Source organism: Manis pentadactyla, chromosome 1 (assembly GCF_030020395.1).
Source record: "Manis pentadactyla isolate mManPen7 chromosome 1, mManPen7.hap1, whole genome shotgun sequence".
NCBI classification, from domain to species: domain Eukaryota; kingdom Metazoa; phylum Chordata; class Mammalia; order Pholidota; family Manidae; genus Manis; species Manis pentadactyla.
In genome coordinates this window covers 185794790-185896262 of record NC_080019.1, presented here as the reverse complement: position 1 = coordinate 185896262, position 101473 = coordinate 185794790, and the positions used below count along the sequence as shown (strand labels likewise).

General features: G+C 46.0%; 3 long non-coding RNA genes across 6 annotated transcripts; 1 reads left to right on the top strand and 2 right to left on the bottom strand.

Annotated features, from left to right (window-relative positions):
* Positions 1–9458: 9458 nt before the first annotated feature.
* On the top strand, positions 9459–93407 carry LOC118909637 (uncharacterized). Of its 4 annotated transcripts, XR_008998329.1 has the most exons (7): positions 9459–9647; positions 11930–12132; positions 23669–23755; positions 24494–24591; positions 29315–30691; positions 60542–60614; positions 90800–93407. It is a non-coding gene; the product is annotated as an uncharacterized LOC118909637 (long non-coding RNA). The 4 variants fall into 4 exon arrangements; XR_008998328.1 differs by lacking the exon at positions 90800–93407 and having other exon boundaries at positions 60542–61384; XR_008998327.1 differs by lacking the exons at positions 60542–60614; positions 90800–93407 and having other exon boundaries at positions 9460–9647; positions 29315–33246.
* On the bottom strand, positions 23247–32379 carry LOC130684146 (uncharacterized). The gene is made up of 3 exons (XR_008998334.1): positions 32257–32379; positions 30940–30994; positions 23247–23814 (listed from the first exon to the last, which is right to left on the bottom strand). It is a non-coding gene; the product is annotated as an uncharacterized LOC130684146 (long non-coding RNA).
* LOC130684144 (uncharacterized) lies at positions 34890–40615 on the bottom strand. Its single transcript, XR_008998332.1, has 2 exons — positions 40035–40615; positions 34890–38151 (listed from the first exon to the last, which is right to left on the bottom strand). It is a non-coding gene; the product is annotated as an uncharacterized LOC130684144 (long non-coding RNA).
* Positions 93408–101473: the final 8066 nt, after the last annotated feature.

Sequence of the window (101473 nt, the reverse complement as noted above, 5' to 3'; positions counted from 1 at the left end):
ACATCCAAGAGAGAAGTGAGGCAAGGAAACTGCCATGCATGGTCAATGTAGATGGGAGAAAACCAAGAGATTGGACATCATGGAAGCTGAGAGAAGAGAATTTCTTGATCAACTTTGTTGAATGTGGCCAAGGGGTTAAGCAAAAAATGAGGGAGTGACAACGGGCTTGGCAATTCAGAGGCTGCCAGTAACCTCTTGATAGAACCGTCTCAGTGGAGCCCAGTTAGAGTGGGGCAGGCTGAATAATGGCCCCCAAGGACATCTATGTCCTGATCCCCAGAATCTGCAATTATTTTGCCTTAGATGGCTAAAAGAGACTCTGTAGATATGATTAAGGATCTTGAGATGAGCAGATTAGCCTGGATTATATGGGGCTCAAGGTAATCACGAGGTTCATTTAAGAGGCAGGAAGGTCAGAATCAGAGAAAGAAAATATAAGGACAGAAGGAAAGGCCAGACATCGGACAATGCTACCCTGCTGTCCTTGAAGACGGAGGACACATCATGAGCCAGTGAGTATGGGTGGCCTTCAGAAGTTAGAAGGGGTGAGGAAATGGACTTTCCCTCAGTCTCCAGAAGGAACGCAGCCCTGATGTCACGTTGATTTTAGGACTTCTGACATCCAAAACCAAGATAATACATCTGAGTTTTAAGCCATTAAGATTGTGTTAATTTCTTAGAGCAGCCAGAGGAAACTCATACGGAAACAGAGGGATGGGAACAAAATTGAGAGGTGAGAAAGGAGAGGAAGAAGCAACTTGGAAGAAGTTTTGTTGTGAAAGTGAGCAGAGAAATGGGGTGGGAGCCACAAGAATGAATAATTTTATTTTTATTTTTTTAATTAAAAGACAACATTTAAAAAATTAAAGTATTGTGGATATACAATCTTTCACATGAACAACATTGTGATTTTAACATTCACCCATGTTATCAAGCCCTCATCCCCGCCCCCCCATTGCAGTCACTATCAGTGTAAGATGCTATAGAGTCGTTACTTAATTAATAGACAACTTCTTAAGAACAGTTTTAGATTTATAGAAAAATTGAGTGGAAAGTATAGAGTTCCCATATTACTTCTCCCCCAGTTTTATTAACATCTTGCATTAGTGAGGTGCATCAGTTACAATTGATGAGCTAATATTAATACATTATTATCACCCACAGTCCATAGTTTACAGGAGGCTTTACATGTCGTGTACATTGGTATGAGTTTTGACAGATGTATAATGACATATATCCACATTTGCATTGTCAAACAGAGTAGTTTCACTGCCCTAAAAATTATTCATTTTCCACCTATTCATCTCTCCCTCCCCTAACCTCTGGCAACCACTGATCTTCTTGCTGTCTTCATAGGTTTGCTTTTTCCAGCATGACATATAGTTGCAATCGTACAGTATATAGCCTTCTCAGATTAGCTTCTTTCACTTAGCAATATTCATTTTAAGGGTTCCGTATTTCTTTTTGTGGCTTACTAGTTCCTTTTCAATGCAGAATAATACTCCATTGTGTGGATGTACCAGGGTTTGTTCGTCCATTCACCTATTGAAGGACATCTTGGTTCTTTCCAAGTTTTGGGCAATTATGAATAAAGATGTTATAAACATCTGTGTGCAGGAGTCTGTGTGAACAAGTTTTCAACTTATTTGGGTAAATACCAAGGGATGCAATTGCTGTATCCTATTTTTATTTAGTTTTGTAAGAAACTGCCAAACTGTTTTCCAAAGTGACTGCACCATTTTGCATTGCCAGCCGTGATGAATGAGAATTCAAACTGCTCCACATCCTCACCAGTATTTGGTGATGCCAGTGTTTTGAATTTTAGCCATTCTAATAGGTGTGTAGGGTACCTCATTGTTGTTTTAAGGGGTGGATATTTTTAAGATGGGAGATTCTCATGCATATTCATAGACTATGAGAACTATCCAGTAAAGGCTGATAAAGTGATAATGGGGAAGAGAGGAGATAAAGACAAGAATGAAGTCACTGAGATGGGAGGGGGATCCACGAACACTAGAGGGGTTGGTCTCAGGTAGGAACAGGGGCCTTGTCCTTTGTAATAGGAGAAAGGAGGGCAGAAAGAGTAGACTTTCCAGCTTTGCATGGTGGATTTGAGGTAGAAGGTAAGAGTGTCTGACAGCTTTTGCATTTTTTGCAGAAAGTATGTGGCCAAGTCATCTGCTAAGAATGAGATGAGTAGGAAGGATCATGAAGGAGGTTTGTGGAGAAAGAACATTCTGGATGTGGAATACTCTTGTCCATCAAAGATTTCATGATGGGAGGTGAGCCAGGGAAGGCGTTTGTCTGGGCTGGAGTGAGTGCTGGTACAGTTTGAACTTTCCCTTCATAAAACCCATACCCCTACACCTTTCTGATTTTCCTGGGGCCAGTGGAAAGGACACCAAATTAGGAGTCTGGAGAACAGGATCTGGTCTCAACTGTGGCATGGACATGCCATTGGTCAGGTGTACTTCTGAGGCCAAATGCTCAGCTCCTGTGGGTCCTGGCTGAGGCTGGAGATGGCTGTGTTATGGGAAAGCCATGAGCTCTTCCTCATACTTACATGTGTAAAGACAGTGGAGGCCAGTTCCCCACGAGTCTCTGACAGAGAAACCCCAAACAGTGGTTTGGCCATATTTAGCCTCTCTTTCTGAAGCTGCCTTCCTTCAGGTGGGAGGAAATGGGGCTGCTTCTTCCAGCTCATCTGCAAGATGTCTCTACTAATAGTTCAGAGTGTTGCAGCTGTGGCATCTTCTGGCCCTGTGTGACAGACAGAGGCAGATGCCTCTGTCACACCCAACCTCAACTTGGGACATGCACATGACCCTCTTTCCCCACCTCGGGTTCTCAGAATTATTCATTTCCTTCCTCTTTAACCATATGCTTAGGCCAGCACCACCTGCTAGGGCTTGGCTGTGCCCCTACTCTCACCCTACTAGACTCCTTATTGGAAGGTACTAGGGCCCTGGGGCCACTGAAGTCCTTGGGAGCCCAGACCATCCCCAAGCTTGCTGGAGAAGTGGGTGCTGACAGGGCTTGAAAGGAAAGAAAAAAGAAGTGAAGGGATTTGAGACAGCTTTCTCATCTAAAACATGCTGCTGGACCAAGTGATTCCTAATTTCTCTTGAGACTTTATACCGTGGCAATGCGTTGATTTTGCATATACATTATTGCCTCTCATCTTGTGAGTTACTATGGAAATGTAGAGTTATTAAAAATACAATCCCTAAGTCTCTGTTTTCTCATGTACTTGAATCTCCCAATCTTGCATGGCCATCTGCTGGGAGGACTGTGTGCGTGGGCAGCTGATGGATTCCTAGGGGACCTTGCTTTTCTAGGGCAGTAGCTCAAAAGGGCAGGTAGCTCATAAAGGCTAGTAAAGACCGACCAGGGTGCCTGGACTCAATCCCAGGGCCTGGTGGGTTGTTGGGGAGCAGTAGTGGCTTTGCGTATGGCAGTCCTCAAAGGTCCCCCAGTCTTATCCAGGGACCCCTAGAGGGGAAGCTGTAAGAAATTCCAACATGAATGTGTGAAGCCCTCAGAGTGGGATCAGCACACTTACAAGAAGAGAACTCTCACCTGGAATCAAATTGGCTGGCACCTTGTCTTGGATTTCCAGCCTCCAGAACTGGGAGAAATAATCTGTTGTTTAAGCCACCTGGTCTGTGGTATTGTGGTAGAGCAGCCCATGTTGACTTAAACAAAATTCAATTTATATAATTGAATTTTCCAGAAACAAAATCTGCTGTGTAAATTGAGAGAGGACTGTCCTTGTTTTGCTCAGAATTTTACCACCAGTTCTTCTCTGTTCTGAAAAATCACACACCAATAAAAACACTCCCAGCATCTGAGTTAACAGCAGATCACGCCTGTCTCAGACTGTGTGGCAGATGTGGTGTTTGTGGTGCGTCCCGAGTAGGAAGTTAGCATGATCCACTGTACAGATCAGCACATTCTCTGTTGGCTGTCGAGGGAAGATTTGACAAAGGTGAGACCAGGAATGCAGAATGCAGTGCGGAGGATCTTGTGGTAGCCCAGAGGTGATAGAGCCCTGGATCACGACATCGGTGGTGAGGATGGGTTAGAAATACTTAAGAATATGAATCAATAGGATGTGGTGCTAGATTGACTATGTGGAGTTAGGGTTACATAAGGAGTCCAGACAAGCTCCCAAGATCCTAGATTAAGCAGCTGTTAGATGGAGGCACTGTTTTCTTTCTTTAAAAAATTTTTTTAAAAATTAAGATATCATTAATATACACTCTTATGAAGGTTTCATATGAAAAACATTGTGGTTACTACATTCACCCATATTATCAAGTCCCCCCCGTACCCCATTGCAGTCACTGTCCATCAGTGTAGTAAGATGCCACAGAGTCACTACTTGTGTTCTCTGTGCTGCATAGTCTTCCCCGTGACCCCCCCACACACCATGAGAGGCACTGTTTTCTAGGATGGTATTTGTGATAGTTAATTTCATGTGTCTACTTGGCTGGGCCATGGTATCCAGTTTAAATCAGTAGACTTTGAGATCCATCATGAAATTGGGCCTCATCTAGTCATTCAAAGGCCTTAAGACTGAAGTCCCCTGAGGAGGAAGGAATTCAGCCTCCAGCCTCCTTCAGACTCAAGCTGCAACATCAGCTATTTCCCAGATCTCCAGCTTGGTGGCCTCTGCAATCATGAGAACTAGTTCCTTAAAATAAATCTCTCTCTATATATATCCATGTATATCCCATTGGTTTTGTTTCTCTGGAGCACTCTGACTAACACAGTATACATTAAGAATGGAGCAGATGTTGGGGGGAATGGTGGTGGAAGAAATGAGCTCAATTCAGGGTGCCAAGAGTTGGAGGCACAGGGCACTGAAGAAGTTCCCAGGCAGTGGCTGGTTCTAAGCTCTCACTGAAGAAGATTTAGGCTTGCAAGAAAGGCTTTGGGGACTAGCAGTGTGCAAATGGCAACTGACCCTGTGCATGTCAGAGTGCAGGCAAGCTACTGCTGAGAGGCTGGGGAGCAGGGCCTGGGGGAGTGAGGACAGAGTTACAAGCAGCCTCAACTGCTGTGCAACAGGGGAGGAAGACAAGCCTGCCAATGAGGCAGAGAGAAAACAGAAAAACGAGAGGCCGTCACAGCTGCCAAAGGAAATAAGCTCGCAGAGGAAGTGGCTGACCGAATCAGAGGTGTCAAAATGTCAGGAGAATCAAGCAGTCGTGGGTGACTTGATGGAATGCTGGTTTTGTGCAGCGGGGAGGGCGAAAGCCAGGTGGCCGAGAGTGGAGACCTGACATGGAGATGGAGCGTGGCGGACTCGTTTTCAGCAAGTTTCCCTGGGAAAGTGTGGGAGGAGATAATGTTGCTGCTGGAGGGGACGTGGGGAGAAGACAGGGCCTGCTTCACTCTTGGGTTTTTGCTCCCCCAATTAGGAGCGCCTTGAGTGTGTTTAAATGCTGGTGCAAAGGAGCTAGCAGCTCTGGGGAGGTGCAGGAGACAGAAAACAGGGGTAAGAGAGGTCTGAGTGGGTGAAAATTGTATGTGATCTTCCCAAACACTTTCAGACTAGGCTTTTCTAAGAACAAATGATAGTCTTTACTTACATTTTGGACGTTTCTGGGTTGATGAGTTTGCCCTGAGGAAATAAGACTCCACTTCTTTGGTGCTGTGTGGAATTCAACTGCTTTCCCTGTCCTAGAGGGGACCCATTTTTCAATTCCATATGTTCCTTCATTTAACAGGTATTCTTTTCTTCTTCATTTTTCATTAGATCTCAAGTGCACAGAAGAGGAATAATCATAATGCTTAGTTCATGACATGATTTCATCATTAGTCTTTATTTGTCCTGCTTCAAATCAGTTATTTTAAATAATATGATAACATCCATGAACCCATTTACCCCATCCCCTAACCCAGGCCCCTAACAATAACCTACATCAAACTTTCACCATCTTATTCCCCTGCCTCCCCAGTCCTGGGCATCCAGGATCCAAGCTTTCTTGTTTACATCGTTTTGTTGCAGCTGTATGTATCCCTTAAAAGTACTTTAAAAGTTTAAGTTGATCTTAGAGTCTTTCGGGACTTTACTTTTTCATATAATTTTAACTTGCTAGGGTTCATCCCAATTGCTGCTGCTGGCTATGATTCATTCCATTTGACTGCTGTTCAATATTCATCGTGAGAAGGGGCAACTGCGGAAGAATTCTAAGATGGTGCCCAGGCCCTGGTGTACATACGCCTTATTTAATCAAACAGTAATCTAGGTGCTGCTGTGATTGGATTTTGCAAAGGTAATTCAGGTCCCAAATCAGTGGACCTTAAGAAAGGGAGTTTGACCTAATCACATGAGTTCCTTAAATTTGGGTTTAGTCAGAGATTCAAAACTGCAGTGACATTCCCCTGTCAGCCTTGCAGAAGAAAACTGTCATATTGTGGAGTGGGCGCATGGCAGGTGGCCTCTAAAACCTAAGGATGGCAGGGCCGACAGCCAGCAAGAAAGTGGGGACTGAATTCTGCTTTGGAATGAGAGGGCCGCCCTGTCCAACACCTTGGTCCAGCCTGGGGAGGCCCTGGGCAAAGAACTCAGTCATGGAGTATCCAGATTTCTGACCTACAGAATTTTGAGACAATAAATGGGTGTTGTATTAAGGCACTAAATTTGTGGTAATTGTTATGTAGCAGGAGAAAATGAACACAGCTATAATCTGTTCTCCTATTTTCTGTGATGAGCATTTGGGTTCTCAGGTTTTTGTTACTAAGAGCAGTCTTGCTATAAACATTCTTATATATTTTGCCTGTTTTATAGGTACAGGAGCTTCAGGTATGTTTTCAAGAGTGAAATTGTTGAATCATAAGATGGGTGAATTTTAAACTTTGCAAAGACTTGCCAAACTTTTCCCCAATGTTCTATCAATTTATACCCACACCAGCAAATATACAAATATTTTTGTTTATATTAGTTTCTGTCTCAATTACATGTGGTCAGAAGCTCTGATTTGTGTGATAGCCATTCTCTGAAATTTGTTCAGGGTTTCTTTATGCCTAGCATATGATCAATTTTTGTAAATTTTCATGGGTGCTTGGAAAAAATGTATTCTTTAAGTTTGGATGCATAGCTCTGTATATTTTTTAGGTGATGTCCAAATCTTTTAGATTCCTGCTTAATTTTTTGTTTGTTTGCTTGACCCATCATTAATTGAGAATGCTGTATGGAAGTCACCCATTGTGAAGGTGGATTTGATAAATTTCTCCCTATATTTCTATCAATTTTTGCTTCATATATTCTTGGGAATTAAACTTTTGATCATTTTTATAGGCCCTCCTCATCCTTAATAATACTTTCTGATTTATTTTATATGGCATGACTGACCTGATACATCCTGATTTGCTAAAAAAGTCCTGGTTTATTTTTTTCCTGGTGTAATTCTTAACAATACTTTATATTCTCAAAGGTGTGCTGGCTGAGACAAAATTGTCTGTTTCCTCTCTCTTAATCAAGGCTGGAACTAGTGTGAAACAATAAATTATATATGGTTACCCTGATTTTATATGCTATTAATATTGCCACTTGAGCTATCTTGTGGCCAGTATTTGCCTAATATGTCCTTTCCATGCTTTTGCTTTCAACCTTTTGTGCTTATATTGTATGTGTATGTCATATGTTATGACAGCATATATCTGGATTTTTTTTCCCAATCAGTCAATCTGTATATTGGTGCATTTAGTTCATTTACATTTATTGTAATTATTAATATTTTTGGACCTGTTTCCTCTGTCTTAGTTAAGGCTGGAACTAGTGTGAGGCAAGTGTAATTCCAGGCCCAAAATTCAAGGAGGCATCCACTCTTGGGGTCATGCAAGTTCAAAGTCAACAGCTGAGAGTGAGTGGGTTCTTAAACTTTGTGCTCTGGGAACCACCCTATTTTGGCTCTTAGCTTATTATTCAGTTTGTCCTACTTCTGCAATGTCTTTTAAAAATAAAATTTGTTTCCCCCATCAAATAAGACAAATGCTTAGTACACTGTCATTGTTTTTGACACCTTTCATTGCCAACACCACCACAGTCATGTTATCTAGAACAGGACTTTCCAATACAACAGCCACTTGCCTCATCAGCGCTTGAAATGTGGCTAGTCCAAATTGAGATGTGGTCTAAGTGTGAAGTACACACTGGATTTGTAAGAGTTAGTATGTGAAAGAGAATGTAAAAGATCTAATTAAGAAGATCTTGTTAACAGTTTTTTTATTATATGTTGAAATGAAATTATTTTGGATATATTAGGTTAAATAAAAATATTTTAAAAATGAATTGGACCTGTTTTTAATTTTTTAGTATGACTTTAGTTTAAAATAGCATACGGGGCTCACATGATCTTTCTGTTGGCCCATGCTGATCTAGACTTCAATTCTGGGGAATTATAAATGTGATTTTTTTTTCTTATTCCTTTGATCTGAGTATTTTTGGAAAGACAATAACCAAATTTGATCACATATTTGATCACTTAATTCTATGTTTCTTGCAGGTACTCCTTGATTTGTCTCTCTCCTTTTTCAAGTTCTGAGGCTTTGTACAACTGAGAATGTTTATTTCATGCCCTGAAACTTGGATGCAGTTTGGCTGGATATATATTACTAGGTTCTAAGATCATTTCTTTCAATATACCTTTTCAAGTATTAAGAAGTATGCTCCATCATCATCATGAGCAACAGCCTCCATTGTTGCTGTTGGGGAATCTGGCATCAATCAGATTTTTGTTCCTTTGTATGACATGCTCTTTTCCTCTAGAAGGTTTCGGAGTTTTGTCTTTGATCAACCCATATTTTACTGTAAGGTGACTATGTGTGATTTGTCCCCCTTATTTTCCCTCTTTCTCATTCTAAAAGTTCTTTTATTCTGATGTATTTCATCTTTTTAAAAAGACTCTAGGAAATCTAGCTCCATTATTTTGTCAACTATTTCCTTATTTTCATTTTTATTCCTCCTTTTCTGAGTCTCACTATTGGGATATTAGCATTTATACATAAATCACTCCATTTCTTTGTTTTTCTTTAACATTTTCTGTTTTTCTTTGTCTTTCTCTTAAAGAATTTGCTCAATCTGGATTTCAAATTCACCATTTTTTCCCCCTCAGGTTATATCCATCTGCTATTTATAAAGAAATGTGTTCTTTATGTCAACCATTCACAGTTTTTATTTCTTATGCTTGGTTCCCTTTATGTTTCTTTATTATTCCTCATTTCACCTTATTTCTTGATAATTTATAAAGCTAATTTTAACTTCTTGGACTTTAAGAAAATTTTTGTTTATGATGGAATCTGCAATCCAGCATTTGTTTGCCTCTTTGGAAATGGTTATGTTTCTCAAATGTCTGTCGCTCTTTTGAGCTATGAGTTCATTTTCCACAGTGAGGTTGGGAGAGGATCAGCGTCTCTGTCAGGTAATAACCTGTGGGAGAAGGCTGGACTCCAGTCCACACCCTCCGCAGGGAGATGGGTGGGGTTGGATCAGCCGCAGACCCTATGCTACCTGTAGTCACTCCACAGTCAGCCAAACCAGCTCTGCAGGTCAGCTCTCTACCCTTTGCGCCAGAGAGAAGCAATTTTAGGAAGAAGTGCTCTTCAGATTCCTTTGGCATGGAGGTTTGAAAAGGGAGGTAGGTATCAGAGAAGGAAATCAACTGTGGGAGGTTTGTATTTCTCAGCTCCTCAGGTGCACAGGACCTCTGAGACGCCTGGAGCTTTCTCCTGAGGACACAGGGCTGGGTCGGTATCAGTGTAGGGCCTGTCCTGCTTGCCCCTGGCATTGGGGGGGGGAGGGGCAAGGACAGAGCCCTCAGCAATGTTTCTACTTCACTATTTTTCTGCCAGCCCACCAAGTTCTGCTTCCGGCAGAGCCCCTCATCCCTTCATAGTCCTGCCCTCCCTGCCCCTCCGGTTCCCTGGGGGGTTCTCATAATTTGATCAGTTTCCCCCTGTAGTACCTCCTGGGTTTATCTTGGGCAAATTAGTGTTCTTGATTCAACATCTTAATTGAAAATAGAGCTGGGATCCACTTATTAGCTATCTCCTGAGTGCCCACTTTGCTAGGCATCATGCTTCGTGCCCCAGGACCCTCAGTGAGCGAAGCAGGCTCATTCCTCATCCCACAGAGCTGTTTCCAAAGCAGTAAGGAACAGCCGCAGGGCCGGGTAATTCATGGCAACTGTGATCAGTTCTAGAAATGAGACAGGCTAAGAGCCATGAGAATGTATGGGGGACTTATCCTAGGGGTTAGGGAAGGCTCCCTGGAAGATGGGACACTTGAATTGATACTGGGATACTGGTGAAATGTAGCAGTAGCCATTGGGAGGGGAAGGGCGGGTGGATGAGCCAGGAGGGCATTTGCTGAGGTGGAGAGGGTTTTTTACTTAATTGCTGTATAATTAGAGTTAATTACAGAATAGAGGTAATTAGAGTTACAGAATAGAGGTTTTGTTAACATAATAAACTGTTCTTTTTCAAAAAACAGTGATTAAGTAGTTTATTTATTTAAATGACTATATACACATATATATTTGCTGCTAAGTCTCTTAAGTGACCCAAATCGTCATTTGGGGTAATAAGAAATTTATAATTACAGCTAGCATGCATGGGGCTACCGAGGAGTGGGCAGGAGGCCACGTGGCTCATGTAACTGAACAAGGGTGAGCGATGCTGGGGAGGCAGGCAGGCGCTTCCTCACAGGCGTAAGGGTTTCAGGCTGGATTCTGAGGGCAGCGGGAGCCCCTGGCGAATTTAAGCCTGAGAGTGATTGGATCCCAGTGGCTGTTTCTGAAGATTACCCCAGCGGTGATGGGGGCGGGGAGCTGGACGCAGGGAGGCCTGCGAGGAGGCTGGTCCCTGAAGGGGTGCTGGTGGCTGAGGCAGGATGTGGGCGGTGTATGTGGAGAATAGAAGGTGGGCTTCACAGATACTTAGGAGCTGGCCTTGGTAGGATCTGGGGACGTTTGTTGGGGGACTGGCCAAATGACAATGGGCACCGAGGAAGGACATCCTGGAGGAGAAACACATCTGTGGGGACGATGGAGATGACTCGGCTGTGCCACTGGATGTGTGACTGAGGTCACAGAGCTGGCGCAGAGGTCTGGCTGGGGAGTCACTGGCCTGCAGACGCACCCGAATCTGCGGGGGTGGATGTGTCTGCAGTGTTTCTCAATGGGCACGAGTATTGGACACGGGAGTGGACACTTCCTTGGTGACATTGCCCTCTGTTTGGCCTCTCAGCTCCCACCCATAAATGCTGGTAAGGCAGCCTCCTTCACAACACTTTGACAAACCCAAATGTGTCACATATTTCCAATGCCACCTCACCTTGATAGTCTGGAGCCCAGAAAGAGAATATAGAATGAAAAAAGAGAAAAAGGCAATCTGAACCTTGAGGTTTGGTAGAGAAAGAGGAAGCTGGGAAGGAGTGGCCAGAGAGGCAGAGGAATGTGTGGTGTCCAGGCAGAGAGAAGAGTGTTTTCAGAAGAGGGGGTGATCAACTGTACTGAATGCTGCTGAGAAGTCAAGCTGAGAACCCAAACACTGCATTCTAGGGTATGGAGGTGGATGAGGATCTCAGCAGTGCTGGGTCAAGGGCAGCGTGTGGATGAGGGGTGTAGGCTGGGGCAAGGCAGGTTGAGAAATGGGGGGTGAAGACAGCACGGGGTGTCCGTGTGCACACCTGTGTGTGCATGTGCATACATTCCTATATGGCGGCTGCACACCCTGATTTTCTAAGCCAGTACTATTTTAAACTTTTTGACTACTTCTCACAAAGGCAATTACTGAAAAATGCATTTAAGTAGAATTAACTTTATAATTTTCATATAAATCATACAAAGCAGAAAAATGATCAAATTAAGGCTCCTTGTCAGTTTTTTGAGAAAATATCTGTTGTTTTCTTGTTTTAAAGAAACAAACCCAACTAATGCCGAATATTCAGTAGCAGCATTACTCAGAAGACTTCTGATACACACTGTCCAAGGACTGAGTCGCCACTTTCAGGGGAATTCCAGACGCGGAGGCCCCACGTGTTCTGAGTCACAGCGCACAGGCCTCTGAGGCAGAGCAAAGCCCGGTCTTGGCCTGAGGGCTCCTGCAGTGACTCTGAGGAGGGTGAGTCATTCCATTACTGGAAGTCATTCCTCTTCAGGACTTCTTGAAACAGGAGATTTAATTCCCCGGGTTGAACAGTAACTAAGAAAAAAATTAGTGGAGAGGACAAACTACTCCACTCTTATTGAGTCATCATCTGGCAGATTGGGTTACCGGCTGTGGGTGTTGGGTATTTTCTTGATTTTTCAATCTGTAGCTTCTTGAGTTGTTCCATTCTGTACTTTTTTGTCTGCATCATTGAACATGATTGATTCTCTCTGCCCTGTATTTATAGTTTTGCGTATTTAATGACTGGTTGGAAGAAAAGTTATAGTACAGTACACTCCCCTCGCCCACCCCCCAAAACAATCAGAACTTATTCTCACTATGTACCACTTGCTCCGCTCTGTCCCATTCCCTTCCAGCCGTTCTTTCTCTTTAATGCTGCCTGAGACTCACTAAAGTGATTTCAGGATCCACAAATAGGCCCCCAGCTGCAGTGTGGAGGAAGCAAGGGAAACCCGTAGGCACAGTGGGAGAAGAGGTGATTAATTCCCCTAGCTGGTGAGTTATGCCTTAGGCTCAGAATCACGGTGCCCATCTAGTGAGGGGCCCTCCCCAGCGGCTGTCCCAGCCGCTGGGAGGCTCTGCCTCTCCCCATGCATGAGGCCAGGTGGCCTTGTGCCCTGGCTGAGAGCCCCTGCCGCAGCCCCGCCTGCCGAGGGATCAGTGCAGACAACAGATTGGTGCTCTGTCCACAGAGGCCTGTGGGTTTCCTTTGTCTCTCTTCCAAGTCCGGGTTTTCCAGACTGTAGTTTGGGGCCTATTAATAGGGTCATGAAGTCAATTTAGTGTGTCTCAGACATTGGTAGAAAAAAAAAAAGTAATCAAATGGAATAGAATAGAAAAGTATTTAAATAGAATAGGAAAGAGCAGAGCACACAGGACATAGTAAGGATAAGTATCCCGTTTTAAGTGTGTGTGCTGTGTATGGTGTATGTGGTGAGTGGTGTGGGTGGTGTGTGTATGTGTGGTGGGTAAGTGGTGTGTGGTGTATGTGTGAATGTGTGGTGTGGAGTATGTAGGGTGTGTGTGTGAGTGTGTGGTATATGTGATACAGGTGTATTAAGTTGTAATCAGAGTGGCTTTGCCCTGAAAGTAACAAAGATTCAGGGTCCCTAGCACCTTGCAAAGCCCTGTACTATTTTGGTATTTGTAACACTAGGTCATGCTATTTTCTTAAAGATGGATAAGCTTCATTGTCCTCAAGCCCTGGGTCTATTTCTGGTTGTGAGGTAGCGTGCTTTACTTCCCGTGGGTCACGAGAAATACCAAACCCCACACTCTCATGCACTTTCCACATAGTGGCCAGAGCGTCTTTGGCTTCCATGCACAAGGCTTCCTAGGCCCCTGCAGTCCTCAGAATAAACCCAGGCTCCTTAGCTGGGCCCAAAGGCCACTCTTCTTATCCCTTCCTGCTCCAGTCTTCCTTGGGGCCACTCCTCACCCATTCTCTGCCCCCACCAGGCTAAATTAGTGTCCTGCCTTCAGACTCTTTGTTTGCCCTCTTGCTTGTGGAGGTTGCTGCCAGGATAACCTTCAAGCCCCTCTTTCCCAGATTCCTCCTTTCTTTCCTGCACTCTGCTTAGCTGTCCCTTGAGGATGCCTCCCCTTCCCCAAGTGTGGGCCAGGTGACCGTCCTGTAAAGCCCTGCACTTCCACCAGCTCAGAGCAGTGACCTGCTGCAGGTTGCTCGCCCCTGTGCTGTTTCCCCCAGCTCTTCCTGCACCCTTCTCCTGCACTTCCACCAGCTCAGAGCAGTGACCTGCTGCAGGTTGCTCGCCCCTGTGCTGTTTCCCCAGCTCTTCCTGCACCCTTCTCCTGGCTGGCGCTGCTGCAGGTGCCTGCTGCATACTACATCATCCCTCATGCCAGCCCGAGGGTCAGCAGCTGTTAGCACCTTCCCCATTATACAGATGAGAAAACAGAGGCCCAGAGAATTTAAGTGACTTACTTACAGTTACATAGTCAGTGGTGAAACCAGGATCCTGACCTTTGGACCTGGCTCCATAGCCCCCTTTGTGACTAAATGGATTTTAAGAGGATTTAAAAGCTCTTTGTAACCTTAGCTGATCTTTAAAAAGTGTGAATCATGTTAAAAAGAAGGTTCAGGTGAGCCCCTAGATGGACATGACAGGGGGCTGGGGAGGGCTGGATTTCCCTGCAAATGCTTACCATAGTGCTGTGTGGACTAGAGGTAGCCTTGGGGGTGGGCACGGTGTGGGAGAAGGGGAGGGGGGAGAGAGAGAGAGAGAGAGAGAGAGAGATAGAGAGAGATAGAGATATTACTCAGGCACAGGAGAGCAAATCCTTCGACCCTGGAGCCCTGCAGGGCACAGAAAACCAGAACAGTCTGAGCATGTATCATCATGGAGCGCTACCCTCACCCCCTGTGTTGCCAATGGGTTTCAGCCCCGGGCAAGTTCGCTATGGATTCAGTGTGACCAAAGAAATTGACAGCAAAACGTTCTTTGGGGTGAAAGGGTTATACCCAACTTTATTTCCAGGTGGCAGGGCAGTCACTAGAATCTCATTCACTCAGAGCGAGTCTGCATGCAGCAAGCCAGTCTCTGCCTCTGGGCCCCTCTGTCCTTGGCGCTGCCACCACTCCAGCCTCTGCTCTGCTCTCCTGCAACCTTGCAGCTCAGCCATCATGTCACGCCCAGAGCACTGGGCAGAGCTCTTTTTATACAGTCAACAGCCATGTATTGCCCACAGGTGTGCAGTGAGCTAGTCAACCAGGGCCAGGTGAGAATCCTGGCCCCAGGAACTCTCATTTTATCCACACCCCCATACAACATTTTCCAGAGTGCTCACAATGCCCTTCTGTCTAAGTGGATTCCTTTGGCAGAGCATAAAGAAGTCCTGAGACCATACTGTCATAAAGAGAGAGAAATTGTAAGAAAGCAGGTCCAGAGAGCTGACATCTGGGCCATGATATTGACAGATCTGAGCCAATCACACTGTGTTCCTCAAAGGGAAAGGAGTCCCAGCTGACTTGGATTGAGTGTGAATGGCTGGGTGAATCAGCGCTGATTCACAACCAGCTCCTTATTTCATTAGAAGTGCCCTGTCCCCCAGCCTGAGAGGCATGGAAAGCCTTGCCTTCCTGTGGGCCCAGACTCTGGTTTTCAATCTTTCAATAATTAACCTCTGCCTCCAATGTCCTGACATGTCCTGTAAGTGGTCTTACGGTAAAGCAAATGCACTTTAAGCAAAGAATTGTTCTTTCCTGTTACACCTATAGTAGTGGCAGTAATGGTATGTTTGGCATAAAATCTGATACGTGAATACAATAATTTTCTAATGTTTATTTGCAATGAACTGGTGGTAGATTCAGACAACTGGTTACTATTTAAATGCATTAATTCTTCCTTAGAACAACTCTTTAGGCTGGGGTAGACCCCATTTTGAGACTGCAGGGTGAAATCTGTAGTGGGCCCAGGAGCCCGTTAGTCTGACCCCTCAGGACACCTGTAACTGCCCTTGTTCATGCTCCGAGGCTCCAAGTCAGGAGCACATAGGACAAGGCTCTGTCTGCCTGGGAGCCGAATGTCCTCCAGTGTAATCAGATTGCTGCTGCCTAACCACTGGACTGATGAGGCCCACCAGGCCCAGTGAGGTCTTGCTGTGTAGCTCCAGGCTAGCTAATCAGCAGAACTGCTCCAGCCTTGGGTGCGTAAAGCTGCAGTGGGAGAGGGGAAGTCAGGAGGGAGGAGAAAGTGTATGCAGCTGGGCTTGACGATATCTGGGGTGGCTCTTCCTATCATGGCATTATTGTCTACAGCTCCCCAGTCAGTGCCTCGGGAGCCGGACTCAGTGCCTGCAGAGGGCTGCCAGCTGCCCTATTCTGACCTCATGTACTTCCTTCTGAACTTTTAGGTACATGAGCTTGCATGACTTTCCCAAGAGGTGCCTAGGTCTGGGCTTCCTATCAGTCTGGCATTGATGCATGCCTACATGGTGGTAAGACAAAGACCTCTGAACCACTGATTTATCATCATGGGAGTAAAAACAATATAGGTGAGTTAATTTTTAGTAAACAGTGGAAAAACATTAACAAATATACAATATTTTAGAAGTTAACAAAATTGAAAACACAGTGGCTATGATGGTCTGAATTTTGCCCCCTCCCCTAAATTCATATGTTGAAGTTCTAACACACAGTACCTCAGGATGTGATTGTGTTTGTAAATAGGGCCTTACAGAGGTAATTCAGGTAGAACGAGGTCATTAGGATGGACTCTAGTCTAATATGACTGGTGTCCTTATAAGAAGAGATTAGGACACACTCACAGAGAGAAGAGCTATATGCCAGCCGAGGAGAAAGGCCTCCCGAGAACCCGCCCTGGTGACGTTGAGCTCAGACTTCTGGTCTCCAGAACTGGGAGACAATGCCGATGAAAAGAAAATTCTAGAGTAAAACCCCAGAGAAGAGTTATTAGGGTCCTATCTGAGGCCAACTTTAGGTCAGTTGCCTGGGAAACACAGCCCTTCTGAAGAGGAAAGGTGCCCCGGAGAGGAGGGCTTTCTCACCCAGCACGCACGCTTGCCCACAAAGGACGTCGGCCATGGTGTCAATACCTGCCTTCTCTGCTTAGTGCCCGCAGACACCGGCGGTACAGGGCATCTCTGACCAACCACTACCTACGCACAAGGAAACTTTGTAAAACTATTCAGACGTAAAGCAGATGTACAGTGCTTGCCCTACAGACCAGAAATCAGGTCTTTGTTTAAAATAACCTCAGCATTAAGGCCAAGCACTACTCAGAAGCCTGTATTCTTGGAATTTCTTCTTGGCAACTGTCATTTTATATTGTTTAAGCCCCGGGGTCTGTAGTGCTTTGTTCTGGCAGCCCTGGTGGACCAACACAGAAGCCTTCTTGTTCGTGTCCGTTGCAATGCTGGGGAATGGCTCCCTCTGCTGGGCTTTTTGCTAAAAGACCAAATGCCCTGAAAACAATGAATTTCATGTTTGGATGGTACAAAATGGAGAACAAAGTACTCAGATGCTTCTTTATAGAATAAGGACTATAAAATCTTTATCAACTGTAATCAGGGTTGATTTGAAAAATGTTCAGCAAGTGGGCTGGCTGGCTCCCTACTATGCCAGTGTGGAGGTGTGGGGGGAGCCGAGGGGCCAGGGCGGAGCGGGCAGGACTGGGGTGGGGGAGCGCAAGAGCCCTTATGACAGATGCGGCTGTGGTGGGCATCCGGCTGAAGATCAGTTTGTAATCCTATAAAAATAGTTTCCTAATCCTCCTTGTCAAACTGCAAATCTTTAACTTAGTCTGGAACTCCTAGAGATAGTTCACAAACAAGTACTCTTTTCTAAGCAGGAAATCGCTGTTTTTCTGTGGCTTGTGGTTGCGGAACACATGTTCCTTGTAAGTCAAATTAATGCTCTTCACCTCACTGTCCGCCTGGGGGTCAAGTTGCACTGCTAAGGCTGTGAACAGGACGGCAGGTCTGGAGAGCGAGTCTAGGGCGGTGCAGTTAGAATGCTAAGCTTTCCACTGTTTTCAACCTGGGTCATCGCTACAAACAGAGGGTAATCCAAGCCACTTGTGCTCCCAAAAGCTGTCCTGAGAATGGAAAAATCAGCCCCTGGAATATGTAGTGCTTCATATTTTTTGACTGAGTGAATGGTGGTTCCAACACCATGACATGGAAACACTGGCAGCCTGTGTTCCAAACTTGGGTGGTCCCTCAACTCTTCTGAATTGCCTCTGTGCAGTGAGGATTTTCCTTCTCTTGTACAGTCTGGGGAAGCCAATAGCATGTTTTGTAACACGTTCAGCGTGCACCTCTTCTGGGCACAAATGAGAGGACAGGGTGGAAGTGAAGAGGCTAGCCCGTCCAGCCCCGCCCACCGCGACCCAATCCAAAAAGAGGGCCTGGCGTTTGAAGCAAGGACTGTCCTGGCGTGTCCAGGCTGTGCAGAGGGGAGAGTGAGGTCACACCATTCCCTTAGGAGGATAAGGTAGCTTCCATGACTCCTGCCTTGAACCTTCCATTCATTCCGTCATTCAGGTACCCAGGGAGCATTGACTGAGTGCATCCCATATGTGCCTGGCGTGTGCGGGGGGTATGGCAGTGAGCACGAGGGACACAGACTCTCCTTTCTGGGAGCTGACACATGGGAGACAGACATGCTTACAAGAGAGGCTGATTAGGGAGAAGTACAGGGTGACATGGCGACATAATGGAAAAATGAGCATTGTCCAGCTGTAAGGACTGGGAAGGCTCACCTGGGACAGTCACCTCTGTGATGGGACTTGAAGGGAAGAAGGAGGGGTGGGATGGGGAAGCATTTCAGGACAACAGAACAACCTGAGAAAATGCCCAAACAGTAGCACCATCAGAGCAGAGCTGGGGCATGGTGGTGGGGGTCAAGTCCAGCTGCGGGCTGTGGGGTTTACCCCATTCCCACTAGGGCATCCTTTGCTTGCCCAGTCCACACCTGGACTACACTGGCCCAGAGGATAGGTCTTTCCCAAACTCACACAGAGGGGCTGTGGGGGTGCTGCTGGGCCCAGAAGCCTGGCTGCTCTGAGGAGCTGAGAAAGTATGCTGCATCCCCAGGAATCAAGAGGAGCTACAGTCCCCTTTGCCAGTCACAGTTGCTTCTCATGGATAACTGTCCTTATCCTTATCTGTTTACCCATATGTATTGGGCTCTTCTTTCAGGCAAAACCACTCTCCGTCCGTTGACTTGGCCCCTCAGGAAGATATCGCTTATCCCCCTGCATGAAGTCTGACCTCCTCTGGATCCAACCAAGTGCTTCATCTGCTTACCTTCCATTAGAATCACCCTAGACCTTGGTTTGTTGCAGTTGTCACTCTGTGCCTGGTGCATGGCCCATAGTGGGTGTGCAATACAATGTGCAGTTGAATGAATCTGTTCTCAAAAACAAGGGACTATGGGAAGACCTCTTGGATGGGAAGACCTATGGGAAGACTGCTTGCATCTAGTCCTTACTGTAACACACAATTAGCACTCCTGCACATACCGCCTGCAACCCATCAAAGGTGCTGCATACTCTTCATCTCCAACATCCCTGCTCTCAGGAGCTACATCAGCCTGCCAGATGCCACCAAGAATAAAAGAAAGCAGCCTCAGAAAACAATGCTGTGAGGGCCACATTCTGTGGGAGCAGCCCTTAGTACTCTGTCCTAGCTTATTAACTCTTATTTTACACAAAGATGATAACTAGTTCTGATTCACCGTTTGTCCTAGACTCCTGCAGATTAGAAGTTGTAAAAAGGAGGCATGGGTTACTGAAGATAGAGTGGAAAGAAGGAAAAGAGGAGGCTAACAGGGTTAGGAACATGGATGATGTTGACAATTGACAATGGATTGCTCATTATTGGGTCTTGAGAAGGGTCTTCCCAGGTTCCGATCAGGAATAGCTAAGCCATTGCTGCTGCTGTTGTGGCTTAACAGTGCCCTTTCAGGGACACATGCTGTGTTGGCCGTTCTGCTTTTCTGCACCAGTTCAACCTCAGTGGTTGCCTCTGTGGTGTGACCATCAGCCCTGAGCTGGGTTGATTCCCTTCTATTTCATCCTTCTCAGCCTTAGCTTCTGAGTCACCACGGAACCAGCACTGCCAGTTCTGATGACATGCAGACAACGGATAATAACCTTCAAGCATTTCTGTCTCGATCTCTAGTCATTTGCAACTTGATGCTCACTCAACCCTGAATCACATATTTTTTTCTGAGCATAAGATTGAGAAATTCTGTGCTTACACAATATGTTATTCTTTTGTCTCTTTCTGGCATCTGTCTTGTGGTTTAGATGTCACATCTGAACTTCCCATTCCTTCTTCAAAGGGTCCACTCAGCTGTGGTGCCATGTTCTATCTGTTATCCCAGATACCAAAGTTCACAGGCTCTGATTCTCCAATTCCCCCTTTAGCCAGACTCCTCCCTTGGGCTTTGTCTTAAAATATCTCAGCTGTCATCTCAAATATGTCCCATCACCCCCAGGAGTTACACCATGGGAATAAAGTTGGTATAAACCCTTTCACCCCAAGAATATTCCACTGTCATATTTTCTGTCTCACTGAATCCATAGTGAACTTGTCCAGGGCTGAAACCCAGTGGCAAGACAGGACTCTTAAGTAAATACCATTCCCAGAAAATATTTATTCCCATGGTGTAACTCCTGTGTTCTGTATGTAGACCATACTTTCCCCCACAAATACTTCAGGAAATATTTAGTGACTTCATATTTATATGCCCAGTATTCTGTAAAGTATAGTAGGAGATTCTAAGAGTGGAAAATCCAGTCTTGCTGACTGGAGTCATCGAAGCACATGTGGATATAGGAAGGCATGAGATATGCAGCCCAGCCATGGTTCCCTGCCTCTCTCCTCAGTGATGCACAGGAAACATGGTATTTCCAGATGCATTCTTATGGGCTAGCAGTTGCTCCACCCCTTTCCCAACCAAGAAAACCTGTGGCATTTAGGGAGTGATGGGGTGTTATCAAAGGGACAATCTTAAATGTCTGTTTCTCAGGAGAGTCATCATTTAGAAACGGTGATACTTAGTAACAATCAATGTATTACAATTTATACTGAGCCCCACCTGCAGCTTCCCATGAGCTGGCAAAGAGAGGGCTGTTTTCTGTGTACAGATCTCGCTTCAAATAAATAAGCTGAGTTCTTGAACTGCCTTTGCTTCCGAACTGCTGATTGTAATTAGCAGAACCACACTGTGCTGGGAGATAAACTCTTGCAAAGGAGCGGTTGCTGCCCTGTCCGTGGTTGATTGTGGGTCATCATCACTCCAGAGGACTGGTGAATGTGTGTGCCTGTATATTCCAGCTTGAGGGCCAGAACTGTTGTTTCTGGGCCTGATTCTCAATTTGCTCATATGGAAACATGGGGATCTTAATTCCTACCTCACAGGGGTTGTTGTGGAAAATCAACACTGCACTGTGCTGGCATTAAGTGGTTGCTTGATAAATATTTTCTGGGAATGGTATTTACTTAAGAGGCCTGTCTTGTCACTGGGTTTCTGCCCTGGACAAGTTCACTATGGATTCAGTGAGACAGAAAATATGACAGTGGAATGTTCTTGGGGTGAAAGGGTTTATACCAACTTTATTCCCATGGTGGCAGGTCAATCACTAGAATCCCGTCCACTCAGAGTGAGCCTGCAGGCAGCAAGCTGGTCTCTGCCTCTGGGCCTCTCTGCCCACACAGCCGTCTCAGTCTCTGTCCTCAGCGCTGCCACCATTCCAGCCTCTGCTCTCCTGTAGCCTTGCAGCCATGCCACCAATGTCTCCCAGAGTGCTAGGTGGAGCTCTGTATATAAGGTCAATAATGACATTGCCCACACGTGTGTAGTGAACCAGCCAACCAGGGCCAGGTGAGAATCCTGGCCATAGGAACCATCACTTTCTTCACAGTCTGTTATGTAATTTTTCTCAATAGTATACGAGAGAGACCTTCAATGATACCTGCTACAATAAGAACAGATGGAAACTGTTTTAGGTGGAATTGCCTAAAGAAGAGATGTGTGGATAAAGTGAAGGTTCCTATGGCCAGGATCCTCACCTAAACCTAAACTACTTGATGATGTAACTGGCCTGCTGCTAGGCAGAGGTTTCCACACCCGTAGGCAATAAGCTATCAGTGACTGAGTCACTACATAAAGAGCTCTTCCCAGTACTCTGGGCAGAGGCAGAGACTAAGGAGGGTCACAGACCTGCAGACTGTTGGATGCAGACATAATTCTAGTGCTGGACCTATCACCAGGAGAACAAGCTGAGTAATAAACCCTTTCACCCCAAAAATGTTCCATTGTAATTCCTCCGTCTCACTGAATCCATAGTGAACTTGCCCAGGGCTGAAACCCATTGGCAAGACAAGGTGTGTCCGTTTTCATTGTTTTATAGGCTTTGGTTAATCCAGGGTGTTCTCTGCTTCCACCAGGAATTGTGCCCGTGGGTGAGCTCTGTTAGCTGGGGGCTGTGATAATTAGACTAAGGTCATGCATCTGTCCCCTGTGGGCCAGTTAGCTCAGCCTGGCTCCATGTCCATGCACACTGATCTTAACCCAGATAGCAGGCTCGCAAATCTGTGACCATGTCCCAAAGAACAGACACTAAAGGGACTGGTTTCTGTGGATCTGGCAGGATCCCCGCCACCCCCCCTCCCCCCAGTCTGCTGGAGAAGCAACTCCTCAGCAGCTCTGCTATGGTCATCGCGACCGGAAGGTGGTGCTGTTTCTCAAGGAAGAACAGCTGTGGGGGATGTTGGTGGCACCTTATTTTAAAGGGTGTGTGAAGTGGTAGAATATCAGAGTTGGTGAGAATCTGCAAGGTAATTTGGTTCAGGTCCCTCACTTTCCAGGCAAGGAAACTGAGACCCAGAGATATGAAACTTTTGCCCAAAGGCAAACCACAGAGACCAGGCTAGACGCCGGTCTCCCAGCTGATGAACTTCTGCCATTTTCACTGCAGGAAAGGGTTCCTGGTCCTAAGTGGTATTAAGCAATTAATAATGCTCAAAACAAAATTGAATGAATCACTGATACCTAAATTGGTGATATTTCTGAGGAATTAAATTGTCCATGAATTTCAAATGTCAATCCTAATCAAGGGTCAGATTCAAACCATCTGTTTTGATTTTACTATAAAAAGCATTTATATAAATATCTCTTACTTAACAGATGATTTATTTTCCTTTTCCATACATGGGAAAGAAGAAAAATAATTGGTATGGGTGGAATTTTATTTGAAGTGTAGGTAAGCATAGTTTCTGTTTAAATGATCACGATTGGAACAACCTGTGGGGTTTTCACATGCTCAGGGCAAGCAGCCTGATAATGAAAATGGTTCCAAGGGAGTTATTTTTAGCACCTTCATAACACATGGAGAGTGGAGCAGCCCCACAAGCACGTGCAGAATCTGAATTCAATCTTCTAGAAGTTTCTTTTGTGAAAATAACTTTGTTTTAAAGGAAGCTTGTGCTCACTTTCTGGGGACAGTAAGACTGAGGAAAGTGATAGCATGTCCCATGTTCTCACTGTGGGGTTGTCAAGGCATGGTCACTAAAGGTCCTCCAGGCTTTGGGAGCCTGGCCTACAGAATACAAGGTCTCTAGATGGCAGGGCCTATACCTCTGCACTTGGCACCAGTTACAACTTTCCCTGAGATACTGATTAAATAGAAGACATCATCACAGTGATAGCATCATTTGTTCATTCATTTTGGAGAGGTGGTTTTTATTATTCTCATGTTTGCTTGTTTCTTCAGAGCTGTGGGAGACTAATAAGAACAGATAGTTTCTGAAATATGGGTCTCCTGGATTCAGGATGATTAGATTTCTATTTTCTGAAAAATATTGTTTATCGAGTAACTTCGATTTTTTTCCTCCTTGCACCGATGAGAGAACAGAACTGCAGATTCTCCAGGTTGTGATCTGTTCTTGATTGTCCCTTTATCCGTGCTTTCTTAAGTGACTCTCTTTGTTACACCAGCATCGCTGGGGACACATGTGAAATGCAGAATCTGGGACCCCACCTCGGACCTCCAGAATCGGCATCTGGCGCGGCAGGGTTCCCCAGGTGAGCTGTGCCATGACGTGAGAGAAGCCCTGCCGGGAACCCCTGGGTCTGTTGGGGATCTGGAACAGCCACGAACATTTACCTTAGTTCAGTCTCTCTTCCTTTCAGGGTTTTATCTTTCCTCACACGGTTGCTCTTATTCGTGCAATTTCACACATTTACTGAGGCCCACGATGGGGCGGGCACCATCCTAAGGGCTGGGGTTAAAGATGAAAATCCTCGGCCTCATGGAGCCTACGGGGGGACATAGAAAATAACTTTACTTATTTAAAATACATAGTGCATCATATGGTGGTGAACTATGGAAGAAAAGGCAGGATGAGGGGTGAACGAGTGTGTGGGAATGGGGACAGTGGTGTAAGGAGGGTGAGGGAAGGCCTCCCAGTGGGGCCCTCTGAGCAGAGAGGGGAGGGATGTGGACGGCCTTGAGGAGGGCTTTGGGCAATCCTCCCCTGCTCCCTGAAGCCCCCGAATGGGTCACTGTATGCCAGGTTTGCCCAGATTTGTCAAATAAAAATATAGGACACCATGCATATTTGAATTTGAAGTTGAATTCAGATTAACAATAAATAAATAAACTTCAGATTAACAAGTTTCTGGTATGATATAGTAGCTTATAATACTGTAAGTATGTATAATTTAGTGTATGTACTAAATTGTGTATTTTTAAAGGATGTCCCATGCACTATTTGGGACACAATTGTACTAAAAAGGTTCCCTCATTTACCTCAAATTCAGGTGTAATGGGGTGTCCTGTATTTAATTCAGCAATGCTCTGTGTGACTGAAGGCACTGGAGCAGGAGGCTGTGGTGGGAGAAGACCACTTTCTCAGCAGGTAACTATTTTGACCTGTACCTTGCTCCCCAGGTCCTGGGCAGGGCCACCTGGAGGCTGTGGCTGTCTGTGGCCTTTTTGTGTTATCCCCACAGATGACACCTGGATGTAGTTTCCCTCGACTTGTTTTCTGTATTCAGATAGGAATTTCCTGAACTAAGGACTCCTAAAGAGTCTTTTCAAGTAACAAACCTCACATCTTAGAATACCCCTAGTTATACAGTACATTGTGAAATCTCACATCACCCTTTCGAAAAAGCCACGAGTCATTCCTTTATTTGTCTTGTAAGTTTGGGAGAAACTCGTGATTATTTCCAGGCAACCTCCACACAATGCGGCCTTTGCAGTTTTCCAAGTGCTGTTGTTGAGGTGGGAGGTGCAGCCCCTCCTGCCTCCCAGAACAGTCTCTGGCATAACGTGTGTGTCTCTGCTCAGAGTCAAGGCATTAACCTTCCAAGTTTGAATCCAGGGAAACCCTCCTCCTCTTCATCCTACTGCCCTTTATTTATTTCTTTTAAACCATATCAATTGTCAAGGAGGAGGCTGCTGAAATAACAAGAGCATTATTTTGGTAATTACCTCTTGCAGAGCTCAAGCTTGAAGGGAAGGTTCTCGAACTTGAAGCTTTGTGTTTTCTAATTAGGAGAATGATGACTGTAAACAGACCACCTGACTCAGCTTAAGACAACCTGAGGGGCCACTTTGCTGTATTCTCTCTTGTTCTTTTGAACATTTGCCATCATAAGTTAAAATAATCGATAACACCCAAGAAAACATATGGTAGCTGATTTTATAACAAGCCCCTCCAATGAGAGCTTACAGTTGAGTTTAGGAACAAAACTTCCTCTTTGCCTCCTGATTTGGGACCTCTGGGTGTGACAGTGGATGGCGACCAGTCCCAGCCAGCCTGTGGCAGTGCGTCTGTAGGTCCCAGCTGCAAATGTGACAGTTTCCTGGGGTGGCGCTGGAGTGAGCCACATGATAGATATCTTCTGCAGAAATATTCTGTACAGTAACATTAGCTTCAAAGCAGTTTTAAATCCACTGACTCCGAAGTACCCCTGGAGCTAACATTTTCCCAAGTAATTAAGAATATAAGTTATCTTTGTTTGTTATGTTGTGTTTTCAGGGACCATATGAAAAGAAATTAAGTTGCTGTTTAAACTGATGTGTGGTTCTATTGGAAGTGTGAATGAATTTAGACTTGTTTTCTGCTGTTCTCTAGTGCACTAGGAGCATTTGTGTTGAACTACCTGGTTTGCAATTTTAAAAACTCTTTTCAAAATTTGGGATAGTGAAATAAATAGTAGTGTGTGTGTGTGTGTGTGTGTGTGTTTCTCTCATTTGTATTTTTCACATTCTACAGACTTTCTTATTCATTATGACTTGGTTTGTGAAACTAGGACCCTTTTTTAGAAACTTCAGAACGACAATACGGTAAAATGATCACTAAAAGTGAAAAACAGGAAAACCATCACATGAAACCAACCAACCAACCAGTAGGTACATAAAAAGCAGAACAGCTACATTTTAATTACTACCCAGGATATATAAGATGGATTTGAAAAAATTTAACATAAAAGTGCTTCAAACATACATTTTAAGGGTGAAAAATGGTGGCAATATTAAATATTTTGTTTAAAAATAGTTTTCACATTAAAAGTGTAATTATATATAATTTGCACATGAACTAGGGAAGTCATGCTATTGTAGCAGCTGTATTTTTTTTTAAGCATAAATGTTTTCTTATTACCACAGTAATACTGATACACTGTAGGAAATTCAGGACATAGAGATAAGCAAAAAGAAGAAAATAGAAATCACCATAGTGGTACCAGGCAGAGAGGACCTCTGTAAATTTTAGTGTACATCTTCCCATTTTTTTCTATATGCATTTATTTTTAAAAAGTGGTATCTATCAGTTTCTTTTAAAATAGTCTTTTAATTGGTATGTAATATGAGGACAGGAGGAGACTGGAATGGAGAGGGAGGAAGATGAAATTTTACAATGACTCTGACACTAGCACACGAAACAAAGACCCGGTGGACAAATAGAAAGCAGAGTGCCATAGTTGTTTGCTGCTTTTATTTATATCGTAGTGACAGTCCATGACATGCTGAGACTTTCATCGTCAGTCGTTTATATTTTTTTGCAAGGTTAAAAGGACATTTCAACATGATTTAAGAATGAATGAGTTGGTTTAACTTTTTCGGCCATGATTAATTTCAGAAACATTTGAAATTTCCATCCTTGACATTTGAACCTTGCAACTTAATTATGCTTATTTAGTGGTTAAGACTCTAACACATTTTCCACTCTACTTTTAACCAAGTGAAGCACTAGTTGGGAAATACCTAGCTGCCAGCCTCCTGGGTTAGAGGCAGGCAAGATGAAGAAACTGACACAACAGCGGTAATTTACACCTGGACACCACTGCAAGAGCCCCCTCGGTTAAAAACCCGCTAAAACCTAACCCCCAACGAAAGAAAGTGAAAAGCCTCACACATTCGCCCAATCCCTGAAAATAAATATTTAGAAATCGATGACTCCAGGAAACAAATGTACTCAACGCTTCATCATCAGAAAGATTCGCAGTGACGCAGGCTGATAGAAGCTGGCATTCAAACAATAAGAACAAAAATAGCTGTGTGTTTCAGCCGCGTCTGTCACCATATTGTCCTCAACATGAGGATATTAATTTCACAGTTTTCGTAGATAAGTTTAAACATAGGAACATGTCACAAATAAGCAGCAATCTCTGCTAGGCTACATCAGCTGGGATTTCAGTCTGCAATTTTTAAATTCAGCCGGGTCCCCACGGGCCAATCAATATTGGTGGCAATTATTCTTAGTACACAGTCCAAATGAAATGGGTGTGTTTTTTTCTTTTTTATCAAGGTGGGAGATTGTGATATAGAAATAAGCAAATTCCCTTGTGGTTGGCAATTGGGCCGCCTAACAGCTGCAGCAAGTCTGCTGTGGGTCTCTTTTGCCTGTTTCTCGGGAATAGCCCTATAATGACCACATTATTTTAACCCTTTTAGTGTGAGCTGTGTTTGATAGCTGCTTCGGAAAGACCTAGCTTGTGTCAAACAAAGAGAGAATGAAAAAAATAAACAAGCCGAGAGCACCTCCCAAAGCAGCTGCTGGGGAGCATTACCTTATACACAGGTTTTATTTACACCCTGGTTTCTAAGCCACAACCTCTAGAGGGCCAGTGCTTGGGACACAGGGATGTTTTCATGAAACAGAGTCAGTTTACATTCTAGAGGGAAAGATGGAAAAACCTTTTTAAAAAAAAAATTTTCCAAGAGGGAGACACTGAATTATGTAAATCCCTAGATTTCAGTCTTTGAAAAATTCTCTTTTCTTTAAAAAATTTTTTTGTCCATTTTGGGGGGCTGTGGGAAGCCATGGTGGCGGTGGGTGTGGGTGGGAAATAAACAGAAAACTGGAGAAGTGGGTGTCAGAGTGCTAGGAATTTAAAATTAGTCTAATGTCACTTTGTGTTAGCTGACTTTAAAAAAAGCAAAACCAATAAAAACTGCATGCTCTGTTTCTACCTGTGCTTTCGAACTACCAGGTCTCCCCCCAAAATGGCTCAAGAAATGGAAAAGTCTGGAAAAGAGCCAAAGATGTAAGCAGAAAAGCTCCATAATAAAAAACAGCCTGGTGGTTCTTTCTGTAAATCCAGTAGACCATTAGCCACTTTGGGAGGGGGGGATTTTTCTTGTGGAGTTTGGTTATTTTTCTCTCCTTTTGAAATAAGAACTGAAATGCATGAAAGGGAAATCTTAGGAGAGTTTTAAGGTCATATAACCTATCATAAAATCTGTCTGCACTGTGCAAGATCCAGGTACACATGGATTATTGTCTATAATAGGAGGGGACCCCTGAGGATCTATGTCTGGACAGAACTGAGTGCTATTGAATTTAAGATAGCATTTAATTCATTCTTGCCTAAAACAAGGTGTGGATGGAGTGTTTATTCACCTGTAATTCTGCACTACCTTTTTGTTAATCACATTTGTTTTGTTGCTTGGAGTGGATCAAAGTAGCTGGGAATTGGTGGTTAAAAGTCTGTATTCTAAAGCTCAAAAATACTTTTTCTCTCCCCCTTCCCCACTTTGAAAATGTTTAGAATAAAGGTTCCTGATTGCAATGGTGATTTGTGGTTAATATCATTAGACTTCTGGCTTGGATTAATGCTGCTAATTAGTTTCTGTCCTTGACTTTTTCCAATTAAAGCATAGAAGCCTTGGTGTTAAACACCTGGGCAGATTACCTAATTAGATGACAGAAACATACACAATTGTTCTCAGGTAATTATTTTAACTTTCACTGCTTGTTTGGTATTAAGCACACTGATGAAAAGGGCATCCTTTCTACCATACTACCTGCAAAACTTCAGCCCCCAGGCTAGGAAGCTGGTAACAGTCCTGCCTTCTAAATAGACAATGTTGAGTCCTTTTTGGTTAATATGTGCAGAAATGACACAAATTTGGTTTTTCCCCCCACACAGAGGAGAAAACACCCATGCTTGAGGCTTCCGCTCTGTCCCCCACATATTCCATGCCAAGTAGGTGATGAGCCAAGTAGGACTGGGACTCTCTGGGTGCACAGTGCTCATGGGCATTCTTGAAAGTGGGTTTATCTGTCCCAGGGCTGAATAATGCTCGGGGAGCCTCATTGCTCTAAAGGTAGGATGTATTCTCTTTTTTAGGATTCAGAAATGAAAACCCAACTTCCGCACTTGATGTTCTTAATAAAGGAAGAGATTGAAAGCTGCTGGGATCCTTCCAACTCCGAGAGCAGTGCCACAGCCGCACGGCTCACCCCTGGGAAGGGTCAGGCCCAGATGGAGCTGAGCAGGAGGCGCCCGCACGGAATCCACCTGGGACGCAGAGAACTTTACCCATGGAGGTGCTTCTCTCTGGAAGTGTGTAACAAATCTCCGCACTGTCATACTAGCCTTTGTAATCTCAGCCCCATCCAGTCCCTCCGGACCAGCCCACGGGTGGCACTGACCGTTTGCTGAGCATGCTTTGCCCTTCCACTGCTTGGCTTCTGCTCTCTCTATTCCCCCTACAGCCACACCTTCCACCACATCTTCATCCCTTGAGACTCTCTTTCCCCTTTGAGACCCGTCCTCCATGGTATTCCTTCTCCAAAACCTTTCCTAGAATCCTCAATTGATTTATTTCTCTTTCCTTTGAATGCCTTTCCTATGAACCTACTGCATTGTGTTTTGTATCGTTATTTGAGGCACTGTCTTTACTCTCGGATGCTATCAGCCTCCTCATTCATTTGCTCAGCAAGCCTTTCCAGAGGGTTTGCTGTACACGCGGCCGCCCTCTTCTAGGTACTGAAGATGCTGTGATAAACGCCTTCCCTGCCCACACTGAGCTCACAGGCCACGGAGGAAGGAGGGCAGACCGCAGATAGATTAAAAGAGGTCATACAGTGCTAGCAGCTATGAAGGCAAGGCTCTCTCTCCCTAGGCAGGGAGACCAAGGAGCCAATGTAGAAAATAATGATGAGCTCTCAGTGAGCCATCATTTCTATGCACTGATTTGTCTAATCAGCACAACAGCGCTATGAACTCAGCCCCACTGAGTCCCAGTCCAGAGAAGAGAGTGGGATGGCTCACTCCATAGACAGGTAAACTCCAGGGTGGTTAGCAAGCTTGCCTGAGGTGACACAGCTGGTCAACAGCACATGCTATTCCTAAGCTCATTCCCCTTCCTTCCCTCTTGTTGTGGCCACATAGCGCCTGAGCAGGACCTGGGGCATGGCAGGCCCTTGATGAACTATGCAGGTCACACACCTGTGGATTCTTCCTCTAGAATGACTCATGTACCTGTCCCCTGGTCCTTGTCCCATCCTCCCCACCCTAGGTCAAGCCTGTGCCACCTTGATCAGGATGTCTGTTCTATTTTTCTCAGTTCTAGTCTTCCTGTTTTCCTGCAGCTGGGAAGCTGCCCGGGCCTTGGAGGGATTTGCCTCTGATGATGGGATGAAACTCCTGGGGTGCCTCTCACCCTGCCCTACCTTCAAGCCGACTCCACAGGACCCTAGCTGTGAGAGAGCCTGGTCAGCGGTGAGTGAGTGGGGCTGCGTAGAGCAGCCTGGGGGTGGCAATGAAGGCCCAGCCAGCTCTCAGATGCAGGCAAAAGGCTGGAGGGCCTGTCCCAGCCTGAGGGGTCCCTGGGCTCCTGGAAAGCCTGCTGCCCAGCTGGGTGAAATCAGGCGCTGCTCTGTCCTTCGGATTCTCTGACTGCCACCTTGGACCCAGTGCCATCTGACCCCACCTGTCCTACTTCTCATTTTCATCCTGTCCCAGCTCACCTGGATGTCTTAAGTCTTCTTGGTTTCTGCCATGTGGTAACATGGATAGATAATCCTGTGGAGCAGACAAGGACTGAGGTCCCTCATGGGCCAGTGATCCCCTAACCAAGCCGCAGTTTTCTTATCTGTGAAATAGGCTAATAATAGAGTTGCTCTAAGGATTCAACTGAATAGCGCTTCCTCTGAGGAACTAGCTGAGTGCTCAGCCTTTAGTGGGTGCTGGGTGAGTGCTAATCCCTTTGCTGTAGGAGTCCGCTTGGCTGGTCGCTGCATGAGCCCCTAGACCAGTCCTCCTGCATATGCTCCAACCACAGCCAGCCTCCCTCCAAGCCCTTCTCTGGCCCCTGAGCACCTGTAGATGATAAAATCCAAATATTGCCGCTGAAGTTCCCGTGCTCTGCCTGGGGTCTGACGGGCTTTCACTTCTACTACATCAGTTCTCTTTCCCACCACACTGGCCTTACTGCTCCTCTTAGAAATGGTTTGTGCCTCGGTGCCTTTGCTCACTTCTGCTGTCCCTCCTGCAGCGGCCTTGTACCATTTCTTCCTGATGGGCTCTCACCCATCCTCAGCAGACATACTTGAGGGGTCTGCCTTGCTCCCAACAATCCACCTTTATCCCAGCAATGCAGTCGGTGCCCAGCCCTGGGGCTCCCTCTGCAGCGGGAGCAGGACTGACCCACGTGGGCCAACGGATTTGCTCTCCCAGGGGTTTGGCATGGGGCTGAGTCAGCCCTCTGTGTGGTGTACCTGGGCCTGGACACGACTGCTGTGTCCAGGACAGTCCCTTCCTGCCGTGGGCAGCGGGAGGCAGTGCAAACAGTGAAGCAGAGGCAAACCCACCCAGCATGGCCTCTCCTTGGTCCCAAAGCACCTCTTCCCTCCAGTGCTCTCATGGCCCACACCACTCACGTGAATGCACCTCCCAACCCTGCTCCCTGTGAACCCATATAGTTTGGTGTTAGTTTTCCTTTTAGCACAAGCTCAGCTCAGTTGGAAGTCAGTTGTTGAAGTCAGGGTGAAAGGATGAATGGATGCGGGGAAGAAAAGTTCTAAGGGTAGATCAGGGATCATGTGGAGAATGTGTTAGAATGCAGATTCCCCAGCCCCACCCTGATGTAGTAGGTCCAGGTGGGGCCTGAGAATCTGCTTTGTAACAAGCCCTACAAATGCTCTAATACAAGGGGTCTGAGGACGGCAGAGATGGGCTAGCTATGGACTCCCGAGTCTGGGCATGACACCCGTTCTTGTACAGCTTTGCTGCAGCTTACACACGAGGCACCAGGCCTGTGCCCAGACCCACCCATGTTACCTCACCCAAGGCACATTCCTGTGCGGAGGCTGTCCTCTGCTCAGGCAGTGCGGAGTCACAGGCAGGCTCGGTCCCTGGCTGAGCTTCCTGTGAGGTGTCTATAGTAATGCTCGGGCCGAGGGCTCCTCTTCCCTCGTTTGGAGAAATCTCCATCTCCTGAGTCTCCTTCCCTCCCTCCATGGGGCATGTTCGAGGGCCCCCCAGTCAAATGCCCCTACTTGGAGGTTGGCTTAGGGGTGGCAGGCCCGAGAAGCAGGATCTGCATGTGCCCTCCTGGTCAGGATGGCGGCAGAGACGTGGGCTCCCGAGGGCAGCCATGCAGACACTCTGATGAGTGCGGCACCCCACGTCCCTGGTATGAACTACGGGGGTCTGCGCCCAGTAGGAGTGGCACCAGCCTTTGCTCTGCACATTCTGGGTGGTGCTCTCCGAGGCAGAGCTGGTCATCCATTACTGTGCAAGCAGCCACCCCCAAACCTAGAGGCCAAATGGCAAGATTTGTTTTGCTTATGACTGCAGTTTGGGCAGGGTTTGACAGGCACAGTCATTTCTGTTCCACGTGGCATACGATGCTAAAGTGAGTTGAAGGTGGGGGGCCTGGGACCGTCGTCGCAAGCTTGCTCATTCACGCGGCTGGCGGTTGATGCTGGCTCTTGGCTGGGGCCGTGGCCAGGACACCTACACGTGGTCTTCCCATGCGGCTGCTTGGCTCTCTCACAACATGGTGGCAGGGTTCCAAGGGTGAGCGGAGAGAGAGTGTGAGCATGCACGCGCCAGGCAGTTCTGTCACCTAGCTTCAGAAGCCATGCAGCTACTGAGGCCCACGTTCAGGGACAGAATTAGACTCACCTTTGATGGGACAAGTGTCCAAGAATTTTCAGAGAGAATTTAAAGCTGGCAGAGCTGGCCTGTCTTTTCCCCCATCTTTCCCAGAGGTCCTGTAAGCTAGTATTTTAAAATAAATTCCTTTAAGATTTAAACTATCTGAATTGGTTTCTATTCATAAAGGGTCAGGCTGCACACCCATGTCTGTCTGGTTCTCAAGAGTGTTTCCCGAATCCTGCATTGATTACCTCCTGGAGGGCACAAGAATAGAACTCCTATGGCGATTGATTAATTCGAGACTCATGTGTGTGATGAGTCCCTCCCACGTGTCAGGCCCTGGAGATGCGACCCTTCCCTGCATTCCTTGTACAGCCGGATGAGAGCTACAACAGGTAGTGAGTCTGTTACAACACAGTGTGCTGAGTGCTCCAAAGGGGAACTTCAGGAACACAGGTGGAGAGCCTAGCCCAGAGGAATTAGGGGGTTGAGGAAGGGTCCTAGGGGATTGACATCAAATCTGGAACTCGATGAGTGAGTGTGAATGAATTAGGCTAGTGGTAGCGGCAGTGGTGGTGAAAGTTTACTAAACATTTGGGAGCATGTGTAAGTTACTACAGAGAGAGCAGGATGTGCAAAGGCCCTGGGCAAGAAGAGGCCAGCCCCCTAACAGGAATGGAGGGGGTTGTGTGTGGGTGGTGGGAGAGGAAACTGAGACATGAGGCTGAAGAGGTGAGTTGGGGCAGCTCACATAGGGTCTTCAGTTGCCTGGTGACTTAATTTAAGGACAACCCCAATGTCAGACATCAGAAGTACTAGAGGGAAAAAAGGAATTATTTGATAAAGTCAGGGGCCCACATTTAAATTCTGAGTGGCCAAATAATTATATGGGAATGTCATTCAGAAATGGCCCAGTTGATGCCCATCCATTCATTCCACAAATATTTATTTGCACGCCTACTCCATTCCAGGCCAGTCGTAGCCCAGTCTGACACAGGCTGGCCCGCGTGGCAGTGTCTTTCTCTGTGGCCTATAAGGGGACATAGCTTTCTTCTCAGTGGATGCTCCGGTAACTCTGTGGTCAGGACAAGGTGCCAAATGAATGCTGGCAGTGTGCTGATGGATGCTAACTGGCCAGAGTCACAGACGTGGCGCCATCAAGCTACTCGGCATCACAACCTTGGCTCTGAACGGGCACAGCCAGCTGGCTGCCCTGTTGCTGTGGAAGCACAGACATGACAGCATTTCTTCAGGCTGAATGGGAACAATAGGCAAGCTCCTGTTGCCTTTCAGGTTGATGACAAGCAGATGCAGATGAAGTCTCTCATGTAGAGGCACTGAGAAGGCCTGAGGATGGGCATAGACCTTTAGCCAGACCACCCCTCAGCAAGGTCTTCCAATTTCCAGCAACTGGGAGCATCTGTAAGTCACCACAGGCAGGGAACTGTAGGTGAGGATGACTGGGTTCTGATTTGCAGAGACGTGTGCTTTGATCCCAGACCAAGTTTCAGCAACAAGTTAAAATTTGAAGCTAGAGCTCTAGAGGTTCACTGACTGAGATCAACACGGCCAGCAACTTTCTATTCTAACAACTAAGAACAAGGCAAGAGGGAGGGTGGGACAGTCAGAAGCTGAGAAATGGGCAGGCGCCGATGTCCGGCTGTGCTTTGGGACCCACCTGAGATTCTGATGTGGTAATTTCTAGCGTGTGCAAAGTAGATAACTGGCCCGTGACTGAATGAGGCAGTGTAGTGATGCAGAATAATAACGGACAATTCTTAGCTCCAGCTGCTATAACAAAATACCATAGACTGAGTGATGTCACCAATAGAAATTTATTTCTCCCAGTTCTGGAGGCTGGGAAGTCCAAGATCAAGGTGCTGGTAAGGTGTGGCTTCATTCTGAGGTCTCTTGCCTTGTCTCGTAGGTGGCTACCATCTTGCTGTGTGCTCACAAGGCCTCTGCTTTGTGTGTGTGCTCAGGGGGGAGAGAGCACCCTTTCTGGTATCTCTTCCTCTTCTTTTAAGGGCACTAATCCTATTGTGAGGGCCCACCCTCATGGCTCATCTAACCCTAATTACGTCCTGCTGGCTTTGTCTCCAAATACCTGTCACATCAGGGCTTAGGACTTCTACATATGAATTCTGGGGGGATGAGAGTGATCAGCATAACAACAATGACATACAGTAAGATTCTTAGCCTGAATAAAAGTCAGCCTGTTACCGTCTCTTCTCATATTTGATCAATCATCTATCTGAGAATGTGAGAGCATCATGTGACATGCAGGAGTACATAGATTTTACTTTACCAAGGTCAGTAGGTCGTATACATTTTATGATTGAACTTCATGATCTTTGGTGAAGAGGGTTAAATTCAGAGGATGCAAATAGGACAGCAAGACAGCAAATCAACATTGAAATGTTACAAGATTTTACATAAAATTTGAGATTTGAGACTTCTCTTCAAACATTGTAAGGTATAGATCAGTCATGACACATGACAGTGGCTGGAGCTGTGACTGCCCACTGCTGGTCAGCCTTGTCCCCACCTGTCACCTGTGGTGGTGTTCCCTGGGAAGCCAGCTCTGAGATGGGGATTTATAGTCAGGAGATGTTGGGGAAGTGGTCTCAGGATCATCCCTGGTAGTGGGGCTGAAGGAGGAAAGACTGGACAGAGAAGCTGAATGGAAATGTGGTGGATCCAGTCACAACCAAGGGCTCAGCCCATCCTCAGGGGGTGGGATGGTTTTCGGGGTTGTCCTGATTCAAGGGAAGGAGCCAGACTTTTATAATCCTCATGACCATCACTGAATGTGGGATGTCCCCAGGAAGGGGCATGACTTTGGGCAAGATGGCTATTTCCAGCTGAGGGCAAACCCCAGAGAGGGGCTCTGTGGAGAGCCCCCGGCATGCACGCTCCTGGCAGCATGTCTCCCTGCAGGGGATCTGGCCAGCACACTGCAGCGTGTAGTACACCTCTCTCCGTGTCCTCCCTGAGCCGGAAGCCAAGTGTCCCGTGTCATTTGGAGTTCTTTCCACTGTTGTTGTCTCATGGTGGAGATCGTTTCTCTTACACCTATGTCTCTAGCACAAGCAGCAATGAAACCCCCAGGGAAGGCTGTCTGGTTCAAGAAAAAAGGGAGAACACATTGGTCTTTTTGGAAGGGAAGAGTATTCATTCCTATGTGATTGCTTTCCAAGTACTCCGCCTACTTCACTTGCTCCTGTGATTTGCCTAGCCCCTGTGAGTGCTGGGGTGTGTGACCCCGGGGATGGCTTGGGCAGGGCCTGGAGTCATGGGAGCTGATTAGCTCATGGTCCTCTTTGGCAAGGAGCCTTTTCAACAGAAACCAGAATTCCATTGACCACATTGTTCTTCTTTGCATTTACCCTCAAGTGGACCAGGCCGGGCTGGAAGGGCTTTTGAATGGAGTTCCTTTAGAGGAATTGATTATGCAGACCCCTTCGGTGGATACTTCTGGTTTTTGACTGGCTCTCACAGAACAATAATGTGTGATATATTTCTGCATAACGTATCACTCCAAAATCCAGTGACTGAAAACAACAACAATGTTTTGGTTCCCAGTATTCCATGGTGCAGGAGGTCAGACTGGGCTCAGCTAGGCGGTTCTGCTGCTCCAAGTTATGTCCACTGATATCACATATGCGGGCTAAATTCAGCTGGGAGCTTGACTGGGACTGAAATGTCCAGAAGGGCCTCATCCCCCAGGCGCTCTCTCTGCATGGCCTCTCATTCTCTGGGAGTCTGGTTTATGGCAGCATGGCTGCTGAGCAACAAGAGCAAAAGCAGAAACTGCAAGACCTTTTAGACCCTAGGCCTGGAACTGGCACAAGCGAATGTTTGCAGCATGCTACTGGTCAGAGGAACCCATAAGACTAATTCAGAGTCAAGGAAATAGACCCCACCATTCAACAGAGGAGCAAAGAATGAATGGCCATTTTAAATGTACTCCAGCCACATGCTCCCACTTCCATAGGCTTCTGATGAATTACTACTAGAAGCCAAAAGAAGAGGCGGGGTGCACATAGCTATCCTTTTCATGCACCCCTTGTCTGAAAGCACACTTTGGAAACCCTTTTCTATGTTTATCAATATTGGCTGTAAATGCACTGTTAAGAGATATAGAAAGATGGGCTGTGTCCAGGGAGTTTTTCCAACATACCCTCGGGAGGAGTGTGGAACAATTCTGTATATCTCAGTATCAGGAGGTTTTGACATTTAGCTTAACATCGCCCAATTGCTCTTGGTTGTGACCCTCATAGCTGTCTCATCATTATTACCATCAGCAGCACCAAGCCTTTATTAGGCACCTAACTCCATGCGGAATGATGCTAGGAGATGCAGGGCACACAGGAAGGCACAGCACAGGCCCGCGTGGGCTGGTGCCTGAGGCCCGATTGCAGGTGCCAGCACTGCGGTGGCCGCACATCAACAGGGAGAATAAGCACCTAAATGCACAATGGAGGCTCACACCATGGAAGGCTCATGGAAGGCAGCAGCTTAGTGTTGGAGAAGCACAGCTCGGCATTTTGAGTCCAAGTTCTCCAGCTTCTGCTGGTCACATAGGCTCCCAGTCAGTTTGCAGAAAATTAATTTGCAGAACAACCCCTCTGCTGAAACCGTGAGATAGAGTCCTCAGTCGGGGTCTGAGCAGAATCTGGTTTCACCACCAAAGGCAGAAGCAGGACCAGGAGCAGTGGCAGGACACAGGGAAGATGCTGCATGGCATAGCACAGGCTTTCCTACAGAAGATGTAATGTGATGCACAAGTGCGGGAGCCCAGAGGCGTGAAAGAACAGGAGGGCCCACAGTTAGGGACACTCGGCCAAGGAATTTAGAGCAAATGGACTGCAGTCAAAACACTGGAGAGAAGCTATAGTAACTCTAAGGAACACAGGACTCCTGTGAATCATCTGTAAGCTCAGTGAGCTGATCCCTCAGCCAGTGGACCCCGCAGCGAGTTGATTTTTGGTGACTCCGCTGGGATCCATGTGCTGCTCTATGACCTGGAGCACATTTTCTCACTGGTGAAGTGAAGATGAACTGGTGGTTGCCACCTTCCAAAATAATAAAATGTGTGAGAAAGTGCTTTGGAAAATGTAAAGTAACTGAAACTATGAGTCTTTAAAGAGAGGATGTGGATAAAATGAGAGTTCCTGTGGCCAGGATTCTTACCTGGCCCTGGTTGACTAGCTCACTGCACACCTGTGGGCAATACATGGCTGTTGACTCTATATAAACAGCTCCATCCAGTGCTCTGGGCGCGACACGGTGGCACGGCTGCAAGGTTGCAGGAGAGCAGAGCAGAGGCTGGAGTGGCAGCAGCACCAAGGACAGAGGCCCAGAGGATGGCTGTGAGGGATGGCTGTGCAGGCAGAGATAGAGGATGGCTGTGTAGACAGAGCGGCCCAGAGGCAGAGACCGGCTTGCTGTATGCAGACTTGCTCTGAGTGAACAGGATTTTAGTGACTGACCTGCCACCTGGAAATAAAGTTGGCTATAACCCTTTCACTCCAAGAACGTTTTGCTGTCAATTTCTTTGTTCACATTGAATCCGTAGTGAACTTGCCTGGGGTGGAAACCCACTGGCAAGACAGAGGAGTAAGTACATTTTAGTGGCAGTGGCTGTAAAGGAGCTCACAGAGAACTTGGGTTGAGTTACATTTGTCTGAGAGAGTGTGGAAACCGTACAGAAGGCCTCTCTGCCTCGGGGCCTCTCTCCCCTGAGAAGCAGGTTCTGCTTGTTCTGGGGAGATCTCATAGAAAAAGACCTTCAGGAGCTTCCTATTATGCTCAAAATGTTCTTCCAGAAGTTCACTTCATCTGCATTTACCTTTGATCTGTTTGGAGTACTCTGTCTACCCTTGTATGGGCTGGAAATTGAAGGAGATGATCTTCCCATAAGAAGATGGATATTTTACCCTGAGTTGCACATTTCATCTAGAGGATATGGGATACCAGGGATGCCAAGCATATTGTTGCCTGGATAGGCTGAAGAGCCCACCCGGATGTCCCTGAGTTGACAAGAATGGCTACACTCGACACAGGCCAACCCCCGGAGCACCTGAACTCTATCTACTTCCTTTTCCTCCCCCATCTCTGATATAAGCAGAAATCGTACACCATGACTCATTCACTCAGCCTTCCAGCTAACTTTCTTGGAAACCCATAAAGCACTGGGCATTGTGCCAGGCCTGAGGATGCTAGCACCCCATCCTTAGGACAACTAAGAACAATTCCAGAAAAAAAGGAATGCAGCTGGCAAGCAGGGAATGCAACCCTGAGCCAGTTCCCCTATCAGGTTAAGTTTTTCACCCTCCCAGTGCACTGGCCAGCCAGGCTGCCCTCAGACAAGCCCAGCCATGTCATCTGCCTGTGCCCGTGAGACAAGATGAATGAGGTCTTGCAGGGGTGAGGCAGCTGGTGGGAAGGACTGGGCCCCAGATTACACTCAGAACCCCTGGGCAGGGATGTGTCAGCCCATTCGCTTTCAAGCCACTCAGCAGCCAGCCCATGTGCTTGGAGCCCAGCTTTCCCACCCCAGAGGGCCTGAGCCTCAGGGCCCAGCACAGTCCCTCTGTGGAGAAAGTGAAGGTTCCTGTGGCCAGGATTCTCACCTGGCCGTGGTTGGCTCGCTCACTACTCATGTGTGGTCAATACGTTGTTATTGACTCTATATAAAGAGCTCTGCCCTGTGCTCTGGGCAACACGGTGGCATGGGAAAGCAGGAGAGCAGACCAGACCGGAGGGGTGGCAGCAACGAGGACAAGAGACTGAGATGGCTGTGGGGGCAGAGAGGCCCCGAGGCAGAGACCCGCTTGCTGCCTGCAGACTCTCTCTGAGTGGATGGGATTCTAGTGACTGACCTGCCACTGTGGAAATAAAGTTTGGTATAAACCCTTTCACCCCAAGAACGTCCTACTGTCATTTCTTTGTTCACCTCGAATCCATAGTGAACTGCCTGGGGCTGAAACCCACTGGCAAGACGTCCTCCCACACGGGCAGCATCGTCCCCTGGCTCCTGAGGACGTGTCCTGTGCTCTCTCCTCTCATCCAGTCTTCACTTCCATAAGAACACCTGCCACATGGTCTGGCCCACCGCAGGACTATGAACTGCTCAAAGCCAGACAGGTGCGGGATCGGTTGCCGTTGCTTCCTCGGGCCTGGCACAGTGCCTGCTGCTTTAGTGGCCTCTGTGGAAGTCAGCTGGAGGGCTGAGTGAATGGATCATGGTGAAGGTGGGGGAGGAAAAGGATGTGAAGTGCCGGCCCTCTGGGGCTGGCCAGGGGGGGCACCACCACGACCTGCTAATGGTAGAGCTCCTCAAAGCAGCTTCTCTTGTCTACACCACTTGTCTAGGTGAGTTCATCTGGTCCCAGGGCTTAAAATTCCAGCTATACCCAGCTGATCCCCAAGTGTGTATCTGTAGCCATGGCCTCACGTGGAGGATGCTGCAGCTGCTCTGCACAGTACCCTGCCGTCCCTGCCACTGGCTGTCTCTCCCCTGGCTCCTAAGAGTGGTACTGCATGCCTGTGACTGTTGTCAGAGGCCTGTCTGCTACAGGTGTTGAGTGTGGGAGGGCCTGGAGTTCCCAGCTTCTGGGAGGAGGCCCTAGCTTTCCGCTGATGGCGCAGCAGCAGGGTGCCTCCAGGTAGGACAACTGGAGGTGCCCCTCTCATGCCCCAGAGTGCCCCTGAGCTGCAGGCTGTAAGCTTGGGAATCCCACCTGAACTCGGCTGCTCCTCTCCCCTCCCTGTTCTTCCTCGGAGCACTGCCCCTCCCCCCACCACCCACCACCCACCACCCACCACCCCGCAATGGCAGAGAGGCCTCTCCGTGCTCAGGGAGGGAGGTATCAGCGGAAAGTAGAGAAATTAGGCTTTTCTCAATGATAAAAGATTTAAACCATACACAAGAATAAGAAAATGATATGGTGGACCCCACATACCCCCACCCCGACCCGACAGTTATAGAGATGTCACCGCACCCTAGGGAGCTTTGCAGGAAGAGGGAGCTGATCTATAGCTTGACTGTGGCAGTGCTTACATACCTGTATACATACATCCAAATGATATGACTTTAAAAGGGAGAGCTTTATAAATATGTAAATTATACACCAATAAGCCTGCTTTTGAAAATATCTTGCCATATTTGTTTCATTTGCCTCCTTATCATATGCTGGGGTATTTTCAAGTAAATCCTAGATATCACATTAATTAATCTCTACATCCTTTTGTACTTAATTCTAAAAGCCATGAAACATTTTCTTGCATAACCCCAATGCAATTAGTTTACATCATAAATGGATATTACTTCCTTGGTAAGATGCTGGATGTATTATCCAGCCCACAATCAAATTTCCCTTCTTGTCTCCCACATGTCTTTTTATTGATAGTTTGTACGAGTCAAGGTCCCTGTGTGGTGGTTGGTCGTTATGACTCCCAAGTGGATTTTAATCTAGAGCAGTCCCTAGCTTTTTTCTTCTTTTGAGCCTCCTCCCCTTGGTTTGTTGCAGAACCCAGGCAAGTTGTCCTAGAGAATGTCCCACACTCTGTATTATTTGTTTGCTTTCTTCTAGTGACATTTACTTGTTTGGCAACCCCATTTTCAGGAAGTTAGTTGCAGACATTTGATTAGATTGTGTTTCACCAAGAATATTTCCTACGTGGTGCTGGGTGCATTTGAGATTTATCAGGGATATACATTGCCTGGTTAAAAATAGACATCTGGATTTCAAAAGCTAATCCCTGGTGAGGAATGGACAGGATGCAGGTGTAGCACTAGATGTAGGAACAAGCATAATGATGTCATAACAAGGCTCTTTGCTTCTGAATTAGAAAGGGATGCTCCAGGCTGTGGGGAGAGGGTAACTGGAGAAGTGGGTGCAAAAGTATTTGTGGTTCCTGGTTAAAAAGGGGTCAGCACCCCTCTCCCTGGCCAGTAGAATCTGGGCAGGGCTAAGCAAGAGGTTTATGAGATGAAGACACAGGCAGCTTGGGCCTCATGCTCCAGACAGATTCTAGAGAGGTGTCAAGAGCCCCGAGAGACAATGAGACTGTTGGTGTTTAGGTGGGCTTGGCCTTAGATGCCTCCCAGAGTCCCCTGCTGGCCAAGGGCTACAGATATGGCAGCTGTGGCCGAGGGGACCAATGCCCAGATGTGTATCCCACCTCCCCTGTCACCTTGGAGCATGGGAGCCCCATGCCCTTCTAGAAATAGGAATTAATCCTAGAGGAAATTTAGCCAATAAATGAGCTGAGGTGCCTTTCTGCCAATCCACTGGGGCCTTCAAAGAGAATTTAGGCAATATTAGTGTTGTAGAATAAAGAACTTGACTGGTTATTGTTTCTGGTTCTTAAATTCTCAGAGTTTCTCAAGCTAACAGCAGTGTCTTTGTTGTTCATGGCCTGTTCGATCACACCTGAGTTTATACTAAAAGATGAGGTAACTCAGGACAGGGGCTGATCACCAGAAAGGCCAGCCATGTGATTAGAGGGTTGGGTTGGGGCCAGCCTGACCTCTGGGGGTGGGAGGGAGGCTGGAGATTGAGTTTCCCACATGGCCATGAGTCAATCATGCCCATGCAATGAACTCAATTAAAAGCTCTGGACATTGAGGCTGTGTGGAGCTTGCTGGCTGGGGAACACACTGATGTGCCAGGAGGGTGGCGTGCCTGCTTCTAAGGGGAGAGTGCACAGAAGCTCTGCCCCTGGGACCTCTCAGACCTTGGCCTATGTGCATATTCATTTGGCTGGACCTAACTTGTATCATTTATGATAAAACTGTAACTGCAATTATAGTGCCCTCCTGAGATCTGTGAGTCATTCTAGTATGTTGTCAAGCCTGAGGGGGTCATGGGAACCCCTGAATTCATAGCCAGCTGGTCAGAGGTGGAAGTGGTCTGGGAACCCCGGCAGTGTGGCTGGTGTTTGAGGTAAGGCAGTCCTGCAGTGAACCAGGCCTTTGACTCAGGTCTGCGGTCACTCTGGGGGTTGTACCAGAGCCATGTTGTAGGATGCCAGCTGGTGTCCGAAGAGTTACCAAAATGTAAAGGGCACCCTCACAAGTGAGACCCAGTACCTCAGAGGGTTGGGTGCTAAGGAGCCGAGGCAGGTGAGGAAGTTCTCACTGTGGTTGGGACATAGAAGATCCTTGGTAAATATCTCCTTTTATTGTTTTAATATTACTATAGCTTTGGGAAAAAGCCCTGATCTAGGACCCATTCCTCAGGTGAGGCAGGTTCTGTCATTCAACACATCAGATTCATTTTTCTGGTGAGTGAGCGGGTGGGAGGGGAGACAGGAAGGCTTCCTGAAGGATTCATCTCCAGCTCTTATCTTTCTTTCACGACCATTCATTCGTTCAGTTAATGGTGCCTTCACAAGCTGTGCCTGCTGTGTGCTGGTGTGTCCTGAGCCCGGGCTGGAAAGCCGCTGTCCGCCTGGTGCTTGCCCACTTATGGCGTGGGGTGGGTGGGTGGGAAGGTGGACTACATGCTGTCAGCATGATAATCAGCTCATTGATACCACAGGTAACAAGGTGGTAAGCACCGCGGGGTAAATGTCTCAGGGCCTGGGGGCTGGTGGTGCTGGGTGGAGGAGGTTACAATTTTAAATCAGGAGGTGGCGCTGGCTCATTGAGGAGGCAACATCTGAGCAAAGACAGGGAGGTGAGGGGGGTACTGGTGAGGATGTCCCGGGATACATGTTCCAGGCAGAAAACAGCCCTGGTGTGTTTGAGGAACATGGAGGCCTGTGCTCATGAGCAGAGTCAGCCCGGGGGAGAGTCACGAATTTCAAATGAGGTCCAAGAGGGACTGGGGCTGGGGAGGGGACAGGGTCAGATCTCGAAGGACCTCATGGCACTGTAAGGGACTTGGCTTTGACTCTGAGTGCCACAGAGGAGTCCCTAGAGGGGTCGGAGGACATGAATGACTTGATCTGTCTCAGGTTTTAAGGAACCATTCTGGCTGCTGAGAGAAGCCCACACTCTGTGGGGCAGGGAGACCAGGTGAGGTGGCTGTACGATTCCAGACACCACAAGGTGGTGGCCCAGACAGAGTGGCGGCAGTGGAGGTGACAGAAGTGGTCATGTTCTGGATATCCTTCGGAGTTTAGCATTTGCCGGGACATTGGATGTGAGGGAGGAGAGAGGGTCTAGGATGCCTCCAGGGTGGTGGCTGAGTCACAGCTGCCACCTGCTGAGCTGGGAGAGACTGTAACGACCCCTGCGTGGCCTGGAGTGTTGCCGTCTGCTTGGTCACCCAGGGTGGGTTTTATCGTTTACTTCCACAAAAATAACCCTGTTTGTTCCTGCCTTTGGTGGAACTGCCCATGAAGAGCTCTGCCTTTAATCCTACAGATGAACCAGCTGCTTTGGTAAGACTGATACTTGCTTTGTCCACGGAGAGCTCCCTCAACAGTCACTTGTTCTGAGGGCTTGTTTAGGAAATGGGGAAACCAGTTTTAGAAAAGCGGAAGAGGTGGTAAACACAGCTAGAAGTAGACTCTACTGAAAAGAATGATGGGAAAACCATTATTTAGATTTCTAACTTTTCACTACAACAGTGCACTTTAAATCGGGCAACGAGGGGATCCTCAGCGGTTATGACCTTCATTATATCATGTGACCTTCCTAGGCTTCACTTTCTACAACTATAAAATGGGGATATTACCAGTAACTATCTGAGAGAGTGGATATAAGGATTTCATTTATATTTGTTGTCAAGCAATGGTCCTTACAATAAGCAAAATAATATTTATCATTTTATGTGTCTCTTTCTACTTTTCCCTGGAAAATGGCTGCTCCTTTTCATATATATGCATGTCATACACATATGTATACACACATATATTTAATGTCTATATTTAATGTATCAAATGTATATATATTTATATAAGCTATATACTGCATATATAGTATATTAAATACATATAATGTGTATTAAGTAAACACACTAAAATATACATATATTTTAAAAGATTTTGGATCCATCATTTGGAGTCGAATGCTCTCTTTTTACATTGCTTCTGTCTCAGTGATAAAAAATATTCATGTGCTGTTTTCCTTTTTTTTAACTGGAATATATTTGATATATAACATTGTATAAGTTTAAGGTTTACAACATATTGGTTTGATCATTTTATATATTGCAATATGATTGCCATTGTAGGGTTAGCTAACATCTCTATCATGTCCCATAATCATAATTTCTTTTTTAGATGGAAATAATTAAGATCTGGTTTCTTAGTAAGTTTGATGTTTATAATTCAGTATTGTCGTCTATAATCATTTTCTGTGCACTAGATCTCCGGGACTTATCTGTGTACTAGTTGCAAGTTTGTACCCTTAAATAACATCTCTCCTATTCCCCTACCTCCTAGCTCCTGGTAACTATTTTTCTCTTAATGCTACATACCAACCCCGTAACTCCAAAAATATTATATTCATTGGACTGAATTTCCAGGGTCATTTGGAATGAATTTGAAGTATAGTATCAGCATTTGTGAAATGGTTTTGCTTTTCAAACCCCAGGCTAAAGACAGGTTATGTGACATTGCAGAATGCTCTCATTTAGAAATCTGCTGATGATCTCTCTAACAGGACAACTTGAATCTTTTGGAGAGCATTTGGGAGCCCACTAAAATGTCCAAGCATGCTGACTTATTTTAGTATTCAGATCACTGGCACTTATTTGAATACTGTTTGGATAGTAAACATTTAGGTACTGAATTGTCTTTTGAAATTACAATCAAGGTTTACATTTCTAGGTAGTTTAAAATGACTTTTGACAACTGAATTTCCAAATTGCACAGAAAAGATACAGACTCAAACCCTTAACAAATGGTCAAAACTGAAAGCATCCTATAAACCCAAACAGGGAAGAGACTCCTTAAGAGTAAAACAGCATCAAGAAAAGTAGGCGCATTTGTGTTTAATCTGTCTTATGTTTTGTGCAAGACTGAGGTATTGGAACTTTGCTAGGAACTGGTTTGTTAATGTTCCTTTACACTTGTTTCTGAAAACATGTTTTCAAGAGGGTTTAATTATTTCTCACAGTGCTGAGCTACAAGCTGAAACATTGTCTTTAAGATTGTTTAGGAGTTTTTCTTTTTAATCGGTTACCATTGGGGAAGTCATTGAAATAGTGATGTAATTGATCATTACTCATTTCTGGTGATTTAGAGTTTATATTTGAGGAGCATCAAGGCAGCGGCAAGGAACATCCTTGAACCCAGATGCTGTGAATGTCAGGCTCCTCTCCTGGACCAGTGGGAGGTGTGTGTGAGCATCTGTGTCCTAAAAGGGCATGATACCAACCTTGTGAGCAGCATGCTAATTTTTTCCTAAAATTTCTACTTAGTTTCAATTATATTTTTTACTAGGATAGGATAATCAAAACATTTCATAGTGGAAAACCTCAAACTTCTATTTTGAAATTTAATTTCTAAAGTAGGGGGAATAGTTTTATGAATTCCTGTGTACCCATCAGCCAGTCCCAGCAAATACACAGGACCAGTCTGTTTCATCTTTTTCCCAGTCTGCTGAGGTGTTTTGAAGCAAATCCAGACATTAGATTATTTTATCCATAATTAGAAAAGGGAAGGACTTTTTTTTAAAGCATAGTAATGTAGGACAAAAGGAATTTATTCTGGGCCCTGGATTGTGGACTGGTGCTAATTCCAGCATTCTTTGCTGCGATGTGGAATATGCTTGTCCCATTCCATCAAAGTAGATACATTAGCGATTCTGTTTGTATGTTCTGGGGCTGTATTTTGAAAAGAGGCTCTATTTATTCAACAGATATTTACTAATTCCTGCTTTGAGCCAGGGATATGCCATGCATTGGGGACTCATAAGCAGAACACCCTGAAGCTGGTAGAGAATCAGGCAAATCAGCTTTGGTGCCAATACAGCTTGATTCGCTCTCTGTAGAGGTGTGCCCAGGGTGCTTTGTGTCTCAGAGGTATTTCTTTCTCTTGCTCACACTTTAAAAAGTCACCTAAGTCCTGGTCAAATTTTGAGTGTCAATTATTAGTTAATTTGTGATACATAATATGCAAGCCATTTTAGATGTCTATAGGTTACCACCAGCAAGTCTAGACTCTCTCTCCTCCTTAAAATGACAAACTCATCCAAATTTAGCAAATATTGGTTGGACCCTCTTACCATATTTAATGGAATTGTAGATACCCCTGGCTGTAAGGAATGCTATTGTTTTAGGAAGCACTAAGGAAAAAGCTGCCAATTAAACTATGATACCTATCAAATGTAAGACACTGTCCTGCCTCACAGATGAGGAAGTGTGAAAGAAATGTGAGTCTTGGGATAGGAACCTTGCACAGTACACCCTAGTGGGCAGAGTCAGGAATCATGATGCAGAAACTGTCTTTGCTCCCAGGGGAGGAAAAACACAACACGCCATGCAGGGAGATGGCAGAAACAGCAAGGCGGGACAGACAAGGGGAAGAAATAGGAGGAGAGATTGATTCTGGTGGGGAGAAATCGGGAGGACTTCCTGGAGGAAGGGTGGTGGTGGTATCTGAGCTGGGCTCAGAGGGACTGCTTGGATGAAGGGGGAAAGTGCTCCATGTAATAGAAACAACACAGGCAAAGGCTCTGAGCTGTCCTAGAAATGTGGTGATTGTCCATGTCTGGAATGTAGGGTTTGTTGGTGAGCAGAAGAAAAACAGTAGAGAATTCAAAAAGCAATGACTGTACACTTTGACCCAGGAACTCCGCCCTCAAGTTATGCTACGATTTACTGAGCACCTCCTGTGTGTCAGGGACTCTGTTGGTGTGTGGCCCATTAACAGTCCCCACACCCTGCCAGGTAGGTAGTATTAGCACCCTGATTTTTTTTTTTTTTTTTTAGATAATTATTTTTTATTGAAGGGTAGTTGACACACAGTATTACATTACATTAGTTTCAGGTGTACAACACAGTGATTCAACATTTATATACATGATAATTCTAAGTACCAGCTATCACCATACCAAGTTGTTACAATATTTTGACTATATTCCTTATGCTATACATTACATCCCGGTTGCTTATTTATTTTACAATTGGAAGTGTGTACTTTTTCTTGGTTGTTGTTGTTAGGGCATCTCTCATTTTTATTGATCAAATGGTTGTTAACAACAATAAAATTCTGTATAGGGGAGTCAATGCTCAATGCACAATCATTAATCCACCCCAAGCCTATTTTTCGTCAGTCTCCAATCTTCTGAAGCATAACGAACAAGTTCTTACATGGAGAACAAATTCTTACATAGTGAATAAGTTACATGGTGAACAGTACAAGGGCAGTCATCACAGAAACTTTTGGTTTTGCTCATGCATTATGAACTATAAACAGTCAGTTCAAATATGAATACACATTTGATTTTTATACTTGATTTATATGTGGATACCACATTTCTCTCTTTATTATTTTTAATAAGATGCTGAAGTGGTAGGTAGATACAACATAAAGGTAGAAAACAGTTTAGTGTTGTAAGAGAGCAAATGTAGATGATCAGGTGTGTGCCTGTAGACTATGTGTTAATCCAAGCTAGACAAGGGCAATAAAACATCCACATATGCAGAAGATTTCTCTCAGTACAGGGGGGGTGAGGTTCTAAGCCTCACCTCTGTTGATCCCCAATTTCTCACCTGATGACCCCCCAGCGACTGTGCCTGTCTTAGGTTGTTCCTCCCTTGAGGAATCTTACCCGTCTCTGGCTAACCAGTCATCTTCCGGGGCCACACAGGGAAATGTTAAGTTGGTAAGTGAGAGAGAAGCCTTATTGTTTGAAATGGTTAGCTTTTTATTTCTTTGCATATTTATGCCCTGTGGCTTCTATGCCCAGCATTTGTCTTGAGGTATCTTTACCACTTGGAGGAGTTATGATACTCGGTAAATTTGATATGAGGCACGAATTCTATTTAAGAATTCGTTGTAATTAGGAAGGAAGAAGAAAAGCTATAGAAGTAGCAGGCGGGAGAAAACATGGGAAGATTGATTATTTCTTTGACATATCTTCTTGTAGAGTAACTTCAGCATGTATATATTTTAAGCTACTACTTAAATTGCGCACACACATTAACATAATAGGAGTATAGTTACATAACCAAAGCATACCTGTAATTACCAGCCATCTCCAGTGAAACCAAGAAAACCAGTTAGGCACCCTAGGCATTTGTGAAAACTTATCAATGATATGATGGTTATTATCTAACTGAATTTGAATAGTTTGAGAAAAATCAGACAAATTAAAACAACCCATTCCTGGGCACTGTTCACATCCCATATGTTCTTTTAACAGTAAATAGTCTGTAGTTGTAAGATTTTGGAGCGCTACAATTTGCACTTCTCCTAATTCTTGGTTGAGTTCCAACAGTATAGATCCAGTCAAATTTGTTGTTTTACTGTATGCACAGGCCAGCTTAGATATCTCCTTCATTCCCATGGCAAGTCCAGGAGTTGGTGGGATGAGTGCATCTACAGCTGTAGCAGTGCGTGGATCTTTGTTGGGGTTTTTTGATGATCATCTTCTGGCATGAGTCTTCCCGAGAGTGCTGATGTTGGAAGTTCTCTTTCATATCGTTTCTTAGTTCATTTTCGGGGTAGCCAAATTAGGCTTTGATCCTCTGTATAAACACAAACAGACCCTTTGCCTACACTTTTATATGTCCTTTATATTATTGTGTAGAACTCATTAGAGGTCACCACATAGGAACTGCATTTTTTTTTTTTTTTAATCATTAATCTACACTTACATGACGAATACTTACGAATACTTTGTTTACTAGGCTCTCCCCTATACCAGGTCCCCCCTATATACTCCTTTACAGTCACTGTCCATCAGCGTAGCAACCTGTTGTAGAATCACTACTTGTCTTCTCTGTGTTGTACAGCCCTCCCCTTTCTCCCACCCCGCTATGGATGCTAATCTTAATACCCCCCTACTTCTCCCCCCCTTATCCCTCCCTACCCACCCATCCTCCCCAGTCCCTTTCCCTTTGGTACCTGTTAGTCCATTCTTGAGTTCTGTGATTCTGCTGCTGTTTTGTTCCTTCAGTTTTTCCTTTGTTCTTATATTCCACAGATGAGTGAAATCATTTGGTATTTCTCTTTCTCTGCTTGGCTTGTTTCACTGAGCAAAATACCCTCCAGCTCCATCCATGTTGCTGCAAATGGTTGGATTTGCCCTTTTCTTATGGCTGAGTAGTATTCCATTGTGTATATGTACCACATCTTCTTTATCCATTCATCTATCGATGGACATTTAGGTTGCTTCCAATTCTTGGCTATTGTAAATAGTGCTGCGATAAACATAGGGGTGCACTGATCTTTCTCATACTTGATTGCTGCATTCTTAGGGTAAATTCCTAGGAGTGCAATTCCTGGGTCAAATGGTAAGTCTGTTTTGAGCATTTTGATGTACCTCCATACTGCTTTCCACAATGGTTGAACAAGTTTACATTCCCACCAGCAGTGTAGGAGGGTTCCCCTTTCTCCACAGCCTCGCCAACATTTGTTGTTGTCTTTTGGATGGCAGCCATCCTTACTGGTGTGAGGTGATACCTCATTGTAGTTTTAATTTGCATTTCTCTGATAATTAGCGATGTGGAGCATCTTTTCATGTGTCTGTTGGCCATCTGTATTTCTTTTTTGGAGAACCGTCTGTTCAGTTCCTTTGCCCATTTTTTAATTGGGTTATTTGTTTTTTGTTTGTTGAGGCGTGTGAGCTCTTTATATATTCTGGACGTCAAGCCTTTATCGGATGTGTCATTTTCAAAGATATTCTCCCATACTGTAGGGTTTCTTTTTGTTCTATTGATGGTGTCTTTTGCTGTACAGAAGCTTTTCAGCTTAATATAGTCCCACTTGTTCATTTTTGCTGTTGTTTTCCTTGCCCGGGGAGATATGTTCAAGAAGAGGTCACTCATGTTTATGTCTAAGAGGTTTGTGCCTATGTTTTCTTCCAAGAGTTTAATGGTTTCATGACTTACATTCAGGTCTTTGATCCATTTTGAGTTTACTTTTGTATATGGGGTTAGACGATGGTCCAGTTTCATTCTCCTACATGTAGCTGTCCAGTTTTGCCAGCACCATCTGTTGAAGAGACTGTCATTTCGCCATTGTATGTCCATGGCTCCTTTATCAAATATTAATTGACCATATATGTCTGAGTTAATGTCTGGATTCTCTAGTCTGTTCCATTGGTCTGTGGCTCTGTTCTTGTGCCAGTACCAAATTGTCTTGATTACTATGGCTTTTTAGCACCCTGATTTTACATTTGAGGACACTGAAGCTCAGAGAAGCCACAAGCTGGTTAAGGAACAAGACCACCCTGTGGTGGGCATCATACCTCATCAGCTCTGTAGGCACTGTGAACAATATAGTTTGGAGGGGGACAGAAAAAAAGGAGTCCAGCCTTATCTTCAACAAGCTTAAATCTGATGGTGGGATCAGGGTCAAAATATCTGAAGAAAAGGGAAAACTCTTTATAAGGAAAATAGATATGTCATTATGAATTGGGCATCTCAGAATCAGAAGTTGAGCAAGGCCTGGATTACTTCTAATTTCTGAAGCTCCCAACAGATTAGGAGACCAGAAGAAGGAATGCCCAAACAGGGCTGTATAAAGTCAGAGAGATTTTAAATGTTTACATCAAACAACTGAACACTAAAACACGTGACAAATACAATGTCAGAGCATTTAGCTTCCACTGGACACAACATCAAGAGCCTGAAAAACGAATCCTTCTGGGAATGTGAGCTTCCGGTGCGGGGCTGAATGTGGGACCACAGGGAAGAGCAGACGTGAGCAGCAGTTGGAGGGACAATGAGAAAGGGGTGAGTGCTGCTAAGCACCGTACTGCTGGGAGGGTGGAAAATCTCCCACTGCTTAGTGACCAGCCAGGGTGGGCGGTACTACGAGGGTCAGCTGGGGGAGGTGTCCACACAGACAGGCCCACAGAGCAGTTGGTGACCCTGTTTCCCTAGCTCTCAACCAAAGATGTCCCAGATGTCCTGGGACAGCCGTTGGATCTCTTAGCTCTGGGTTTTCATGCCTCTGCTGGCTTAGACAATAGTCTGTATATAAGACAAGAGGTTTTTTTTTTAGAGAAAAACCTTTTCCTGGGGCACCTAAAGCTGTGGCTTCAGAATTAATCCAGAAAAAGATCCTTGTTGTGAGGGGGTGGTAACTGCAGCCTCAGCACAGCTCCCTGGAGCAGGCATTTGAGGATTGGATTCAAGCAAACGAGGTACCTCCCATGCTGCTCTCTGACCTCGTTGGAATGAATTTCTCTGCCTGCAATCAGAAGTACATGATGCCCATCCAAACCTGCTCAATCAGAGTCTGGGTAGAGGCAGGGAGGGGCTAGAGGTATTATAGGTGATCATTACATACCCTGAACCTCATGGTCCATCTCACCAAGCTTTGGACTAGAGGTGGGCTGGGGCTGGTGGTGTAAGTTGCTGATTCTCCAGAGCAGAGCAGTCAGTTCAAGGGACTGGGAAGGCGAGGCCCGCATGCTAGGTTAGGTGGAGGTGGCTGTTTAGGGAAGACTGAGCCAGGTGGCATTCCCTGGGCTTCAGTTCCATAACATCCCTGGCTCTTGTGTCAACCTGTTTTTTTTTTTTTTTTTATTTTGGTCACCGTTGCCATGCAGCAAATCACCCCAGAACCTAGAGGTTTAAATGACAGCAATCATTTTATTTCTCTGGCCATGAATTCAGGAGGGGTTCAGCTGAGTGGTTGTCTTGGGGTTGTCAGGGGGTGGCTGGAGCTGGGGCATCAGGGAAGCGGAGCAGCTGTGGATGGGTGCACATCTCTCTCTCCCTCCTCCACTATCTCCCGTGCCTCTCCAGGAGGTCTTGCTGTGTGGGCCTGTTTGGGCTTCCTTCCAAAATGGTCTCCTCATGGGCCTTGTTACAGCGCAGTGGCTTCGGACCCACGAGAGTCAGTGAACAGAGTAGAAGGTGTGCCTTTTATGACGCAGCCTTGGAAGTCACTCAGCATCGCTGCCATCACATTCTGCTGGTGACAAGCACATTACTAGCCCGTCTCGATTCAAGGGGAGTGAGCAGAGACCCCGCCTCTCAGTGGGAGGACTTTCAAAGTCATAGACTAGAGAAGAACAATAGGAGGTCATGTGGGATGGGAGGTATTCTTACAGCCATCTTGGAATTGGAAATTTTATATACATAAAATTAATATATATAAATTTTGATGTCATTTATATATATTTATATATATGTCATTCGCCATCATTTTAAATATAGGAGGCTCCACTGTTGATCATTTTGTCAGTGATGGAGAAGCTGCCTGTCCTTGGACTGTCTTCAAGGAGTTGGAGCCTTTCATTTTGAAAATGAGGAGCTGGAAAAATCTATCTTCCAGAAATTTGTCAAGTGCTTTTTGAGGCCCAAGCCATACATGGTGTTTTTTCAGATATCACTTAAAAAATAATTTGCTTGTTATACATAGATGTGGGCTAAAGAACCACTTCTTTCCATTTTATTGATAGGAAAACTGAGGTTTAGAGAAACGACCCAATGTCCCGCAGAATGGCGGAAAAGAGACTAACTGGGATTAAGAATTTCTGGTTTCCACGTGAATATGTTTAACAATCCTGAACTGTAGGCTGACAGATGGTTAAGGTGGTCAACTTAATGTTATTTGTTTTTTACCACAGTAAGAACAAAATTTCTGGTTTTGAATCAAAACCTCCATCAGGCAGTCCCTGTGGGTGGGGAGGAGCTGCATGCGGCTCTCAGGAGCCAGTTTGCCATGTTTGCGAGCGGATGATACTCCAGACTCACAAAACCAAGAGCAGGTCTCTCCCTCGCCTGGAGACCTCCAGTGGCTTCCAGCACTGACGGGATCAGGTTGGAATCCCTTTGCAGGATATTCCAGGCCCTCCATCCCTTGACGTGCCCCAGAGTATGCCTGTGAAGGGAGAGTCCGAGCAGGAGGACAGGCTACCCAGTGACCTCCCACATCTTCCATAAAACCAGGGGGTGAAATGGTCAGGTTTCTTGCACAAATTACCCCTCAGAATTAATTCATGCTTGTTGGAGGCTGACAGACATTTGACAAAGTTTACAGCCTCTGCAGAAGCACTGCCTCGTTGCACCCCTTGCCCCCAACACCCACCTACTCTTCCTTGAAGAGCTCTTGCAGGTGTTAACAAAGGACAGAGCCCCACTTTGAAATGTCCTTTGTTCCATCTGAGGCGTGAAGCTGAAAGAGAACAGGCTTCCCCATCTGGGCTGACAGAGGAGTGACGGTGGCGGGGGCGATGGGCTGTGGAGGAGGCCAGAGAAGTCTTGGGGAAGTTTCCATATGCTGAGGAGTTTGTGAAGGAACTTGAAGCCGACTGTGCTCTTTTGAACGGTGCTTGTTCGGCACTGATCCAATGTCCCAAGTGGCCCATAAAAATTTTACTACATTTTGTCCACCCGTGGATACTGTGACCTAAAGTGACCCAATCAGAAGTCTGTTTTGGCAATGTGCTCAGAGGGGACTGGAGCGGCCTGGGCCGCTGCCGAGTTGACAGTGTTTGCTTTAATCAGGAATGATGGCTTCTGGTGGGAACGGAAGGCAGGTGGTACAGGGAGCCGTGAACTTTGTCACAGAGCAATGACTTCTGTGAAATTCACAGCAGTTCCTTCCAATCCTGTCTGGATGAGCTGGAGTCACTGCAAATGTGTCCGATGGGCTACCAGTGATGGTTTGAGTGGAGTCTTAGTTCAATCTCGAACTTATAGGAGGAAAGCTTAAATGGATGGGACTGAGTTGTTTTAATTGCTTGAAAGTATTTTACCCTATTCTTTTATTTTAAAAAACTCAGATTAAAAACATGAAAATAAATGAAAACCGTGGGCCCTATTTTCCCAGTCTCCTACAGTCAATTAATCTATTTGGCTGCTGTGTCTTCTAGATTGTCAGTAAACCCCTCATGGTTGGTCAAGATGCTCCCCAAGGAACAGAGGGCTCATGTGACTATGCCTGCCTTCCCAAATGACGACTGGTTTTACCTGCAAGTCCCTAAGAACCTTGAGACTTTTCTCAGGGTTTCTAAGTGTGGGATAGTACCAACACAGTCCTCTGGGTTATTATATATTTAATTCAATACTGGGATGCCTTTGAGCCCATATTCGACGGTCTATTTTTATGACTGCTCTGGTGTTATCTTGTCACCCACTTTAAACTTCATGCTCCTTATACTTTTCAGTGTCTTGTTCATCTGTCAGATGAAGCCCAGGAATCACAGCCACATTATCAATACACTTCTGGCAATAGTAACACCATCTTGGTGAACTCCACCTAATTGTAGGTGAGACTGTGGCCTTCATAGAAATGGAAGCAAATAAAAAATTTTGTGATTCTGATAAAAATACATTAGATACGAAACCTCAGTGTGGTAGAAGTGCTTTTTAGACATAGGGTCATTTGAGATAATAAGGAAATCACCACTAGGACTGTCACCATCACTAGGACCACCCCAACTGTTGGAACCCCGTGAGTCGTGGTGCTCTGGAAATACTGATCCTGCAACTCGTGAGGCACTAACGCAGCTCTGGCCAGCTCAGTGGTGGCTTTTGGGTGCTCCCGATCTTGCCATTTTTGCAGAGCTATGGCTGTAGCAAATATGGCTCTGATGAGACTGCTTTCTGGCTTCATTAAATTTGCTTCAGTGCTGCAGGCAAAATAAGGCTAGTGGCTGAACCCAAATCATAAACATCAAAAGCAAATGGGAACCAGAAATTTTGAATGCAAAGGCTTAGTTTGGTCAGGCTTATGGCATTTAGGTGAGAGACCAAAACAAACTTGGCTTTCCCCTAGAGCTGTGTTCCCACCGTTGCAGAGCTGTGACCCTCACTTATGGGTTATTTGGTTTAGAGGCATTTACCCCACTTCTAAAAGAGCTAATATATCTATATCTTTATCTCTATCTATCTATCTCTATCTATCTATCTATCTATCTATCTATCATCTATCATTATCCATCCACCCATCCATCTATCATCTATTTATCTAAATATGGCATGTATGTATATATGTGTATGTTTCAATTTAAGCAACATTGGTACAATTTTCTCTTGAAAAGATCTTATTCCTTCTGCTATGCTGTGTAAGGAATTTGCAGATGTTTTGGGTTTTATGAAGCCAAGGCTCTGACTAGTCATTCCTTATGGATTGGCTGCACTTCTTGGGCACTTTTCCAAGTAGACAGATTCCCCCAGTTCCAGAGTGTGGGAAGCAGCAGGAGAGACTCTTGAGTTTTGCTTGGCTGTGGTGAGTGAGAATCTGCAATTCGGAGGACACAGGCTGAGTTGTAACAATGCCCAGACATTTTAAACAGCCCTTGCTTTGAACTGTAACAAACACCTTCATGACCACCTTGACAGTGGTTGTTTAGTTGTTGAGTCTAAAATCCTTGTCCCCTCTTCAAACTCCTGACTCCCAGAGGACACATGTCTACTGGAATTCAAACTATATTTTCCAGCCTCTCTTGCTGATGATAGGTGTGGTCATACAACTAATTTCTAGCCCTTTGATCACAACGTAAATGGAAGACTAATGAGACAGCTTCTAAGGACATTCCTTAAGGGGTAACTGGCTCCTCCTCCCAACTTCCCCTTTCCCCAGCCAGGAAGATGAGGTCCATACCCAAGAAATGGCAAGTGTGGAGAATTGGGAGACACATAACAGTACTGGGATGCCTGAATACAGAGTCTCACATGACAGAAAGGAACATTTTCTATAAGCCATTTTTTTTTTCCAGGCCTTTTGCTGGGAAGCAAACCTAATTTTGATTTGTAAATTCCTTTTATCCCTTCAAAATTTACCTGGCTATATTAATTCCCTCAGACTAGACCTATTCTTTCTACTAGGTGGTGGTTAATACATTCAACTAATTCAGAGTATTCAGTGGTTATTTTGTGTCCCTCCTTTCAAGTAATATTTTCATTTTTTAATTGGTGCCTTCAGAAGACTGCATCCTAAACCAGTAGTTTAAAAAAACTTGCTTTCAAAAGAAATTCAGTCCCCTTCACATTGTTTCTATTCCTGGTGTGTGTGTGTGCGTATGTGTTGGAGTGGGGATCAGCTTCCGTCCTCTGGTTAATGCCTATCACCTCTTGCCCCACCCTGGCTCCTGGCTTTTTCCTCCATCATGCCCGAGGGTTTCCTCATTGCTACGCTGTCCACTGCCCTCTCCTCACTGCCCCTTCCCTCCAGGCGTGGACACAGTTCCCTTCCTGAATTTCTCAAGCCATCCCTAACATGATGCTAATGGACTTTCACTGTATAATGGATTTGTATTGATGGGTTGGGAATACCAGAATGTGATTATAGCACAGACAAATGAAAAACTTACAGCTGGGTCTCCATTGCTATGGTTGCCTCACCTATGCCCACTCAGTGTCAGCACGGCTTGAATGCTGGGGCTGGCATCATCTGGAAGCTCACTCACTCACCAGTGTTGCAGTTGGCGATGATTGTTGGCCGTGATCTTAGCTGGTGCTCTCAGCTGGGACACCTCCATGGGATCGTTCCATGTGGCCTGGCCTTCCTTACAAAGTGGCAGCCGAGTCTAAAATGGTGAGCATCCTGAGAGGATGAGAAAGGCAGAAGCTCAGAAATCAGGCAGCATCACTTTCTCCACATTTTGTTTGTTGAGGCAGTCACAAAGCCCTGCCTAAATTCAAGGGCAGTGGAAATAGACTTTGCCTTTCTGTAGAATTGAGAAGATTCTGGAAGAGCATCTGGGAACAGAAATATTATTGTGGTGTGGAGAAAATGGAAGTTCCTGTGGCCAGGATCCTCACCTAAACTACTTGAGGACGTAACTGGCCTACTGCTAGGCTACTGCTTCCACACCCATAGACAATAAGCTATTGTTGACTGAGTCACTATATAAAGAGCTCTGCCCAGTGCTCTGGGTGAAGGCAGGGGTGGAGCTGGATTGTGGACCTGCAGACTGCTGGATGCAGGCGTGATTCTGTTGCTTGACCTATTGCAGGGAGAATAAAGTCAGGTATGAACCCTTTTATCCCAAGAATGTTCAACTGTCATTTCTTGGTCTCACTGAATCCATAGTGAACTTGCCCTGGGCTGAAACCCTCAGGCAAGACATGTGGTCACTTTGGGAAAACACAATTTGCCACACCCATTTGGGTGCATCCTTTACTGGCTATCAGTCCTGTTTCTTCTTGTGGGGACCCTGTCCACCTCGCTGTTCTCAGGTTATTCTTCTCAACAAACTCCTATTGTTTGCACCAGTCCAGAGAAAACTCAATGCACCCACTTTTAAAATTATTGTGCAGAACCATTTGGTTCTTTGTCTCACCCTCCCCATTCCCAGCCTTGCCCTTGACCTTATTTTTCATAGCCAAGAGTTTCTTCAAACTAAAGATTAATTCTTTTCTAAAGTAAAATGGGTATAAATAGCAGACACTTCAGAAAGTACTATTTTTCTTTCTCATATACCACTGACCCTTCTAGGCACCAATCCATGTGCAGTTAATGACTTTTGGGAGGTCATTGGGGAGTGGAGAGGGTTTGGAATAAGGGAAAACAAATGAGAATCCTATTTTACCATTTATTAACTGTGCACTCTTGGGCAGGTCACTTAGCTGTTTTTGCCTTTGTTTCCTCATCTGTAAAAATAAGAATAATATTTCTCACACTATCAGGTGGCTGTGAGAACTAATTTGATACTGCGTGAAGAGGGCTTACACCATAGGAGGTTCTCAAAAATGAAAGCTGGGGATCTTGTTAAGGCAGAGGTGAGGGTTGGGAGAAGGGGACACAAAAGTTTTGTAAGTTGTTAATTTATAATAAGTCCCCAAAGAGATGTTCTTTCAAAAGCATACTTATTACAAATTTTGTCAGCAGGGGAAAACTTCTTAGGAGAGAAATGGAAAAATTTTTAGCACAAAGCTGATTTTCTAATATTTAAGCAAAGCTTGGAAGGAGTGGTCAGTAGAAAACAGTCCCTCGCCCCTGGACTATCTTGATGGAGCTTGGTCTCACCATCTGTGAAATGAAGATCATCTCTGAGGTCCCATGTACTTGAAGTCTGTGCCCTTTATGTTATACTATAAATGAAAACATTTTATATTTGCTTAGTATGAGTTCTAGTTAAGGTACATATATATTTTTTCTTCCCTGAAAGCCATGGCACTGAGAGGAGGCTGCAACTGTTTTGGGGTGAGATACTTTCCTCAGTGCGCTCGTTTTCTGAAGATATCTAGACCACAACTCTCGTTTATAATAGTGGTCTGTCCTAGCAGTTCCCAAAGACATGGGAGGTGTCCTTGGTGCTGAACAACAGGCAGCGAGTCTGGTAACCAACATCCAAGAGGAACATCTCTGCTTTTGATGGGGGGTAGGGGTGGGGGCAGGGCAGAAATCTAACACATGACACATTTCTGGGTTGTTTGTTTTGCTTCGCTTTTTGGAGAGGTTAGTGGGGGTGGGGGACATGTGCTGACCAGAGGAAGTCTAGGAAGAACAAGATTCTTGAAAAATAAAGCTGTGGTGGTGCCCAGGGGGTGGGTGCTGCCCAGAGCTTTTCCCTGCGTTGTCATGGGGATTAATTAGTCAATGTTTGTGCCTTATTTTGGAGTCACTCTGAGTTGAGCATGTGCAGGGAGCTCTGACTTAGATGCTAAACCATTTTCAAAAGGGAAAGTGTACATTAGGATTTTTGGACTGGAACCCACTACACGTACTTTGCTGCTTGAAAGCATACTTTTGAACTATATGAGTGCCATCTTGCCAAAATATATTGGCTATTTATTGCTAAAAAATTCTAAGGTAAAATTAAATTTGCAAAGTGACATCTCAGAAGAATGCATTCAAAATCTAGGGAGAATTTGAATAGAATTCTTCAAGAATAGAATAGAATAGAATCTTCAAGAAAGTTTCTTTCCTTTTCTTTAACCTTCCTTTTGTCCTTTCTTATACTGAGTCTACATAAGAAAAATAGGGCTCTCTATGACATAATGTCTTTATTGGTAGATTACACAGCTCAGGTTCACTCAACCACTATTTAATCCATATCTTTTCCATTTAAAACACTAGATTTTTAAATCTCTGTATTCACTAGAGAAACTAGAGTTGCACTGCATTCATTCATTCAACATTCATTGAGCATCTACTGTGTGCCAGGCCCTGGGCATGGGGTGGTGTCTGGTGAAGCTTCAGTTCAATTTTCCACAAAGTAGGGGGCCCTGCAATACCAGTGGATTGGTTTTCTTGAATAATAACCCATTAAGAAATGTAAAATCCTTAGATTCTTAGATATGCACCAGACACATGCGTACATTTTTATTAAAGTAGATCCTATAGATTGTTTCTGGTAATTTACATGCAGATTAAGTTGTCTTGCCCTTGCTTTTAGTTAAATTTTACATTATAGTTTAATCCTTCCAGGTGAAAAGATGCTTCCTGGTTCCCAACTTCCTCTGAAGAAGCAGATTTGTTTCCTGGTCCAGACTGGTCCCAGGTAACCACCAGTGTATCAAGCAGCCCATTGAAGATGCTGGTGATCATTGGGAAACTCCTCAGGTCTGAAGGAAGACTTAGGAGTTTGAAATAATACCTACATTGAATATTTAAAATTACTTGTGTGGAAAACGATATTATACAAAGTGCTCATAAATTGGTTTGTACACACTCAAATATACCGCTTTAATTCCTGTACCCCTTTAATTCACTAAGAGCACTCAGTAGGTGCTTTGCACATAGTCCATGCATGAAACATAGTATTCGAATATTTGAATTATTCATACGATTTGCTCTTTGGATCTTTTTTGTGTTTTGTGGAATGCATGCTGGTCCCAGGTGACCCTGAAGGACTACATGTGGCAAAGCATATGTCTGTAACTGACATTCATATTTAGGCAACTGCCCAGTTGTGAACACTTTGCTTTTCAAAACCCTGTTTGTTACATCATCACTTGGTATTCACAATGTATTTCTCTATAAACCTACCATTGTATTCTTTTCCTATGAATGTCAGAAAGCTCACTGGAGGCAGAGGCAGTCTTATCCACTTGGGTCGCCAGCACCTAGCACCACATTTGCTTATAGCACATGTTCTGTGGTGGACACTCCTTCTGAATGTCCCCTTCCATTTCTCCACCTCCTGTTTTCCTTTGAACCCTTCAAGATTCAGCCTAAATGTCACACCCTCAGTGAAGCCTGCCCCAGGGTCCCTAGGCAGGACTTACATGCTCTTTTCTCAACATCCCATAGTATTTTCAACAAGTATCACTTACCACATTGTATTTTGATGAATTGGTGACAGTTTTCATGGTCTCTGTGAACTTCTTGAGGGTATGGACCCTGAGTCACCTACCTGTGAATCCCTTAACACCTCATCTAGTACATGAAACCTGGTTGTATCTCAATAAAGAGTTAGTTGAATAGGCACATATTTGTTACAGTTGAAGGTCATCCCAGAAAACATTTAGTATAACCTGTAATGTGATTGACTGAACTCTAGTGCTGTAGAACCTACCAGTGTGGGTAATACAACTTCTAGACAAAAACTCTTTCTGAAGTTCATGTTGGAAATAGAAGTGTCTAGTATGGGGAGCAGAGGGTGACAGAAGGGTGTTTGGGGGAGGCAGAGTGAGAAGAGGAGGCGAATCCCAGGTTTTTCCAGTAGTCATTCTAGTGACCAAGGGGAGGAGTTCCAGCCAGGGCAGGTGATGAGGTTGTGTGTCCTGAGCAGGGACAGCCACTGACACGCGAGGGACAACCATCACCTCTGGGAACCAGAGTGCTTGTCAGTGAAAGCCCACCTTGTCTTCCTCTCCGGCTGGCCGTGTGGTATTTGGGGAGCCAGAAAATGTTGGGCTGGGCCTCCTCTGCTAAAGCTGCCGTGGCATGGATACTCTGGGTCTCTAGCCTGGCAGGGTGGGCAGTAAATGAGGCGGCCACTGGACACTCGGTTTGCTCTGAGCCCTGGGGACAGGTGACTGTGTGCTCAACACACTAGGTCATAAAGGGATGCCCAGACATCCTAAAAGTGGAAATCCCGTGCCTCAGGGTTGGTGAGAGAAAGGAGGGTGGCAAATGTGCCAAGGATGGCTGACTTAAAATACAGGCCCAAACCCATTTTGAGGGCCTTTAAGAAATGGCAGCTGGTTGCTGGCTTCAAACCTGTCATTCTTCCTCCCAGCTGCCCACGTCCAGCACGATAGGTCAGTGTTACTAAAGAGGCCAAGGGCCTGCATTTAAAGTTGGTTCTGCAGTGTGATATTCCTAAACAACCACGGTGAAATTTACAGCAAGTTGGTGGCAGGACAGAGTGGGGTGCTGGTGTTGCCTGAACTGGTCGCTGGGCACTCTGTGTCATCCTACATATGGCAGGAACCAAAGTCCTCCTGGTTAATCTTTTATTCTGCTTTATCCTATCGGGTCAGACTTTAAAAAGAGAAATACCCTTCTGGTCATTGGTGGGGGTGTGGAGACAGACAGGGGTGGAGGAAAGGATATACTGAAAGACGAGATTGCAGGGACAGATGACGTCCAGTGATGGCTGGCGGCTCTGTTGTGCTGGTCCGGCAGAAGGCCGGGAGGAGGGAAGCATAAACAGAGGCATCTGGTCCCTCAGCATGGAGCGGCGGGTCCCCGAACTGTGGCAGATGCAGCCTCAGCTGCGGCGGGGCACGAGGCGCCGGTGTCCAGGCCCGGGTCATGCGCAGTGCCCGCTCTGACTGTGACAGCGCGGTGTCACACTGCCATTCTTCCTTTCTCCGGCGGTTTGTTTCCTCTGAAATCTGCCAGCGCTCGGAAGCAGCCGAGACTAGGCCCCTCGGGTTCACACGCTGGAGGAAGTGAGCAGGGAAAAGCAGTGAGTGACATCTAGAGAAAGACGCTGAAGGGGGAGCGAGAAAGCCAGTAGCAAGCACGGAAAGTGTGGGAAGAGGGGCTCTTTGGGCGGTGGGCAAAATTACGTAGATGAGGCACCGGGGCTGCGGTTAGCAAATTATGCAGAGGACATGTTAAGGCTTTGCCTGTGAGGTATAAACATGAGCCCCTGGGGGAACTTAAAGAAAATGTTCTGTATCAAAACTTAGGGAGAAAAGCAGTGGTATCAAGTTTCTGAAAAAATCAGCTGATATATTTATGGAGGAAACCAAAAGAATAGGCATGCTTGAATAAAAGGGGCTGTGTTCTGGCAAAACACAACTTTGCTCAGCCAGCTTTCTGGGTCTTTGATTAATATAACTGCCCTCACCCTGATGTTGGTCTGTGGGGAAGTCTGGTGGCATGGGCCCTTGCCTGGGGTGGTCCTCTGGCCGCTGACAGTTCTGACGCCTCTTCTGGAAGGTATTCATAGCGTCCTGCCCTTTCCTGTTTCAGCACCTGCTCAGCTTCCCTCCCTCCCTTCTTCCCTTTTCCCTTCTTCCCTCCTTAACCCCTCTCTTTTTTTTTCCCTGAGGAAGGAGGGAATTATTTATGTAACTTGGTTTATTAAACCAAGGTCAGGTTTTTACTTTCTGTTTGCTTCTGAGAGCCCAGAGCTGAGGAGCACGGAGAGCTGCCATCTTTCTATGGGTCAGCTGAACCTGTGGCAGCCGAAGCCACGGGTCTCAAGAGCCGCCCGTACCCCATGCTCCATGCTCAGGCTTTTGTGTGTAGCCTTTCCCATTCTTTCTTTCTCTTTAGTGCCATGTCCCTTGTGGGGTTCATTCCAGAGTTTTCCTCTTTCCTCTGCTGTCCCTCATCCAGCAGGGATCAACTAGTAAGGCAGACATGACTGAGAAATCCTTCCCAGCTCTGGGTGGGAGCCCTGACACACCCAAGTGACGGGGCATCCCGGGAGCCTTGGCTTCAGGATCCCAGGGAGGTGAGTCGGCTGTGCTCACAATTAGAAACCAGCGGACAAGCAAACGAACACAAAACCTAATCCGATTACTGGCCGTAATCTGATTTCTATGAAGCCCAGACTGGTTCCTTTCACAGATACAGATTCCTGGGCCCCTAAGACCTGTCATTTCCTCTAATGTCAAAACCTTCATCCTTTCCTTCCTTCCTCGCTTCCCTCCTTAAAGAGCCTCACATTGCTGCATCTTACAATGTGTATCCGTATGTATTCTACACTTCCACTGATGTCTAGCCCTTCAGCTCAACCATATGTTTCCACATCTCTGTGTGACTGTCTGTGTGTCCTGCTGTCTCCTCCCGCGTTCCCTCTCCATCCCTATGGGGCTGGTTGGCTTTTGGTACTGACCTTTGCACTTTTTCCTACTCATACTCTTTTGAAACAGGGCACGGATGGTGCTCTGACACCCTAAACATTTCTGAACAGGAGACGTCATGCAAATGCACAGGCAGATTGTGGCCAGAGAAGCAGCAATGTTTCTAAGTGATGTGCCATCGGGGTGTCTAAGCCATGTGTTTTCAGTTGAGTTCATCCCTGTCCAGATGAAGGCTTTTATTTACCCTAAACAAAGTCTTCCTGAGAGGACCATCCCCATATTTCTCATGCCAGAGAGTAGAATAAATAGCAAATGTTGCCACTGTTGGTTGGCACAGCGTGCCTCCTTCTCCAAACACCTGGCCCCTTGGTAAATTGTTACAGTGCTCCTGGACCAGCATGGGGCCTGCACGCCTTGCTTGGGATCTGTTCTCAAGTTGTTGCGGGGACCCCGCCGTATGATGACAATTAGGAGCTGTTAGTGTGCAGATGAGGCCCACGAGTGGCAGGTGGCGGGAACGGGCCTCAATTAACTAACAGGCACCAAATCCCTTCCTAATGAGGCTGGGCCACCCAGATGAGCCAGAAGGCATGTGTCAGTGACAGCAACAGAGGATCTGAACTGGAGAGGGGGAGAGGCTGGTCAACAGGTACCAGCTTGGCCACTGAAACAGCTTTTTTGGGCTCGTGGCTCAGAAAGACGAGCGGCCCTAGGGCAGCCAGGACAGTGGAAGGCGGGGAGCAGGAGCCGTGGGCATGGCACGTGGCCACTCGGTTTGGCACATTTCATCTCTCCAGGTGGCCTCCCTGGGTCAGTTCACTCCTTAGTGTGTATGGGTGAAGAATTAGATTGTCTCCCGGATTAAGCAGGACATGAGATATGGCTAGCCAGCGAGCAAGGTAATGACTATCAGAAACTTAATAAAAGGCCATTGTCTTGAGTGGAATTTGAATTCCAAATCAGACACTGTAATGACTCCGCAAGTGTCACACTGGGTTCTGTAGTTAAGGGCCGGTTGCCATTTCCACTGCAAATCTTCTGGGGCTTTGCGTGGATTCATCATCTGAATTTATATGGGATGGAGACTTGTCTGGTTTACTGTGAGCCCTTAAGAATTAAGAAAAGAAGAACAAACTTCTAGGAACACAGGCAGGGTTAGCAGGGCAGCATCACTGGAAGAATCCTGTGTTTGTTGGCTGCCCTAAACCCTCGTCCTAAGCAGCTTGCGGATGGTTTGAGACTTGCAGGAATAGGATCCATAGCCCTGGAGTGTGAATCTCGCCAGTTTCTCAAGAACTGGGAACAAATCAGGATTTTTTTGCCAGCTGTGCGCTGCTCGGCCTGCTGTGGTGTGAGGAGGGAGCTGGTAATACATGCATTTTCCCGGGGCCACGGCTTGTGCCCTAGGGAGTCTCAAGAGAGGCCTTTGTGTGTGTATATTTCTCTCATCATAAAGCCAACTTCTGGCACGTGGGTCAGAGCTGTGTTCGATACTGGTTATTTACAATTCTTGCCCCCCATTCTTTATCTCTTGCAGCAAAAAATAAATGAATCATGTTGAAAATGTCTGATGCCTTGAAAATAAGGCTCAGAACCAGAAGTGGGGGTGTGGTGCCCCTTTGTTCACATGTGTGACAGTGTTTGGATCATATCGTGAACCATATGCGCTGGGCAGCAGGGCTCAGGGACAATGGAGTAAACTAAGAACCCACCGGGGAAACCACATGCTTCTCTCCTATTGTCATTTTCATATCCAAATAGTAGTTAATTGAGCGTCTCTGTCCTTTCCCTAATTTTGTTGTTATAACAACATATGTTTAAAAAGAGGATTCTCCTTTTGAAAGGGGGGATTTGCCAACCTCTATACATTGAGTCAACTTTACCGTTACATGTCTGTAGCTCTGTGACTCGGACAACTAAAGACTCTAAATTCTGTGGCATAAGTTGTGCCATTTTGTTGAGTATTGTGTCCTCAGGTATTCTCCAATTTTTTTAGGGGTGGTCCCGAAACCCCTGCAACTCTGTTGAGTTGTAAGAACTAGAAGATGTTACAAATTTCATTTTCACCTCCCTCCCTCCCTTCCTCCCTCCCTCCTTCCTTCCTCCCTCCCTTCCTCCCTCCCTCCTTCCTTCCTTCCTCCCTCCCTCCCTCTCTTCCTTCCTTCCTTCCTTCCTTCCTTCCTTCCTTCCTTCCTTCCTTCCTTCCTTCCTTCCTTCCTCCCTCCCTCCCTCCCTCCCTCCCTCCCTCCCTCCCATTCTCTCCTTTTTGGGCAAGACCCCAGCATCAAAAACCACTTTAGGTCAAATATGTCTTTACTCTTCCAGAAGCTCTGTAGGAAATTAAATCCCTCTTTCTCAGGAACATTTAATGTCTCCCAGACCAACATAAGAAGTCTCCCCCCATGCGGGTTACGCTTCTCTCAGGCCCTGGGGCATCTGTGACCTCACACCACCCTTGCATAATCCCCATGAGAGGGGCAAGGGGCAATCTTGCGTACCCACTTTATGGAGGAGAAAAGCAAGCCTCAGACAGGCTCAGCAATTTGCTTAAAGGTTCATGGTACGATTTTAGAATCCTAATGTTTTCATTCAGATTCCTCCAGAGGCTGACTCAGAGACAGAGATTTGAGGCAAATAGTTTATCTGGGAGGTGATTCCCAGGAAACCTTGTAGGAGAGCGGGGGAATGAAATCTGGGAGGGAAGGAGGCCAGTAAAAAATGTGTTGCCGCTGTGGGAAACAGTGCAACCCTCTGGGGGACTTGGGACAGAGAAGTCCCCAGTCAGAGTTATTCGAACCAAGGGGCAACCTGTCTTCACTGGCTGAAGGTGCCTCCAGGGACATTAATGCACAGCACATGTAGGTATGGCCTCAAGGCCAGAAAAAGCCTTGAATTAAAGAGTTTTTGGAGGAATTGTCAGAGTATAAGGGATATTGGTAGAACACGGATAGTACTACCACACCTGACCTCTGGGCCCCTCACCTCGTCTGTTCTGCTTTTCCATCTTTTCTTTGCCCTTCGGCGAGCAATGCAGGCGTTGGAAAGGGCAGGAGAGCAGGGGGAGAGGCAGAGATGCTGGGGAGGCAGCAGGTTTCAGTACATTTTCTTAATATAATACATAATGCTTAGGAAGAGAGCTGCTGCATCCTAGCAGTTCTCAAAATCTGAATTTGATGAATGAATAAAATCTAGTTTATTTTCTTCACCCATGCTTGTGGACAGGACCAGTGGTATAGCCTGCCAGTTTCCTTGTACATAGTTAACTTTCTCCATGTATGGATGTATATGGTTAGAATAACAAGTTTTAGTACTAGAAAGGAACTAAAAAATGCTCCTGAAATAAGCCAAGGATTTCCCTTATTTTACAGATGCTCTGAGGACTAGAAAAGTTACCTGCTCAAAAGCCCATTGCGCTTGGCACATGTGAATGGCCCTAACCTTTTATGTCATTGTGTGTCCTTATTCTTAGGGTCCTAACAGATAGAGCCCAGGAGAATTTCCAGCCAAACCCCAATCTATCCTTAGTTTTACCTTCTGCATTTTAGGTTCGATGTTGGGTCCCTTCCCTTTCCCTCTGGATCCTAACTTGATTGGTCTAGAACTCAACAATCAAGACTCCCACACTAAGAGTCCCTTTTAGCCAATGCTGTGCAGTAAAGGTTTAACACTGGCTTTCCTGGGCTGGAGGTAGAGAGAGCCCTGATTTTTAGCATTTGCCAATTTCCACGGTGTAAATACTCCCACTGTGGCTTTTTTTGAGCCTTATACAAAATGTCACTAAAGGTAGAGTTGCAAAGAGATGCTCACATTTGATGCCAGTGCCAGCTGGCAACACCTTCCACTGCCTCCAGTCCCCAGAAAGCGAAAATGCTTACCCACCTGGGAAATCTCCAAGCCCCCAATACCTGCGGTTCCCCCAAGCTCCACCATCCAAATCTACTTCCCTGCATCCTCAGCACCCCTTGTCCCTCATCCCCTCTAGCACTTCCAGATTGGAACATAGTCCCTTCACAGGGTCCGCTGAGTAAAGCCATCCCTGAAGAGGGGTCACGAGGGAGGAGGGGTCTGGCTGCCTCTCACCATGTGCTGACCGGTGGGTTTACAGGTCAGGTGTGGCTCTTCTAGCTGATGAGGTATCTGCAGAGGTACCTAGACCTCCTTCCAAATCTTTCTGCAAGGTATGCCTTTGTTTACTGGGACAACATTGGGATGAGGTAGGATATGAAGCCAACACTGCTCAAATTTTGTGCTTATGTATTGGCTTATTTCCAAGCAGGCCCGTGCCCAGGACACCTCCTCAGGGAAGCCTTCTGTGACTTCCCCCACGTAGATTTCTTTGTTGTTGCTGTCAGACCCAGGTTTGCTCAGTCTTTAATGAGGTCATTTGGTGTCCCTCTCCTGTGCTCAGCTCTGTGAGAGAAGAGCCTGTGTCCATGTGGGCCATCTGTGTCACCAGGCCCTAGGTCAGTGTCTGGCACGTGGTATCAACAAGTGTTTTTGTAATGGATCAAAGAGCCCAGGAGACAAATGGCTGAGGGGCCAGGGGTCTGCTGCTCTCGAGGAGCCGCTGTTCTCCCCGCAGCTGCGCATTGCGATCGGGAAATAGTATGTGGGAGGGTCTCTGGCTCAGGTAACTTTGAAAAGCTCCAGAGGTGGTTCTCCTGTGCATCCAGTGACGAGCTCCGCTGCTCTTGGAGAACAGATCCGAGTAGTCTTTAAGAGAGTGGTTTCCAAGTGTGTTTGCGTCTTGCAGCCCCGATGCCAAGACTGTGCCCCAGAAAAGAGTCTTTGAGGTGGGGCCCACACATGAATATTTTTAAAACTTATTTAGGTGACACCAACATGCAGACGAGGCTGAGACCACTGCGAATCATCCTGCCTCTCTCAAGCTTCCCCCTCTCTCCCATCGTGACAGACGGAGGTAGGAACTTGCCGTTTAGAAGCATTCATCCTGTCCCCTATTTCCACGGTTGCCCTGCCCTCTGACTACAGGTGTCGCCCTGGCACTTGGCATGGCCTTGGGACTTTGGCAGATGGGATGTTAGTGGACCTGGAGCAACCAAAGGCCTTGGAAAGCCCTTGCAGGACTGGGCTTGCTCCACTGTGCTTTTGTGAGCGAACAGCCTTGGGGTTCAGGAGGATGAGAGGCACATGGAGCAGAGCTGCTCCCCACGAGCCCCAGGCCTGCAGTGAGACAGTCACCCTAGCTGCTGCTCCTGAGACATGGCTGCCCAGGCAAGCTGACCCCAGATGAGCTCAAGGTTAGCCAGCCCACAGACATGCAGGCACGATGGTGGTCGTAAATGATTGTAGTTTTAAGCACTGAGTTTTTGGTTCATTACACAGCAATGGTAAACTGATATATCCGCTTTTCTTCAATAGTTTAAATATTCACCTAGGCAGAGAACTTCCATGATGTTAGTTTCTTCACTGCTTGTACAAGAAAGATTATAAATGGCAGACTTTCAACTAGTTTATAAGTTGCACTCTGTATGTATCCTGTAAGTCATATGGGTCCATCTGCTTCATTAAGTCCACTGGCTGGGGTCTGTGTGACCTTGAGCAAAGAGGATTATGGATTACAGAATTGACACTCTCCAAGTGAGATAGTACTGTTATCACATGAGGGCTTTATAGAATCATGGCTTTACAGTGTCACCAAAATGGCCCTAACGCATTTAAGCGGTCAGTCTCCCTTCTCCATATCAGCACCAATTCCTCTTATGTTTGTATTTTACCCCCTTTCCCAAACAAAAGGGCAAGGTTTAATAGGATGGTCATTAATCTTCTTGGAGTACATTTATATGGAAATTGTTGACAAATGAAATATTTTTAATGTCATCTTATAAAGTCAGAACATATGGACAATTCCTTGTCCCCAAATCTGAGAAGAGTAAAATAAAGTCTTTGAGTCACATACAGATACTTTACCTCCATGGTGACCTGGACATACGAAGTCCTTGGCACCTCCACTGTGCCCTAGGCTGAGGGGAGGTATTATTCTGATGTCAGATTGGAGCTGGATTGGGTCTCTGCAGTGCCATTTGGTTCAAAGTAGCATCCCCTGGACAGACTGGGTACCCATGTCGCAGCTCCCAAATGGCTAACCCCAACATGGAGTCCAGAGAGGGCCCTAAAGATGGGCTCTGAGGTTGGGGTGCCACAAACTCCTTGAGGAGGGAGGCAAAAGTCTGTGTGTGGGTACGCACCACATACATATGGGCACTGTCTTATTCACAGTTTTCATTCGATTCTCAAAGAGATCAGTAACCTCCTAACAGGTTAGGAACCACCGCCCTAGTAGAAAGGAAAACCCTGTTCTCCAGGCAATCATCCTTCAACTTCTATACTTCCAGGGGCTCTAAAGATGAGGTGTAATGATGGAATGGCATTTCCTTAGCGCTTACTGTGTGCCCAGCACTCTAAGTGTTGCATGTGCCTTCGCTCTGTATTGATGCCATTTTATAGATTGACCCCATGAGGTTTAGAAACCAGGACTGTCTGGCTTGAAGCTCAAGCTCTTAACCATTCTGCCTTGAGCTTCCTGCAGAAGATCCTCAGAACACATAATGCTGGCTCACTGAAGAGTCATACAACCAACTGAAACATGCAGCCTGCAACTAAATCCTAATCCCACTTATTCAATTATACTCCCCCAAATAAAAGAGAGAGGAGCCAGTCGAAAGGACCCCATGGCTACAAGGTTCTCCGTTCTAAGAATGTCACTGCCAGGTCTCTTTGTGAACCTGGAATCTGGGAGGTCTATCTCCCACTGTGGCCCTCAGATGGCCCACTGCAGAAGATCCTGCTCTGTCGGGAAGTGTCCAGCACTCTGCAGCCACCCCCTGTCCTGGGAGGTGCCTTGCGAACTGCTCCTGTCCACAGTGGATGTGAGCCTCAGGTGATGACCTGTGTAGGTCACACCCCAGTTCCAGCAGCTCCTTGGGCTCTTTTCCAACTCCTCTTGGTCCCCATCCTGGTTTCTCCCTTGGCTTGACCCCTGCTTCTACTTGGTCTTTGGAGTAGCAAACTCCACGCAGAACCCAGGCCCCTCTCCAAGCAAACCTCCCACCCTTGTACTTTGCGTGGATTCTGTCTCCTGTGTCTTTGTGATCCTCTGACTGCAGCCGGCAGTCGTTCCAAAGGCCTCTTTGGAAAGAGGTAGATATAAATAAATTCAGGAAATAAATGAAAGCGACTCCTGGCAGGGTTCCAAAACTGAGCAGTGGGCTGGTGTTTATGCCTCTGTGTCTGTGTCCACTTTGCTCCTGTTCTTGGTTTCCTTGGGTCTGTGTCACCCCAAAATTCTACAGGACGTTTCCTGTTTGCTTCATTTCTGGCAGCTAGAAGACATCCCTCAAAAGGGATGGGATATGGAGCACTTTCTGGTAATGCTTCGCTCATTATGCCCTTAGGAAACCAAAATTCATTCATTAGTCATTCAACAAACATTAATGAGTCCCTACTATGCACCCGGCACTGTGAGGGGCATCAGGAGTGAAAAGGAGTCTAAGAGGGAACTCATGTCCTCAGAGCACTCCCAGTCGGGTTGGAGAGATGCCCCCTGCTCTGGGGTCGGCTCCCCCACTGAGCCTGGTGAGGAGCATGCGTGTTAACGACACACAGAACTATGGCTTCTTGCTTCTGATGCTTCTTATGCCCGTTAATCTGGCCAAGTCACTTCATCTTCCTGAGTCCAGCTCTCTCATGTGTGAAGTGAAGGGCCTTGAATGCATTTCAGAGGCAAATGGTTCCCATGTGTGCAAAGCCCTTGTCACAGTACAAGACACATTGTGGGGGTGACTAAGGATACCTTCCTTCTTTCCCCAAAACAGCCATGAGGGGGATATTCTTTGGTGTCTGGGGACCCCATTTCCTGGGCTCCTGGGACACCAAGGCCACTGTTCCCTGGAGGAAGGGCAGGTGGAGGCCTTGGCACTTGTCCTCTGTCTGGCCTGAAATGCTGGCTGGTCACCAGTGGCCACCACACAGCCGTGCACCCACCCACACCCAGGGAGAGCGCGGCCAGAAAACGGCTCCCCATGCCTCTCTGACCACCCGAGAGGCTGCTTCTCTGGAACCTCTGCGGCGTCTACTCCACAGGCCCTGAGTCCTCCCAGGGCTCTGTCCCAGAGAGAATGACCAGCACTCACTCTAGAATAATGCCCTATTTTGAAGCCATTCCTTTAGGTGCATTTCAGCAACTTCTGCCCCCACGCCTAAGATTGGACAAAAAACTATTTTCCCTGTCACCTTAAGCTGTGGATTCTTAAATTTACCAGAGCTCTCCAGGACCCAGGCTGAAGGCAGTTAATTCCAGAACCCAAATACCAGGTGCCTCTGCCAGCACAGGGAGGGCCCCCAGAGAGAGGGCGGGGAGCCTGCTGCATGAGTGAGGTTTTGGGGGTGCATGTGAGTGCACACAAGTGTGAAACCCGGCCCCTTGTCTGAAGTTTGGTGGGCTCTGTCCCACTGCCTGCTGCTGGGCTGTGCATTTTTCCAGCACTGAGGGGCAGGTCCTGTGCCTGCTAATGACTATGTGGGTAGCAGTGGCTTCCACACTTGTTCTGATTGAGAAAGAAGGTGTTGCCCTCATTTGGACTTACGTAGGGGATGGGGAAGTACATTGATAAGTGCTGAAAAGTGCGCCTAGGACTGAGCAGGGGATCAGCCTAGGACTGAGGATCAGCCAGGTAAAGGAAGATGCTCACCCTTCCCATCCCCCCAAGACAAGGCGCCCTCGCCAGGTCTCAGAGTGCAGAGGTGCCACAGGAGTCAGGGCTGGATGTCCTGACTGCGTGTCAAAGGCGTTGTGGTGTCTTTTCTGCGGCATCCAAGAGTGTGCATCCAGTGGCAATTTCCACGTGGATTTCCCAGCCTGGCCCGCCTGTGAGAGGCGGAAGGCAAGGGGATCGGAGCCCCCTCCCTCACTGAGAAATATGGCAGCTACAAGCTGGAGGCTTCCCCTTTTCTGTGCAGTTTGATGAAGCTTCTGGACCAATCCACAGAATATAGTTTTAAGTGTATAGAATAAAAGTAATCAGGATTACAAAGGAAACAAATTATATTGAAATACAACGATGAAAATATTTTTAAAAACCAGATCTGTGACGTATAATTATTGGTTTCTTTAAAAACATACATTAAATAAGAGCCAGTGGCAAGTCTCATATGCATGTAATTCTGCAATAGTGATGTGTAAACAGTATTTCAAGATACCTGCAACAGATGCAATATGACTTGAATGTATCAGCAACTCGGGCACAAACACTACTACAGTTTTCACCCTACATTTGTAATCAAATTCAAAACTTCATCGAGAAGTTAGTGAAAATGAAGGTGTAACCTCTGCCATCTAAGTTCCTGGAGCTCAGTGTCAGCATGCCTGCTGCAGACTTAGGAGGCCTGTATGGGTCAAAATGTGTTCCCCCAAACTCGTATGTTGAAGTCCTGACTCCCAGGACCTCAGAATGTGACCTTATTTGGAAATAGGGTCATTGCAGATGTAATTAGGTACCGTGAGGCTGTATTAGAGCAAAGTGGCCCCTAATCCCAAATTCCTAGTGTCCTTATAGAAAGGCAACATCTGGACACAGGGGCAGACATGCATACAGGGAGAATGTCACATGACAATGGAGACATTAGGGAGATGCTTCTATGAACCAAGGAACACCCAAGATTGCCAGCAAACCAGACAAAAGCTGGGGGTTGGGATGCCTGGGGTAGATTCTCCCTCACAGCCCTCAGGAGGGACCAGCCCTGCAGACACTTTGGTCTCAGACAGCTGACCTCTAGAACCGAGACAATACATAACACCCAGTGAATGTTTACGCTACCCACTTTACGGGATTCGGTCACAGCAGCCCTGGCAAACTCACACGTGGCCTTAGGGTGCAGGGACCCAGGTTCTAGAGCTGGGTTCAGTCCCATCCGCACCACTCACTGGCTGTACTGTCTGGAAAGTCCTACCTCGCTGGGTCTCAGTTTCCGTTACAGAATGGAGATGGCAAAAAGACCCACCTCAGAGCAGGGATGTGTGGCAAAGCACTTTGCAAGCAGTGAAAGTACCACGTGTCTGTTCCTTGTTTAATTACCAAAGAGAACATTCTCCTTGAGTTTTGAGAATGGCTAAAATTGGAATCAATCTTTTTAAATGCCTTGCCCCCCCTAATTTTCTGCCAGAGAGGTTTCATTTCATCCCCGATGTGCTCTTCCCTTCCGACCAAACCTCTCGTTTCCATGCGCGATGGTTTCCTGGGAAGACAACACTCACTGCAAGTTTTAAACATCTGCGAGGGAGTTGTAAAATTCTTGGCACCAAAACAGAGACATTGTGCTTAATTGCTGGGCTCAGGCATGATTTTGACAGTTACAATACCTGGTTTAACATTGCAGCTAGCCAAAAGTCACCCGTGAAACATGTTTTCTTAAACAGAGACTGATACGTTGTTATCTTTCAGCTTCTCCTGCTAATTAGACATCATGAGTCAAAGTTAATTTGGTGGAAAACATTTCTCAACTTAATGACATTTATGGGCAATTAGGCACGTGTGGAAGGGAACACACATTTACATTTCAGCCTATTTCCAGGGCTTAACAAGAATCTCCTCTTTCCCAGTTGGAGATTTGTCATTCTCTGAGGAATATGTTTGGTGCAGACACCACGGGCCTCCTTGTTATGCTGGAAACCACCGATTGTTTGCACGAAACACAGTAATGAGGTGCAGACAGAGATAAAATTAGGCTCAGTGAAGGTTTTTGTATTGTTTAGACCCATGTCTCACGGCAAGAAGTTGTGAGCTGTGTGTGTGGAGAAAACTATGGCTGCAGACTTATGTCACTGATAACTGTGGGCCAAGCACATATTTCTCATCATGTTGTCAGAAATGGCTTCTGTAATCCATGTCATCCCGTTTGAAAAACAGTTAAATGTGTAAAAAACAGCATTGATAACTTTCAAGATTATGCACCTGTACTGTGGAGTCTTTTTTTAAGGCCAACGAAACGTTCTGGATGGGTCACTTTGTCATAATGGATTGACACATACTTTGTGGGGACCCCTCATGTGGAAATCCAGTTTGAGTTGTGGCTAAGAAGCAAAGGCGTGGGCACTTGGCACTTCAGGTCTTGCTCAGCTCCTGGGCAGCATGGTGCCCTGCTGCCCACCTGCACCTGCCTCAGCCTGTACAACTCTCACCTGATTCTGTCTTGTCTCCAGGAAATGCTTTATTTAACTCATGTGAATGTTCAAGTTCTTTTCCTCTGCAAGGCAAAAGTCGTATTTTTGTGTACATGCACACACACACACACACACACACAAACACAGATGATAAATGGTGATACTTCCCCCTACCCCACTGGCAGGATGGTCTGTGGGTGTAAAACTAAAACTGAGGTGGAGGGCACTATTCCACTAATTCCGATGCAATTCAGTCGGCTAAGGTGCTGAGTCAGAACTTCTTAGAATTAACCAAATCCCTAACCAGGAGCCATGCATCTTTCAACGGATGCCAGGAACTCAGAGTTCTATCACACCTGGACTGTGAGAGACTCCTGGCACCTCAAGGTTTGTGAAATTATCATTTTTAGATATTTTAGATATTTTAAGTATTTTATTTAATCTACAACACATATACATTACATATACAAAATTTTGAAAAATCCTTCTCTGGGTAGTTGAAGGGTAGAATAAAACTTTACATAACAACCAATCATGATAACTTTGGAGAATCCTTACCCTGTACTTTCATTGTCATCAACTGATGTTTCTGAAGGTAAAAAAAAAACACAAAACCCTCTAAAATACTATATTAGTAATATTTTAATATGTAAATACCTCTATAATATATAAGTATATGCACGAGCTATAAACAATATATAAGTATTAAAATAAGAGGAATACACAAAATAAAATAATGACCCTAAAATCAGCAAAATAAAAAGCACTCTCTTTTAATAAAACTTTCCTGGAGACAAATGATCTTCTGATGGTCTGCACTACAATGGAGATTGTGGTTCAATTAGATCCAAATGTCCCAAATTACCAAGACGATGATGAGATCTGCCATCTCAGCGGAAAAACCCACCCAGAATCCCGGCAGGTCTTGGTGGGCAGCTACAGACTGATTCTGACGGGTGGTGAAGTGGTGGGCCTGGCCTCGGGGTGCCCACTGGAGCAACTGCATGGGACTGCTGGAGAAACGGCTCTTCCCTGAAGTCCTTGTATGGTGTCTCATCTAGACTGCCAAGTGTGTGGTTACACCCTTGCTGGCCAGGTGGCTTGGAGCAAGTTACTAATCCTATCTCCTTCCTCATCTGTACAATGAAGAGAATAGTTGTACCTACATAGTATTGCTGGGATGGAGATGCAATAGCTCATATATGCAAACTGCTTTCAACACTGCCTGGCACATCATAGTGGCAGTACTTATAATAGCAATAGTAATGGCTAATCCTTACAGTAATGTTAAGTATTAGCTCTTGTTGGTAGGGTGCAGAGACTAGTAGTGCTAAGAATGCCAAACAGGGAAATCAGAAGATGTGGATTTGAGTCTTGGCTAGCCATTTGCCACATAACTGCCTTGAGCTTCTGTCTCCTGGCAGTTATGGAGCTGCTCTGCTGATAGCTGCCTTACAAATTACTGCAACAAGACTGTGCGTCTTGTAGGCTGTGATGTGTCAACCGTGTGCGCCATTGGAGCAGGTGGTCAAGGTGGAAGCGTGACGCTGACCTGGGCTTTTCCTTTGGACGTGGGAGCTGACTGCAGCCTCCACAGGAGCATTGACTGAACCACATGCCATTGTCCTGGCCTTTACCACTCATCTCCCACATCATGTTATGCTTGACCAAGTCCTTCTCTGCAGGGCCCTGCTTCCTGCCAGGTGACAGCAAGATAATCCAGCACACACTCCTTGCTAATGGGGCATTAGGGTGCCAATGGGGTCTCCCTCTAGGCTAACATGTATGGTCTTCTGCAGAGGGGCCTTCTGGAGATGATGTTTTTGCCAGAGAAATGACTGTAACGGATCAAGTTTGCAGGCAGCGGGAGGGACCCCTGCGATGCAGTCTCGTGCTCTGTCAGTAGCCCCCTATTGCCTGGCCAAATGTCCAATATACCCATCCCTCTATTCCTCTCCCCACTGTACAAAACTCAGCATTCCTTGGAGGAGAAAAATATATCTCTTAATGGATTTAACAATTCATCCAATATTTCTTGAGCACCTTGTCAAACCATAATGGTAATTGTCATTTGTTAAGCACCTACTCTGTACCAGACCAGATACTTGGTGCTTTATGTATATTAGTTCACTTAATTTCACAACCACCCCTTCCCACCTTATAGGTGAGGAGACAAGTTTTTGTTTTTTTTTCAAATTGGGGTAAAATATGCACAACACAACATTTACCATCTTGACCACTTTTAAGGGTACAGTTCATTGGCATTAATTATATTTGCATTGTTGTGCAACCATCACTACCATCCATCTCTAGAGCTTTTTTCATCTAGAAAAACTGAAGTTCTGTCCCCATTAAACACAAATTCCTCATTCCCCCTCCCCTCAGCCCCTGCAACCACCTGTCTAACTTCTGTCTTAATGAATTGTACCACTCTCATCACCTCACATAAGTGGAAGCATTTGTCCTTTTGTGTCTGGCTTATTTCACGTAGCATAATGTCCTCAAGTTTCATCCATGATGAAGCATGTGTCAGAATTTCATTCTTTTTTAAGGCTGAATAATATATTATTGTATATATATATATGCACCACATTTTGTTTATCCATTTGTCCAAGATGGACTCTTGGATTCTTTCTACTTCTTGGCTATTGTGAGTAATACTGCTATGAACATGTGTGTACAAATATCTCTGAATCCCTGCTTTCAGTTCTTCAGAGTATATGATCAGAACTGGGATTGCTGGCTCATATGGTGGTTCTATTTTTAATTTGAAAAACTGCCGGTTGTTTTACACAGTGGCTGCACTGTTCTACATTCCCACCAATAAAGCACAAGGATTCCAGTTTCTCCACATCCTTGCCAACATTTGTTATTTTCTGTCTGTTTGTTGGTTTTTTTCTTGATAGTAGCTCTTCTCTAGGCATGGAAAAGACAAGTGTTTGAGCACCATGGTGACTATAAAACAGTCTTGTCCTCAGGACATGGCTAAGCAGTTATAGATGCTGCTATGCTAACATTGTGGTGCGGAGAACACTGAGTAACCACCTTTGAGGAAGGACTGGGAGGAGCAGCCAGTACAGAAGCAGAGAACCAAGTGCTCCTGAGAATGATCATGGTGCACAGGGTATGCTTTGTGGACAAGACGGGCTGTGGCACATGGTAGGGTGGGGAGTGAGTTCTAGGAGGTGGGGCAATAAGACAAAGTGCTGGTGGAAATTGGCCCCACAACTCAACTATGAGGGACAAAGAGTGACAGGGTGTGTGTGGCAAGACAAGCCTTTTCTCACCCACTTTCCTGATGGAGTTCTGTACTTGTTAAGACTCTGGTAACAGCAGGGACCTTTAGTCTCTCAGTTCATGGCGAAGAAGGAAGAGCTAGACGGTCTTTTAGCTCAATAAGGAATCAGAACATGCGAGCAAGAGGTTAATCTTAGAGCTGTAACAGTCAGTGGCAGTGGAATGAGCAGGTCAGTGGCCTACTGTGAGGTGTCAGCACCTCTGTAAAGAGTCTGAGGGCCTAAAGAAGGTCTTCAGTGGGAACACAGAAGCCAGTGCAAGGACGTTCCTCCAAAGCTGGACAAGTTGGTCATAAAAATAAATAATAATAGTACTTTATTATAACTATTAAAACAGGAAACCATGAGGTCCTACCGCTATATAAGCAGATGAATAAATAAGTGGAAAAAGTAAAAGCTTTGCCTGAAAGTAGAATTCCAGCTAATAAGTAACGGAGGAATGATGAAATTAGAAAAATCATCAATTGGCAACCATCATAGTAATTATTAGTCCAACCAAGAAACATCAATGGATGTTAAAAACAGTAAATGAAAGTTTGATGAGGGATGGGATATTTGCATACTCCAAGTACCTCCCCACAATGAAGTTTATTAATTACAGAGCGGAAATCAGTAACCTTAAAGTGGAGACACATGGAAAACATCACCTTAATTTTTTGATTTACATTAAAATCAGAAGTATTGGGGTCAATGAAAGTTCATATACCAGTTGGCCAGATGCAATGACAAGAACCCAGCAGGGTCTCTGTGATACGTAGGTGCATAGCCTAAACTAAGAACGAGGAATCATCTGAAAAACCTACACTGAGGGACATTCTACAAAACAATTAGCCTGTAATCTTCAAACATGCCAATTTTATGAAAGACAGAAACTGTCCCAGATTGAAGGAGACTGAAGAGATATGGAAACAAAGTGTGAAGAGTAATCCCGGGCAGGGTCCTTTTGCCATAAAGAGTGTGGTTGAGACACGTGGGGAGGCTGGAATGGCACCTGGGGATTTGACAGTGGTACTCATCAGTGTGAATTCCCTCACTTGGATGCTTGTATTTTGATTATGACAGAGAATGTCCTGGTTTGTGGGAAATGCACACTAAAGTATTTTAGGATGATGGGGCATGATGTTGGCAGCTTATTCTCAAATAAGTTAGGAAAGAAAATTCTTAGTACTATTCATGCAACTTTCTTGTAATTTTGAAATTATTTAAAAATAACAGGAAAAATATTTTTTAAAAATCTACAAAGTAACATGCAATATCAGAATCTGGGCCCTACTCAGTAATAATAAAGAGTGGATTGAGCAAAGGCTAGGGGTAGAGAACTCCCTAGTGAAGGCACATCTCCCAGAGATTGAGTGGCCTGTCAGTGTTCCAGCCTGGCATTGAAGGATAGCCCTCCTTGGCTTTATTTCTCAGCGTCGGACATGTTTTCACAGCAGGGGTTGTAGTTCCCCTTCTTTCTCTTAAGTGGATGACTGTTTTGTGTTGCCTAACAATCTACAACTGAGGCTGTGTCATGCCTATTGGATAAGCAGGAACAAGTGGACTGCAGAAGCCTCACCCAGACCTCCACCTATCCGCAAATTCAGTATGTATTGGAAAATGCTCTTCAAAGTTGAAGGAAAAGATGGTGTGTTTATTCTGCGGGATTCAGTGTTTTTTACTAGGTAATAGCAAGAACATCTGATTATGGAATGTCACTCCCCTCCCAGCCAGAACACCAGACTCACTGCTGGGGTTATAAATTTGTTTGCAGAAGTCAGGAGAAGCTAGAAGGGGAGGGAGCAGGGGTAGAGTGTTGCAAAAGGTTTTTTAAGGAAGCCCGAGGAAATCAGACTTGAAGGAGCAAGCATGGGAAGTCACTGTTGACTCCTTGTCTTGCCAATGGGTTTCAGCCCCGGGCAAGTTCACTATGGATTCAGTGTGACCACAGAAAATGACAGCAAAACGTTCTTGGGGTGAAAGGGTTATATCCAACTTTATTTCCAGGTGGCAGGTCAGTCACTAAAATCCCATTCACTCAAAGCAAGTCTGCATGTAGCAAGCCGGTCCCTGCCTCTGGGCCCCTCTGTCAGTACAGCCGTCCTGCACAGCCGGGCCTCTGTCCTCGGCGCTGTCACCACTCCAGCCTCTGTTCTGCTATCCTGCAGCCTTGCATCTCTGCCACCATGTTGTGCCCAGAGCACTGGGTGGAGCTCTTTTTATAGAGTCAACAGCCATGTATTGCCCACAGGTGTGCAGTGAGCTAGTCAACCAGGGCCAGGTGAGAATCCTGGTCACAGGAACACTCATATTATCCACACTCCTGGATCGGGTCCAACATATTGACAACGCACTGGGAGGCATTCAGAGGTCTGACTCAGAGCAGTCAGCTAAGCTAACCTTCTATTTTCAAAGGCGGGGGTGGTGGGCACGGTACAATTCTTTAGATTAGATACACATGGATTCAGGATTAATTAAGTAATACATTTGGGTTGTTGTGAGAATTAGATGAATGAACACATGTAAAATCACAGCATGGTGACTGATACATTCTAGCCAATCAGACACGTAATAGAGTGAAACAAGGGCTGGGCATATGAGAAGCAGCCTCCCTAAAATGCCTAAAAACTTTACCTAATCCCATTAGTTGAAGCCCTAAGAGTCTGAAGGCATGGCATTGGCCACCCTTCTCTTCCAACACTGGCATTGTGACCTCTTTATTTTTATTTGCGATGGCGCTTTCCCTCTAAGGAATTCCAGGGTTCTTTCCAAACTTTAAATTACCCAGGGGGAACCAATCCTCACAAGCAAGAAAGCAAAATAAAGCTCCTCAACCAAAATAAACTCCCTCCACCTCTCTGTCTCCCTGAGCGCCAACCCCCTCACCTAAAATAACCCAGGCCAGCTTTCCCCACGCCTGCCCAGCTGCTGCCTCTGCCAGCCACAGTCTCTGTCCTGTGATCAGCTGACCCGTTTCATTTTGCTAATGAACCCTGTGTACTCTAATGGGGAGGGTTTCTTTGCAAAGCTTCAGCAAGAGTCCCTCTTTGGTTTTTAATGACTACCCTCTGACACCAACCATTTAGAATTCAAATCCATCTTGCTCACCAGGAACATGGATTCTTCTGCCACGGTGTTTGATACTGATGAAGGCTCCTTGATGCTTAGATGTGCTCTGATCACACACAGTGTTTGTGGTTATTGGTCTCCTGGGAGAAGCAGTCCCCTGACGGCAAAACTCCCGCAGATAAACCTGACTGCCCAGACCAAAGTTCAAGACAGAGGGGGTAGGCTGGAGCCTTGAGCTGGGCTTTCAAGAGCTGCTATTTCCCCTGTTTCAAATTCTATAGAGATGAAACAAATATGTCAATTTTCAGGTTACCAATGGTTAAGGGGAGGAGCCCAGAACCGGCTGGATTGACAACCCCTGGCCAGTAAGGGGCGCTGTTGATTGAGAGACCGTGGCTGGAAGCCGGAAGAGAAGGGGCTGGTGGATGTTTTCTGCGTCCTCTAGTCCTTAGAGGCTCCGCTCTTTGGGGGGCAATCTGACTGGACCTGGGAGACTCAAACAAGTGGCTTCACTCCCAGGGGCCTCCCTGCTGTCCATCCCTGAACGGAAACCTTCAGTTACCCCTGCCAGGTCCTCCCTGGGCTTCGCCTCCCCTTGTCCAGCCACCTCTGGATGCCCGGCAGTGGGGAGGGCTCCAGGCCGCCAAACTCCGGCCTCACCCGCTCACTCTGGGCTGGAAGCTTCAGCCGGCTTGTTGCATTTCCCTTGTCCACTGCCTTTGTGCTTATTTATCTGAGAAGTATCACGGCTGAGTCCAGAACTTTCTTGCACCCACTGCTACTAGTCCCTCATAATGAAATCTACCACGCACTTGGCTCGATGACCACTAGAATTGTTGACTCAAGTTCTCAGCGTGGGGGAGGGAGAAAGAAGAAAAGAATGCAAAGACACTGGCTTTGCATGTCTACCCTACTTGGGGCGGAACCTATACTTGCAGAGGATAATATACATTTCAGATCCCCGCGGCAGGCTCCTTCGGGGCGGCCCACGCCTGTGTTCATTGGGAGATGCCCTCGAGAAAGGGCTACCGCGGTGCAAATTATTAACAGTCATTATCCCAGGGATGCGCACTTAAAACCCTGTTGGCAGGAGATGAAACATTCGAGGCTTTTTGCCATTTGCTTGGGTTTCTCCTGCTGTTCTCCCTCAACAGAGACCAGCACCAAACAGTGGATGTTTGAAAACTCGGGATACTGGCATTTTTTTTTTTTATCCGTCAAGTGAGGGAACCCGGGTTTGGGGAAAAGGTGCCCTTTCTCTTGAGCTGGCAGTGAACCAGTTAAATGAATACTGCTCCTTTCTCTTTTTGAGGTTATATTTGAAGATCAAAGTGCCTCCATTAACATGCAGATTTGGGTATCTGTTTGCAAAGAACGGAGTTATTTCAGATGCTGTAAGGGAATCCTTTCTGCATTTGTGTCTTTGCGAGTGGGAAGTCCAGCTGCCTCTTCTAAGACTGCCCATAACTCTTCAGATGTCAACAAATCATTGAAAGGTGTCCGAATGAGGAAAATGAAAGATAATTATTCCAGCCGTGGAGAGCTACTCGGAAAGTGAATAGAATCTGTCAGCTCGTCTTTTGAAAACAGCAGTTGGCTGCTTGTCTTGGGTATATTAAATGGATATATCTAGAGCCCAGTGAGGTATTTTGAGATGGCGGTAATCAGCTTAAGTTGGTTTTGGTGGATGGAAAAAAAGGCACTAGAAATGGGGCAATTACTGAGTTGGCGTGGAACAGCCTCCCTGATATGGTGACGAGGGGGGCTCCTATTCAATTCTTAAAAAATGGAATCTTACATTCTTTGTGAATGAATAAAGAGGAAAGCTCCTAAGTACTTGGTAATTTCCAGATGGGGTGGGTGTGGGGCAGCAGGGGAGACTTTGAGGGGATCCTGTGGCCTGGGGTGTGTGCTCCTTTCAGGAACAGAACCCGTCACAGGAGGACAGAGGGCTCTGGAGGCTGGCTAAGGAGGGTGCTGTGTGCTTATGCCAAAACGAAAATGAAGGCTCATTGGACTTGGGTGACGTCCCCAGGTGGCAAAGCAACAAGGAAGCGATTTTAGACAAATGTGCAGCATTATACAGAAGTCAGAGTTGTTCCTCCTCTTCCCACCCCAAAGCCAGAGCTGGGGAACCTAAACTTACCTGTTTATGGAGGAAACATCAGATCCAATAAAGGGAGGGCCAGGGGAGGCATTGTCTGGACCTCAGGCTTAGGCCTTCTGTGCTCAGTCTAACAAAACTGCCTATGTATTTGGTTGCAGAAGGATGGCCAGCTGTGAAAGATGCAACTTGTTCTTGGCCCCAACACCAGGCCACACTGAAGTGCACCGTGAAAGCATTTTTTTTTTGCAAACCCTGTAGTCATTTTGTGACTTGTGTAACTGGTGATGCATTGTGTTACTATCTTGAAAGTGCATCTGTGAAGTAGATGACAACTTGTCTCTGCTTCTGCAGGTCTTATCTGCAACATGGTGGGAGCCCCTGGGGGTCTGGGTGGTGCTAGTCTTTGGGAACAGGGCAAAGCAGGCCCTTCTTGTCCCAGGAGCTCTGGCCAGGTGGCTGGGTGGCTTTGCAGTCTGTGGCACAGGTCTCCATGGCTCCTGACCACAGACACTTGTCTGCCATCAAAACAAGGACTTGTCCTGCCACAGCTTTCTTCTCTTATTTGAAGCAAGTTGGGTGGGGAGGGGGCCTTCTTACCTGATGCGGACGGTGCACTCCAGCCTGGTGGGCTTGAACATCCAGGGAGCAGGTTCTATGTGGCCTGGCCTCTGCCAGCTAGCTGCTGGCCCTTGGGCAAGTCATTTGCTTTGAATGACTTCAGGATAATTTTGAATAAAAAAATAGATTTCTGTTTTACAGTGCTTCAGAAAAACATGCCTCTACATGCTTGTTGACATGGCAAGGGTGGCCCCATTTGGTCACTCTCTGGCAAACTGCCACCCAGTGATGACTTCCAGCCAAACATAAGAATGTGGGCCCAGACTCGCACTGAAGTCACCATGTGCAAGACGTATCAGCATTTCTGCTGTTTCTTTTGCTAGCTGAGGAGGAGGTCTGTCTAAAAGTAGTTTGTCCACTCAAGCTTGGTTCACCCATCTCTGCTCAGAGGCCAGACGGCTTCTGTTAGGAAATGGGGACATAAGAGGGGAACCCCACAGCCCTCTCCACTGTACACAGAGACAGGGTCCGTGAGGCACTGAACTCTGCAAGTGGCTGAGGCCTATGAACCCCTGCTCTAGGCATTCCTTTGGCATTGAAAAGAGTTTACATGGGATACTGTCCATGCATGACAGGCCCATCTACAGAGTGATTGCTTCACTGGTGGACCTATTTATTAAGAAATGTTACTTTTGCATTTGCGGAAGGTTTGTTCTTTTGCTTAGTCTTGATCCTTAAGGTAAAAAGATTTCCAAAATGGAGAACAGAGAGAGGGGGAAAATGAGATCTAGTTCATTCAGGAAATCTGAAATCTTTTTCTGAACATCCTATGAAATATTCAAAAACATGTAAGGAAGACTGACTTCTCAGAGTCTGAGAAGCTGGACTCTAACCCTAGACCCACTTTCTAGCTCCCTGACCTTGGACAAGTCACTCAACTTCTCTGAGCCACATCCTCCTTCTCTATGGAATAGAGATGATAAGATACAGTTTGCCTTGGATATTATCCAAACAAACGTGTAAAAGCAGTCTGTAAAAGGTAAAGAACCGTACATAAATACATGAAGTATTGGTGTTAGTAGTAAAAGCAATCTAGTTTGATAAAAATGCCTTGTCAGGTCATGTCATCCTTGCTGTGAGTTACATCTGATAATACACTAGCTATGGAAAAAAATTATCTTGTGCTTTCTAGATCACAACATATAATTGTATTTCAGTCTCAGAAAAACAGCCAAGGTTTCTACCAGCCCTGGTGAGCCCATTCACCGATGCTGAGAGAACAGCTTCTAGTCCCCTCAGGGCTTCTAGAAGCCATGCTGGCCAATGAGAAGGGAGAAGAGTCTCTTTTCCAGGTCTTATTGGTTACCAGAGGTGTCAGTCATCGCCTGTCCACCCACAACCCTATAATAGGCTTCAATGGCCATTGTCTGTCTACACCACCTGACCTGTACCCAGTTTCTGACTGTTTTTTCTAGCTGCCAAAGAAGAGTGGGACCCTGTAATTGCTCTCGTGGGGATTGGAAATGAAGACTGAGAGAATTAGTCGAGTGAAGTCGGTGAAACAGCATAAAGGGCATGTGGGGTTCAGGGTCGGGGGCCCTTGAGGGCCATGTGGGAGCTGCAGGAACAGAGGCAGGAGTAAAGAGTGGGTGCCAGAAAGAATAGCAACACACTGAGGGAACCCTTCCCTGAGGGGCAGCCATCTGGGGCCTCCAGGCTTCCCTGGGCCTCACTGTCTCCAGATCTGGGCCCCTCTTCTCCAGGTGATGCAGCAGGATTCTATTTCAGACCCTTTCCTACCTAATCTCACCCTTAGGCAAAGTGGGTTGGTCTGGGAGTCCCTGACGGTCATCTAGGACTACAAAGGCATGACCTGGGACGGGGGTAGGGGCTGCAGATGGGTGTCCGAACACTGAGACCAGTTCCGGCTCTGCCATAAATTTCTCCTGAGAGCAGAAACCTGTGTCCTTTATAACAGACACCATCCTGTGGGTCAGGGTGGCCTGGGAGCCTGACTGTAGGCAGGGGAGGTCGTTTTTTGTAGCTCGAATGGCATCTTGGTTAAAGGACTGCTTGCTTCTGTCTTAGCACTTACAGGTGTGCCTGCCTTTGTCCCACGTCCACAAACCCCCTACCCCAGTCTGCTGTGTTGAAAGTATGGCTTGGGGATGTGGGCAAATCACGTGGTTGGCTAAGGACAAATTCCCTTGTTGGTAGTATAACTTAAAACCTGTGCCTAACTCATAGTGGGTCAGAGGATGCCCAGAAATGTAGACTACATCATTCTGTCCCTTCTGAGTGAAGGACAGTGGATGGATAACCAAATTTGTTGTAATAATAATAATAGCAACAAAAATAATAATACCTAGATGTGTGACCCTTGAATTCATGGCTCATGCCTAGTACATGATATAGACTAGTTTCTGCATCAAATACTTTACATTCATCTTGTGACATAGGTAATATGATTATCTCCATTTTACAAAGAAGGAAACTGAGGCCCAAAGATGCTAAGTAGCTTACCAAAGTCTGCTAGTAAGAGGCAGAGCTGACCATATTCTGACTCATCTGGACTCCTGAGTATTACATTATATGACCTGTACTGTTGTCACAGAATCAACAACAAATCACTCCATACCATTAAACCCTATAGCCGGGGTAAGTAACATCATCTTTCATATTATGTATTTCAGCCACAGACTCATGCCCAGTAAGCCATATAGGGAAAGGGATTATGTTTTCTCTTTGGCCAGGGCTCCCTCAGCCTTGGCACTGATCTCTTCTCACACTGGGTGATTGGGAAGTTTGGCTGGCCAACCCTCTCATCTCTTCTCCCTGATGAAGTTGATGCCCGCCCCCCCATGCCAAGGAGTTATCAGCAGCCTGAACTGTTACTGGGAAACATATGTTTTACTTGTATTACTTTTTAAAGTTCAAAAGGATTGTATGTTTTGATTTAAAAATGTGAGTAATAAAAAAGGGCATGCTGTAAAAATGAAAAGTCCTCTACTTTTCATCTTGTGAATGAGATGATGGGCATTCTCTTAGATCATTTTGTGAATTGGTAGGTGTAGATGTAGAGCGTGCTGTATGTGTGGCTGTAAGCTATTCAATTGGTCTCCTATGGATGGCCATTTAGGTTATCTCCAATTTTTCACTTTTCAAATAATATTATTATCAAACCCCTTATACATATGTTCTCACACACTTGAGGGAGTAGCTCAGTAGGATATATCCCAGAAGTGGAATTTCTGGGTCAGAGGGTATAAACATTTTATATGTTGAGTAGGGATTGCCAAATTACTCTCAAAAAAAAGGTGTTCCAACCCACACTGCCACCAGCAGTATATGAGAGGACTGAATCCCATGATTCCATCTCAAATGTGTATTTCTAAGTTTAATTACATTTGTATTTGTCCTTAGCTTGACTTCCTAGGGGTTCCAGGAGTTTTGTTTGCATGGTTGATGACCTGGGAACAGTTTTCCTACTGAAATAGACCAGGATTCATAGGACTAATGCCACCTGCGCAATAGCTTCCACATTTCAGCATTAACCCCACACCTCACAAAACCAAAAAAACCCCTAACCTAATAGAGGTGGAAATTTGTGTACATGTACTGAATAGTTTACATTCTCCCAAAGACATAAACTCTGGAAAGCTAGCCATGTGGAAATTTCCAATAGCTTTGATATTCTGGGCAACAGTGTAAATTTCTACTGAGAAATGTCTGGAGCAGTCATGTAGATGCCAATCCAAATTATAGTTATGTCCTGCTACACTGATTTCATACCTGTTCCTAAAGGGCCCAAAACTCAATTTATAGTTGGTTAAATATGGCATTTTGGGTCATTTTTAATGTTCCCTAGGCTCTGGGTCCAGATTGTGTCCTCTCAGCTGAGTCTTTGAGAAAAATTGGCATTGGTAATTTCAGACAAATGGCTTCATCTCTAGAAATCAATTTGTTGTAAGTGCAAAGATTACTTTTCAATTAACCACAGGCAATTAAAATCTTGGTATTGATTGGAAGTAAAGCAAAAGTAAATAAAATCATGTAAAAATATCAAGCCAGTACCAGTGACTTCACACCTCACATGTGGCTCCTGTGCATATGGTTTCTCACTATTTTTAAAAATAGGATTGTCACAAAATAACTTAATATACAATTTTGGCCAGCTTCATGCTGCTCAAAGCAAGTTCTCTCTTAGAAATAGGATAAGGACAAGCCAACTAGTAGTATAGTGGGCAATCCAACTTTGCCAAATTATTTGAGTTTATGCTAACTAGTAACAATAATAGTACATGGTACTTGTATCAAGGGTCAGTATGCATTTAAATAGATGACTGACACTCCGGAAGCTGCTTTCATACTGAAATTAACCAGGAGTCTTAGAGGTGATGTTACTGTTATCTGTTGTCATTATTGCTATAGCTACCATTTATAAAAATAAGCCCTTACTACATTCCAGGCATTATTTGTCATACATTTTCCAAATACAGTTGCTGTGATAAAGAAAATATCCTTTTTTTACAAATGAGAATAGTCATGAAGAGGTTAAGTCATTAGCCAAAATGACAGGGCTGGTAAATGTGCACATAGGAATTCAACCCTCCATTTATTTCCAACATAGTGTTTTCAACACTGTGATGACAGGCGTCATCCGTCAGCTGGGTCTGGCTGCAGAATGGTCTAATGTCTCCTTGCATTCGGGAAGCATTTAGAGATATTATTTTGTGAGGCATTCTATGTGCAAAATGTTTCATGAACAGGAGTGTATCCGTTTGTGTTAAGCAAAACAAAACAAAACAGAAGTAACAGGAGCTGGGACAGGTGGAACACTGAGGCCAAGCCAACTTTTTGGTCTGTTCCTCATCATGTCTCAATTTCTGTAATGAAATTTTCCCACCAAACAGCAACACAAATGTCTTGGTCATGGACATTGAATTGGGTCTTTTCTGGAGAGTAACACTTTTCCATTGAAACAGCCCCTTTCTTGGACAGGGTGTTGGGAGTGCATGCGTGCGTGCGTGTGTGTGTGTGCGAGCGCGCGTGCACGCTTCTGGCCTAGTGAAGCGGGTATTCAGGTGGCACAATGCTGCAAGTGGCTGGTTTGGCTATTTGGGAAGAAGCTGGCAAACACGGGCCTTCTCCCTGGCAAGGAGGAGAAAGGGCCGCTTGTTCCCGGAATTCAGAGAAAAGGCTGGCGCAGGTGGAGCCTCATCAGTGACATGTCGGAGGCCGTGGCTGCAGGTGCCGCTCTGGACATGGACGTGTACTTCCTGGGGCAGGCGCGGGATAAAGAGGACTGCCAATCCCCCAGTAGAACCCCGCAGTTGTCCCAAGGGTGAATGAAAAAGATGTTTCAGTGCTGTGGACAGATCTGGATGGTTTGCCACAGAGGACAAAAAGTCTCCTATAAAATTCCATTTACATAGTCCTATCTCACTTGGGCTTTTGGTGACCAGATTCAATTGTGCTGGTGTCCCCTGTGCAGTGTGATATCATAGCTTCAGAGGAAGGCTTTATGCAGAGGTCACACTAGTTTGTCCTGGGGATGTAGTCATTTTTTGTGTCACAGACAATGTTTTACTGTGGAGATATGAGCCAGATGGCTTAGCCACTTGCAGTCCAGGGCCCAACAGTGTCTGTATTGTTGGCGAATAAACAGAATCTATTGTCTGCTGCTCATGAAACTCTAGTGCCCACCACTGTTTAGAGATGAAGTATTTAATAAATTGTTAGGTCTCGCTTAAAGAATCTGTGAAACAACATCTCAGAAGGATACAGGCCTCCCCAAATATAAATCTCATGTGTTCTTAAAAACCACTGCTATGTCCTTTCTGCCTTCCCCACCCCCTCCATCTCTTGAGGCTGTTTACTCTTAATAGTAGTGAGAGCTCTGATTTTGGTTCTTTCCCACCACAATCCATATGCTAATATGATCTGTAATCCTTGTGCTACGCACCCACCCCCAGTCCCAACGTGCACAGGGCAGCCTGGCAGGGAAGAGGGTGTGTCACTGCCATGCACTTTTAAGATCTGTTTTCTCCCTTCTGCTTGAGATTGTTTCCAATGCCTAAAGGCAGAAAGTGTAGTGTCCCGCAAGCCCCTTTTCAATGCCCCACCCCTGGGAGGGGTTTCTGCTCAGTCACCCCAAACAACAAACAACACAGGACAGCAACATGGAAGGATCATAGACTCTGTTTCTCCCTTTGAAGAAGGCGTTCAGACTGTCATTTTCTGAGCATTTCTCACCATTTGCATCCCTTTCTTTCTTTTTTTTTCCAGGCTGCATCTTGTCTTTCTAAATGAACCACACGCTCCCATTTAACTCCGCCCAGCTGTGGCTGGGATATTGCAATGTCAGAAGTATTCGTTTCCTGCTCTAATTGCCGCCCAAGCCAACCTTGACCGGCAAGGAGAAAGCCACTGACAGGTTTGGGCTGTGTCCAGACCTCCTCAGACTTTCTGTCAGCCAACTGTTTGACAGTATATGCAAATGCATGCAAATGCAGGGACACTGGCCTAACACCTGCAGAAAGTGACCATCACCGCTCAGGCTCGGCCTTCCTGTAACTGGGGGTTTTGAAATGCTGCTTGGTTGCTTTCTGTCAGTTTATTATGCATTTGTCAGCAGAATGCTGGGCTGATAAAAACACTCCTCTTTGTCCTGAAGAGCCTCAGAGCTCCATGTGGAACCGCAAGTGCCAGGGATAGTGGGATGGCTCCCAGCCAGGCCTTGTGAGTCCTCCCCTCTGTCTCCAGGACCGGAGTGGCAGCATCTGAACTCCTGTGGGCTTGCCCACACCGAGGAAGGCCTTCTGTTTCCCGGGGTGTAAAGACATAATGTTGGTAGTGGGGCAACAGAGAGAAGGCCAGCTCTCTCTAGCAGCTGGAACTTGGTGACTTTGAGCAATAGTGTGTCTTGGATTTTAAAAAGCCAAAGAAAAGTCTGCCCGAGCTGTCAGGGAATCAGAAAGGGGGAGAGGGCCTGCCACCTCGAGTGGGAACTGGATTGCAGCCGCACACACCTCCTCCAGACTGTGGGAAGACTGCCAGGTGGCGTGACTCTTGCATCCACTTGCCGCCCGGCCAGCTCGGCTTCCATCTGCTCGGGCCTCTGCCGGCCTCTGACAACTCCTCTCTTTAAGAGATGCTGGGACCGGCCAGTCAGCTGTTATTGAAAAAGTTGTGTGTGGGACTCGTAGTTTTGATTTTGGCCTTTCTGAAGGTAAGGCAAGGGACCCAACGAACATGGACCCACAACGAGAGATTGGTGGAAAAGTCCTGAGTTCCAGGGCCTTCCCTGAGCCATCACTGAGGGAGGAGTGAGGCAGGGACATGGCAGATGCATGGGCTATGTGGTCCTGCAACATTGGCCGCCAGAACTGGGGAAAGCATTTTGCATTTTTTTGTCCAGTTGAGCTTTGGTTCTCCAGAAGAACAAGTCACCTGCAGAGTGGTGGTGCGAAACAGTGCAAACTTCTAAATCCTTCTACCCTCTCTACTTAACAGGTTGGAAGGGCTTTGAAATATGGGTGTCTTCTTGTGTATTTTTGGATACCCGAGTATACACAACCTAAATATAGGACCATGGTGTCCTGGGCTGAGATGGATAACCAACTGTGGCAATATCTGGGAAGTAAGCAGGTGTTGCTTATAATGAACAAGTAACAATGTTGGCGTTGGCTGCTGATCCAAAGTGGATTTTTCTTCCTGTAAACAATCATTTTGCCATTCATGCAACTTAAAGAACTGTCTGTTCTTTCTGTGTATAAGAGAAGTGAAAAATCACAGTGAAGACTCTTAAGATGTTTGACTTTCTAGGCTTTTCCCTCTTTAGGAGGAAAAAGAATATTTTGGGGCTTCCCCCAAACCTGCTGTTCTAGAACCTACTGGAAAATTCAAGTGCATGGCTTCAAAGCAGACATAAGGGTTCTTTATGCTGAGACCGCATGTGTGCCAACATCCCTCTAGCAGTCCCCAAGGAAAGCCTGCTGTATAACCAAGGGACCCAACAGATTGACAGCAGTCAGGGCTTCATCACTGCTGAACATCTTGGTATCGATATGGCAACAGTGACAGTGCCCAGGGCTGGTGGGATCAGTGGGTTTTCCAGATACTGATTTATTCAGAGGGAGGAAGAAAGCAAACCTAAGCTTGGAAAGATAGATTAGGTGTCTAAGTACCGAGTATTGGGCAACTGCCGTTATGAATAAACGGAGGCACAAAGGCATTGATGAGAAGTCTCCCAGGGTCATACGGTAGATCCAACTTCTGCTCACAATAGGACCCCAAAGCCCAGTTCAAGTTCCTTCCACATGCTTCCTGTTAATTAGATCACACAGGGCGTACAGAAAGGAAAACTCTTGGTTGTGCTAAAAATCCACAGAACCCAGGGGGAGGTACATGTGAAAGATAAAGGTGATTTAACCCTTAAGATATACGAAGCTTCAAGAAGGGACTGCAGTGTGACAAGGGAGGCCTCCGATCAGGTCCTCGGTTCCGTTGAATATCCATGAGGCTGATATTGTTTGTGGTTGTCATAACATCAGCAAGGAACGAAAGCTGGAATTTCATCGGCTGGGAGGTTGTTGATGGATTTTTCCTCTTTTCCCAGCCCCAGTGCCTGCCATAAAGGTGAATAGAGCCCATGCTTTGCCCAGAAAGCCAGTGCCAGGGCAAGTTACACGGCACCAGTTTTGTTTTACCAGTTGGAAAGAGCGTTTCATCATACTAGCTGTGATTCGTAATGTGTGGGTCTCTCTTATTTAAATAAGCTCTCTGCTTGTCTTCATAAAAAGGCCAGAAAGAAGTAAAATGCCATATAAATGAGACCGTTTCATTTCTCTCTTGATCTCTCTCTCTCTCTCTTTTAAAAATAAACTTTAGAACCCAAGGTACTTGTATTTAAGCAGCTTTAATTTCCTTTCAGGGCTGTGTGCTCGGTGTGGTCACTCAGGCAGCAGTAACTTTGAAAAAATGACCCGTCTACACCCAAACAATAACAGAATCCCCCTTTTTATGTTGGAAACGCCCACGGCTTTCTGTGTATCTGCAGACTCCCCACGTAGATGCAACTGTTTGACCAGCCTTCTACTGAACAACTTAATTAAGCAAAAGAAAACGTGTCAGTTTCTGCCAACCTCACAAAAACAGAGCTGTGGGGGTAAAAAGGGTCGGCCGAATTAACCCACATTCCTGAACGGGTTCACTAAAGCGAGGCCTGGCTTTGCAGGAATGCCAAGGGGAACCATGTGCTGGATTGCCATTCAGATTTATCAAGACATATTGTTCGGTAGATCATACTGAACACAATTAAAGCTGCACTACCTCGGGGGGCCACGGCTCGGGTGTGAGCTTAGCTTAATTAAAAAAAAAAAAAATCTTGTCACGACACGGTGCCCACCACTGACATTCTGCACAGTTATGGAGACAAAACAGTTTTATCCCACCAGATGAAAACAGCAAGTTGATTTTAGGTTCTCCCCTTGTGGGTACCCTGCCCTCCCTGTCCCCGCCTCTTCCCTCTTCAGGAAAGCACAGGCAATATGCAAAGCAACTGTATACTCTGCATGCAATTTGTACTGGCCAGACCAAACCCGAATCTAATCCTTTTTTTTTTTATCCTGAGGGCGGGGAAGTGTCCCTGCCTAAATCCTTCTCTGGAAGCTGAGAAAGCAGAGGCCCCAGGAATCCTGTTTCCTAGCCAATTAAATTTAGTTTTTTTTTCAGACTTGGGTTTTGATTTTGCTTCCTTTATGTGAAGCCAGGACAGAGCTTAGCATCCAACACTCTCCCCCACCCGACCCTCTCCCTACCCCACCGGAGCCTCCGCAGGCAACTGGGAGAAGCGGGGCCTTTCAGTGGCAGCCAAAGCGAATGCAGAGATATTACCACTCACTTGGAGAGAAATTGACTAGGCATTCGTTTGGTGTCAAGGACATGAGATTGTAGTATTTTGGGTCCCAATTATTTTCTCAATCTGTGTGTGTGTGTGTAGCAAGTCACCATATTCACTCAGCATTATTCTATACAGAAAGCCTCTCACAATTAGAATTACATCGTTCCACATTCTGGGTGGGGAAAGAGACTCAGTTCAACCTTTAGTTTCTAATCTTGAAGGGAAGCTGACACACCAGTGTCGGCAGATTGGAGGCCAAAGAAATGGGCTCTCGGATACCAGAGGAACAGAACCACAAATGTTTTTCTGTGGGGACAACTGGGCGTCCTATCTTTCTGAGCCCCCTGCGATGCAAGGAACTGTTTGATCGAGAAGTGTTTCTGCTTGGCATCTGCTGCAGGTATTCTTCAGTGTGGAGGCAACACGCCTCAAATGTCCTGCCCAGTCCCTGTCACTGGGAGTGTTATCCCCACAGAAGGCCCAAGGCCGCTCTCCGCGCGTCTCACAGCAGGAGCACGGACTCTGGAGCTGACCACAGGCATCTGGTCTCTCTGTGTCTCTTAACTGCAGTATGATTTTAAGCAAAGTACTGAATGCCCTCGTGCCTCAGTTTACCCATCTGTAAACAAGGGTAACAGCGTCTATCTGTTGTGAGGCGTTAGTGAGTTAATTTATGTGAAGGGTTAAAACTGCATCGGTTGCGCAGCCACGAGGGCTACCATTGCCCTCTTAGTTTTCAAACACCTTCAGGGCTCAGCATTATTTTATTGGCACACTTCCACGAGGCACTCAACAAAAGGGCCAGGAGTGAATGACCTCCAGATCTGCTTCTCCTCTGTTCTGCCCAGCAGAGGGCAGGTGGAGATTTGGCGTGAGTACCCTCCTTTCTCCGAGTGGGCTGGTTCCCCTGGACTTCCAGCTACGTCAGCGTTGCAGTCCCCAGAAAGGTGTCCCTTGAGCCAATGGCAGCAGGAGGAAGGCGGGATGTGACACACACTTACTCCGCCTCGTTGGGACCTAGCTATAGCACTGGGTCAAAGACCTAAAGCGACTGGCCCAGGGTCACACAGCAGGGCTGAGACTGGAAGCCTTCCTCAGTCCTTCGGCTGTCTGTTTTTGCTGGGCAACCCCATCACATCCACGGAGCCATACAGCTTTCGACACATCACTACACTCTTTCAGTGGCGCCTTTTGTGCTTGGTCTCAACTTCAGGCGCGCACCCATCCGGGCGGGGTTAACGCACCTCTCCAAGGTGAAGAGGAGCTCCACTCCCGACCTTCCCACAGGTGTCTTGGAGTCCGGAATGAAAGCAGGGGCCGAGGGACCCACCCACACACACGCTCACACACGGGTCGCGGATCCCGCGCCACACCTCTGGGCCCCCAGCCCCGCCCCGCCTGCGCCCTGACCCGGGCGCTGTGGCCGCGCCGCGGGGACGGGCTGGGAGGTGTCCAAACACGCCGGGCTGGATGGCAGCCTCTTGGTGATGAAATTTATGACCCGGCACTTCCTCAGAGAGACTTCCCACGTCGAATTGTTGAGCACTCCTGACCTTACGGCCCCCAACAAGAGGCGAGTGGGGCGGGGAGGGGCGGAGGGCGGAGGAATCAGGCAGAGGGAGGGGCCACGTAGGCAGATGTTCGCGAGCCTCGACCCTGCAGGTGCTGGGGGGACGACCTGCGAGGCGCACCGGGCTCGGGGGCTGTGGACTCCGCCCTCCCGCCTTTCAGGGCAGTCGGCGGCCCGCGGGGCCTTGCAGCAGATCAGCCTGGGGTAGTGGAGACCTGCCCCGCTGGTCTCCTCTGTGCGTTATCTGGAGCCGCCCCCAGAAGTGCCCTCAGCTAAGCAAAGAGTTGCTGAGCCGGAGGTAGGGACGGGGTTCGCTGGTAGTCGCTTCTGGTTGTTTTGTGAATGCGGCTTTATCTACGGATTATGTTTGGATATTGCCTTTCACCATATAGTCCCTCCTTTGGGAAAATAAAGTCCGGACTGCTTGGAGGGGATCGCCACAGTTCTCTTTCTTTCCTCCCACTTGTGGGTAGGATAGTCTATTTGGTTCATAGCGTCTCTAACTTGGTTGCACATTGATGTCACCTGGGGAGTTAAAAAAAATACTGATGCCAGGTTTACCCCCTCTCCAGTAGAGAGTCTGATTTAATTGGCCCCTCCATCTGGCTTTTAGAAGCTTTCCTGGAATGCCAATGTGTCCCCCAGTTTGAGAACCACCACCAGCTCAGTTCTTTAGCCCAGCATGACATTTAGGGTGTCAGCTACTCAACAGTGAGCATCTGAACAGAGGGCATAACTTCAGACTTATGTATACAGATTTCAAGATGAAATGGAAAGTAGAAAAGGTTACTTACTGTGGGGGGGATGGGCAGGTAGTTACCAAATAGGATAATTTTTTGGTTAGTGACTCATCTAAGCTGGGCAACCATTTGCTAAAATAAAATTCAGCTAACCCAAATGCTTTTTATTTTGGGGGGGAGTAAGTTCCAGTCCACCATGACCATCGTACTCAGATTCACCAGCTGGATTCATCTAGTGGGCTTATTGCTTTCTGGATAAAGACATACATCCTTAACTAGTCCATGCAACAAGTGACCCCAACCCCCTCACTAGACTCATGTTGGATCCAGAGGGGCTCCAGCCACCCTGCAGGGTTCTCAGTTCTGCACACACTCCCTGCTCCTTCTTGCCTTTGGGGTTTGCACAGCTGCACACTTTGCATGGGACACCTGTACCCCCCACACCTCCTCCCAACATGCAGACACACATGCACTTTGTCTAGTTAATGCCTACTCAATTCTCCTTCATTTATGTCAGACATAAATGGCCATAAGGAAATGAGTCATGAAAGCTTCTATTATTTGTATGAAAATTTGTGTGTTCACAGCATTTCACAACTATAGCATGCCCCTTCTTCATAGCAGTGGTCACAGAAGTTCAGTAAAATTAACTGTATAATTCGTTGGGTAATATGTGTCTCCCCTGCTAAGATGTAAGCTCCATGAGACATAAAACATGGTTTTCTTACTCATTGCTGCAGTTATAGTTCCAGAGTACAACCTCAAAAATATTGGTCAAATGGTAAAGTGGACTGCCTTTCTCACTTAAAAAACCATCCTTGGGATCCACACTTGCATTCACTTGGCTTCTGGTGGTTCCCCTGCTTTATATGTGGGGCTGGTGGTTCTGAGGTCCTGGCAAATGCGTTTGGCTCCCTGCAGTGCTCTGCTGCATGCATGGTGGCTGTTCCTTTGTCAATGGTGGTGAGTCTTTGATTTGTCACTTTGTGCCTTGGTTTACTTAACTATGAAGCCAGGAGAGGTTACAGGAAACCCAGGCCTCAGAGAAGGGACATACTGTAGTTGTCAAACGCTGTGAAAATGCAAATTTTCATACAAATAATGGAACTTTTAATGACTCCTTTCCTTATGGGCATTTCCTAGCAAGTTTTCAATGTTTGCAAGAGGGAAGGCCATTAGAGTTTATATTCTAAGAAATAAGCAAATTGGAAGCAAAGAAAAATTATAAAAAGGAAATAGACTTATTTAATATTGACAGTAAGCCAAGTACTTTGTGCATTTGATGCCACTTGATCCTAACAATATATCTGCAATGTAGGTCTAATTATTACCACTTTACCAAGGAGGAAATGGAAATCCAGAGAGGTTCAGCAACTTGCCTGAGGTCACACAGCTAGTAGAAGGTGAAGATGAAGTTTGAAAACAAGAATTCTGAACCCACTACCCCACACCACTTCCCTTTTAAAAGAAAAGAACAACCATCTTGTGTTAATGGGGTTCTAGACTATTTCTTATTTGGGGATGATACCTACATTTGGGCTTTCTTTCTGTTACAGAGACAATTCTGAAAAATTCCAAGGGAGAACCGAAAATTTGTACAAAACCTTGACAAACACCCAAACCTTATTTTCCTTGAAATTTTTTCAAAGAACTTAAGAACTTGGGCTAGAGTCTAGATGAAACAGAGAGAAGTTCCTTTGCAGCTGAGAGAAGATGGGTCTTCAGACCTGAGCCTCTTGAGTTTAATCAACCCAATAAAGAATAACCTAGCATAGTATATAGTGTATTCTATTAGTCCACTCAGAATATAGCTGATACCTACATTATTCTATATCTACCTATAATCAGACTTTTACTTTTCAGTTTGATCATTTTGAATCAGATCATTTTGAATTTGTTCCAAAATATGTGAGGAAGGTTGCTGATTGTGTTTTTTATTTCCTCTTTTCTCTGTTGAGATCTTTTCAGATAGATTTAAAGGAAAAAAAAAAAAACCTAAATCTATGAAAAAATATAAAATTTCAAATATATTAAAAATCACTAATTTCTCATTTTATTCTTCCCAGGAATTCTAATTCATAGATATCCTTATCATTTCCTCCCCACCCAAAAAAGTGTTTATTTCTATTCAGTAATTACCATGTGGTTTAATATTTGCAGAAATTGTAATGGCCAGCTGATTATATCTAGAAAGGATGATTGGGCACTCTGGAACTGATAGCAATTTTGGGGTTTTCCATAAATTATCTCCTCCCATGAAATCAAGATCCAACAAATGCCGTAAGTCCTAGAGTTCCTGGTCACTGTGTAAATCAGGTTAGTCCTTGGATGATGGCCTGACAAGTATTCTTATCACGGATAAGGATAGCATTTTATTAAGCAAAGCATTTTATTAATTAAAAGTTCAAATCATATCCTATGCCATTAGTACTAGAATTTTCTTAAGCCTTAAGGACACATAGCATCCTTTCTACTCTTCAAAACAAAGACTAATGAGACTTTTCTATAACGGGCAGATCGTTTTGAATTTGTTCCAGAATGTGTGAGAGGCAGGTTGCTGAGAAGACTTGCACAGCTACGTGGGTGGCAGTTCCATCCACACTGATGTGGAACAGTGGGAAGGGCCCAGGTATGTGGAAGAAAATACCTTGAGATTTATTTTGGACACTCTGAATATAAGGTGCTTTTTTAAACACCCAATAAAAGATGTGAACTATGCAGTGGGGCACGTGATCTCCGAAACTGGAGATCAACATTTGAAATGACGAGTGATATGCCATCACACAGACGGCAGCTGGAGCCGCAGCAGGGGGATTGCCTAGGAGAGAACTGGAGTGAAGAGAGAAGGGGGCCGGCCGAGCCTCAAACCTCGGGGACCTTCCATATATAAATGCCAAAGGGAAGGCAAACTTGCCAAAAAAGCCTAAGAAGATGTGATTAAAGAAGTAGAAAGAAAACCAGGACAGTGTTAGAGTCACAGAACTCAAAACAATACCATACTGCAAGAAGCGGGGTGGCTATCACTGGCAGATTCTGCAGAGCATGATGAAGGCTGAGAAGTGCCCTCGGGCTTAGCTGTCTGGATGCACAGATGGCTTCCTCAGGGCAGGGTGGACTGTGTGAGCAGGGCAGGAATAGGGGCAGCAAGTGCAGACGACACTTAGGAAGGAGTAGCTTGGGGTGGGAGAGGAAGGGGGCTTGCTGGAAGTGGAAGTGGAGTATGGGTGGGCACTTCAAGAAATTGAAGTTGGGAGAAAAATGTGTGTTTTTAAATAATGGGAACGAATCCATTAGAGCAGGAGAAATAATCCATTAGAGCCCCAGAAGCCAGCTAGGTCAATTTAGATGCCTGAGAACATGAAAGACCATGCCGCATCCAGGTGGGGTAACTGGACTTGGGTTGGAGGAGAAACACCTTTCTCACAGCAATGGGAGGTGCCCAAGGGGAGGTAGTAGGACACAGGGTGGAATTCAGGTTTGGGGTTGAGAAGACAAGGCTATTCCTCTGTGATGGTTTCTATTTCCTCTCTGAAGCTGCATGCAAGGTCATGTGCTAAAAGGAATGGGGAAGTAGAAGGGTTCTGGTATGCAGAGAGTGTTGAGGTCTGGAAAAGTATGGTACAGGCTTAGGGCATACCCTGAGCAGGGTACCTTTTAGGACTGCTGATGGTGTTGAGGGTTGGCTGAGAAATGAACATTAGAACCCAGGGCAGATTTGTGATCAGCTACACTGACCTTTTTAGAAAAAGCCCAGACATCCCTCCATGCCCAGTTTTGTGACACCCTTTGTCTCCAGCTGTCGTGGGTTGAATGGTGGTCTCCCCAAAAGATATGCCCACATTTTAGCCCCCAGGACCTAGGGGTCTTTGCAGATGTAAAGGTAAGGACCTGGCGATGAAAGCATCCTGGATTATCCAGGTGGGCCCTGAATCCGTTGTAATTACAAGTGTCCTTATAAGAAACACAAAGAAGGAGTGCTGGTCACTTGCCCAGTGGTCTCAGGGAGCGGGTGTGGAGACCACTGTCAGAAAAGAGGAGAAGGCTGCTACCGAGTCAGGCAGAGCCGGGAGGCAGGCAGCCTTGAGCCAGGGAACACATGGAGCCACCAGCACCTAGAAAAGGCAGGAAGGAACCTTTTCTAGAGCCTTTGGAGGGAATGTGCCTTGCCTTTCAGACTTATGGCCTACAGAATTGTGAGAGAATAAATTTCTGTTTAAGCCACTGTTGGTACTGCACAACACAGGTATCCGATTCATCAGGCAGCCACAGGTCAACGGGCACAGCCTCTCCTCTAGCTTCTGGCCCGGCATCCTTCCCTTCTTGCTCCCTCCCTGCCCTGGGGTGGCTCTCCAGCCCCTGGTCATACGTCCTGTACTGGGGCAGTGCAGGAGGGCAGTAAACCCTGACTGGGGCCACACTTCCTCACTTCCTAGCTGTGTGACCTGGGGCAGGTTCTTTAACCTTTGGGCACTTCCCTCCCCTCTGCTGCCCAAAGGAAGCAAAGCCATCTGTACCCCTGGGTTGAGAGACCACTTGATGAGATGGCTCACGTAGTTCACCAGGCACCACGGCTACCAACATGTGCTGGCTGGTACACCTGGGATAGAGTAATACTGCCGGAGATTTCCTGGAGCAGCCAGTCCAAATCACTCCCTCATTGCTTTTCCCTGGAGTTTGTTTGCAATTGCCCCGTAGGTCCCCAACTTTCCTGACTCTCCACTGCCATCCTCCCTCCTGGGTGTCGTTCA